Raw genomic sequence first — 144,179 nt, 5'->3', positions numbered from 1 at the left:
AATGATTCTAATGCTACCCAAGTCGCAGAAAGTCGTGGTTTGACATGGTCTTCTATGATAACATTATTATGTAGTACATCCCTTTGTAATTTATATCTAGATTGAACACAAGTCATGCAATAGTCACACTTATATAGTTTAATATCTTGTTTCTTGATTCTCAAGTAGACTAAGATAGATAAATAAGTGTGATATCTCATATAAACTGATTTGAGCATGACCATACATTTCTAGTCTCACTCAATCAAGAGACCTGAGATATTTCTCTCATTATGTAAGAGGGACAAATCCTATATTGATTACTCACATCCCGTTATACAGATTGTGGCACAACCAACATTAGTCTTTATAGTACCATATATGGAAGACATTTGACTGTGTTAAAGCATACAACTCGAGATGTTGGAATAATGATAATCTCAAGTATAAGAATAATACATACAATTATCACTATGAAAAATTTTGTGACTATTAGATAATAACCCAAGAAACATTTTTACGGTGGGTCAGTCCGTTATATTGTTCTCTAGCACATACTTATGTGTTGATTTGATATCACATATTTATAACAACACTTGTCATAAATAAAGCACATATTAGTCTCAATGTATTATTGTTGTTCAAGCCCACAATAATACTTGACTAAGGACATTTAAAATAATTATATTATTCTTAAGACTTTATTATTAAAATTTTATTTAATACACATAAATATAAACTGAAATAACAATGACAACACCTTTTATTATTAAATTTGGTAAACAAATATGTGATTACAATCATTTTACGATTGGTCTTTCAGCATACTCTAAAAGCATAGCTATTTCAAAGTAGTCTCCTTTTTTGTGTGTGCGATTTTAATTTCAATTATTTTATTCTTTTATTTTAAATTTGAATTTTCAATAGAAAGTTATTTTTCTTTTTAAAGAATTCGGCAGAGCATTATCTAAATGTGATTTTCATTTTAATGAATATTGATTTGATATTATCTTAATTTGATATTAGTATGAATTTTCATTTAAATGTGGCCAATTTGAAAGAGATTAGTGAGTTTGGTAGTGTGAAGGAGGTCGTTTGGCTCTCCAAGGAAATTTGGTGGGTTATTAAATATGGTGAGTTAATATTTTAATCAATATTGTTTTAAAACATAATTTCTTTGTTTGTAAATTTGCTTTAAAACATACAGTACTTTTTAACAATGTTAAAACTTTCAAACAGTTTCTTTCAAAACAAATAGTTTAAAAACATAATTTTAAAAGTTAAAATACTATTTAAAATTTTTATCATACTATTTTTAAATAATTCTAAAATTTTAAATAATTTTAAATTTTAATTAAAAATATTAAACTATTGTTGAAAATATTTTAAACTATCGTAATATTTAATTTGTAACACCCTAAAATTTCGATATGACACCCCTTAAGGATCAGATATAGTGATTTTGCAAGGAATTTGAAATGCAAGTTAAAGAATTTTTATGAAACGAAAATTTGTATTGGAGATGAAAATCAATTAAACGTATTTTGGATGTGGAGATGAGGCATAAATGACCAAATTACAAATTTTGAAAAGTTTGAAGATTAAAGTAAAAATTTGAAGAAGATGCAAAATGCCAATTAGCATTGAGGAATTAGCATAATAATGAGTTGAAATATGTATTGGTGTGATGAAATTTATTTTTGAGACCAAATTGGAAGATTTAGGGATTAAATTGTAAATTTTCCATTTTATCAAGAGTGGGGTGAAAATGTAAGTTTCACCATCCAAGAGTATTATTAATATTTAAATGTGAAATATAATAATTGGATTTGGTAAGTATATATTTTTATGAAGAAATTGTGCAAAGAGATAAAAAAAAAAGGCAAAATTATAATTTTGCCATGGAATGGTATTTTGGTTTTTCTCAAGAAAATTATCATTGAAATATTATTTTGATGAGGTATTTGGAATTATTTTGGACCATTAGATGAGAATTATGTCGTGAGATGAGTTGAAACCCAAAACAATGATATTTTGGTGTGACCTAGAAAACCCGAAGAATGCTTTAGGATAATAAATGTATTTTTTTTATTTCATTATTTTTCTAGTATGGAATCATGAAAACTTTGGCTGGTCAGAGTTATTTAATTTTATGTTTTTATGATAGCATAATTATATTTAAATTGACCGAAAAGTATGTTCATGTAACACCTCTAACCTATCTCTGTTGTCAAATTAGGGTTACGGGATATTACGACTGTTAACAATACTGATAATATAGTAACACAATTAAACATCAAAATAATTCACATTCAACATTCACAGTTCCTAATTCATAAGCTGATCAAACATACCATTCCATATATTTCATACATAACCAACTTACCAAACATAACTCAATTATTCTCATATGAACATATGGTCAAGATATACCAGAAGTGCCAAGAAAATACAACCGCGACATTTCATAATCAAACATGAAACAACAACTATCCAAAGCAAAACAAACTCAACATGTCAACCTTATTCAATCATCAAATAAGTCCCAAATAACGTACACCATAATCAACCATTTAAACCAAACCATTAAAGCTTACAACTTATATATTGGTTCATATACCAAAAGGCTCGAAACATAACCAAATACTTATCACATATATTTATACTAAAATATTATCTACATGCCACTTATAAATTGGTGTTAAGTATATAACTACCAAAAATATTGGCAGATAGTGTGATCTCTAAAAGCAATCCAATCGACAGCTTAAGTTCGACAATCTACAAAGAAGAAAAACCAAAACAAGGTAAGCTTGTGTAAAACTTAGTAAGTACCGTAAAGGATGTAGTTTAACATTTTACAAGATAACTCAATGTCCTGGTCATGAGTTCATTAATTACCTATACACGTCACAAGGTTCACAAGGTTAGTGAATTCATATATAAAACATATAACTTTATCATGTTATCAAACATATATCTGAAAACAAATTTGGTACATAAACCAACCATCACATATTCATTTAACATTTAACATATTTATTTCAAGTATTCATTTCAATGTTTCTTTTCACATATCTATATTCATATAAATATTTTGCATAAACACTTCACATAACCATTTCATATATATATTTTCATATAAACATTCAGTATATCCATTCATATTACCATTTCCGTTTACTCATTTTTCACCCGATGAACCATAATAAAATAGCATTGGATACGTAGGAACAATGCTCACACAAGTTGTGACGGTAAATGCTCAGACAAGCTGTGACTATAAATGCTCACACGAGTTGTGAAATGGGCCTGCTCACACAAGCTATGGGTTGGGATATTAGGCTACACGATGCTACTCACACGAGCTGTGGAGAATCCGCAACAAATGCAAGACCTTAGCCATCGGTAGGACATCCAAGACCAGCACCCGAAACGATAAATACGTTAATGGCATGTCCTTCGTATCCCAAGCATTCACAAGGTTCAATACAGGTCGTGTTTCATATCTATAACATTTATTCATATAAACATTATTTCATCACAAGAATCCATCCATGTAGTTTCCCATTTTCAAACATAACCTATAACTTAATTAACATTACAACTTAGCCCATTTCATCCCTTACCATTTAACAAGTAATTAAACTCAACCACAACATATATAATTAGATACTAAATTAAAAAATCATAATCTAATTAGTTTCACCAATTTACAAACTTACCTAATCATAATAGCATGAACACTTCAATGACGACTACTCGACGACTTTTCTTTTCCCGCGATTATCAACCAACTAAACTGTTTCTTGATATAAATATAATATTTTCATTCAATTAACCAATCCAAGTACTTTAAAACAATTAAATTCACATATACAACTCTTTATCAACATTTTACACTTTTACCCTAAACTTTTACCTTTTATTCAATTTAGCCCCTAAACCTGAAATATTCAAATTTAAACACAATTAAACTCAAACCATGTTGGATGAATTTTCCATAGTCCCTTTACAACCCATATTTATTACAATTTCATAAGGATTTCATGTAATTTTACTATTTTAGCAATTTAGTCCTTAAACATTAAAATTGCTAAAAATCACTTTACAAAATAGTCCTATTTAGCTATAAAACTTATAAATCTACCATCAAACTTCAAAAACATCTCAAATTCAACAATGGAATAATTCAAAACATTTAACAATTTTACAAATTAGTCCCTAGATTAGCTAGATTAAGCTACAACGATCTCAAAAACACAAAAATTACTGAAAATGGGTGACAAAATAACTTACATGCAATCAAACAAGCTTGGCTGAAAGCTTTTCGTTCTTCTACCATGGAGTTTCGGTGATGAAGGTTGAAGAAAGATGAAAATAAAATGGCTTTCAAACTTAAATTTAGTTTTATTACATATTAATATTATTTTCATGTAAAATAACATAAAATTTTATACATAAATCATTCAATAATCGTCCACCATGTCTAAATAAGGTTTAATTGACTCATAAAACCCTCTAATTTTGATTTTATAACATTTAAGTATGTATAAACCAATAGCGGTTAATTTTTACGATTTAGTCTTTTTTTTTCCTTAATTAACTATCAAATCGCTAAAATTTTAGGACCAAATTTCAATATACCTATATATTTATGGGCTCGATTAATAGAAACAAGGTCTCGATACCTCATTTTCCAAAACCACTTGACTTTAGGGACAACCACTTGAACTTAACTATTTGTTCAATTAACAAAAATTATTAAACCAAAATCTAATATAATATTATAATTGACTCGTAAATATTAAATAATAATATTTACAAACTCACTTGTTGGATTTGTGGTCCCAAAACCATTGTTTCTAACACCATTGGAAAACAGGTTGTTACAGTTCATGCATATGTATGATAAGCATGTCATATAGTTTAGGAAAATAATGTCACATGTACTTGCCGTGACGTCATAATCATTCATGATTGAAACAAAAAATAAAGACCTGATATGTTTTCCAAAATATTGAGTGGGAGAAGGTCCCTAAACAACCTCTATTAATGCTCTCTTGTGATGGCATGACAATTTATCGGCCTTAAGGTAGGCATAGTCATGTGGATTTCACTAAGGAGATTTCCTTAAAAAAATAACTATCTTGTGATAGCAAATGATATTTGTCAGCCTTAAGATAGGTATTATCATATGGAATACATAGAAGAAGTTTTCTTTTTTTATAAAGGATAGCTAGTTATACATGTTACTTGTTGAGATTACCCCAAGACGACTCATCCGTGGTACATGTAATGCTAAATGTTGAGTTGATGGTTATACATTTAAGATCATTCTAGTTAAGTAACTTTCCACGAAGCTTTACTTATGTTAGAGTGATGGTAAAACCTGAAATGATCACTAGTACATGTGAATGCCTCAGGGATTAGGTTTACATATTAATTGGATGAAAATACATGTTCTTACTAGTTGATCAAGATTGCCCCAAGGTAACTTAATTCAATGGGTGTAGGAATTATCATTGTAATGGCTTAAAAATGTTTTTCAATATTTAATACAAGATGCATGCACCATCTTAATGCATATTGAATGTTGCAATTTTTTTCAAAATATTTGCTTAATACAAAGATATTAAGGAATGAATTTTTTTTCTAGTTCAATAATGGCACCTACTTCGTACTAAACATATTGATTCAACCAAGATTCTTCTATCTCTCCCCATAAATAAATGACACTGGTGGAGCTATTAACACACAAGTTTCAAATATTATTATTTTGCCAAAAAGTAGTGAAATAAATTCTCTTTTTTGGGAATTACAATTTCTACCAATTTCTATTGAAAGAATTACTTTCATACCAAAAGCAATTAAATCGTTTCTTGTTCTGTGTTTGGTTCGTGTTACTCAATCCCACACTTGACGCAATTCAAGGTACGAGGATACTAGAGAAGGTCATTCAGTTGAAAGCTAAAAATGATTCAAATCCATCTCGCTCAAAGCATAAGTGTAACACCCCTCACCTATCTCTGTCACCAGATTAGGGTTACAAGATGCTACAGTAAATAACAGAACATAATCATGCTATTTCAATTCAAAACTTATTAAAACATTATTTAAACATCAAACATTGAGTTAAAAATGTTATACATGCAAGACCGAGCTTAAATTGATCTTATGAAAGCTCTAAAAAATTTTAGAACTAAACAAAGACTGATTTAAAAATTTTCAAAAAAAAGTGTGCCAAAACTGCAAAACAAGGGTCACACGGCTGTGTGACAGGCTGAGGCCATGTGGTGCTAAACCATATAGCCACATACTCCAACCGTGCACAAGGCTGATGCCATGTAATACAAGGTCACACGGTCGTGTAACATATTGTGATCATGTGGACCTAATTGTAAAAATTTTCAAACATCACATGATCGTGTGACTGGGTCGTGTGAGAGATTGAAACCGTGTAACACCCCAAACCCAGCCCAGACGTTATGGCCAGATCTAGCAATGTCACATGATAGAGTGTTTGAAAACCGTCTCGTCGCGTTAAAACCATTTCCATTGAATTCCTTATCTTAATATCTTATTAGTTCCAAAATTGTGTTGCTCATTTAATCGATAGTTTCAAAACGTTATTCGTTTGTGAAAGCTTTTATAACAGATTAAACAATCGTGCGTTTAGGAAAAACATTTGTTTCTATTAAAAACCGAGGTTTCCTACCACTAGAAGTTGTAATCCATAAGGTACAGATAATTAAAACCTAAAACCAAAGTCCGAAAGTCCAATTACAACCCAAAAACTTAGTCAGAAAAAAATAAAAATAAAACAAATTATTATAAATATGGGTTAAAAACCATGAAAGTTCAAAACTGTGGTCACCGCCGAGTCCTCCGCCGCACCGATTCGTTTAGATCTGGGGATATCCTGTGCACATTTAAACTAAAGGGGTGAGTTTATGAAAACTCAATGTGTAATCCCACAGAAACCAAACAATAGGAAATCACAGTGCACAGTTAAAGCAGTCCTGAGCCTAAGCCATTTTTCAGTACCAGTAACAGTTTGGGCCTTAGCCCATCTCAGTACAGTATCAAATATGTAGTAGGGCCTTAGCCCATCACAGTATGAGTAGCAGTCATGCAGTATTCAGTAACAAAGTCCTACCCAACCAACCTCTACACACCATCTCCTTCCAACCCTACACTCCATGTGGGGATCAAATCAACCCACCCATCCCTACACTCCAGGTAGTACCGAATACGGCACAAAACAGTAATTTATAGCTGAGCTGCTAGTATGTTAGGCTTAAGAGTCTTTAAGTACACTTCCTCCAAATATAATTAACCCAACCCCATGCAATGCAACATACAAGTCATGACATGCTATCTCAGGACATCAGTACATATAACCAGTTCAGTATACAAGCATACTATCATCATGCTCAACACATATATAAATCAAATAGTCAGTTCGTACAATTAGGGGTCTAAGTGATGCTTACCGACCCTACAGTAGGTTCACAGTCGACTTGGGTGACTCGTGCAACCTTAGGAATCAATTCAGCGAAAATGGGCTCACATGCCCATGTGGTCTGCCTGTGTGGGCCCACACGCCCGTGTGGCCCACTCAGCCCAAATTGGCCTTGTCTCCGGGGTCCATTTTTAATGTAACTGTGCTAGCTAAATATTAATATATGTTTTCACTATTTACTTATATGTTCCTTCAAAGCTATCTACTTGAGTCACTGTTACTAAACTATTTATATATTGAGCTACAGAATTCAAAATTAAGGTCTGCTTGATGTCTTTGAAACTAGACTCAAATATCTTTCTACTATAAAATTTTCAGAATTTTAGTTCATCCAATAAGTACAATAAAATCTTCAATCTTACCCCTGTTCTGCTATCTGACAGCTTCGACCTTTTTTTGCTAAAAATTAATTATCTCTTAGTAAAAAATTTGGATTATGTTACCATTTGTTTCTATTGAAAATAGACTCATTAATAATTTAAACATGTTAATTTCAACCCCTAATTATTTTTCTCCCATTTTTGATGATTTTCCAAAGTTAGAATAGGGGAAACTAAATTCATTTTGACCTTATCTCACAAAACTTATTATATCTCACGATTTATAATTCAATTACTTACATCGTTTCTTCTATGAGAAAATAGACTCAATAAGATTTAATTCTATAATTTGTTCATTCTCTAATTCGATTTCCACAATTTATGGTGATTTTTCAAAGGAAGCCTACTACTGCTGTCCAAATAGCAAGCAATTTTGGCTTTTCGCCGAATCTCATTTTCAGCGTTTCGGGTACACACCTGGTTCGGATTTGACATGTGGACTCTTCCAGGACACTCAGAACCTAGAATTGACATTCCTAAACATAGAGTTGGATTTTAAACAAGTTTTTAAAATGTGAATACGAACGACCATAGCGCTAATCAAGCGACCAATGCTTACCCCAACACCCTTAGTGAATTCAATTACGAGGTGACACGAGGAAGACTCCGTTCTTCTCGATTGTCTACTTTCCAAAACAGAAAATCACAATCTTTAGTCAGTAATTGAATGCCAAAACTAAAATAACTTAAGCCACTTCCCAAACGGGGGAAAACGCAGCGATCAAACAGAATCCCGAACAAGGAGACACGTCTTGGTAAAAACAATAAAAAGAAGAAAATAGGATTTGGTAACACAAAAAGAAAGAAAAATGGCAGAGGAGAATTTGGTGGGGAGAATGGAAGGGAAAACATGCAGATTTTTTTTGGGAAAAAAATAAAAAGAAAATACTGACAAAATATCGATAACCACCCTTAATCCCTTATTTTTCTCCTAAAAACTGTTCGCCAGACTCCCACTATCTCTCAAACTCCCCAAAAACCATCCACCACATTCCCTTAACAACCGAATTCAAACTTCACTCAAACACTTCAGTATTTTACTTCCCTTAAAACTCCCACACGGTACAGAAAACAAAAAAATAACTCCCTTGCATGCACAGGGATTCGAACTCAAGACCACTAGCATATTAGCACTCCACTTAACCACCAAACCAACAGGCTCATTCTGTTAAATTCTTACAACCAAATACAAGCCTACTGAACAAGAGTAAGGCTTTATTCAAAAAAATTCCAAAATTTCACCAAAGGCATGGCTTGGACTTGGGACCTCATACACACACCTAGAACACTTAACCACTGAAGTAGACAGATATTTGTGTCATATTTTTACAAAAAAAAATATACATTTTTGCGGCGTTACAAACCATGTCAATAATCTTGCATCAAAACTACCAGAGGCACACAATTGTTTCAACAAACCGTGTGTGACACACAACCGTGTTGCAAAACCGTGTGACACAAAAAATATCAACTTTTGCAACTCATCCTACCTAGACATTTATGCAATCCAATCACATATGTACATAGTTTAAAATCTTGCCTAAAATACATCAAGTAATCAAGCCAAATCATTATACAAAACAACCTAAAGTGACTAACCAATATGCCATTTTAGGCACCATCACAAACAATTCATGAATCCTTACTAAAACTTCCAACAATTATAATACCATTATAATCTAATTACAAAGCTCAACCATATCTACTAGGAAACATAATACTTTTGTGCATTTTATCATAAATACCTTCCAAAGATTACCTTATTAACAAACCTAAAACATGCCTTAATACATACATATATTGACCATATATGTCTCAAACAAATAATTAACCTTATAACATATAAAATCCATCCAAGCCTTAACTACCCTACATACATTCATGATTCAAAACATCTCATATATCTAATAAGTAACCATTCATCAAAACAATACCATATCATAATCCTTCATGCTTTAGGAACAAACATACATCCATAAGACATATTTAAGTCATTCATTCCATCAAACATGCCAAAGAGCCTTTAAGAACAAATTGCATATGGACCATTTAATCACATTACCACATCAATCACATAATCCCAAGATAACCTATATACATGCCACAAAACCAAGATAAATGATTCAAAATCTACTAAAACTAAAGCTTGATAGTGTAAGCCTTGAAGTTGATCCAACTGCCTAGTTTCGCAAAACGTCAGCTATAGAAAATAGGAAATGAAACATAGTAACCTTATATAGCTTAGTAAGTTCATAGATACTTAAACAAAAATCTTACCTCAGTTTGCAATTAAGTAAACAAATATAACTAATTTAATACGATTTCCTGACAAGACATTTACAATAGCAATGTGAGCATTTCATGTGTCAATTGTATAATCTCACAATCATTCAAGACAACATATTTTTGTATTATTCAATAAAAAATCAACATATGAAACATATTAACCAATTGATCGTATAGATTCATATTCACAATCAAATACAATTTCTTTTAAACATATAGCTCTGTCACCATATATCATCACATTTATAAATCGAGCATTTCATTTATATAAATTGAAGACTTTCTGGTCATTTTGATATCATTTCCAACCAACTTTTAAACACATACTCATCTTTCATTCAATTTCATTAGTTAACATTTCAATAATCGTACTAACATATCATTTGTAAGCAATTCATGAAATCAATCAATATCATTTTCATTTAATAGTAGCCTGATAAACTATAGCAAAATAATTTGGATACTCAGGTAACTACACCACACTAGAGAGCATCTTAATGCTATACAGAGGCACCAAAGTGCAAACCCGTACAAGCACGCGTTCTAACCCTATTGGCATGTCAATCGTATCCTAATTGTTTACTACGTTCAAACGGGCATTTAACAGAATTCACAACATTCATAAATTAGAAGTACTCCCATAATATCCATACACATGTTGTCAACAAGTTATGTCCATTCTGAAATCATATAAATCATGTTTCACAATCATTCATCAGTTTCAAAATAAGTACTTTCTCACTGTGCACTTAACTGTAAACAATTTATAACTTCAATCTAATATGAAAGATTCATTCACAATTCAATTAAAACAAATTCATAACAGCACAAGTTATATATATCTATATTCATCTATACTATGAACTTACCTAATACAACCAGCAAGCAAATTTGTTCGCAGGGACTATTCTACAATTTTTCCTTTTTCCTTGATTTTTCTTCATACGATTCAATCCTTGATCTATATAATAATGCATTTCACATTATCAAATTTTATCACTTTAAACCATCTAAATTCATGAATATAATATATTTTATTCATTTTGCATAATTTCGATAATTTTTTCATTTTATTCAATTTAATCCTTAAAGTCGAAACTATTATATCTTTCAAATTCAAGCTTTGATTTTCAATCCAATTACAAATTCATCACTTTACAGACCTTTAAAACCATAAATTTTAGAAATTTCATGACAACTTTTCATTATGACAATTTGGTCCTTATACATAAAACTAACAAATTTCACTTAACAAATTAGTCCCTATTCACAACTAAGTTCACAAACATGCCATTAAACATCAAAAGCTTCAATTTTCATCAATAGAAATATTTTAAAGCTTTAACCATTTTTAAAATGAAGATACTGGTTAGTTGGACCTAGTTGCAACGATCTCAAAAATATAAAATTTACAAAAAATGGATAATCGAAGGACTTACATGCAAGCACCAAAGTTTGGTCGAACCTCAGCTTTAACAATGGTGTTTTGATTCTTTTCCTTTGAAATTTTGGTGGAAGATGAAGAAAATAAAATGATAATGGTTTTTGTTTTATTTTGATTCCATTATATTATAAACTAATTATAATTATTTTAACCTATAATCACTTAAAAAAAAGTACTTACCATCCACTACTATACACTAAGGTCTATTTACCATTTAGATCCTTAAACACACATTAATCATGCACTTTAGCTAATAAAAATTAATAGCGATTAACTTTTATGTCTTTTATGTTTTAGTCCTTTTTTCCTTAATTAACTATCTAATCATCATAATTTCCGGACCAAACTTCAATCCACTTATGCAAAAACTCCATAAATATTTAGTAAAAATATTTACGAGTTCAGTTTAGGGAAAGGATGTCCCGATACCTCATTTTCTAAAACCACTTGACTTTCGATACGCACCACTTGTACCTTGACTAATTGACCAATTAATAAAATCTATAAAATCATGATTCACTATTATACTATATTTAACTCATAAATATTAATTAAATATATCTATGTATTTTCTCGTCAGAATTATGGTCACAAAACCATTGTTTCCGGCACCACTAAAAAACGGGTTGTTACAATAAGTACTTTTCAAAAAAATATTTACTGCTATAAATATCATAAATTGACTCTGTTTTTAAAATGTTTAAACTTCCACTGTAACTGAAAATCATTTTCTTAATTGAATTTATCCAATCACTACACTAAAACAGGCTTTTAGCGGCGTTTTTTAGCGCCGCAAATACTTTTAGCGACGCTTTGAAAAGCACCGCAACAAAAGCCGCTAATGACTGTGCCGCTAACTTTAGCGGCGTTTTTAGAAATAAATGCCGCTAAAGGTGTTGGTCTATAGTGGCGCTTCTCGCACAAACGCCGCTAAAGATCAGGGTCTTTAGCGACGTTTTCGATAAAGCGCCGCTAAAGATTAGGGTCTTTAGCGGCGCTTTTCCCACAAACGCCGCAAAAGACCCTGATCTATAGCGGCGCTTCCACCACAAACGCCACTAAAGAACCTGATCTTTAGCGGCTCTTTCTCCACAAACGCCGCTAAAGACCTTTATCTTTAGCGGCGCTTTCTCCACAAACGCCGTTAAAGACCCTTAGCTTTAGCGGTGCTTTCTCCACAAACACCGCTAAATACCCTTATCTTTTAGCGGCACTTTTTGTCGAAAATGTCACTAAAGGTCAAGACCTTTAGTGGCGTTTTTTTTAAAAACGCCACTAAATTTGGCAGATTTGTAAAATAAATTTTTTTATATTTTCAGCCCTCCTGTAAAAATAAATCAGAAAAAATCATATCTAAACCAGCCAAAAGTAATAGATCTATATATTAAACAAATAATATAATAAATATCAATAAATAAAATAAAATTCGCATTATTCTTACAAAAATGTTAAAAGTTAAAATGATAATTAAAAGTCAAAATTAAAGTATATTTACACGATAGTCTAAGACGGCAGCTGTTGCGACTGCTGAAACATCTTCATCATACTCTGAAGCTGCTGCTGGAGTTCATCGAACTTTTTACGCTGCTCTGCTTCCCTTGCTGCAGCCTCTACTTCCCTCGCTGTAGCCTCTGCTTCCCTCGCTGCAGCCTCTGCTTCTCTCGTTGTCGCATCTGCTTTAAGCTGCTGCTGGAGTTCTTCATACTTTCGTTGAACCTTAGCTTCTCTCGCTGCTGCATCTGCTTTAAGCTGTAGCTGGAGTTCTTCATATCTTTTTTTAACCTCAGCTTCTCTCGATGTTGCCTCCGCTTTAAGTTGTGTAATTTGCTCAGTTGTTGTCACTTGCATCTGAGTCATCTGGTCTCTTAACCTCTGAACTTCAGCTTTAGCTCGACTCCCCGAAGGCATATATTGTTACGAGCTAGATCCAAAATATTGGGATGGGTTAGCAAAAGATCATTGAAATCGAACCCGACCATACCTTTCAAGACCCAAAACTTCAGTGATAATCCAAGAATCAATGTCGTCAATATGAACAGAACTATCACTGGAAGCAATCGCTTCGTATTCTGCCTTTTTATCCTTTAATTTTTCTTAAAAAATAAATCACATAGTTAGGAATGCAATATATATTAAAAAACCCAATGCAACATAACTTAACAATATTTGCATTACAATAAATGAAATAAACCATTAGAAAATAAACGATATAAATAATTAAAACAAGTGAAATTGTATTAAGAAAACGTACCATAATTTCTGCAGCTTCAGGAGTCATAGGGTTTCCATCTTTCTTCCTATGTGTAATGTCAAAAAGTTGAAGGCGTCCAACTTTTTGACCGGACGACAGTTCCTACAATACAATAGTAAAAATATTAATTGATAGAAAGTAATAAATATCTGCCAATATTAAAAAATTCAAAATACCTCTGCATGAGCTACACACGCAAAACTTTTCGACCCAGCTGTGTGAGTGAATTTTTGTTTCTGCCTACTATTTTTTCCAACTCGTTCACTAGAAAACAAAACCCAAGAATTAATACAAGATATTATTCTTCAAATATATGATTTTTTTTAAAAAGGCATACACATTCCATTATCTCCACAATCGTGGATCACTCAAAATCCAAGTAAAATAAACATAGAAATTTAATCTGCAGCAGCATTCTAACACTTGTTGAGTTGAATACATAGAAATTTGGGTTTCAATAAACATAATAATAACTTCATTATTATTTTGAGATTCAATTTAGCTAGATTTTCCCTTTTGTGTCCTGCACTTAAAAAAGCCACTAACAATATTAACGTTTTGCAACATATGCTAAGAAACAGTTCTCAATAAACATCAAATGATGATATTTTCTGCTGCAGATTAGCTAGAGGAATGGTCAAAGACATTCAAACGAATAAAAATAATGGAAACCAAATTGGAAATTTGAGTATACCAAAATAATTAGATACCAAAATAAGAAACAGGTATACTTTAGAAGTTAAACCGTGAATTAAACTAATAAACCGTGAAATAGAATCCCCACAAATGAAGTACAAACCCTAACATGCATAACTTTTTCTACAAAATTATCGACCCTAACATGCAAAAAGAAAAAAAAAGAAGATTAACCATCGATTAAAAAAATCCCCAATTTGATTGAAAGAAAACCCTAAATGTAGATCGATTATTGAGGGAAAAAGGGTTACCTTTAAAACAAAAATTCCGCAGCTTTGATAACAGAGTGTAGATCGATTCAACTCTTGCTTTGTTTCTTTTAATTTCTGAGTTCTACTCTGATTTTTTTCTTTGTATTTTGGTCTTTCTGTTTTTTCTTTTCCTTTCGATTCTCTACTCTGCCTTCTCTGTGTTTTTTTCTTTTCTTTCTTTCTCAGATACTAAATCGATAGACTTAAACTGATGTTTAACAACGTGTAAAGAAACGGGCCGTTTTAGACAAATTATACTGATTTGCGGCGCTTTAGGGAAAAAACACCGCTATTGCTTCCATAATTACCAAAATTAAATTCTTAAACAGCAACGTTTTAAGAACCTTAAATATATATTTGCGGCGTTTTTAGCAAAAACGCCACTAAAAATTAACTTATTGAATTCAAACGGTGCCGTTTTAAGAAACTTTAATCCATAGTTCCAGCGTTTTCCCGAAAAACACCACTAAAATTTCAAGTCCTGAAGAGAAACGGTGACGTTTTGAAAAACATTAATACATCATTGCGGCGTTTTTAGCATAAACGCCACTAATAGATTACACTCATCTTCTGAAACGGTGCCGTTTTGCGAAATTATAATACATATTTATGGCGTTTTTCCAAAAAATGCCACAAATTAAATTAAATTTCTAAATGGATACGACGCTGTTTTGAAAAAAATGGGAACATAGTTGCGGCGTTTTTTCCCAAACGCCGCTAATGTTTTTTTTTCCTTATAATGTGGTCCTACGTAATTGCCAAAATTAAATTCTGAAACAGCACCGTTTTAAGAACCTTCAATATATATTTGCGGCGTTTTACGCAAAAACGCCACTAAGAATTAACTTACTGAATAGAAATGGTGTCGTTTTAAGAAACTTTAATCCATAGTTCCGGCATTTTCCCGAAAAACGCCACTAAAATTTCAAGTCCTGAAGAGAATTGGTGACGTTTTGAAAAACATTAATACATCATTGCGGCGTTTTTAGCATAAACACCATTAATAGATTACACTCCTCTTCTGAAACGGTGCCGTTTTGAGAAATTATAATACATATTTATGGCGTTTTCCCAAAAAACGCCACAAATTAAATTAAATTTCTAAATGGATACGACGCCGTTTTGAAAAAAATGGGTACATAGTTGCAGCGTTTCTACCCAAACGCAGTTAATGTTTTTTTTTCCTTATAATGTGGTCCTGCGTAATTGCCAAAATTAAATTCTGAAACAGCACCGTTTTAAGAACCTTCAATATATAGTTGCGGCATTTTTAGCAAAAACGCCACTAAAAATTAACTTACTGAAAAGAAACGGTGCTGTTTTAAGAAACTTTAATCCATATTTCCGGCGTTTTCCTGAAAAACGCCACTAAAATGTCAAGTCCTGAAGTGAAACGGTGACGTTTTGAAAAACATTAATACATCCTTGCGACGTTTCTAGCATAAACGCCACTAATAGATTACACTCCTCTTCTGAAACGGGGCCGTTTTGATAAATTATAATACATATTTATGGCGTTTTCCCAAAAAACGCCACAAATTAAATTAAATTTCTAAATGGATACGACGCCGTTCTCAAAAAAATGGGTACATAGTTGCGGCGTTTCTACCCAAACGCCGCTAATGTTTTTTATTTCTTATAACGTGGTCCTATATATCCAAAATAAATAATTATACCTAAATATTCATATATATATCAATCTATTACTTTTATAACTTATTTATTAATTCTATTTAAACTAATATTTAAATATATCAAATGGTTTAGATTAAATTTTTTAAATATAAAAGTATTAATTAATTGTATAAAATTTTATCATTTAATAAATCTTAAGTACTAAACCCTTAATTAACCTTAAATCCTAATTTAACCATTCAATACATATAAATTAAAAAAACTTATTAATCTAAACCTAAAACCCTAACTTGACCCTGAATCTCTAAACCCTAAATCATATAATTCTTAACCCCTAACGTCTAACCCCTAACCCCTAAATCTTAAATCCCAACCCTTAAACCATAATCCCTAGTCCCTAATCCCTAAATCCATACTCCATAAGCCTTAAAATAGTAACTCCTAAACTGGCCTTAAATATTAAATTAATACCCTAAACCCTAAACCCTAAACAAATTTATTACTATCTCTTTTATAATTATATAAGAAAATATTTAAAATATAAATTAAAAAACTAATTAATCTAAACCTAAAACCCTAACTCAACCCCTGAATTCGGCCTAAAACCTAAATCATATTCTTCACCCCTAACGTCTAACCCCAAACCCCAAACCTTTAAATCTCAACCCTTAAACCATAATCCCTAAATCCATACCCCCTAAACCTTAAAATAATAACTCCTAACCCGGTCTTAAATCTTAAATTAATCATATACCCTAAACCAAAAACCTTAAACAAATTAATTATTATCTCTTTTACAATTATATAAAAAGATATTTAAAATATAAATTAAAAAACTAATTAATCTAAACCCAAAACCCTAACTTGACCCCTGAATCCCTAAACCCTAAATCCTTAACTATTAACACTTAACGTCTAACTCCTAACCCCTAAACATTAACCTTAAAATAATAACTCCTAAACCGGCCTTAAATCTTAAATTAATAATCATATATATACCCTAAACCAAAACCCTAAACTATAGTGATAATTAATTCAATATTTTAAAATTAATACTATCTCTTTTACGATTATATAAGAAATTATTTAATATATAAATTACAAAACAATCAGTAATCATGTACCCACAAAACTTTAAAATTATTTTAAATAATAGTATTTTAATTTTTCATTTATTTTATTTCAAATTATTTCCACATGTTATTATTTTTTTGAAGATTTTAAATATTCAATTAGAAATAAATTGAATTTTATTTAATTAATATAAATAAACCAGTTAAGATAAAATGTCCTTAGTGGCGCTTTTCTAGAAAACGCCGCTAAAGACCCCAGCATTAGCGGCGCTTTTCCAGAAAACGCCGCTAAAGGCTTTAGCGGCGCTTTTACAAAAACGCCGTTAAAGCCCATAGAATTAGCGGCGCTTATTCAAAAACGCCGCTAAAGCCTACAGCATTAGCGGTGCTTCTTAATAAAATGCCGCTAAAGACTCGAAAGGTAGGAAAACGACGTCGTTGGGCTTTGGTTTTTTGCGACATTTTTTCTTAAAACCGCCGCTAATGCTCCTATTTTAGCGGTGTTTTTAACAAAACGCCGCGAATGCTCGATTTTTGCCGGCATTTTCATAGAAAACGCCACTAAAAGTGCCGCTAAAAGTCTATTTTGGTGTAGTGAATAAACCTTTAATTTATCCATAATCTCTTTGTTGAATTCATAGCTCTCCATTTGCTTTTGATGTGTACTTGTTACACTCACTAGGATGTACCAACAAACTATCTTAATAGAATCATTCCAACGAGGTCGATCCTTAGCTTGGGTAACTGGTGGGCATCTAGTATCAAATGCTAACTTGTGTTTTTCACAGCTTAAGACAATGTGGATCTTTTGTTTCCACTCATTATAATTATTTCCGTTCAATTTGTTTTCAATGAGGACATTAATCAAGCGAGTTGGTGTCATTTTGGAATTGAAAAATAAAATTTCTATTCATTAATTATCTTTGTATTAAGTAAATATTTCAAAAAAAAATTACAACATACGCAATGCACTAAATGATACTTGCATCTTAAATTAAACCTTGACAATTTTGTAAGTTCGTTCTAACAATAATTCACCCATTAAATTAAGTTATCGTGAGGTAATTTTAAATAACTAGTAGAAACATAGATTTTCAACTAATTAATATGTGAACCTAAACACATTAGATACCACAAATATTAATAATTGTTTCTTATTTGGTCATTATTATAACTTAAGTAGAGCTTTGAGGAAAGTTACTCAACTAGAATAATCTTGTAACGCCCCACTTAATTTATTTATGTTTCTGTAAATACTTGACACAAATGTGTATCTGCTTCACTGGTCCCAAAGTCGCTCAACTGGGGACGACGCACTGTCCCAAGCCATGTTAAGGGTGTTAAAGAGGGTCACTAGACCTCATTCTGAATCTGGGGGTCGTGGGTTGGTAACTGAACGACTCTAGTCCAATGGAGCTGAGCTATTTAGGGGTGTCATCAGAGTCGCCCCTACTGTGGCCGAGTATTGGTTTGAGGGCACCGAGAGGATCATGAACGATATTGACTGTACTTATGAGCAGAAACTTAAGGGTGCAGTCTCTTTACTTCACAACGAGGCATATCAGTGGTGGTTATCAGTTAAGGAGGGTACTCAGCCGGATCGTCTGAACTGGGACTTCTTCAAGACTGCTTTTCAGGGGAAGTATGTGGACGTGAGCTATGTAGATGCTCGTAGACGTAAGTTCATGAATCTCATATAAAGTGATAGATCTGTGGCCGAGTATGAGGCCGAGTTTTTGAGGTTGAGCCACTACGCTCGAGGCATGGTGGCGTCTGAATATGAGAAATGTGTCCGTTTTGAGGATGGGTTAAAGAATAATCTAAGGGTATTGATTGCTCTGCGGAGGAGCGTGAGTTTGTTGTTTTGGTGGATAATGCGAAGATCACCGAAGAGGTTAAGCATGTGGAGTGCTAGAATAGAGATCGTGAAAGAGGTAAGAAGAAGAGGGATTCGGAGCCCTCTAGTTCTATTCAGAGGCCTAAGAAATGGGCCAGACCTGGTGGGCCAGTTAGAGTGGGGGTGTCTGTTGCTCCTACTAGGATTCAGCCATGTAGTTATTGTGGTAGGCGCCATCCGGGTGAGTGGTGTAGGAGGTTAGGGGCTTGTTTGAGGTGTGGATCTTTGGAGCATCGTATTAGAGAGTGTCCACAGCAGGCTGATCAAATGCAAGATTTAGGACCGGGTTTTGTACAGCCTCAGAGAGTAGTTCAGCAGCCACCTAGAGGCCGTGGACCGACTAGGGGAAGTAGTGGTATAAGCCGACCATCGAGAGTACCGGGCAGAGGTGCTAGTCAGACTGAGGCGAGGCAGTCTGCACTAGTTTATGCTACTCGGTTCAGAGGGGATAGAGACGCTTCTAATGTTATCACTGGTATGTTCCTTATTCTTTATGTTCCTTATACTACTCTGATAGACATAGGATCTACTCATTGCTATGTAGCTAGTACTGTTTCTAAAAACTTGAGGATTTCTGTTGAGAGTACTTTTTGTGAGATTACTATACTGAGTCTATTGGGGCAGTCTGTTCGGGTTAATAGACTTTATAGGAATGTTCCGTTAGAAGTGTAAGGGGTTGTATTTCTGGAAAATCTGAAAGAGCCTCCGTTTAGGGAGTTTCACTTAATTCTGGGTATGGACTGGTTGGTTGAGCACCGAGTTAGCTTGGATTGGGTGACTAAGAGGGTTATTCTGAGGATCGAGGATGATAAGGAGGTGGTTGTAATCAATGAGCATTGAGATTATCTGTCTAATGTGATCTCCGCTCTTATGGCTGAGTAATTGGTTCAGAAAGGGTGCGATGCGTATATGGCTTTCGTCAGTGTTTCAGTTTCTAAGAACTCTTCTGTCAGGGATATCAGAACAGTGAGGGAATTTCTGGATATCTTTCCTAATAAGTTACAGGGTTTACCTCCGAATCGGGAAGTTGAGTTCGATATTGAGCTTTTACCTAGTACAGCTCTAATGTCCATCGCTCCATACTGTATGGCACCGAAAAAGCTTACAGAACTTAAGGCTCAACTTCAAGAGCTTTTGGATCGTGGTTTCATTCATCCTAGTATGTCGTTGTGGTGGGCACCGGATCTGTTTGTGAAGAAAAAAGATGGCACCATGAGGATGTGCATTGACTACTGGCAGTTAAACAAACTAATTGTGAAGAATAAGTATCCACTTCTGAGGATCGACGATTTGTTTGATCAGTTACGAGGGGCTTTTATGTTTTCAAAAATAGATCTCTGTTCTAGGTATCATCAGCTTAGAGTTAAGGAAGTGGATGTTCATAAGATGGCATTTAAGACTCGTTATGGGCACTATGAGTTCCTAGTGATGCCTTTTGGTCCGACGAATGCTCCGGCTGCATTCATGGATTTGATGAACTGAGTGTTTCAACCGTATCTGGATCAGTTCATTGTGGTCTTCATTGAAGATGTTCATTGAGGATGAACATGATGAGCATCTTAGAGTAGTGCTTCAGATACTCCGAAAGAAATAGCTCTACGCTAAGTTGAGCAAGTGTGAGTTCTAGTTGTGTGAGGTAACTTTTCTAGGTCATGTGGTTTCTATTGAGGGGATTTGAGTTTATCCTAGAAAAATTGAGGTTGTGCTTGATTGGAAACAGCCTAATAATGTATCTGAGATTCGTAGTTTTCTGGGTCTGGTGGGATACTATCGACGATTTGTTGAGGGTTCTCTTTGATTACAGCTCCCTTGACTAAGCTTCTACGCAATGGTGTTCCTTTTGTTTAGATTGATACGCAACAATCGAGCTTCAAGAAGCTTAATTCTGTTCTGACTCAAGCTCATGTTCTGATACAGCCTGAATCTGGCAAAGAGTTTGTGGTGTACAGTGATGTGTCTCACGTTGGTTTGGGATGTGTATTGATGCAAGATGGTAAGGTTGTGGCCTATGCGTCCCGTCAGCTTAAGACACACGAAGGGAATTATCCGACGTATGCTCTCGAGTTGGCTGCTGTGGTTTTTGCGTTAAAGATTTGGAGGCACTATCTGTATGGTGAGAGATGTATCATCTACACTGATCATAAGAGCCTCAAGTACCTCCTTACTCAAAAGGAGTTGAATGGTAGGAAGCGTTGATGGATTGAGTTGCTTAAAGACTATGACTGCACGATAGAGCATCATCCTGGTAAGGCCAAGTAGTGGTCGATGCTCTTAGTCGTAGTATAACAGCCCAATTTTTAGTGGTGTCAGAAACAGTGGTTTGAGACCACTAAATCCGACGAGTGAGTTTGAAAATTTTATTATTTAGATTTTAAGAAGACTTTTGAAATAGTGATTTGTGTTTTAGAAGAAAGTATTAAGTTAAGTAGTTTCGAAAACGAGGTACCGAGACCTCGATTTCATAAACTAGGCCATAATATTTTTATAAATATTTACGGAGTGTCATTAAGTTAGTATTAAAGTTTCGTTAGAAAATTTTAACGTTTTGATAGTTAATTAAATAAAAAGGACTAAATTGAAAAAGGTGCAAAACTTGCTAATCAAAAGAAATAGTAATTAAATAGCTTAAATAGTAAATGAGGGAGGACTAAAAGGGAAATTAGGCACACATGAAATGGCTGGGCTGCACGAGTGTAGAAAATAAATAACAAATTAGTCTGAACAGGGGGTAAAATGGGAAATTTTGTAAATTAAACAAATAAAACATCAATTAAAAGATTTTCTAGACATTTCTTCATCAATCTTCATCCAAAAATAGCCATAAGAGAGCTTCTAAAGCTGGTTTTTCATAGTTTTACTCCATGTGAGTTCAATTCTTGTTTATTTCTTATAATTTTTATGTTTTTAGGCTTTTACAATTAGGTCCAACTATTTATGCCATTAGTTTATAATATTATGGGTAATTTTGAAAGTTACCATTGATGAGTGTTGGATGTTTGTGATGAATTAATATGGATTTAGAGCTTTCATTTTATTATATGATGATTTTATAAAGTGATTTCAATAGAAATTGATTTTAGGACCAAATTGTGAAAAGATTAAATATTAGGGTTTCATACTAAAATTATATTGAGCAAAGGTTGTATGATAGTTTGGAATATTTAGATAAATTGTCAATTGAGAAAAATTAGCTCATTTGATAGGCTAATTGGTGAGGACTAAATTGTAAAAATTATAAAAGTTGGGGTAATTTTGTAATTTCAAAATTAAAGGGTATTGATTGTGAAGTGAATTAGAATTGAAATATATGCTAATGAATGAGTAATTTTATATTTTAGATTAAGAGTCGTAGATAATCGTAAAAAAAAGAAATTAGCGAATAGTCCCTAAACTACTACAAATTCTAAAAATTAACCCAGGTAAGTTTGTGTGGTTAAACTTTAATATTATATGTTAAATTGATGAATGGTATTATGTATTTATTCATATCATTTGTTGAAAATAAAATTATTGTTAAAGTTATGAAATTGAATTGAATGTTCGAAACAAACTGAACGCGGGATTGAGTACAGTCGTTCAGTGCAAATGAGGAATTGACGCAATTTACCCAAGTAAACTGAGGTTCAGCATTTGTTGCGAACTTTCGTGTTTACTTTCTGTTTAGCTCTCATGAGCTTCAGTTAACTCATATGAGTTTCTATTTAACCCTAATGGGTTTCCGTTTAGCTCTTTTGAGCTTCAATTTAACCCTTATGGGTTTCCATTCAGCTCTTTTGAGCTTCCATTCAACCCTTATGGGTTTCTGTTTAGCACTTATGTGCTTCTATGCAGCCTTCGGGCTTCTGTATACGATGTACTCATATTCGTAAGATGTTTTCCTATTTGACAAGGGTTGGTAAGTGACATATAGAATTAATGTCTAAAGATTTAAATTTATTATTGATATCGATCCGAAACAAGTGAATTCATCGATTGAAGTTGTGTTTGGCAGGAATAGTATATTGAATGATTTACTTAAATGAATTGTTATAGTACGTTCAGTAAGATTTATGTTTAAAAGCCAACGAACTTACTAAGCTTCATTAAGCTTTCTTGTGTTGTTTAACGTTCTTTGTAGATTTTCGAGAAGTCGGAAGGTCAGATCAACTCATCGAACCATACTATCCAACTTGTTTCGGTAGATTTTGCAATACATATTATGGTTTATATGGTATGTATAGGGATTGAAATGGTTGTATAAATGTCAATAAATACATTTTGTTTATGTTTCAAGTTAACTTATATATGAATAGTTTTATTATATTTGGTATAGTATTAGTGTGGCTAATGGATGGATAGTTCCTAGGCCTAGTGATGAATAAATTGGTAAAACATGTTGATATAAGTAGCTGCATGTGTGAATTTTTTTTATGTTCTAATTAGAACGTTAGAATATATGTGATAATATGACCATATTAAACTTAGGAATTGGTGGTTTTAGAGATCTTATTGTGGCGTATATGTATGAAATTTGAGGTGTGTAGGTTGAAGTCAAGAATGGGTAAAAAAAGAGGTCATAAAATGGCCTATTTTTATCCACATGAGCAGAGACACGAGCGTGTGTCTCAGCCGTGTGTTACACACGGCCTAGCACATGGGCATGTGATATGGCTGTGTGTCCCCTGCATCTTAAAATTTCGAAACAGAAAGCTCAGGTTTTTACACACGGCCTAGCACACGGGCGTGTGGCTTGGCCATGTGACCCCTGCACCTTTCACACGGCCTAGCACACTGGCGTGTGGTTGTCCGTGTGACCCAAGTCAGAGAGTTACATGAGTATGAACACGGGCTAGGACTTGGCTGTGTGAGCCACACGGCTGGCCATACGGGCGTGTGTCCTCTGCTCCTAAGAAAATTTTTGAGATTTTGGGAAAAATTCCTTAAGTATCTGGTTTAGTCCCGATTCACTTCTAAGGTGTATATTGGGCCTCGAGGGCTCATACAAGGGACAATATGAGTATTTTATGATTGGTTTCTGATATGTTTTATTAAATCTTATAAAATGTTCGTATTTATTCTGTAATGTCTAGTAATGCTTTATAACCCTGTTTCGACGACGAATAAGAGTTATGGGTGTCACAAGTAGAGTGACCACTAATTTGAGAGCGATGTTTGCTCCTCTCAGTCTGTTCGATGATAGAGGTCTGTTAGTCGAGTTGCAAGTTAAGCCGACTTGAATTGTTCAGATTCGGGATAAGTAGTTAGGGAATGAGTCTTTGGGTTTACGATTCTGTCAAATTGAGAGTAGTAGTACTTCTGATTTTGGACTGAATAAAGAGGAAGTCTTGTGTTTTCAATGTCAGATTTATGTACCGAATTACTCTGATATGAGGCAGTTGATTCTAAGGAAGGCCCATAGTAGCCCTTATGCTATGCATCCTGATGTTAATAAGATGTATCAGCAAATTAAGGCTAAGCACCAGTTGCCTTCAGGTTTGTTACAACTTGTTAAGAATCCCTTATAGAAATGGGAACGAGTGACAATAGACTTTGTTAGTGGGTTGCCTTTGACACCTACTAAGAAGGATTCTGTTTGGGTCATCATGGATCGATTGACCAAGTCCGCTCATTTTATTCCAGTTCGGACGGACTACTCTCTGTAAAATTTAGTAAAGCTTTATATCTTCGAGATTGTAAAACTATATGGGGTTTGAATTTCGATAATATCTAATAAGGATCCTCATTTCCCTTCTCGATTCTGGAAGAAACTGCATGAGGTTCTGGGTTCAAGATTGGACTTAAGTAATGCGTTCCATCCTCAGACCGATGGTCAATCTAAGAGGGTGATTCAAATACTGGAGGATATACTTATGAGTTGTGTGATAGATTTCTGAGGTAGTTGGGAGGATTTTCTGCCGATAGCTGAGTTCGCCTACAATAACAGTTTCCAGTCTAGCATCAAGATGGCACCTTACGAGGCTTTGCATAGTCATAAGTGTCGTACTTCACTATGTTGGACTGAGTTGGGTGTGCGACGGATTTTGGGTCCTGAGTTGGTCTCTGAGACCGAAGATAAGGTTAGACTGATTCGGGATCGTCTGAAGACGGCTTCTGGTACACAGAAGTCTTATGCAGATTTGAAGAGGAGAGATATCGAGTACTCTGTGGGTGACTTCATTTTTCTTAAGGTTTCTCCGTGGAAGAAAGTTCTGAGATTCGGTCGTAAGTGCAAGTTGAGCCTTAGGTTTATTGGGTCGTATCGGATTCTGAAGCGTGTGGGATCGGTCAATTATCAGTTGGAGCTACCTCCAGAGTTAGACCGTATCCATGATGTGTTTCACGTCTTGATGTTAAGGCGGTATCGGTCTAATCCGCCTCACATTGTCTCCGTTGAGGAGATCAAGATTAGACCATATTTAACTTTTGAGAAGGAGCCAGTTCAGATTTTGGATCGAGATGTTAAGGTTCTGAGGAGAAAGTTCATTCTGTTAGTAAAGGTTCTGTGGCGGAATCATGGCACTGAGGAAGCCATGTGGGAACCTGAAGACTCGATGCGTCAGCAGTATCCTCATCTGTTCAGATCAAGTAATTTTCGTGGTCAAAATTTATTTTAGGGGGTAGAGTTGTAACACCCCGCTTAATTTATTTCTGTTTCTGTAAATACCTAACACAAATATGTATTTGCTTCAGTGGTTAAGTGTTCTAGGTGTGTGTATGAGGTCTTGGGTTCAAGTCTCATATATGCAAACTTTGTTATTTTTCTAATCCTGGCCTTATCCTTGGTAGATTGGGTTGTATTCTGTCTTTGGTAAACTCATACCAGAATGAGCTTGTTGGTTCGAGTGGTAAGGAGTTAGTGTGTTGGAGGTCCTGTGTTTGAATCCCTGCGTGAGCGAGGGTGTTAATTTTTTGCTTGGTTGTCTAAGAGAGTTTCGGTGGGTTTGGAATGCTGAAGTGGTAGGTTCGGGTTAGTGAGGAGTTAGAGAGATTTTAGGGATATGGCTAATAATGTTAGTTTATTTAATTTTATTGGATTTTAATTTCCCTTTTTCTAAATTTTTGCCTTTTCCAATTTCACGTTGTTTTTTCCCCATCTCCCACATTGTGTTCTTTTTCTTTCTTTTCCTTGCGTTTGGTAAAACGGCAGAGTGGTAAGTCTTCGATTTTGTTTAATCGTTCAGGTGCCTCTAATTGTTGGTTCTACAGTCGAGTTTTTCGTAAGTACACTTTCTTTTTCGCTGCGCGTTAGGGTTTTTCTGTTGTGAGTTTTAGGTTGCAATTTTCATGAATGTGGAGTTAAATGTTTGGGTTTGGCTGGTTGTGTAGGAGAGGGGCTGGAAACGATCAATTCTTTGGTAAATTTGGTTTGAGAAGCGTAGTTCGTCAAATGTGAACACTTCGGTGAATTGGGGATTTTAATGCTGTAAATCATTTTTGTTTTGATTTAGTGTTTTTAATCGAATTATTAGGTTCTAGTGGTCTCAGGATTGCAACTTCTCCAAAATCGTACTAGGTGTGTTCCCAAAATGTAAAAAATCAAGCTTCGACGAAAGCCGAAAAACCATTCTGTCGACGCCACACGGATGTGTGCCTGGCCATGTGGTTGGCCGTGAGCGAGTGTGTTTGACAAAGGCATGGTCGTGTGCAAGACATGGTCGTGTGGTGGTATGGGTGTGGCCGTGTAGGCCACACGAGCTAGGTTAGGTAAGGCGTGTAGGTTTTGGGCCAGGCCATGTGGGCCACATGAGCAAGGCCAATCTGGGCGTGTAAGCCCACACGGGCATGCCACATAGGCGTGTGGGTTTTGGGCCAGACCGTGTGGGCCACACAGGCAAAGCCAATCTGGGCGTGTAGACCCAGACAAACATGTAGGCCCATAATTTTAAAATTTTCCCTAGGGTCGCATGGGTCGTTCCGATTGACTGTCAGCCTACCGTAGGGTCATTAAGGGCTAACCAGACCTTAAATTATGTGATCTGATATTCTGATAGTTTGCTCAAAGTTGGACACCGTTGTGCATGTCTGATTATTCTTTTATATATATATGATATCTGTATGCGAGCATGTTAAGCATGATATTTCTGTATCTGTAATATGTATTTATGATTGGGGTGGGAATTGTATATGTGGAGGAAGTGATTTGTACGATGACCTTTCGCCTATATTCTGGCAACTTGACTGCATATTATCTGTTATGTGTCGTATCGACATTATATGGTGTGTAAGAATAGGTGGGTGTTTTTAACCCTACATGGTGTGATGGGATGGTCAGAGTTAGTGTGTAAAGGATGATAAGATTCTACATATCTGGTTCTGTTATCTGTATATGTAAAGGACTTAGATCCGAATCTGAATCTGACTATATATGTGATTTCTATATGTATAGCATGTCTATTTCTGTTGGGTTACACACTGAATTTACGTAAACTCACATTTGTTTGTCTATTATGTTCAGGTAATCCACGGACTTAGGCGGATCGGTGTGACAAAGCCTCACGGTGACCACGAGTTCGTAAACTGTTTAAGATTATGGTTATTATTTTAAATTAAGGATTATTTTTGGGAGTTTTGTAATAATTGAACTCTCCGGACTGTTTGATTTTTATTTTGGATTTGGGTTTTTGATTTAACACTTTAATTGAGATGATTAGCTAAAAACATGGTTTTTACTAAAACAAAGGTTTTTCAAAAATACGAACGGGATTTTTAAATAAAACGATTTCTATGACTTTCACTGAAAAATATGCTTTAGTAAATGAAATAATTAAATAACGCTTTCAGTAATGGTTGTAAATGAATAGAGGTTATAAAACTTGAATGATTATCGAAACGACTCTGTTTTCAAAACTCTACCTTGTGACATCTCCGGATTCGGCCATAACGTCTAGGCCAGGTTTGGGGTGTTACAAATCTTGAGTGTATAACCATCAACTCAACACTCATTATAAATATGTACTCTAATATAATTTATCATGGGATAGTCTCAATTTGTAACATATATGATTAGTTGTCCTCTTAAAGAAAATCTCTCTAGTGAAATCCATTTATTAATACTTACCGTAAGGTGTGGTCTGGGTAAAACCGACTCGAAGTATTATTATGCTATCATATGAAAACTGTTGATGGAGGTCGTAGGCCTTGTTTAAAGACTCTCCCATTCAATAATCTAAAAGACAATGCAAGGTTTTAAATCTAGTTTCAAGCATAAATGATTAAATTATGCAAACAAGTACAAGTGACATTCTTCCTATACTATATGACATGTTTATTCATATATATGCATGTGTCACGGACTTAGATTTTTCCCACGCAATTCGTTCAGCCTTAGGCAGTTTCTTTGCTCCAAAAACGCCAAAGTCAGCCTAACTCGCAAAAATAAAGGATTCAATAGAATTCCCTCCAGGCACCCACGAAGAACAGCAGAAGAACGAAGTAAGAATAAACATTGAAAGATGAACAAAAGCCATAGAAAAGCAGGAACACTTTGAGAGAAAATTTTGAGTGAATACTCTCAAGATTCTTATTGATAACTGAATGAATTACAATTAGCAAAGAGGTCTCTATTTATAGTTGAGCATCCCTAAAATCAACGATGTAGATTAAAGTACATCAATGGCTACAATTAAAAGCTGTATACAATTAAAACTCTAAGATTACATAAACTTATCTTCTTGAATCATATATCTTTGAACATTATCTTCCATATTTATCGGGCTCTGGAGATGGGCTTTTAATCTCTCCAAGCAACGGGCCAGTTTGATTGGGTCAAATAACCTCCCTCAAATACGATGGATCACACAAGTTTGTCATGGTTGCGTGCTCCCATGCGCAACCCATGACATTCTCCCCCACTTGTTCTAGCGATGCCCTCGTCACATCCTCCTTATGGAACTGGTCAATCTTCCCCTGGAACTGCTACAATGCCTCGGCAGGTTCCCAACTTACTTCGCTATCAGGAAGTCCTTTCCATCGAACTAAGTATTCATGCCATGTTCGGTGGTACTTTCGACTAATTACCCGATCTGCCTCAATGTTTTTGACTTCACGATCGTATGACACCTTTACCCCCCATCGGTGCTCGTTCGGACTTGCCTCGACTCGGATCATCTTGATCCCCATGAAATGGCATAAGCATGCTTACATGGAATACCGGGTGGACTTTGAGTTTTGCTGGCAACTCCAGCTTGTAGGCCACCTTGCCTACTCTCTTCACAACTTTAAACGGCCCCTTATACCTTCGCACAAGCCCCTTGTGCAAGCCAGTATATCGCAAAATCAAGTGTAGTTTAGCAAGGACTGAGTCACCCACTTGAAATTACACATCCCTTCGGTTCTGATCGGCCCACTTCTTGTTACGCTTACTTGCCTCGTGTAAACAAGCTCTAGCTGGGTCATTTTTCTCTTGCCAATCTTTTGCGAATCGATAGGCTGCCGGGTTTGGTCCTGTATAATGGGTCAAAACAGCGTTGGGTGTGAGTGGTTGTTGACCTGTCACTATTTCAAATGGACTTTGATTCGTGTCCCCACTTCACTGCAAGTTGTATGAAAATTGGGCCACATACAACAACTTTGGCCATTCCCTTTATGTGGCACTCACGTAGTGTTGAAGATATGTCTCCAACAATGCATTTACTCGTTCAGTTTGCCCATCTCGATCACTGATAATAGATAGTGGCACTCCCCAATATTTCACCACGTGTTTAAGGAACAACCGAGCTGCTTCCTCAGCAGGGCACTCCTTGGTTGCCGAAATAAATGTCACATACTTTGAAAACCTATCCACCACAATAAGAATACTCGCAAACCCATCAAACTTAGGCAAACCAATAATAAAATCCATGGATAAACTCTCCCATGGCCTTTCCAGAACTGACAAGGGTTGAAGCAAACCGGCTAGAGTCTTTAACTTGACCTTGTCTTGTTGGCACACTAGACAAGTTTTCACATAGGTTTCCACATCAACACCCATGTGAGGCCAATAATAACGATCCTCCAAAAGGGCCAAAGGGCGATGCATCCCTGGATGGCCCGTCCATTTCAAGTCATGACACTCATTCATGACTTCCTTACGTAGTTTCCCATAATGGGGCACATAAAGGCGGTGTCCATGAGTGTATAACAGCTCCCCATCAAGCCAAAATCTTCTCGTTTTTCCCTCCTTAGTAAGCTCAATCAAATTTTTGGCTGTGGGATCATGGGACAATCCCTCTCGAATGCGTTCCAATAAAGAACCATCAGGTTGGCTAATTACTGCGAATTCCATCTTTCGACTGAGTGCATCAGCCACAATGTTGGCACTTCCTGGTTTATACTCCATTGTGAAATCAAACTCCGCTATTAAAACCTGCCAACGAGCCTGCTTGGGAGACAACTTTTTCTGGGTTAGAAAATAACTATTGGCAACATTATCGGTAAGGACCACGAACCTAAAACCCAATAGATAATGTCTCCAAGTACGCATTCTCAAGGACCCATCATGTTTAGAGCTCGACAATCGATACACATTCTCAAGGACCCATCATGTTTCTTTTGAAACAACACTGGCGCACCGTATGGGGATTTAGATGGTCTAATGAATCCCGCATCCAAAAGTTCCTTCAATTGTTTCCGCAACTCTTCTAATTCTGGTGGAGACATACTATAGGGAGCCCTTGCTGGCAGCACCACACACTAACTCGATTTTGTGGTCCACCTCCCTCTTGGGTGGTAAGCTTTTAGGCAACTGAGCAGGCATTACATCTCAAAATGATTGTAACAATTGAGCCACTTCCTTCGGGGTCTCACTTGCAGACTCAGCGGTCTCTTCGATCTTTGAGGTGGCTAAATATGATACTTCATTTCTACGTACTCCTTTAGCAAACTGAATTGCTAACAGTGTTTTTCCCTCAAAGCTTCTTCTCCTTGTCACTTTCACCATGCATTCATGTTTCGCGTCCGAAATCACCATGTAATTGGTCGAAGGGGTAATAAGAACATTAACCTGATCAAGGAAACTTAGTCCAACCACAAAATCAAATTCATCAAGTGGTATTACCTTAATGGATACCTTCTCGGACCATTCGCTGAGCTGAAGATCCACTCCCTTTGCAACCCCCTTGATTGGAACACTTCTGAGTTCACTGTTTTGATCCGACCCACTTCATTATCTATCTTGAGGCCCAGTTTACAAGCAGCCTCCTCGGACATGAACAAATCAGAAGCGCCTATGTCAACGACTGCATTCAATTTTCTGCCAGCCACAATGATGTCTACAAACATCAAACCATGGCTCATTCTATCTTCGACACCCCCTAATATCGAACCAAGATTGTTATCCTCCACATCGGACTCCCCCTTTGCTTCCATAGCCATGAGAGTGGCCTTCTTTGGGCAGTCATTGATCATATGTGGACCATCACAGTGAAAGCAACTTATAGACCCACTCTTTCTCTTGTCCCAAGGCTTTTCACCATTGCCGTTCCTAGTGGGCCTTTCTTTATCTCCCCCACTATTACTCTTTTGATTAAATCTGGGCTTAGAAGAATTGGCATTATCTTTCTTCCCACCAAATTCAGCAAGCGATTCTGCTACGGACATAGCCTTGGTGAGTTCTTGAACTCCTCGGCGTTGCAACTCTTGCTTCGCCCACAATTTTAATCCGTCCATGAAGGAAAAGAATGTCTCTTTCTCCCTCATATCTGAGATTTGGAGCATAAGTTCACTAAACTCCTGCACATACTCCCTAACAGTGCCTTGTTGTGCAAGCCGACGTAACTTTGCCCGAGCCTCATCCTCGGCATACACTGGGTAAAACTGTGCTTTAAACTCACATCGAAACTCCTCCCAAGTTCCGATTTCGGTCCCACCACGTCTCACATCAGTGGACCTACGACGCCACCACAACAAAGCAACGTTAGATAAATACATCGCAACAATAGTTACCTTAGTGACATCCTCCATGATGCCTTTGGCACGGAACTATTGCTTGATTCCCTACAGAAAGTTGTCCACATCTCTTGCGGACCTTGTTACCTTGAACTCGTTGGGCTTGGGAACATTAATATTGGGCTTGGGTGTGATAGTAGCTAACCCACCATTGCCCAAAGCAGCCTTGTAGATTGTGAGTTCACCCTTGAGCTCCGCAATCTCCTATTTCAAGGCCGCCACCATAGCCTCAATGGCATCATCTCTACCAGTCAACTGTTCCACATTATCCAACACATACACTTTGAGCTGCTTCTGCATGGACTGCAATCCATCATGTAGCCTATCATCGACATCATCAATCCTCTCCTTGATATCCTCTACGGAATTCTCGAGAGTGACGACACGATCCTCTAAAGCTGATAATATGTCTCTCGAGCGGCTAGCTTTCTTAGCCCTCCCACGAGTCTCTATTCCCTCAACATTCCCAGCAACTTCTTTTGACATCTTTCAACGGTGGCTTTGAACCTTAGCTCGGATACCAACTGTCACAGACTTAGATTTTTCCCACGCAATCCGTGTGGCCTTAGACAGTTTCTTTGCTCCAAAAACGCCTAAGTCAACCTAACTCGCAAAAATAAAAGATTCAATAGAATTCCCTCAAGGCACCCACGAAGAACAGCAGAAGAACGAAGTAAGAACAAACGTTGAAAGATGAACAAAAGCCACAGAAAAGCAAGAACACTTTGAGAGAAAAGTTTGAGTGAATACTCTCAAGATTTTTATTGATAACTGAATGAAATACAATGAGCAAAGAGGTCTCTATTTATAGTTAAGCCTCCCTAAAATCAACGGTGTAGATTAAAGTACATCAATGGCTACAATTAAAAGCTGTATACAATTAAAACTCTAAGATTACATAATCTTATCTTCTTGAATCATATATCTTTGAAGATTATCTTACATATTTATCGGGCTCTGGAGATGGGCTTTTAATCTCTCCAAGCAACGGACCAGTTTGATTGGGCCAAATGACCTCCCTCAAATACGATGGATCGCACAAGTTTGTCATGGTTGCGTGCTCCCATGCGCAACCCATGACACATGGACATGTTTCTCGACTAATTCAACATTCAATTATTTATAAATATTATAATCATAACAGAAAAATAAATTGACTCTTACGAACCTAAAATTTCTATGGTTCCATCTTAGTGAAAATAAAATAATTAACAAATTACAATATTTTTTCCAAAGCATTATTTAGGTTTTCTAAGGAAAAGTTAAATATCTTGGGTTTCGCCAAAATCAAATCCCAAAAAATAAAAATACGAACCCTAGCTAAAATCATTGTCGTTGACCTGCGTCGTTGGTATCGCTGCTACCATGTCCCACGGTTGTCATGCTAATATCATTAAAAAATTAATGTTTTAGTCAACATTTCGATTAAAATAAAAAAAAATTTACTCTTTATAAAAGATAAATAATCAAATTTAAATAAAAATAAAAACTATATTGACAAAAAAATTTAAATATTAAATTGCTCAAAACCCAAATTATAAAGCAAACAGACCAAACCTCCAATTTCAGCACCTGCTCAAAACACAAAATATTTATCCAAAACTTTAATTAAAAAAATTCAACAATTATCCTACAGCTACAACATGCCACTTTATTCAGCTGCTTTATTAAAATTAAATTTGTTGAAACTATCTAATTAAATTTATTCAATTACGTTAAATTACGAAAATATTTTTTATAATAAAAATAAATTATATTATTGGAGAGTATTTTAATCTTTTTACTTTAACAAAAAAATCAATAAAATATGCATATGGTAAAATTTGAATCCACACCAAATAAATTAGTAGAATCTTAAATTTATCATTTAACCAAATTTCATTTTGATTTTTTATACGCTTTTATTTTAATATGAATAATTTATTACATTCATCGCTTATATATATCTATACTTACTATTATTTAAGTTCCTAACCTAGTTGGTGTCACAAGTCAAGTCGGCACCAACTTGATTAGAAAATTATTGAAATACTCTTTCATAATTAAAATAAGTTATATTATTTGTTATTATTAATTATTTTCAAACCATACGTTTCATAATTTATTATATGTTATTTTCAATTATACTTTTGCATTATAAACATATAATTTCCACACATATACTTGTGTGATGGAATGTTTAATAAAATATAAAACGCTTTCATGAATTTACTGGATCATACATGATGTTGGGGATCGATCCATATAAACAATAAGATAGTAAAAGTAGAGAGAAACAAACACATATGTTTTACGTGGAAAACCCTTAAAGAGGGAAAAACACAGGTAAATGAGACTTCTGTTTTTCACTAAATGAGTAAACAAATGAGAGTACAATATGGAGAAAATAAACCTAAATGTACTAAACGTACATTTCTCAAACCCCAAAAACAAAGTATTAACTCATGAACAAAATTCTCTCCATAGTTACCATGAAACTTTTACCAAAACTCATATACGACTACATCTTATCGCCCTCAAGAAAAGCCCTTTCTGATTGGCATGTCAAATTAGAGATACAGTGACCCCTTTAAATAGGCTTAGATTAGAGTTCTAATAATACTAAAATATCTCTGGAACAATCAAAGTTTAACTGGGAAAAGATTACAGAGTTTAACTAGGAGAACAAACCTAGTTAAGTGGGAACACATCGCCACGTCATAACGTGGCTATCGGCTCGTCGGGATGTCTTTCTTCACGTCGTCGAGACGTGACATTACTTCTCACCGGGACGTCGTAGTCGCGCCGTCGCCTCTGTTTTACCTCTTCTTCGGTGAATCATCATTCGTCCTTTTAATTGCCTGCAAAACATCTGATAAATGCGAGGCACACTCCATACATTACATTTAAAAATATTTGATAAAGATTTAAAGTGAATAAGGGTGATAACAATTCTAAATAGATAATAAAAAATTATTGCTTTCCTTTTCTTATAGAAGATTTCAACTTTTCAAAGATTAGTTTGGGTGATAAATTATAAACATATTTTTTATTAATAATAAATCATAAATATAATTTATAAATTTAAATAAAATTTATAAATAATTTATATTAATTACTTTAAAATATTTAAAATTTATATTTTATATATCACAATATTAGCAATAAATTATCATAAATTATTAATTTTTATATTTTTATTATAATTTAAGTTGAATATTTTCAATACCATAATAATGCAAATAAGGTGTCTTGGTAATCTATAATATATATATATATATATATATATATATATATATATATAAAAGCATGAGTTTGGAAAACTTTTAAACTGATGAGGAAATCCTTTATTGTTAATTATATTACTAAATTGACATTAAAATAATTCATTAGTGTTGTTGTGTAATAATAATAATAATAATAATAATAATAATAATAATAATAATGATTGTATATTAATATGAAATTAATTAATTTGGTCATATATTTTAAAAGTTCTACATAAAAATAGTATAATATATTATTAAATTAATAAAATTGTAAATCTATAAAATTATTAAATATAATTGGATAATTTAAAAATAAAAATCCAAGTTTTTAATTAAATATTAAAATTAAATTATTTTATTTTATTTTAAATATGATCATAATTATTTTATTAATAATATTTTATTAAATCTTCAATATAAAACTAAGAGATATTTCATAACAAATTATTAATAATTATAATTATTTTATTAATAAAATTTTATTATTAGAGAAATAGCTACTATCACTTAATTATACTTTGAATCAGTATTAAACTACGCTGTTATTTTAGATTAATTATCACTTAATTAGTGTTACAATTATATACCAATTAAAATTAATATTTAGCACTATAAATATATGCATTAGCAAAGCATTTTCATTCAACTAACATCTAAAGAATTATTGGAATTCTATTTCCATCACGAAAAAAGGTATGATTTTTATTATTATTTGATATTCAATAGTTTTGTTGTTATTGATTCTAATAATACTTACACAATAGTTAATGTTCTTTACCATTTTGTTTTGAAATTTTATGTAAAAGGCAATGGAGTATTAATCTAATGATTCTTTGTAAGTAAAATTTTACTCATTCAAATGACAAGTTATTTTATCTAATTACTTGATATTTTACTATACGTTGTTTTTACTTCTTCTTTTTCATTACTTTTAAAATGCTATTTTATCCTCTCAATTGATTTTCAAATTTATTAGATTTTTTTATAAATTAGATCCACTCTAATTTAATTAGTAAATATGTTTTTAAATTATAAAAATATATTATTTAATGGATTAAAAAGCACGTAAAACCATGTGTAACACACATGACAAAGGAATTAGCAATAATAAAGATACAATAAATTAATGATACTTTGTATTTAAGTCAATTATTCCATCATATTAATATCTAAAATATGATTTATATATTTAAATTAAATTTTACAAAATTTGTATTAATTGCTCAAAAGTATTTAAATTTTATATTCCATACATCATAATATTAACAAATTTAAAGGTTATTTAAATTAGCTACTTTTACTTTACAACATGAACATTTTAACTTTTTACAACACTTTTTAATAGTTATGTTAAACGCATAAAATCTTAAATCACACTTCTTAAAAGCATTTTAAAAACTCTCTTTTAGAACACAATACTAAACTAACTATTAAGCACAACAAAATGACATAAAAGGAGGTTTGAAAACAAGTTGAGTAGGCATAATTTCTTTACTATTATAATTCTATTATAAACCCCAAATTAAGTTGGTATAATGAAATAATATGGAGCCAATTCAATTAGAAATGGTTTGAAAATTATTATGTCAATATTGTGTTGGTATATATCGTGTTGATTCTCAACCTGTATCAAGTGAAGATTTCAGTGCATTTTAATATGTTTCGACCCGTTTTGATCAATACCGGTGTGTACTAACCTATACCAGTTAGTAAAAAATTTTAATACTTCAAACTTAACTTTTTTTGTAAATATTTTTATTTTTTATAATTACATTTAAAGTTAAAATATAATTATTAAAATAAGTTACTGAAACAAATTAATAATTTTAAAACTTATATTTGATTGTAAATATATTTATACGGATATATTTGCATACATATAATTTATTAAGAACTAAAATTAGACTATATATATATATATATATATGAACCCAAAGCAATACACCAAAAACATCAAAATTAAAAATACAAAATTAGTAATTCAAAGTAATGTTTAAAATCCAAATAAGATAATCTTATTAATCCAACAAAATATTATATTCTTTGAATCAAATGCACACCTATAAAACTATTAATACATTTTGAAAACTATCATGAATAGTTAATGTAATGTAATGTAATATACGATAAACTACACTCATGGTCCCTTTAATTTTTTTTAATTCAATCATTCTAATTAAAATAATTGTGTTAATTACTTAAGAATTCAATTAATCATTAACGAAAAATCCTGGCCTCCCCTTTGGGCCGCCGATTCCACCACTGCCTAAGCTCCAGCACCGTCATTTAGTTATCATTTTCTTTCCTTTTTGTTTCCAAGCTTAGCCTAAAGTAACTTCAATGGTAACCTTTTTCAATATCCCTTAATTAAAATTGCTTTTGCTATCCCATTCTTTTTTCCCCAGTGGCAAAGCCTAAGTCTTGAATCATTGTCGAGCCTTTGGCTCTCTTCGACCTCCCCGCCAAACACCTTTCAATTTGCTCTCTGTCTTTCCCATTTCACTCTTTACGCCAACACACAAGGCAGATCCCTCTTTTTACTCTCCATAAACCCTAACCAAACCTCAATTAAATCCTTCCCTTCTCTTTCCCAAAACATTTCTCTTCTCCGCACCGTTTCCATTTTTGTTTCCCCCATTGAATTGATTTATGTTCTCGACCAAAACAGTGTCATTTTAGTACTTTCTAATGAGCTCTTGTTTCTAACAAGTTCGTTCTTGATTGAATCGGTTAAAAAAATTTAAAGGGTTTGAAAGGAACAATAGTAATCACTCAAAGATTCCAAAAAAATCCATTCTCAAAGCATTGATTTTGTCAATTGTTCATCAAAAAGACAATAGGTTTTGGGTAAATTCAAAGGGTTTAAGATAATAGAGTGAAAAGGAAAGAGTTAGAGCAAAATCAACGATTTTCACTCTTTCCTAGCGATGAGCACGATCGAAAAAGGTAATCAAAGGCCAAACTACCATGCTAAAGCTTAAGCAACGATGGCATTGGCGACACAAAAGAGAGGCCAAGGTTTTCAATTGAGAGAAGATTATTGATATCCCGTTAATGATTAACAAAAATTTTAATGAAATTTGCATAATTATTTTAATTAAAGTAATTAATTGAAAAAAATTCAAATGATAAAAATAAAATAAACTTTATTTTAAAGAGACCATAAATGTAGATTACCTATAGTATATAAATACCATAAATCATAGCTGGTAATGGTTTATTTTATAGGTATCCATATTAGAAGTCAAAACAGGCAATGCAATGCAATCATTCCATCTTATCAGAGAGATAGGAGTTTTCTAATTTTTACTGCCATTAATGGTGGATTGGATAAATAGTGTATTTAATTACGATTAATGTAAAAACAACAGTAACGGTAAAATTAAATATTATAGCGAAACTGTAACATGAGATAAAAAATAAGCTAAACACACTACATCGCACCCAATCGTCCATCCAAACTTACCATAAGTCAATGTTGTTTAAATTAAACCAAATCAACCTGTTAGATTAATTGAATCAAGATTCGGTTATGATATCAATCTGATTAGATTGATTGACCTGTAAATTAATATAGACAAGTTGAATCGGTGATTAAATTTTTTTTTCTATTTTTTTAATAATTTATTTGCATTTAAGCGTGTGATTCTTGAACTATAAGACATGCTTAAATGTTTACAATTTAATGAGTTCAAGAAATAAATTAGTTTTACCTTGCACCATGCCTTGAAAACCAATAATAACAGGGGTGAAATCGGATGTTCAACCCATTCCATCTCTTTGTAACCGTGCAACTGCAGCAACCAGAGCAAAAGATATAGTGCTGCTACTTGAGAGATCAAGTAGAGAACAAATCAAGGTAGCAAATGGGATATCATGGCTTTAGCAGAATCTGGTCCCTCGTTATTTACACTTGGTATTATGTTTTCTGGAGATACAAGTTTCACAAATTCTCTGAGCTCAGTGAAGCTGCTATGCTCACTATATGGTACTTCGTACCTGGAAAATAGCATCAGTAAGTCTCTACTCAAAATTTTAATCAGACCCTATATTTGGTCTGGCTCAGATTCATTTTATCTAAAGTACTCATATCCGATACACATCTTATGATCACACGAGTTAAAAGTATGATACTCTAAATATATGAAAAACTTCGAAAAATTAAGATCCGCATCCTAGTCCAGTAACAAAGGTGACTCCATACATATCTCATGAAAAATTAGGTTAAACCTAAGGCTGAAATCAAACCCCATTGCAAACCTAAATTAATACCTGAAAGCTTCAAAATTGCTCAAACGTCACATAAAACACATGCCCCAGTGCAGGCTCTTTTATAAACAATTTTTTTTAAATTGAATAATCTTTCCAAGTAGAGAAATCAAGTAGGTTAGGGCTTGGAAGATGAAATAGACTTCTTTTAAGAACAGATATGGATGAGAGAAATACCTTATGATGGTACCCTGCTGCCACCTTCTCCCTGGAGATTTCTTTTTTCCCTTACCAAAGGTCCAACCCGTGGGAGAGAAAGCAACTACTAGATTGAATCGACGCTGAGAAGAAGACATATCCACGATCCATCAATAGTTGCATATGCATAAACATTACTAGTATAAAGAAAAAAAAAACATACTACATAAAAGCGTTGAAGGTAAAATGACTTCAAACAAAATTGAAAATGTATAGCATGTTATGTAGTTGTTGCAGCACCACTTGATATTCTCTGAAAACAACTATACTAGTAAGATTATTTAGAATAAAATAGATGACATTCTTCGAGTAAAGAGGATATCACAAATTCCCTCTACGTGGTAACGAAATACATTAAGAATCTATAATGTGTCTTTCAAAAGAAAGATCTATACTACTAATCTTCTAATTCCTTTTCCTATTAAATGCGACGCTGATAATGAGAAACTAAGTACAAGGTGTATTAAACCATGTCACAAATAGTTCATTTATGCTGATCTTAAGTGCGTCATAGAATCTGATCCATCTTCTTCACCTTTCCTACTTTTGAGTTAAAAGTACAATATGACTTGATAGATTAATTTCACAGAAGATAATCTCAACATATCCAGCTTTCAGAAAGTTGATTTTTACACTACTTATTTTCAATGAAGTGTTTCTCAGGGTATGGCAAACTCATTGTTCATTTACGTATATTTATGTCATGAAAGAAAAGAATAAGGTAAAATACTGCATGTTCCTCACCGCATAATGATTGGATATATGTTTCAGTCGTTTGAAGCTTGCAAGTGTCCACATAGGGACAACATGGATCTGGCTTTCCTGATCGTTAGATGTGAACCACTGCATGTCTTCCTTGGAGAACCCCAAGCATTCCAATAGACGGAGCTTTGCTGCAGTGATGTAAACCTTTCTACGAAGGACACGTGCAACCTCCAAGAATAGCCTTTCCTTTCCTGTTTTATATAAGCGGAAACAGTTATAAGTGCAGACCTTTACTTAAAAACCTTAAAACCTAATTTAGATTGGAAATCTCTTTGGAAGAGAAGGCTTAAGAAAGTTACAACTTTTAACTATAACATTTAATGAACATAACAAAAATCATGGCAGCTTTTTGTTTCTCTTCAATATATATCCACCAGAGGGGAAGCATGTATTAGTGCAATTCAAAGAAAAGGCAGTGGAAACTCTACCAATTGTATAGCTGCCAATTAGAAAAAGTGTCTTAGGATTGAATGCCTCTGCTTGGATTGCCTCAATGACAAACTGTATAACAGCTACTTGCTTCGGGAAGTCATACTGATAGACATCATGGCATAAGAATAAATTTCATTTAGTTATGGATGACTAAACTATACAATTGTACAAAGTGTACTTTTAAATTACATAAGGAGAAATCTATTCTGTGGAAAGTTAAAGAAAAACGTTTTAAATATAAAATCTTGCATTCGAAGATTCTACTTATAATCATGTCAACTCTAGACATAAAACTTGGGTTTACGTTGACATAAAGAACTAAATGAGATTATGTTGGCATAAAGAACTTAATGACGAGACTGCCATAAGTTAATACATACATTATTTGGTCTACAGAACAGAAACAAATCTCAAACAAAAAATTATGAAATAATCGCCAAGATTAGTGCAGCCAGCTTATAAATACCAAACATATAACTGAAACCAACTATTGTTTGAATGCAATGGAATTATTGACACGAAGCCTAACCTGAGGATTACAGTAAGTTGTATCAAGGATGAGAGTATGTATAGGACAAGCATGCAAAAGAGACAGGCCTCCCATTTCCTCACTATAGCGAAAATCTCCTGTGTGTAGAATAGCCTGAACATATAACAAAACAGAGTTAGTTTTGAGAGGAAAGAGAAGAAAAATCACATGCAAAATGATGATAGAGTGTCTGAGAATTCAGTGAAGACCACACCTTACCGTTAGGTGGTTCAAAGAGTATCATGATGGATCCTGGGCAGTGATTTGCATCCAAGCATGTTATGTAAATACCAGAAATATTGATCTTTTCATTGAGGGGTAAAACTTGCAACATTGCCCATGGGATTCCAAGCTTCAAGTTTACAAGCCGTGCTGTGATTGAGGAGCAGTAAATTTTACCATGACGAAAAGACTTTGTTAAACCTTGATAATCTGCTAAGGAAAACGAAAGCAGATGAGTATGAACCGATAATTCAACTACTAAATGCTCACAGACAGTCAGGCTAAACGTGCAATTGCAGAGTGCCTCTGCAAGAAGGTATCAAATGCTTGTGGACCTACTTGGCTTCAATGATGGAAGAGGGCAAAGGATGTAAAAGCATAACCGAATGCAATATCACAAGCTATTATTTAGGACCATAGGAACAGTGTCTCTAAATTACTGTTCCCACATATGATCGACTCTGGGCCCAAACTGCTACCAGATTATTATGCATGGAACAAAGAATAAAACAGTATAGCAATATAACCAAATTCAGGGTAATGGACTTGCCGCACTGTCAAATATAAAAACAGAACAGAAGAATCATGGATCTGTCCGCACATCAAAGCCAATATACAACAGTGAAAGGTAAATCATTACGGAAAAGATTCTCTTCAGTTCACTTTCACATCAGTAACGAAATTGACTCGGTTACAAAAAAATATACTATAGCAGTTCAGTCTACCCCAAGAGTTTAATTGGGTGTCACTTAGAGACTTGCACTGTTTGTTATTACAAAAATGATAATATAAAAGAAGACATAAAAATAAACACAGAATATAAGAATAAAGTTCTTATCGCTGCAGGTCTGAAACTATTATAAATTCAATTTTAGTTAGCAGATCTCTGATGGGAATTTATATGAAAAAACAAAGCCGGCTATCTCAATATGAAAGTTTGAAAAGACCAAAAATAAATGACCACCAGAAGAATTGCGTGCATCATACTACATAAAACAAAATTGTAAAACATCGAAAGCCACTTAAGCATGCTATTCATCATATTTGAGTAAAGATATTGCAAAAAAAGGGTATGTTGAAAGCAAAGCACCCTATCCTACCACTCGAATAGCATCCTGCTATGTATTTGAGAATATACTGAATGAGAAAATTGTTATTGAACTTACGGTCCATATGGAAGTGCGTGAGAAACCAGTGGGAACAATCTCCTCTAAGGTATTTGAAAGCATCCTGAAAATGTAAATTAGAATAAACTTAAGAAACACCAAAAAAGCATAGGTACCAAAATATGTTAGAGAAAAGTATTAATTTTATCTTCTAAAGCCTGGTTCAGTTAGGTATCAAATAGATCCATAAAAGGAAACATATAATTACAGCTGTACTTAATAAGTACCAATACATAAGAAACCATGAAACATATAAGATGCTTGCAAAACAGTGGAATAAAGAGAAATAATAGCTCATGCTGCTGGTAGAATTATTTGTTATCAAGAAACATTAGCTGAAAGTTATTGTTATTAACAGATAGGGCCCATTACCACTCGAAATGGTGTCCCAGGAATGCAACACCATGAAGGAATGTCTTTTAGTTTTCCATTTTTAACATTATTTTTCTGCACAGGTCTTCGACCAGCACTTGATTGACCTTTGTCAGATCTATTCTGCCCTCTTGTTGGAGTGCAAACTTTCTTCCTATCAGAAACGTAGCCAGGAAAATAATCTGTAATTAACTTGTTTGCAGCTGGTTTAGTAGTTTCATCGTCTGCAACATTAGAAAGCTTGGTTTGCATCTTTCTTTTGTTGCTTTTGGCTGATCCTTTTTCATGTTTGGGATGATCCAAATGTGGCTCAGCTGCACATGAGCCTCCTTTTCTGAGTTCACTAAGAGCATGCACAATCTTCTTCCTAGGGCCAAGTGCAGTAACACCTATGCTGAACACATCCTGCAAAAAGAAGAAAAACGAGAAGGGAGCTTCATCCAGTGAAACACGCTCTGGCATGTGAAACTTATATGAAATAATAGGAAAAAGAAACGTCTATGAAACAACAGCCAACACTACAACAGTACGACAATCTGGGACCTCAAGAAAGATGGCTTCATATTATTCAGAAATAATTAACTAGCTTCCGTGATTTTAGCACAGTACGAAATTTCTAGTCATAAATTTCATATTTTAGCAACTTCTCATGCTTATCGCAAATAGTTTTTTAACAATAATCTCTTGGTTAAATTACCACAATGATAACTTCTGATCCACAAAAATTCTGGTGATATCCACATTCCTAAACCATTTCCTATTTCCGAGTGATGGCTTATTGGACCCTATGCCTGTTCTTAATTTTTCTATTATATGCTTATGCAGATATCAAACTTGAAAAGCTAAGTAAGAGGAGAATAATGAAAGTTTTCCAGAGCCGTAAAACATATGGAAGTACTATACTCAATACGAGTATCCAAGAGACAGTCTAAGCAGCATACCTCTTCGGTCAACCACTTTAGAGTGTCCCAATCAACCTCTTCTTGGACAAAAGCTGCGGCATATTTTGCTAAACCAAGACCACTTAACCAATTAACAACAGGGGAGACATCAACAACTTGTCGAGGAGACAAAAGGGGACCATCTACAACCTCAGGAAGGCTATGAAGCTCACTGTCAACACTAGAAGGAATAACAACCTACGAATAATCACATGTACAACAGGAAGCCAATTTACCACAAAGAAGAGCAAATAAGCATTACTATACCGTAGGAAGATGACTATTGAACTTACTTTTGGAGGCGGATTCTCCACCTTGTCGAGACAACCATTGGTGTGAACTAGCCGCTGCTCTTCATTCAAATTCGAAATATCAACCCCACAAAGCGGACACGGAACTGAACCATTGTCTTCAGCATTTCTTTCCTGTTCAATTCCATTGTCTTCTTCTTCTTCTCGAGACGTTTCTTCTTCTTTTTCTTCCACTTCATCGCATAGCTTAAGTAACTCATCAAGCTCCTCATCTTCCTCGCAAACTTCACAGAATCCCTCGCTTAATTCTGATATCGGCCTTATCAATCTCGACTCTACTGAATTACACATATAACCTTTAGTCAATTCCAATGACTCCATTTTCTTCTCGTCACATTTTACAGTATCAGATTCCTTATTTTGAGCAGAGGTCGAATCAAAACTAGAATCGATGCTGGAAGGTATTAAATCCAAGCCGCAAATATCGCGAAGAACGGGGAGATCGTCGGATCGAGTTGCTGGAACGGTGGAAACGACGGCGTTTTCTTTCCCAGAGTTAGCGGCGTGGTTGCGTTTCTTGAAAGAAGGGTGGGGAGGGTTGGAAGGTTTAAGGGGAGTTTTGTGTGAGTTAGGTTTTAGGGAAGCTGAAAGGGTTTGAGTTGGGGGAATTTGAAAATCGTCGTCGTCGCCGGAAGCGGCGTAGATAAGCTGGGATGCCGTGGATCTTGAGAGCATTGCTCTATGTTGGGGAGAGAACTCAGCGGAGCGTGGCCGAAACGTTAGAGGCTGGGTTTGAGGAACACTGGAAGGTTGGGATTTGAATTATTTCCACGGGGCACATTGGAGGGAAAACGGGGCATTCCCTTAAAAGGAAAGAACCAAACAAAAATAACACGGCTACTGCTAATTCACCGTACCTACCCCGCTCAACATTTTAATTAAAATTTTAAAATATTAGGGGCATGTTTGGTTCAATTTTATGCCATTACACCCCAATTTTATGGGTCCCCCAGAAGTCATAGTTTGATTCAATAGAATGTTTATTACCGGTCTATTCTATTACGTGTTTAAGTATGGAATAGGGAGCATTTTATTTTAATCTCCCATTTTCTCACCTCAAAAAAGCTCTTACTCAGTCTGGTCTCAATCCTAACATCCTTTGCTTCCTTCGTCTCCTACCAGTAGCAGTCCTCCCTTAGGTAAACCTTTATCTCTTTTGTTATTCCTTTCAATTTCCTCTCTACCTCTTTTAGTAACCCTAACAAGACTGGTTCAAAGTCTTGAAAATGGAAATGGCATATCTATGTTTTGCCAAAAGGGTTATCTTCGTCTCTATCTGAATCTCTAATCTGCCAAAAATTTTTCTAGATTTGCAGTCGATTCATCTGCCTGTAATTATTTCTTCTCCCATTTTGATTTCTTTTTTTCTGATTTTTTCGTTAAATTAGTAGAAATAATAGGTTTCTTTTCAGTGATGGTAAACCATCTAAATTAACTAAATTAAATTCTCAAGATCTTATCTTGTCATTATACGAAATCAATTTAGTATATCCTTTATAATTTTGAAGATTGATGCTGGTTTTATATTGCTACTTTAATGGTGTTATATGGGGCCAAATTGGGAGTGGGGAATGGGAAGTAACGCTTTCAGACAGTTTCTCATAACTAATGTCCCTTTCTTCTCATGTTTGCAGTGGAAACAAATCTACCGTTGTGACAAATACAACTGTAGAGATTAAAGTTCCTGAGAATGTTATTAACTCTGTTTATGGGGAGAATGGTCGCAATCTAGCTCCCTTAAAAGAGGTAACATTTTTTTCTTAACTCTTTCTGCATTGTTTTATTGGCATTTTTCCAAAAAGATGTTTGGTATAGTATTTAGTTGGTTAGAGTGGTTCTGCTCCTAATTCTATAGAGAGTTATACAATCACCGGCTAAACAACTCAACTCTTTATAGAACTTAATGAAGAACTTAGGCAACACTACCTGAGAAGAGAAAATCAAACCACATGGATTTGAGACTAAAAATGTGAATTTGATAGAACTTGAAGCTATTGCCTATTTAACTGCTTTTCTTCTTTTATTTTTCAAGCAGTGTACTCTAGCCTAGCCATCTATGCAAGCCCTTGTCTTTAGTGACAATAATTTAGTTCTAATCATTTACAAAATGTTCTATGGTGAATGGCTTATAGAGATCATTATTTTCTATCATATCTTTCTTCTACTGTCTAGCTTTGAGTTTCTTTTATAACCAGTGATAAGAATTTATATTTACTATGATTAGTTGGCTTAGTGATGAGAGTCACGAACCTCTTATGTTGTTATTTTCACCCCATAGGCTTCATTTTAAGCTGAACTCTTGCTACCCTATGGCTCTTAGTGAGCTTGAATCCAGCCTCACAATTCGCAAAATACAATTTAAATTAACCTTCAATAACAATTTTGATATTAATTAAGTATGTGTGCTATGTAAACCCCTTAAAAGGAAGGAACTCACTTTCTTAGATTGTTCTCTTGGATATTTTGCTGTGAAACTCTTTAGTTGAAAATAAACTTCTACTTTATATCCTCAATAAAAATTTGGCTAGAGTACATTTAAAATAAGTCGAAAATATCAAGAGTACATGTTTTTGAGAAATGATAGGAAACTGTATAAGGGTTCAGTAATTACTATCCGTATGCCAAGCTTAAGAATCTTGTAATGGTTGTTAGGCATTCAGTTTATACAAGCAGTAGTTGTGAGAAAGTCGATAAGGGGGATTCTTGGTTTTTGGAGCCGTAAAATGGATTATGTAATATTGCTTCTTGAATTCGATTGTGATCAATGTATGTAATGTGTATATAATAGGATTTATTAGTAAATTGTCCCTTGAACTATACTCCAACTATCATATTAGTCTTTTAAACTAAACTATCAATTTTGTCTCATTTCACCCCCAAAGTGTATGACATCCAATAAAGAATATGCTGCTTGTCATGTTCTAATTGACTGATATCAAGGGCCAATTTACTAATAAAGCCTATATATGATTAAAGGAAACTTTTTGCTTATTAATGCTTCTTAATTGTTTGATTAATCCCCATTTATATTGTTGTTATGCTTATGAGAGCTACTCTTCTTTAGCATCGTGTTTCCAACAGTGTCTCAATTTTAGTTTATACATGTATATTTTGTTAATATATTATTACTATTAACAGTAAGGGTTGCTGCTGTTTAATACCATTCGTGTTCATTTTTTGACCATGTAATCTTACGAAACTTGCATTTCTAGTGTGATATACCTTAAACCATTTCCTAAATTGTCTTTTTTTCCATGTTTTATCATTGTTGCGTGTTTGCACTACTTGTTTGAGTCATTTTAGTTTAGTCATATGCTAGATGAGTATGCTTTAATTGTTCAACCTTATGTAATATTATGTGTTCATTTTTAGTTTTATTGGTTTCATGTTTTCCATTCATTTTTATGATAAACGGTGAAGGGTTGAAGGAGCAGTGAGAGTAGTAGCAATTTAGAATTTTTTTCAATTTGTGTTCATCAACTAATGCATTTTTCCTTTGGTTTTTTGTTAAGTTTTTTTTTTTTTTTTTGGATTTTTTAGTTGGAACTGATCATTGGGTTGATTTTAAGTTTTAAAAGATCTAGGTTTTGGTTTTTTTATTTTGGGCCAGGATAATTTAACTCAAAATATATTTGCAAGTGTAGTATACTTTTGTGATAGTGAAATTTTTCCTTATTTGCAAGGATATCAATTTCTTGACAGATGCATGTTTCATAACATATGAAACTCCCATATATATATTTCATATGATTTGGGTTCTAAAAAAAACAAGTTACATCAAATGTTCTTGTAACTTCATATGATTTGTCTTGTATGTGAATTTGGGATTCAAAAAGGGTTCTAGGAAAGTTCTTGGGTTGCTTAGAGGGGGACAGTGAAAAAAGAAAAAGGCAGAAAGACGAAAATATTTAGGAGAATTTCATATTTCTGCTCATTTTCTTTGTTGTTCGAATTGAGAGGGAAGAAGGGAGCTACCACATGTTAAATTTTGAGAAGGGAAAAGTCCCCCTCTCAACCGTGTATTCAAATGTTTATTGTGTAAAATAACCATGCAATGTTTTAAGTTGAAACCATTATGTGTTAAATGTGTATCCTCTTGAAATAATGGAATGGTTTGTGTGTTTTAGCTAAAAGACTGGTTGAAGGTAGCAACACGAAGGGGAAAGATATCCTCAAGGGTTTGCTAAGGTAACAATACCCTCCCAATGTCTTTGTTGTAAGTTGGTTATGTGTTCAACTTTGGAAATATGAAATTTGTTAATGGAAAAGGAGGTTGCTAAGGTAAAGAGTAGCACACCCTCGTAGGCTGCCAAATGCCAAGAGTCAACAACAACAGAAAAAAATGAACAAGGAAAAAGGACATAAACAAATATCTCCATCGGAATGAATATACCATTACTCTTTTCTAGTAATACGGGAAAGACAATATATACATGTGAAACTACATTTATAATTCGATTTTAATCTTTTTACTTTAAATAAGAACATTTTGGTTATATTTAATTTTCGATATGTTTTTATTTTCGATATGTTTCATTTATGTTATATTTAATTTTGGTGTTTAAACAATGTTTATATTACTTATATTGTTTGATTAAAATCATAATTAACACTACGAACATATTTTATTTCAAAAAAACTTTATCTACAATTGTTAATCGGTGTATTTAATTTAGTATATTTTTAAACTAAATTTTTAAAATTAATAATAAAAATACCAAAACTTCATGTGAACTCATTACTTTTAATAAGAGAGTTAAACTTCTTTTATTCAAATATAAAATTATCTCCACGAAACAAAAAAAATGTAAAATGCTACAAACAAATCATGTTATGGTAAGAATGTAATGTATATGGAGTTTTAGATTTTATTTAAATAAAAATAATAATCGAATATTTTAAAATGCATAATTTTAAGATATTTAACACATCTGTATACCTATAATCGAATTGAGTTAATACAAAGTAAAAAAAATAAGACCTTATTTAAATACTTTTTAGTTTAAGTGAAATGTTATGTTAAGAAAGTTGAGCCCTTTTTATTTAACTATTCAATATGTAACTTATAAAAAATTAATATATTCAATTAGTTCTTTTCTTTTCCCACAAAAATTATTAAATTTATATTATTTTTTCCTTTTACTAATTTTAACTATTCAAACAAAATAATATATCTTTTCTATTCACAATTATTAATTTAAATATAACATTAGTTAATTACAATGTGAGGGTGTGGATGTATTAAATATTAATTTTTTTGAAAATAATTCTTAAACATCAGTCATCAATTAATCAAATCCACAAAAACACATTATTTTCTTTTCTTTTTTCTTTTTTTCCTTTTTTGGGTAATTGATAAAGAAATGAATTTTAAGTTTTTTACTTGCAAAGATAGTTGTAATTTCTATTTTATGCTTTGCAAAGATTATTAATATGTATTGTTCATTTTTCTTTGACAGTGTGTTATTGCTTTATTTTCTTCTTTGGCTTACTTGATTGCTTCCTCCACCCACAATTAAACATCTTGTATTCACTGAATCACTGTAAGTTCTTTGGCAATTAAATTCTTTGATTTTGTTTTACTGTTATTGAAATTACTATTGAAGAAATGTGACCCTTTACTATGATTTGAAGATATGTAACACTTTAATATCTTGCAGTAACGGCTCGTCTGCCTTTAATAGTACAAAGTGAGAGGTGTAAAAGAATTGGTCTAGCATTGATAGTATGGTTGCAAATGTGTACAGTTGCGAGTTGGTTCTTAGTTACACTGGGTGTCATCCATATCCTAAATACTTATAGACCAATGATTATGTAAAACCCTGAATAATTTATTTCTGTTTCTGTAAATACTTAACACAAATATGTATTTGCTTTAGGGAGTGTTTTGGTCCCACAGTTGCAAATTTTGGTTATTTTTAGGTCCAAGCCTTATCCTTGTTGAGTAGGCTTATATAAAATTGTCTGTTAATCCATATCATAATAAGCTTGCTGGTTCGAGTGGTAAGGTGTTAGTGTGCTGAAGATCCTGTGTTTGAATCCTTGCATGAGCAGGGGTGATAGTTTTTGCTTTGATTGACTATGAAAATTTGAGTGGAGTCGAAATTTTGAGAGTGGATAAGGTTAGTGGTCGGTTTTTTGGAGATTTGGTGGTTGGTAGGAGGTTGTGCCTAAAATTGAGGGATTTTATTTGATTTGTTTATCTTTTTATCTTGAATTTTTCTCTCTCTTCCAAATTTTTGACATTAGTTTTCTGCCATTCCTTTTGGGTTTTGCCGTTTGGTCCTCTTGTTCATCCTCTACATTTTTTTCTGTCTTTTTTGTTTTCTTCCAAATTGGTTCACATTTTTCTATCCTTCACGCGGTCTTGGTAAGTTTTTCGTTTCATTCTCGTTTTTGTGGCGTAACAATAGTTGTAAGAAATCTGAATTCTACAAACAGTTGTGTAGGTGAAGGCGGTGAAGCTGTGATTTATGCTTCAACAGTTTAATTTTCGTGTGTAGTCATTCCTGCGATGGTAAGTTTTGAGCGCTGCTCGATTTAGTTTTGTTGAATTCGTTAATCGTTTGCTAACAGGGTATTGAGATTCTGTCTTTAGGTGTTGGTGGTCTCAGGACTGGTTTCGTATCAAACTGTATTAGGTGTGTTCCCAAAACGCAGAAAATTGGGTTTCAGCGAAAGCCAAAAAAATATTCTGTCGATGCCACACGGGCATGTGTCTGGCCGTGTGGTTGGCTGTGTGTGAGAAACGATCGTGTGTCTGACGAAGCTGCGGACTTACGCAAGACACGACCGTGTGATGACGTGAGTGTGGCCGTGTGGGCTACACGGGAGTGTGGGTTTTAGGCTAGGCTATATGGGCCACACGGGTAAGGCCAATCTGGAAGTGTGGGCCTATAGGAGCAAGCCACACGGGCATGTGGGCCCATAATTTTGAAATTTTCCCTAGGGTCGCATGGGTCGTTCCAATCGATTGTGGGCCTACCGTAGAGTTGGTAAAGGATAACCAAACCCTAAATTATGTGATCTGATATTCTAATAGTCTGCTCTGAGTAGGACATCGTTATGTATGTCTAGATATTCTATATATATGTTGTTTGTATACGAGCATGTTAAGCAGGATATTTCTACATATGTATCCTGTATCTATGATGGGGGTGAGAATCGTATATGTGGAGGAAGTGATCTGTATGGCGACTCTTAGCCTATATTCTGACAACCTGACTACATATTTTCTGTTATGTGTCGTATCGACAGTATATGGTGTGTAGGGATGGGTGGGTGTTTTTAACCCCACATGGTGTGATGGGATGGTCGGAGTTGGTGTGTAGAGGATGGGGGTAAGATTCTATATATCTGTTCTGCTTATCTGATTCTGTTATTTGTATCTGTAAAAGACTTAAGTCCAAATCTGAATCTGAATCTGACTGTAAATGTGATTTCTGTATGTATAGTATGTCTATTTCTGTTGGGTTACACATTGAGTTTATGAAAACTCACATCTGATTGTCTGTTCTGTTCAGGTAATCCACAGACATAAGCGGATCGGTACGGCGGAGTCTCACGGTGACCACCAGTTGGTGAGTTGATTTCAATAATGGTTTTATTTAAATAAGGTTTATTTCTGGGAGTTTTGTAATTATTGGACTCTCTGAACTGTTTGGTTTTTATTTTGGTTTTGGATTTTCGTTTTTGACTCTTTATTTGTGACAGTTTTATGAAAATAAATGTTTTTTCTGAAAATACGAACTGGATTTTCAAATATAACAATTTCTAAAACTTCCGTTATAAATTATGTTTTGGCAAATGAAATAATTAAATAACGCTTTCAGTAATAGTTAAAAACGAATATAGGTTATAAAATTTGGATGATTTTACGAACAGCTATACAAAGCTTTATCAAAATGACTTTGTTTTCAAAATCATTCTTTGTGACATCTCCAGATTCGGCCATAACGTCTAGGCCATGTTTGGGGTGTTACATTTAGTGGTATCAGAGCTAGGTTGTAAAACTCAGGTTGTGAATTTTGGGTTCTAAAATTTGGTTTTAAAAAGGACTGGTTTTAAAGTAATTTGTGATAATTTTGAATAAAGTGTGTGGTACATCGAATCTCCAACACCGATCCTGTAAGTATTTCTGAACTTAGATAGAACTTTCTGAAAACATTGTAGTTAGCACTTTCTGAAACTATACTGAGTTAGTTAGAGACTAAAACTGTAACACCCCCTAACCCCAAACCGTCGCCGGAACAGGGTTACGAGGCATTATTAGACATTTCGGACAATTTACAAATAATTCTTACATAAATAACAAACAAATATAAAAGAATCATAAATTCATATAAATTTATACTAATTGGCTTCATTGTTTTTTTTTAAATTCAATATAACCTCTTTATAATTATTGAACATTCCCTGCAAATTTCAAATCGCAACCAAACCAATTCCAGTATTTCAACCAATACATTTATATACTCAAATATACTTAAATCATACTTGACATATTGACTTAACAACTTAATTAATGAAAACCCTATTAACATTTCTAATTAGCTCATCAACTATTCAAGCCATTCCAATTCAATACCAATGCCATAAATAATTTCTACCATTTTACTAATTTAATCATCAAAACACCAAATATCTTTCTTTACAACAAAATTATATAACATACTAAAACAACCATTATAATCTCTATGTACATGCCAGTTTCACTTAAAGGAAGAAAACATCACCAAAATCTTTATGCTGGAGTTGGGATCGTTCGGATGTTGGACTGAGACACTGGACTCCTATCAACCTACGCACGAAAACAACCGTACGCTGAGTATTCCATACTCAGTGGTATTACCATAATTCAAATTATAATAGCAATAAAAAGTTATAATTACCAAGCATGTAACTATCCAATTTTCTCAAATATCAATTCATTCTTAAACTTTCATCAATTAACAATAACAATAAAATTTATAGCTATTCTTCAATTTCAATCACATATCGCATGTAACAATTTCAATCACTACTTGAACATTAAGTTCATGCCTTTTGTTTTCAATCTCAATTTCAATCCACAATTTTAAATTTCCTCATGTTCAATCTTACAATCGATCAAATTCATTTGATTTTCTCATTTCAATTATTCACCCTATTAACAATCTGGGCTTTGACGGATACACGGATTCCAACCCAAACACACTAGTACGGCACATTGTGCCTAAAACGGTACATAGTACCTGATCAGTATATGACACATAAGTGCCTAAAACGACACACAAGGTGCCTGATATGACACATAAAGAGCCTGAGATACGACACATAAAGTGCCTGATGTACGACACATAAAGTGCCTGATCGGCAAAGCCGATAAATCCCGCACTCTTCCAAATCCTATGGCATGCCAATTATATTTGACTCAGTCCGACTAGTTAATAGGGTATTTCAATTTCACAATCCAATTTTCACCTTTATTTCAAGAATTCATTTTCAATATCAATTATACTTTTTCATTCACTAATCAAAACATAATTCAATACCAACACATACTTTTCAAATTCACATTTCAATTAAGTTTTACTTTTCCATTTTCAAGTCAATATTCATTTCAATTTCACTTATATATCCATTATTCAATTGAATTTTTTTCAACTTAATAATAATACTTACTTTATATTTCACTTACCTTATTATTTGCTTACCATACACATAATTTAAATTTAACATTAAAATAATAAATAATTTGAATTATAATAATACAGACTCGAATTTCACAGTTACTCCTCGACGACCTTCTCCTTCTCTTTTTGTGCCAATACCTCGAATTCTTTATTAGCTACGAAAATTAAATAATCAAATAATTAATTATAGCACAAATTTTACAATAATAATAAAATTTCTATCCAATTTTATACTTTAATTCTTATTTAATCCTAACTAGATTTATCTACTTTTCTAATTTAATTCACACTCTATTTCTATTCAAATTGTATCTAAAATCAAATTTAACTACTAAATTTTCAGCATATTTCACTAATTTCGAATTTTCCTCAATTTAGTCCCTACAACATAAAACTTATAGCTTACTTCACAATTTAATCCTTTTATCGTTCTAACTAGAAATTCTATCATTTAAATTCCTAATTCATTTTTTGTTCAACATGAATCATATTCAAAAATCTAAGAACTTGCAAAATTTTAGCTTAAATTCAACAAAACTTTGTTCTAAGACTTCTAAAACATCAAAATTAAAAGAAAAGGACTTGATTGACTTACCTTTAAAGCTTTAAAATCTTAAACCCTAGTTTTTCCTTTCTTTCTCTTTTTATTTTTCTTTCTTTCTTTCTCTTCTTCTTCTCTGTTTCGTCCCTTGCCTATTCATTTCTTTTTTCTTTTATTTCATTTTATTTTATTTACTTTATGTTATAATAATATAATATATTTTATTCTAAATATCTATTAAATATTTAATCATATATTCACATTTGTACACCATCAATACCATACAATTGTCATTACTTAATTTTCAAGTAAATAAATAAATGTAATACACTTGTATTTTATTTTTACCATACACTTGGCAAAATCATAATTTATTATTAACCAAAATCTTATACTAATTATTTAATTATTAAATATCTTTTAATTTAATAATAATTAATAATAAATAATAAATATCTTATGCTTAATTAATAAGTAAATTAAATCTATAAACTACAAATATATACATATTTTAATTACACATGTATTATTTTATCACCATCCATTTGTCAAAATCATAACTTATTTATCATATAAAATCTTATAATATAGTTATTTTGAATTAATTTAATATAATTTATAACTAAAATAATATATTTATAATTTATAACTTAACAAAAATCTTAATGTTTGCCACCTCATATTCCAAGTATGGCTTAATTGCCATTTTGATCCTTTATACTTTCTTTTAATCTGTAAATAAACTTTTACCTTTTACTCTATTTAATCCTTTTTCCTAATTATTCTTAATTAGACTAAATTCACCTAATTAATACCTAATTAAACACTAAGCTAAACTCATAATTACTTTTAATAATTATTTATGGCTCAATTTATTAAGACGGAGGCCCGATAATGTACTTTCCTGATGCCCTTGAATTTTGGGTCATTACAAAAACTTCTAAAATACTTCTGAACTTCTGATAAATTAAGCATAAAATATCTGCTAATAAATACTGGAACTGATGCATAAAATTTTCAATGTAGATAAATTTGAAAATATACGATGAGTGCTCGTGGAACTCGCGGTTGTGGTATTCGTGGGTGCGATAGGGGCCGTAGGGGGCTCGAGCTGAGTTTTCCTTTTGGGCAGTATACCAAATTTGGACACGAGTGAGACACCGGTTTCACCAGCTATTGAGATTGGGTTTTAAAGCTGCTCGGTTGAGGACGACGCACTATCCCAAGCCATGTTCAGAGTGTTGGAAAAGGTCGTTGGACCCCATTCTAGATCTGGGGGCCGTGGGTCGGTAACTGAACGATTCCGGTGCAATGGAGCTGAGCTGTTTAGGGGAGTCATTGGAGCCACCCCTACTGTGGCCAAGTATTGGTTGGAGGCCACTGAGAGAATTATGAAAGATATCGACTGTACTCCTGTGCAAAAATTAAAGGGTATAGTCTCTTTGTTTTGCGATGAGGCGTATTAGTGGTGGTTGTCGGTTGAGAAGGGTACTTAATCGGATCGTCTGAACTGGGATTATTTTAATACTGCCTTCCAGGGCATGTATGTGGGCGAGAGCTATGTTGATGCTCGTAGACGTGAGTTCATGAATCTCACGTATGGAGATAAATCTGTGGCCAAGTATGAGGTTGAGTTTTTGAGGTTGAGCAGCTACGCTTGAGAGATGGTGGCATCTGGGTATGAAAAATGTGTCCATTTTGAGGACGGTTTGAAGGACAGTTTGAGGGTTCTTATTGCTCCGTAGAGGAAGCGTGAGTTTGCTGTTCTGGTGGATAAGGCGAAGATCACCGAAGAGGTTAAGCGCGTGGAGCGCTAGAATAAGGATCTTGAGAGAGGCAAGAATAAAAGGGATTTAGAGCCCTCTAGTTCTATTTAGAGGCCTAAGAAATGAGCCAGACCTGATGGGCCTGTTAGAGGGGGTTCCTATTACCCCTATTAAGATTCAGCCATGTGGTGATTGTGGTAGGCATCATCCGGGCAAGTGTTGGAAGAGGTTAGGGGCTTGTCTGAGGTGTGGGTCTTTGGAGCATCGGATTAGAGAGTGTCCATAGTGTACTGATCAGATGCAAGCTTCAGCACCGAGTTCTGTATAGCCTCAGAGGGCAGTTCAACAACCACCTAGGGGCCATAGACCAGCTATGGGTGGTAATGGTATGGGTCGAAGACAGAGAGCACCGAGCAGATATGCTAATCAGTTTGAGGTGAGGCAACCTGTATTGGTTTATGCTACTCGACACCGAGAGGATAGAGATGCTTTTGATGTGATCACGGGTATGTTTTTAATTTTTGATGCTTCATATATTGCCTTGATAGACATAAGTTCTACTCATTCTTATGTAGCTAGTATTGTTTCTGAGAACTTGGGGATTTCTGTTGAGTGTACTTTTAGTGATATTACCATACTGAGTCTGTTGGGGCAGTCTATTCGAGTAAGTAGACTTTATAGGAATGTTCTGTTAGAAGTACAAGGGACTGTGTTTCCGGTAAATCTGATAGAGCTACTGTTTGGGGAGTTCGACTTAATTCTGGGTATGGATTGGTTGGTTGAGCACTGAGTTAGTCTGGACTGTGCGACTAAGAGGGTTTTTCTGAGGACCAAGGATGATAAGGAAATAGTTGTGATCGGTGAGCGTCGAGATTATATGTCTAATGTAATCTCCACTCTGGTGGCTGAGAAATTGGTTCGAAAAGGGTGTGAGGCGTATTTGGCTTTCGCAAGTGTTTCAATTTCTTAGGACTCTTCCGTCAGGGATATCAGAACTGTGAGTGAATTTTCGGATGTCTTTTCTGAGGAGTTACTGGGTTTACCTCGAAATTGAGAAGTTGAGTTCGGAATTGAGCTTCTACTGGGTACAGCTCCGGTGTCCATCGCTCCATACCGTATGTCACTAAAGGAGCTTACCGAGCTTAAGGCTTAACTTCAAGAGCTTCTAGATCGTGGTTTCATCCATCCTAGTGTGTCCCCGTATAGGGCACCAGTTCTGTTTGTAAAGAAAAAGGATGGTACCATGAGGATGTGTATTGACTACTGGCAGTTGAATAAACTGACTATGAAGAATAAGTACCCACTTCCGAGGATCGACGATTTGTTTGATCAGTTTCGAGGGGTTTCAGTGTTTTCAAAAATAGATCTCTGTTCTGGGTATCATCAGCTTAGAGTTAAGGAAGGGGAAGTTCATTAAACAACATTTAGGACTCGTTATGGGCACTACGAGTTCCTAGTTATACCCTTTGGTTTGACGAATACTCCAGCTACATTCATGGATCTGATAAACTGATTTTTTCAGCCGTTTCTAGATCAGTTCATCGTGGTCTTCATCGATGATATTTTCGTTTACTCTAAGACTGAGTTTGAGCATGATGAGCATTTTAGAGTAGTGCTTCAGATCCTCTGAGAGAAACAACTCTACGCTAAGTTGAGCAAGTGTGAGTTCTGGTTGCGAAAGGTAACTTTTCTGGGGCACGTCATTTCTGCTTAAAGGATCCGAGTTGATCCTAGAAAGATTGAGGTTGTGCTTGATTGGAAACAGCCTAAGAACGTATCTGAGATTCGCAGTTTTCTGGGTTTTGCGGGATATTATCAGCGATTTGTTGAGGGATTCTCTTTGATTGCAGCTCCTTTGACTAAACTTCTGTGCATGAGTGTTCCTTTTGTCTGGATTGATGCGTAACAATTGAGCTTTGAGAAGCTCAAGTCTGTTCTGACTCAGGCTCCTGTTTTGATACAGCCTTAATATAGTAAAGAGTTTATGGTGTACAGTAATGTGTTACACATCGGTTCAGGATGTGTGCTGATCTAAGATGGTAAGGTTGTGGCTTACGCGTCCTGTCAGCTTAAGTCACACAAGGGGAATTATCCAACGCATGATCTCAAGTTAGCTGCTATGGTTTTTGTGTTAAAGATTTGGAGGCACTATTTGTATGGTGAGAGGTGTATTATCTACACCGATCATAAAAGCCTCAAATGCTTCCTTACTCAGAAGGAGTTAAATCTTAGGCAGCGTAGATGGACTGAACTGTTTAACGATTATGACTGCACGATAGAGTATCATCCTAGTAAGGCCAATGTGGTGGCTGATGCTCTCAGTCGTAGAGCGATGACTAACTTGAGTGCGATGTTTGCTCGTCTTAATTTGTTCGATGACAGAAGTTTGTTAGTCGAGTTGTAAGTTAAGTCGACTTGGTTTGATCAAATTCGGCAGTTAGGGGATGAGTCTTTAGTTTCACGGTTTCGCCAGGTTGAGAGTGGCAGTACATCTGATTTTGGGCTGAATAAAGATGGGGTTCTGTGTTTTCGAGGTTGGGTTTGTGTACCGAATGATTTTGATTTGAGACAGTTGATTTTGAGGGAGGTGCATAGTAGCCCTTATGCTATGCATCCTGATGGTAATAAAATGTATCGAGATCTCCGTGAACTGTATTGGTGGTCGGGTTTGAAACGTGAGTTAACAGATTTTGTTACTCGTTATCTAGCGTGTCAGCAGGTGAAAACTGAGTACTAGTTGCCTTCGGGTTTGCTCCAGCCTGTTAAGATTTCCTTATGGAAGTGGGAACGAGTGACGATGGATTTCGTTAGTGGGTTGCCCTTGACACCTGCTAAGAAGGATTCTGTTTGGGTCATCGTGGATCGATTGACCAAGTTCACCCATTTTATTCTGGTTCGAATAGACTACTCTCTGTAAAAGTTAGCGAAGCTCTATATCTCTGAGATTGTAAGACTACATGGGGTTTCGGTTTCGATAATCTCTAATAGGGATCCTTGGTTTACTTCCCTGTTTTGGAATAAACTGCATGAGGCTCTGGGTTCAAGATTGGACTTCAGTACTGCGTTCCATCCTCAGGCCGATGGTTAATCTGAGAGGGTGATTCTGTTACTAGAGGATATGCTTTAGAGTTGTGTGATTGATTTCCGATGTAGTTGGTAGATTTTTTGTTGTTAGCTGGTTTCGCCTACAATAACATTTTCCAGCCTAACTTCCAGATGGCACCTTATGAGGCTTTGTATATTTGTAAGTGTCGTACTTCGCTATGTTGGACTAAGTTGGGTGAGCAATGAATTTTGGGTCCTGAGTTGGTTTTTGAGACTAAAGATAGGGTTAGACTGATTCGGGATCATCTGAAGGTGGCTTCCAATAGACATATATCTTATGCAGATCTGAAAAAAGAGATATTGAGTACATTGTGGGTGACTTCATTTTTTTAAGGTTTCTCCGTAACAAAAGTTTTGAGGTTTGGTCGTAAGGGTAAGTTGAGCCCTAGGTTCATCGGGATATATCAAATTCTGAAGTGTGTGCGACCTATTGATTATCAGTCGGAGCTACCTCTAGAGTTGGACCGTATCTATGATATGTTTCACGTCTTGGTGTTGAGGCGGTACCGGTGTGATCCATCTCACGTTGTCTCTATTAAGAAGATCTAGGTTAGATCGGATTTGACTTTTAAGGAGGAGCCAGTTTAAATTTTAGATCGATATATTAAGGTTCTGAGGAGGAAGTCCATACCATTAGTGAAGGTTTTGTAGTAGAATCATGGCACTAAGGAAGCCCCGTGGGAACCTGAGGACTCGATGTGTATGCAGTATCCTCATATGTTTGGATCAGGTAATTTCGAGGCCGAAATTTCTTTTAGGGGGTAGAGTTGTAACACCCTGAATAATTTATTTCTACTTCTATAAATACTTGACACAAATATGTATTTACTTTAATGGTTAAGTGTTTTGGGTGTGTGTATGAGGTCTTGGGTTCAAGTCTCACAGTTGCAAATTTTGGTTATTTTTAAATCCAAGCCTTATCCTTGTTGAGTGGGCTTATATAAAATTTTCTGTTAATCCATATCAGAATGAGCCTTCTGGTTCGAGTGGTAAGGTGTTAGTGTACTGGAGGTCCTGTGTTTGAATCCCTACATGAGCAAAGGTGATAGTTTTTGCTTCGAATGACTGTGAGAATTTGAGTGGAGTTGAAATTCTAAGAGTGGATGAGGTTAGTGGTTAGTTTTTGGGGGATTTGGTGGGTAGTAGGAGGTTGTGCCTAAAATTGATGGATTTTATTTGATTTTTTTTCTCTCCTCTAAATTTCTGACGTTAGTTTTCTGCCATTCCTCTTGGGTTCTGCCGTTTGGTCCTCTTGTTCATCCTCTACGTTTGTTTTTCTATCTTTTTTATTTTTTTCCAAATCGGTTCACATTTTACTGTCTTTCGCGCTGTCTCGGTAAGTTTTTCGTTTCATTCTCGTTTTTGTGACGTAATGATAGTTGTAAGAAATCTGAATTCTGCAAATGGTTGTGTAGGTGAAGGCGGTGAAGCTGTGAGTTTTGCTTCAACGGTTTTTCGTGTGTAGTCATTCCTATGGTGGTAAGTTTTGAGCACTGCTCGATTTAGTTTTTTTGAATTCGTAAATCGTTTACTAATAGGGCATTGAGATTCTATCTTTAGGTGCTAATGGTCTCGGGACTGGTTTCGCATCAAATCATACGAGGTGTGTTCTCAAAACGTAAAAAATTGGGTTTCAGCGAAAGTCGAAAAAGTATTCTGTCGATTCAACACGGGTGTGTGTCTGGCCATGTGGTTGGTCGTGTCTCAGTCGTGTGTGAGACACGACTGTGTGATGGTGTGAGTGTGGCTGTGTGGGCCACACGGGCTAGGCCAGATTAGGTGGGTGGGCCTCTCGAGCATGTGATTTTTGGGCCAGGCCGTGTGGGCCACACGAGTAAGGCCAATCTGGGTGTGTGGGCCACATGGGCATATGGGCCCATAATTCTTAAATTTTCCCTAGGGTCGCACGGGTCGTTTTGATCAACTGTGGACCTACCGTAGGGTCAGTAAGAGATAACCAAACCATAAATTATGTGATCTGATATTCTGATAGTTTGCTCTAAGTAGGACACTATTATGTATGTCTAGCTATTCTATATATATGTTGTATGTATGCGAGCATGTTAAGCATGATATTTCAACATTTGTATCATGTATCTATGATTAGGGTGAGAATCGTATATATGGAGGAAGTGATCTGTATAACGACTCTTCGCCTATATTCTGGTAGCCTGATTGCATATTTTTCTGTTATGTGTCTTATTGATACTATATGGTGTGTAGGGATGGGTGGGTGTTTTTAACCCCACATGGTGTGATGGGATGGTTGGAGTTGGTGTGTAGAGGATGGGGGAAGGATTCTGTATATTTGTTCTACTTATTTGATTTTGTTATCTATATCTGTAAAAGACTTAAGTCCGAATCTGAATCTGAATCTGAATCTGAATCTGAATCTGACTGTAAATGTGATTTCTGTATGTATAGTATGTCTATTTCTGTTGGGTTACACACTGAGTTTACGAAAACTCACATATGCTTGTCTGTTCTGTTTAGGTAATCCACAGACATAAGTGGATCGGTGTGGCGAAGTCTCACGGTGACCACTAGTTGGTGAACTTTCTTCAATAATAGTTTTATTTAAATAATGTTTATTTCTGGGAGTTTTTTAATTATTAGACTCTCTGAACTATTTGGTTTTTATTTTGGATTTGGAATTTCATTTTTGACTTTTTATTTGCAACAGTTTTACGAAAATAAAGGTTTTTCTGAAAGTACGAACTGGATTTTGAAATATAACGATTTCTAAAACTTCCGTTATAAATTATGTTTTAGCAAATGAAATAATTAAATAACGTTTTCAGTAATAGTTAAAAACGAATATGGGTTATAAAACTTGGATGATTTTACGAACAACTATACAAAGCTTTATCAAAATAACCTTGATTTCAAAATCCTTCTTTGTGACATTTCCAGATTCGGCCATAACATCTAGAGCCGTGTTTGGGGTGTTACAGATTAGATCATATATTTTATATTTTTATGCAAAATGAGATTATGTGAAACGTCTTGTACATAATAGTGACGAGACCTGTATTGAACAAGTTAAGATGAATAATGTTACTTTTTTTAAACTATGTGAGATGTTACAAACTTTAGGAGGATTGAAGTCGTTAAAGAACATGCTTGTTGATGAGCAAGTGGTAATGTTCTTACATGTCATTTCTTATCATCTGAAAATCGAGTTATCAAGCATCACTTTAGTAAGTCTAGGGAAACCATTACCAGATCATTTCACAATGTTTTAAATGCTTTCATACGCTTACAAGATGTGTTATTTAAAAAGGCAGAGTCAAGTACAATTAATTCTACAGACCTAAGGTGGAAATGGTTCAAGGTGTTAGAGTGAGTTTCCTATATACCTCGTATAAAATTTAGTTGATTTAGATTTAAATATAGTAGCCTAACCCGAGGTTTTATACATGCGATGTAAAATTACTTAGGTGCTTTAGATAGAACTCACATCAAGATTAGGGTTCCAACAGTTGATAAACCTAGATATCGAACGCGAAAAGGTAATCGAGCAACAAATATGTTAGGTGTTTTTACACCTGATATGTATTTTGTTTATGTTCTTCCTGGTTGGGAAGGTTCTGTTGCTGGTGGACGGGTTCTTCGAGATGCCATTAGTAGGAGACATGGACTAAAAGTTCCTCATGGTAAAGTGCAAAATTGGAGGAACTTGAATTAATTTTTAAGATCATACTTTTTTGGGAAATTAACCATGATAAATAGTTTTTTATATGTTGTTATTATCTAGTTGATGTTGGATATACAAACTGTGAAGGATTTCTTGCGCCTTTTAGAGGACAAATATATCATTTGAATAAGTGGCGTCAGGGTTACCAGCAAGTACTTCGAAAGAATTTTTCAATATGAAACATGCTTCAGCACGTAATGTTATTGAAAGATGCTTTGAGTTATTAAAACTTAGATAGGGAATACTTAGGAGTCCATCATTCTATCATGTGATGGTGCACAATAGAATCATTATTGCATGGTGTTTGCTCCATAATTTTACTCAAACTTATATGAGTCTTAATCCTGTTGAAGCAGAGTTGGGAGAAGGATTACCTAGTAATGTGATAGATGATGATAAATCGAATATCGTAAATATTCATCTATCAGATGCATGGGCTACTTGGAGGATGGAACTAGACAATCAAATGTTCGATGAATGTTAAGCATCTAGAAATTAGTTAGGTTTAGGGTAAAAATAGTAAACGTTAATTTGTTTATGTTATTTCATGTATCTAGTTTATTGAACTTTGTGTAACACCCAAAACTCGGCCTAAACATTATGGTTGAATCTGGAGATGTTACGAAGAAATATTAGAAATTCGTTTTTTCCTTTAAAAACATCGTACCTCTTTACTTAAAAGAATATGTCGTTATACTCATTTGTAAAACCATCGTTTGTTTACTCTTTCAGACAAAACCATAATTTGCAGTGGAAGTATAAAAGTCGTTAAGTTTTGAAAATTAAGTTTGTGTTCTCAAAAACGTTTGTTTGCGTAAAACCATTGTTTTCGTAAATTATTTTGTTGAGCATCGCAAGAAACTTAAATCAAACCCAAATCCAAAAACAAAACTAAAAAGTCCAAAGAGTCCCAAATTTAAAAACTCTCAAAAGAAACCAAAAAATCAAATAAACTATTAAGTAAATACAGTTCACAGACTAGTGTTCACAACTGAGCCTCCGTCGTACCGACTCGCCTATGCCGAGGATTACCTGAACAGAACAAACAAACAGATGTGAGATTTAAAAAACTCAGTGTGTAACTTAACAGAAACGTAAATTCATATTTTATCGCATAGCAGAATAGATACAGACATAAACTCTTTACAGCATCAGATTATCGACAGAATGATACAGAATCCAATATATATAGTCCTACCTTATCCTTTACACACCTACTCTAACCATCCCAACACACCACGTGGGGTATAAAACACCCGCCCAGCCATACGACACTTATCAGAATAAATCGCAGCCATGCTACCAGTATATTGGCGAAATATCGCCTCATAGAATACTTCCTCTACATACACATAACTCGCCCCATACACAGATACAGATAAACAGAATAACAAATAATTGCATGCTTATACATAACAGACATTATACACGCATAGGTGTGACAAATTAGATTAAACATACCATATCCCGTCAATCTTATATAAAAACTATTTAAGCAATTTTAAGTCTAACAAAGTAACAAGTTTCATGCTTAAGGGCTTATTTTGCCCATATTGACCCTATGGAAGGCCCACAATCGATCGAAACGACGCGTGTGACCCTAGGGAAAATTTTTTGAAATTTGGACCCACATGCTCGTGTGGGCCCACACACCCCAATCAGCCTAGGCCATGTGACCTACACGGCCACATACACACCCGTCGTATGGCTGTGTTTCGCACACGACCGACGAAAACAACCACTATCACGAATTAAGACGTTAAAGCTTAATTTACTATTTCACTATCTTCTATTACATGATACACATTCGTAGAAAATTAACTTCCCTAACTACGCTATTACACCAACTCAAAAGGAAAGAAAACCAAACGAACTTACAAACTTACCAAAACAAATAAGGTACAACTGAAATACCGAACCCCAATGATTAGAATAATTGATTTGTTAAATAGAATAGAGAGAAAAAGGCAAAAATGAAATCGTAGAGGAAAAGAAGAGGGAGAGAAGAAACTAACGTCAGAAAAAAAAATTTGAGAAAGGAAAAATAAAAATAAAAATCAAATCAAATCAAATCAAAGAATATCCTAACACCCCAGTACCCGGTAAAAGCTCAACATCGAACTTAACTTTTCGATTCGGAGGTAAACCCTGTAATTTTTCGGGAACAATATCTGAAAATTCCTTAACTATTTTAATGTTCTCAACAGAAGAGTCCACAGAAGTCAAATCACTTAAATAGGCTAGATACGCTTCATAACCTTTCCGAACCAATTTTTTGGCCACAAGAGCAGAGATTGCATTAAATAGGTAATCTCAGCGCTCGTCAATCACAACCACTTCCACGTTATTCTCAGATATCAGAACTACCCTCTTAGTAGCACAAACCAAACTGACTCGATGCTCCACAAGCCAGTCCATACTAGAATCAAATCAAATTCTCCGAACGGTAGCTCCATCAGATTAGCCAAAAGCACAACCCCTAGTACCTCCAACAGTACATTCCTATATAGTCTATTTACCTGAACAGATTGGCCCAACGGACTCAGTACAAAAATCTCACCAGAAGTACTTTTAATAAGAATCCCCAAGTTATCAGAGACAGAACTAGCTATGTAAGAGTGTGTTGACCCTATGTCTATTAGTGCAATATAAGAAACATCATAAATAAGAAACGTAGTCGTAATCACATCAGGAGCGTCTCTGTCCTCACGGTATCGAACAACATATACTAGCGTAGACTGCTTTGCCTCAGTCTTATTAGCACCTCTGTCCGGTGTTCTCTGTCCCCTACTCATACCATTACCACTCTTGGCTGGACCATAGCCCCTAGACGGCTACTGAACTACCCTCCGAGGCTGAACAAAACTCGTAACTAGAGCTTACATCTGATCAGATCACTATGGACAATCCTTAATACGGTGCTTCATCGACCCACATCGTAGACATGCTCCGAACCTCCTCCAACACTCACCATGGTGCCTACCATGGTCACTGCACAGCTGAGCCACAGTAGGAGCAGCTAGAACTTCCACTCTAAAAGGTCCATCAGGTCTGGCTCATTTCTTAGGCCTCTAGACAGAACTAGAGGGCTCTGAATCCCTCTTATTCTTACCCTCTCTCGGTCCCTATTCTGGTGCTCAACGTGCTTAACCTTTTAAGCAATCTTCGACTTGTCCACTAGAACAAGGAACTCTCGCTCCCTCTGCGGAGCTATCAAAACTCTCAGACTGTCCCTCAGACCATCCTCCAAGCGAACACATTTTTCATATTCCAATGCCATCATCCCTCGAGTGTAACAGCTCAATCTCAGAAATTTGGCCTCATACTCGGCCATAGTCTTATCCCTTTGAGTGAGATTCATGAACTCACGTCTGTGAGCATCTATATAGCTTGCCTCTACATATTTCCTCTGGAAGATGGTATTAAAATACTCATAATTAATTCGATCCAGCTGAGTACCTTCCTTAATCGGTAACCACCATTGGTACACCTCATCGCAAAGTAAAGATATTGTATCGTTCAGTTTTTGCTCAGGGGTGTAGTCAATGTCGTTTATTATCATTTCTGTGGCCTCCAACCAATATTCGACCACAGTAAGGGCGACTCCAGTGACGCCCCTAAACAGTTTAGCATCATTAGACCAGAAGTCGTTCAGTTACCGACCCACGGATCCCAAATTTAGAATGGGGTCCAGCGACCCTCTCCAATACTCTCAGTATGGCTTGGGATAGTGCGTTGTCGCCAGTCGAGTGGCTTTGAGACCCGGCCTCAGTAATAGGTGTAGATGGTTTCTCACTCATATCCAAATTAGGCATACTGCCCACCGAGGAAGACTCAACTCGAGTCCCTCTACGAAGCTCGCCGCACCCAAGAGTACCATGGCCATGCATTCCACGAGCACTCATTGTAATCACTGTTTTATCTACATTACAAAATTTTATGTATCAATTTTAGAGTTTACTAGCAAGTATTTTATGCTTCAAATATTTATCAAAAGTTTTAGAAATTTTCAGAAGTTTCAGTCCCTAACTAACTCAGTGTAGTATCAGACAATTCAAAGTTTTCTAGCTACAGTATTTCTAAGTTTAGAAGTACTTACAAGGTCAGCGGCGAAGACTCGGTGTACCACATGCTTTACTCAAAATGAAAAAAACTTTACTTGAAAACCAGTTCTTTTACAAATACAATTTTGAACCCAAAATTTCACATCCCGAGTTTTGCAACCTGACTTTGATAGCACTAAATGTAACACCTCAATCCAGCCTAGACGTTATGGTCAAATATGGAGATATTACGAAGAAAAATTAGAAATTCATTTTTTCCTTTAAAGACATTGTACCTCTTTATTTGAAAGAATATGTTGTTATACTCATTCGTAAAACCATCGTTTGTTTACTCTTTCAAACAAAACCATAATTTACAGCGGAAGTATAAAAGTCGTTAAGTTTTGAAAATTGAGTTTGTGTTCTAAAAAAATTTGTTTACGTAAAACCGTTGTTTTCTTAAATTTTTTTGTTGAGTGTCGCAAGAAACTTAAATCAAACCCAAATCCAAAAACAAAACCAAAAAGTATAGAGAGTCCCAAAATTACAATACTCTCAAAAGAAAACTAGAAAATTAAATAAACTATTAAGTAAATACAATTTACAAACTAGTGGTCACAATTGAGCCTCCGTCGTACCAACCCGCCTATGCCTGAGAATTACCTGAACAGAACAGACAAACGGATGTGAGTTTTAAATAACTCAGTGCGTAACTCAACGGAAACATAAATTCAAATTTTATCACATAACAGAACAGATACATACATAAATTCTTTACAGAATCAGATTATCGATAGAATCATACAGAATCCAAAATGCATAGTCCTACCCCCATTCTCTAGCACCAACTCCGACCATCCTAACACACCATGTGGGTTATAAAATACTCACCCATCCCTACACACCATATAGTTTCCATACGATACTTATCAGAATATATCGTAGTTATGCTGCTAATATATTGGTGACGTATTGCTTCACAGGATACTTCCTCCACATATACATAACTTGCCCCATACATAGATACAGATAAACAGAATAACATATAATATGCATGTTTACACATAATAAACATTATACACGCATAGGTGTGACAGATCAAATTAAACATACCATATCTCGTAAATCTCATATAAACATTATTTAAGCTATTGTCAGTTTAACAGAGTAACAAGTTTTATGCTTAAGGGCTTATTTTGCCCATACCGACCCTATGGAAGGCCCACCCTATGGAAGGCCCACAGTCGATCAAAATGACACGTGCAACCCTAGGGAAAATTTTTTAAAATTTGGGCCCACATGCCTGTGTGGTCGACACGCCCAAAATAGCCTTGCTCATGTAGCCCACACGACTTGGCCCACGGCCCACACGGTCATATGTCGCATACGGCCTACCACACAATTGGACACACTCCCGTGTGGCACCGACAGGCTAGATTTTTGGCTTTTGTCGACTGACATTTTCTCGTGTTCTCGTTACACACTTGGCTCAATTTTGATATGGAAGCAATCCTGAGACCTCTAGAACTTAAAAACAGTATCCCAAACACCGTTTTAATAACTAATTTACGAATTTGACAAAAAAAATTTGAACAACGTACACAAACTTACCGCTGACGAAAGTAACCACTATCACGAATTAAGTCGTTAAAACGTAATTTACTACTTCACAGTCTTCTCCTACGTAACACACATTCGCAGAAAATTTACTTCCCTAACTACATCATTACGCCAACTCAAAATGAAAGAAAACCAAACTAAATGAACTTACAAACTTACCAAAACAAACGAGGTACAACCGGAATACCGAACCCCAATGATTAGAACAATCGATTTGTTGGAAAAAATAGAGAGAAAAAGGTAAAAAGGAAATCGTAGAGGAAAAGAAGAGGGAGAGAAGAAACTAACGTCAGAAAAGAAAATTTGAGAAAGGAAAAATAAAAATAAAAATAAAATCAAATCAAATAAAATCAAAGAACATCCCAACACCCCATTATCCCATTAACTAACAAATCCCACTAAACTGGCCTACTAATACTCAACTTCCACCACAGACTTTCAATTGTACCAAACTTCTACTACAAAACCGATCACACACTCACAGAAGCAAAAATAACTTCTTTCGCTCATACAGGGGTTCAAACACAAGACCTTAGGGCAAGCTAACATCTTACCACTTGAACCAACAGGCTTATTCTGATATGAGTTGACCGAAAATATAACATAAGCCACTCAATAGGTGTAACACTAGGATAAAAAATAATAAAATTTTCCAACAATGAGACTTGAACCCAAGACCTCAAACATACAATCAGAACACTGAACCAATGACGTATATACTTATTTATGATAGAATTCATAAAAAAAAGCTAAATAAATCAGGGCATTACACTTTGGTGGTGTTTGAATTGTTTTTCTGTATTGTACTAGACTTGTTGAATTATAATTTATTTTCTTTTGATTCATCATGTGTTATAATTTTATAAAGTGTTGACCATTTGATTCATAATATTGAACTTAATTTTAATTTGCGTTTTTTCTTAAGATAGTTATGTCAAGTTTTTCACAATCAAGTGTTTCTTCCCAAAGATCTCGAAGAACCAAAAGGGAATGGGTTCCAAAAGAAGATGTTGCATTGGTTGCCTATATGGGACTTGCAGAATGTTGGAACCTTTAATGCATATATTAGATTCAAAGTCGGTTATTTAAATGAGCTGGAAAAAATGTTAGAAAAAGTTTTACCCCATGCTATGTTAAAGGCTAAACCTAATCTTGAATCAAGGATTAGAGCATCGAAAATGGATTGGGCAATCTTTTATGACATGCGTAGTGGAAAAAATAGCGGCTTTGGTTGGAACGAGCATAGGCAGCTTGTTGTTGCTGAAGATGCTGTGTTGAACTCATATATACATATAAGAATTATTTCAAGTCTTTATTAACTTGTTTTGACCAAAATTATATCTAATATGGATTCCTCATTTTTTATAGAGTCATAAAGAAGCTGATCAATTCAGACATCGTAGTTTCTCTTATTCTGACCAACTTATTGCCATCTACGCAAAAGATCCAACCACTGGGAAAGATGCTCAAACAGCCGCTAATATTATTGAAGAAATAGATGTTGAGAATGTAGCTACTACAAATACTCATGAAGAAAGAAACGATTTCTATGGATGCGAAACTGATGTTTCTTTGGGTGACATGGATCTTTCAGCTACACAATCGCAACCACCTAGAAACCAAGGCGATTCCACATTTTCAAAGAAGACAAAAAATATTTTTGATGCGAGTGATCATATTTCTTCTACTTCATTTACTGATGCTTCCACTTTATTGGCGGAAAACATACGGACTGTTGACCTTGAAATCAATAGGAGCATTTCTTCAGAAGTGTTAATTCAACAAAAGTCAGAAATGGCCATTCAAGAAAGTGCTCTAAAATTATATCCAATCTTATTCGAAGTAGAAGGTTTAACTGAGGATGAGCGCTATTGTGCGTTGAGTAAAATTCCAGACCATCCAACACAAATGCTCATTTTCTTTAGTTTACCTTCTTCTGTGCGATTGGAATGGGTTAGAAGATTTCTTGCTGACCATTAAAAACTATGGTTGTGTTTGTGATATTTTGGTAACTTTTTGTGTTTGTAATATTTGGATGGTATAATGACATGGTAGAATATCATTACAATGTTGTAACTTTTTGATGTTGTAAAATTTAACATATAGATTATGACATATAAGCTAATGAAATCATGTAACTTTTTGTTAATATATGAATATTATGTTTAGATGTGAAATATAATTCTCAACCTATTTATTACTTCTAATATTTTGTTTTTTATTTTTATTTTGGAATAATTAAATTATTTGTTTCACTAATGATATTTTAGCACATTAAATATGTATTGCATTTTAAAAATAATAAAGTAGGTTATATATTATTTTTATAATATTATATATTATGATTTTTAATTCATATTATAATAATTATATTAAGAATGTTATTAAATTATATATTATTTTATTAAATTGTATTTAATAATAATTATGTTAAAATATGATTAAATTATTTAATATTATTTTTATGAAAATATATTTAACAATAATCTTATTAAAATTTAATAACAATAACAATAACAATAATCATCTACCTAAAAAATTCTACTAAGGGTACTTTGGTCATTTAAGTCTTTTTCCTTATACTATTACAACATCTATTTCATTCAACCAAACACAAGAATGTTGTTACAACTCTATTCTATTCCATTTAACCAATCAATTGAATTCTGCTTACAACTCTATTCCATTACAACTCTATTCAATTATAACTCTATTCCATTATAGTGAACCAAACGTACCCTAGGTGTTGTTTAATAAATGCATAATAATATATTAGCGATTAAGGTTTATATTGTTATAAAATAAATAGACAGAGAGTAAAGAACAAAAGAATGGGAGAACAAAGAGAGTGTGTTTTTATTGATCAATGGGATATTTACAAAACTTCTAAAGTCTCTATTTATAGGCATAAAATGTATAAATGAAGTAGAGATATACTTCTAATGACTATTAGAATTTAAAATACATCAAAACTTATCTTGATCTTGATGGACATCCACTTAATAAGATATTCATAACACTCCTCCTTGGATGTCCTTTGATAGATAATGTGTCTCGTTAAAACCTTACTAAGATAAAAAACCTGTGGGAAAAAATTCCTAGTGAAGGAAAAAGAGTACACATATATATAATACACATACCAGGAAAACTCAATAGGATAAAACCTCGATTAAGGGAAAAAAAGTACAGCGCATATTTACTCCCCCTCATGAAAACATCACATACTTTCTCGTATTCTACGTATTCAATTTGGGATACTAGTATTTCAAATGACTATTTGAATGTATCTGGTAAGCATTTATATCACCATTCTTTTGAAAGTCATGAGTGAGGGAAAATTTTGAGGGAAATATATTTTGATCTCTCCAGGAGTTTCAACAATAATCATAGCAAACTTTAATCATGAATCTTCTATAAAAACACAAATAAGTATTTTGGATCATTTTATAATCCTCCTTCATCTACTATTCACTAAGTCAAACTTACCACATATATTCAAATTACTTCAATTCATATAAATGAACAAATTCGGATAATTTTAATATGCTTCGGCATTCTAAATCCAAGGATTTAAATATAAACTTTACACTATATAGTGATTCATAAAAGGTTGTAACAACAATCATTAGACGCAAATTAAATCGTTTATGAACTGTCAATTTAATAATAAATCTAAAGGTTATTGTATCCACCACAAAAGATTATTATATCTTTTCATAATTAATGCAAAGGCTTAGCGAAAAATTTCATATTTTATTCCGCTTTTGCAAAACTACTTCATTTGTACCCTTACTGACTTTATACCTTTAGATATTTGGACTATTGGTCCAAAAAATCAACGAATTTAATTGTACTTGAGTTGCGTCTTTCTATTTTGAGCAATCTATTCCATAGATTTATTCAAGATTCTTCTTTTATTTAATTATTTCTACAATAATATTGCATGCAAAACCATTGTCGACCACTTTTATTATCGATTCCACATTTTCTCGAATTGACATAACGTATCGAGATTTCTTTTTTTTTACTATTTTAATCTTCAGTTTCAGATACCTAAATCTTTCTGGAGTTTTACTTATTAGTTATGTCTTGGGTCTCTTTTGGAGCACCCGCCTCCACTATATGGCCATCTAGAAGAATTTTCATTTTTGGAATCGATCAATCTATTATTTATTCTAATTGATTGTCCTACTGAGACTTTGATTCAAATTAAAATATTAGATGGTATATAACACTTGGTTATTCTCATTAAGTTTGTAAATACACCTGACAGTTAACTTGTAATGAGTTATCCTTGTTAAACTTCTTGTTCAAATCACTCCCCCCTAACTCATTACAAGTTATTATTTCTCTCCCCCTAATGTCGGGAAAACTATCCAATCAAAATTGTAATCACAAATCATGTCATAATTGAATCTCCAATACATTCAAAACATCTAATAATACAAAGAGACTTGTAATTAATATATATTCCCAACATTCTTTAAGGATTCACTCATCTTTATGCGTTGTGGTGGAGCAATTGGAACATATACGCACATAAAAAAATTCAAAGATGAGAAATAGTTAAATTTTGATCAAAAACCAATTGTAATTAGGAGTATTTATGACTTATTGAGTTGATGTGTACAACCCGTAAATCAACATAATCTCACGTTGAAATAGGAAGTTTAGTTCTCATAAGTAATTGTTTAGACATTAATTAGAGGTGTTCAATCAATAATTTCTCTAAACCATTATACACGTAAATAACAAACTTTTACAAAAGTTTTTCAAACTCAATCAATAAAAGACTGAGATATAAACTCATCAGTATTAGCAAGATGAATTGTCTTAATTGCATGATCTGAAATTAATTATTTAAACAAGCAATCTTGCAAATGACAAGTTGCAAGTTGATAACACATATGTGATTATTTTGTATATGCATCTACCAAAATCATATAATATCAAAACCATCCACATGGTGGGTGAAGGAGTCCATACTCATTTCAGAAATGTAAGACATTAAATCTCAACTTTAGCTAGTGAGTTTCTAAGAATCAATTTTCATTGATAACAAGAAACAAATGAGAATTCTTTAAATTAAAGAATATTTTGGTTCTTTAACATATGAATTCTCAATTAATTTTCGCATCATATATGATCTAGAATGGTCTAACTGGTCATGCCAAATAGTGAATGCATTTGTATTTGTAAACTTCCGATTTACTTTAACATGCGTTTCAATTGTTCTAAATTGTAACAGATTGATAATTTTACTACCATTCCTTTTACTTTCTATCCACATATAAGTACTATTGTGACATTTACTACTGGAAATGTCTAAATTAATGTGAAGTCTACAATGCCAGTAAGTCAATATATATAATTTTCAAATAACTATATGTAATATTCGCTTCAGGAAATATGCCAAAATCTTCAAATGCAGGGCATTTGGTCTAGTGGTATGGTTCTCGCTTCAGATGCGAGAAGTCCTGAGTTCAATTCAAAAATTCCTTTAAAACCCTTTTAACAAGTGTTTTGCATAATCAGATAACTACCAAGAATAACTGCCTAGGTCATGTATAGAAACAAACCTATACTAAATATATCAATAAATGTCACATCTCAAACATAAAAATATGACATAATGAAAACTAACAATTTTTTTTATAACCATCATTGTAACACCCCAAACTCGGCCTAGACGTTATGGCCGAATCTAGCGATGTCACATGGAAAGGGATTTGAGGACAAGATTGTCGAGTTTAAAAATTGTTACAGTAAGTTAGCTTTTATTTAATTTGAAAAAAAACTAGTAGATTTGCTTTAAAACTTGTCTCTTAGCGGAAGCTTTTGTAACCAATTAATTTAGGAAAAATCATTTCTATTTACGAAAAACCTTAGTTTTTAGAAAAGAACCGTATTTTGTGGAGTTGCAGTTTTAAAAAAAATCCATAAAAAACAGTATAAAGTCCCAAATTTAAAGCCAACTAGTCCATAGTCCAGAAGATACATCAAAAACCCCAAATAAGTAATAAATTTTAGGAATTAATGGAAAACAATTTAAAATTTACGTGTGGCCACCGTCGAGTCCTCTGCTGTACCGACCCGTCAAGTTTGGGGATTACCTGTACAGATTAAATAAAGAAAGGGTGAGTTTTCGTAAACTCAGAGTGTAATTCTAACAAAAAACATGCATACAGATAATCAACAGAATTCCGTTAGATACAGCCTGGGGCCCGTGCCCATCACAGAATCAGTTTGGGCCTTATCCCATTCAGATACAATCTCAGGAATACATTAGGGCCTTGGCCCATATCAGATATAGAATGTAGACTTAGTCAATCGATCCACGATGACCCAGACAGAATCATTCTTAGTGGGTATTAGAGACAACCCACTAATGAAGTCCATCGTTACTTGCTCTTATTTCCATAACGGAATTTTAACCGGCTGCAGCAAACCCGAAGGTAATTGATGCTTAGCCTTAACCTGCTAACGAGTCAAACAGTGAGCAATAAAGTCAGTAACCTCACGCTTCAACCCTGGCCACCCTAAGATCTCGGTACATCTTGTTCCCGCTGGGATGCATAGTATAGGGACTACCATGCGCCTCTCTCAGAATCGACTGCCTTAAATCCTCATCATTCGATACACAAATCTGACAACGGAAATAAAGTACCCCATCACTGTTTATCCCCAAATCAGTAGTGCCACCATTTTCAACCTGACGAAAACGTAACCTGAGAGACTTATCCCCCAACTGTTTACCATGAATCTATTCAATCCATGTTGGTTTGACCTGAAGTTCTGCCAACAGACTTCCATTGTCAAATAGGCTAAGTCAAGTGAACATCACTCTCAGATCAGTCATAGCCCTACGGCTCGATGCATTGGCAACCACATTGGCCTTACCGGGATGATACTCAATGGTACAATCATAATCCTTAAGCAGCTCAACCCATCTATGCTGCCTAAAATTTAACTTCTTCTGAGTGAGGAGATACTTGAGGCTGTTATGATCAGTGTAGATAATACACTTCTTACCGTACAGATAATGCCTCCAGATTTTCAATGCAAAGACTACGGCGGCAACCTCTAAATCGTGTGTCGGATAGTTCACCTCGTGTGTCTTAAGCTGATGAGACGTATATGCAACCACATTACCATCCTGCATCAACACACATCCCAAAGCGACTTATAATGCATCACTATTAACCGTGAACTCCTTTCCAGGTTCAGGCTGTACCAAAACAGGAGCCTCAATTAGTACAGTCTTAAGCTTCTCAAAGCTCTTTTTCTGTGCATTAGTACAGTCAAACAATACACATTTACGTAACAGCTTAGTCAACGGTGTTGTGATCAATGAAAATCCTTAAACAAACCATCGGTAATAACCTGCCAGCCCCAAAAAGCTGCGGATCTTAGACACATTCTTAGGCTGCTTACAGTTCAATACAGCCTCAACTTTTTGAGGATCGACTTGAATCCCCTCAGCAAACACCACTTGACCCAGAAATATTACTTTACGTAACCAAAACTCGCCCTTGCTGAACTTAGCATAGAGCTGCTTTTCTCTCAAAATCTGAAGAACAATCCTAAGGTGCTCGTTATGCTTATCCTAATTCCTCGAATAAACCAATATGTCATCGATGAACACCACTACAAATCGATCCAGGTAGGGCTGAAACACTCAGTTCATCAGATCCATGAAAGCTGTCGGTACATTAGTCAGTCCAAATGGCATCACTAGGAACTCGTAGTGACCATAACGAGTCTTAAATGCCGTCTTATGCATATCAGCCTCCTTAACCCTCAACTGATGATACCCAGAATGCAAGTCTATTTTGGAGAACACAGACGCCCCTCGAAACTGGTCAAACAAATCATCAATCCTCGAAAATGGATACTTGTTCTTAATAGTCAACTTATTTAGTTGTCGGTAGTCGATACACATTCTCATGTATCCATCCTTTTTCTTAACAAATAGTACCGTTGCTCCCCACGAGGATAAACTAGGTGCGGATGAACCCACGATCCAATAACTCCTGAATTTGAGCCTTGAGCTCTGTAAGCTCCTTCGATGCCATTCAATAGTGAGCAATAGACACTGCAGTTGTACCAAGAAGAAGCTCAATCCCAAACTCCACTTCTCGATTTAGAGGTAAACCCGGTAGCTCCTCAAAAATGACGTCTGAAAAATCCTTCACAGTTCTGATGTCCTTAACAGAAGAGTCCTTAGAAGCGGAAACACTTACGTAGGCCAAATACGCCTCACATTCCTTGCGAACCAGTTTCTTAGCTACTAGTGCAGAGATCTCACTAGCCAAGTAATTCCGACGTTCCCCAATCACAACTACTTCATTACCCCCTTCAGATATCAATACGACCCTCTTAGTTGCACAGTCTAAACTAACACGATGCTTGACAACTAGTCCATCCCCAATATCATATCGAACTCCTCAAACGGAAGCTCCATCAAATCAGCCAGAAATACCGTCCCTTGAACCTTTAAAAGAACATCCCTGTACAGTTTGCTAACTCTGAAAGATTGCCCTAGCGAGCTCAGCACAGTCACCTCATTAGAAGTACTCTCAACCAGAATCTCTAGGTTTTTGGAAACATAATAGGCAACATAGGAATGCGTAGATCCTATATCTATCAACGCAGTGTAAAACACATCAAAAATAAGAAACGTACCCGTGATAACGTCCGGAGCATCTTTATCCTCTCGGCGATGAGTAGCATAAACTAGGGCTGACTGTCTCACCTCAGCCTTTCCAGCACCTCTACCCGGTGCTCTCTGCTTCTGACCTATATCATACCACGTCTAGCTTGACCACAGCCCGTAGGCGGCTACTGAACTACCTCTAGTGGCTGTGAAGTACAAGAACCCGCAGCTTGTACCTGATCGGCCCTCAGCGGACACTCTTGAACACGGTGCTCAGTAGACCCACATCTTAAACAAGCCCCAATCGTCCTCTAACATTCACCCGGATGGCGTCTTCCACAATGCCCACAAAGCGTGATATCAGTAGGTGCAACAGGAGCCCCAACTCTAACTGGCCCACTAGATCTGACCTTTTTCTTAGGCCTCATCGCAGAACTCGAGGGCTCTGAATCCCTCTTATTTTTGTCTCTCTCCTTATCCTGGTTTTGGTGCTCAACGTGCTTCACCTCCTCGGTGATCTTAGCCTTCTCTACCAGTGCTGAAAAGTTACGCTCCCTTTACGGAGCTATCAGAACTTTCAAACTGTTCCTGAGACTATCCTTGAAGCAGACACAACACTCATATTCAATCGCCACCATGCCTCAAGCATAACAACTCAATCTCAGAAACTCGGTCTCATACTCAGCCATTAAACGACCCCCTTGCATGAGATTCAGAAACTCACGTCTTCTAGCATCAATGTAGCTTTCCCCCACATATTTACCTTGAAAATCAGACTTATAGAAATCCCAAGTCAGTCGTTCGGTCTGAGTGCCCTCCTTAACGGTCAGCCACCATTGGTATGCTCATCGCGAAGCAAGAAGACAACCCCTTTCAATTTCTATTCAGGGGTAAAGTCCAAATCGTCCATGATTCTTTCTGTGGCCTCCATCCAGTACTCGACCACGCTAGGGGCGACTCCAGTGACACCCTAAGTAGCCCAACCCCATTGGACCGGAGTTGTTCCGTAACCGACCCTCGGTCCTCAAATCCAGTGTTGGGCCCAGCGATCCTCTCTAATATCTTCAGCATAGTCTGGGACAAGGCATCGTCCCCAGCCATGCGATCATGAGACCCAGTCTCTGTATCAGGTGAAGCCGACGTCTCACTCGTATCCAGATTTGGCATGCTACCCAACGACGAAAACTCAGCTCGAGCCCCTCTACAGCCTCTACCTCGGCCTTTAGTACCCCGTCCGTGGATAGCTTGTACACTCATCGTAGAATTCATAGCTTATCTGTGTTAACAGTTTTATGAATCAGTTACATTTTCGATATCTATTAGTAGATATTTTATGCAAAACAGTATCTGAAGTTTAGAGTTTGTTATACAAATCACAGTCTTACTACAATTTTCAATTTCGCTACTGTTTTCAGTATACACTATCTACAGTGTTCTCAATACAGTTTACTACCTATAGTAGTTTCATAATATGCTACTCATATTTTCAAAAACTTATCAGAGTTTTTAGAACACTTACAGAATCGGCGCCGGAGACTAAGTGTACCACATACTTATCAAAAATATTTTAAACCATTTAAAAATCATCTATTTAAAACCAAGTTTTAAACCCAAATCCACAATCGAGTTTTACAACTTGGATCTGATACCACTAAAGGTAACACCCCAAACCTAACCTAGACGTTATGGCCGAATCTGACGATGTCACATGGAAAGGGATTTGAGGACAAGATTGTAGAGTTTAAAAATCGTTACACTAAGTTAGCTTTTATTTAATTCGAAAAAAAACTAGTTGATTTGCTTTAAAACTTGTCTCTTAGTGGAAGCTTTTGTAACCAATTAATTTAGGGAAAATCGTTTCTATTTACGAAAACCTTAGTTTTTAGAAAAAAACTGTGTTTTGTGGAGTTGTAGTTTTAAAAAAAATTCCATAAAAAATAGTATGAAGTCCCAAATTTAAAGCCAACCAGTCCATAGTCCAGAAGATACATCAAAAACCCCAAATAAGTTATAAATTCTAGGCATTAACAGAAAATAGTCTAAAATTTACGTGTGGCCACCGTCGAGTCCTCCGCTACACCGACCCGTCAAGTTTGGAGATTACCTGTACAGATTAAACAGAGAAAGGGTGAGTTTTCGCAAACTCAGTGTGTAATCCCCCAGAAAACATGCATACAGATAATCAATAGAATTCAGTTAGATATAGTTTGGGGCCCATGCCCATCACAGAATCAGTTTAGACCTTAGCCCATTCAGATACAGTCTCAGAAATACATTAGGGCCTTGGCCCATATCAGATACAGAATGCAGATATAGTAAATCAGAATCCTACCCACCAGCCTCTACACACCATCTCCGCCAACCCTACACACCATGTGGGGATTAAATCAACCCACCTATCCCTACACACCATGCTATACCGAAATGCGGCACATAATCAGAAGGTTGCAGCTAAGCTGCCGGATAACAGACTTAATAGCCTTTCAGACACTTCCTCCAAATATCATCAACCCACCCCGATGCAATACAACATACAAAATATGTCATGCCATTATGCAATTAATAGTACATACATTCAGATACCATAAGTCATGCTCGGTATAGAAATCAGACAGACAAATCACACATATAGGGGTCTAAGTAAAGCTTACTAACCCTACAGTAGATCCACAGACGACTTGGGCTACCTGTGCAACCTTATAGAACTTTTCAGAAAAATGGGCTCACATGCCCATGTGGCCCACTCGGCCCAAATTGGCCTTGGCCACGTGATCCATTTTTTAATGTAACCTGTGCTAGTTAATTATTCATATATGTTTTCACTATTTACTTATATGTTCCTTCAAAGTTGTTTACTTGAGTCACTGTTACTAAATTATTTATATCTTGAGCTACAGAATTCCAAATTAAGATCCTCTTGAAGTCTTTGAAACTAGACTCAAATATCTTTCTACCATAGAATTTTCAGAATTTTTTATTTAGCCAATAAGTACAATAAAATCTTCAAACTTAAATTTGTTTTGCTGTCTAACAGCTTCGTCCCTTCTTTGCTAAAAATTAATTATCTCTTAGTAAAAAATTTGAATGATGTTTCCATTTGTTTATATTGAAAATAGACTCATTAGTAATTTAAACATGTAAATTTTAAACCCTAATTATTTTTCTCCAATTTTTGATGATTTTCCAAATTCAGAACAGGGGAACCCGAATTCAATCTGACCTTGTCTCCCAAAGTTTATTATAGCTCACGATATACAATTCCATTACTTATACTATTTCTTCTATGAGAAACTAGACTCAATAAGATTTAATTTCATATTTTTTTTCATCCTCTAATTTGATTTCCACAATTTATGGCGATTTTTCAAAGTTAGCCTACTGCTACTGTCCAAACAACAAGCAATTTCGGATTTTCGCCGAATCTCTTTTTTTTTGTTTTTGCGTTTCAGGTACACACTTGGTTTTTTTATGTTAAAATAGTCACCGAGCACTCCAAAGCCTATAATCAAGAAACTCAACATCAATTTAACGGATTTACAAGCGAATTGACAACAAAGAACGAACAGAAACCCAACTTACCACCAACGATAACCCTCAGTTTAACTATTGCTAAGACGAGAACACTGAATTCACCAGTCTAAGTCTCCCCCTACACCCAAATCGCAGAGAAAAAACATTACCACTTCAGTCGCTAAGAGATTCATGATAGAAACGAAGAGAAACACTTGCCGAAACTAAGCAAGCACTGACCGTGTGCGAAAACGAAGGAAAATAAATGGATTAGGGAAAAATCAAGAAGAAGAAAAAGATGAAAAAACTCAGAGAATTTTGGTAAGAGAAGAGGGAGAAGAATAAACAGCATATTTTTTTTGGAAAAGTGAGTCAAAATTCGGTTATGGGAAAAAAATAAAATAAAATCCCGATAACCCCCAAAATCTCTTAATCTTCTTCCCTAATTCCCACTACACATCCACTACTCAGAATCCCCCTATTACACAACTCTATCTCGAAATCTGAGGAAAAATAATAATACCCTTACCTGCATAGGGATTCAAACACAAGACCTCTACCATAATAACACACCATTTAACCACCAGACCAACAGGCCCATTCTGATCTAATTTACCCAACAATCAAATAAAAACCTACTGAACAAGAGTAAGGCCTAATTCATTCAAAATATCAAAATTTGTCCAAGTGAAAGCTTGAACTTAAGACCTCCCAAACACTCCCAGAACACATAACCACTAAAGCTGACAGATATTTGTGCCATATTTTCACAATAACGAAATTAGAAATTTTAGGGCATTACAATCATCATAAACATGCATGAAATTTAATTCAAAATCCAACCATTTAAGCTCATAGAATTTTTCATTTACAATTGCTCATGTTATTTCTCTAAATAATTAACAAATGGAATAATATAAAACGTATGAATTACTATCTTTAACAATTCTTTGAACTAAATCAAATTCGAATAACCATAAAATTCATTTGTTTGTTAACATAAATTTGCATACTAGATATATTTTAATCAAATATATTATTTAATTATAAAACCTACTATAACGATATAAATAAATTAGTTAATATTCATTTTCATGAACAAATGAGATGCTTAAAACAATATGTAACATATGTAATCAAAACTTAAAGAAGACCATCTCAAAATATTAAAATCATATATCAAGTTGATTTAATATTTAAAGATGTACCTTTTTTTGTTCTACGTTGAGTCTTGACGATAAAAAGTAGGCAAATTAAACTTCAATAGTAGATTTTGAATCCAATCAAAATCTATTAATAACAAACTTTGAAAGTGAATCTTATTTTGCAAGTGTACAATAGGTACATAACCAATGACTCTTCATAAATAAATTGTCTCTCTTCTTAAAAAGTTTTTCGAAATTCTTGTTCTTTTCTTGCTTTCTTAATGTTTTTCACTTCTGGTGGTGAGAAAATTCATTATGACCATCCCCCATGACTATTATTATAGTCCAACTTACTACATCCACATCAAAAATTATATCTTTCAAATTTATTACATATTGTTACATTCTCTTCAAGGAATGTTTAGGTTTCGTGATTAAAAACTTTTGTTCAATCATAAGTAAAATTTTTCATGATATTGGTACTGCAGGAGCACATTTGACTCATGAAAAGTTGAATAAGTTCTCTCTTGCAAGATTCTCATCAGTAATATTTTTCCATGTAATTTTAATTGAGAACTTATTTTGAATATTGTAAAGTTACACTTACAGTTTTAAAAATTTGCAACTTTTGGTGCATCCAACCATAACGAGCTTTAGATAGAATTGCCATATTCTATTGCTCATACTTTTCTTTTAAATTATTCCGTAGTGTAAGTAGATTTTTTACAGTTAAATATTTTGCTTTCAACTCCTTAACGAAGATGATGACAAAAGAATATCACAAAAATAGCCATGATCAATTCAATTTATTACAAGAGTAATAAATACAAATTAATAACTCAATCCTCTTTTGATTCATATGAAATATAATCTTTTCCTCATTTATAATCTCAATATGAGATCCATTATAAATATCGTTTAAAATCAATGGATTAACAATTACAATATATTAATATATTAGCTCTTTTGGAGCTTTTGAGTAATTTTGTATTTCCAAATATTGGAATAATATTGATTTATATTTTCTTTTATGCTCATTTTGGGGAATGCAATAGATTTACTAGACGAACTTATAAACGTCCCAAAATTATTTATTTCATAATCACCATCGAAACATGCGTAGATTTCAAATCAAAATCTATGTATTCATGTTGTCATGATTAGTTTCCAATTATAATAAACATGATATAATAAATAACTCATAGTAAAATATACTCGAGATTCTTTAACATCATTGTTATCACCTAGCTATTATCACGAGTACTATTACAAGTAGTAAAACAAATTTGTTTATGTAATAACTTTTATAATCTAATAGTAAAAAATCATTTAATAAATAAAATCGAAATTTTAGTGTACGATGCTTGAAAGTTATCCAATACACATTGTACCAAATTTCAATACCACAAATGTGTTATAAAATCTTATGATGCTCTAATCAAATATTTATAAATTCAATTTAAAAGATATAATATAATAATTTCAAGTATATTTAATAACAATAATTTAGTCATCAAAATCTTAATCATCCAAATATTATACATACTATAATTTAATAAAAGAATCTTAGTTTAAAAGATACCTTAAAATAATAATTTTTTCATAAAATAATTTTACTAAAATCAATCAACAAAGGAGAAAAACATACCATGTAAGGATTATATAAAATCCTTTGCATAAAAAGGCATAAAAAATTAGAGATTTGTGTGTACCTGAGTGGTTAAAGACTCTAATGATTACCAATAGTGCACAAGCCTCAATTGAAATAGCAGCAGCTCTAGGAGGCAATCAACAACAGTAAATTTTGAGATATTTTTGTGACTTATGGAGAAAAAAATTAAAAGAGAATCATGCTGATAACATGTTATAAAATAAATAGAGAAAGTAAAAAACAAAGAGAATGGGAGAACAAAGAGAGAGTGTATTTTATTGATTAGTGGGATATTTACAAAGCTTCTCCAAAGTCTCTATTTATAGGCATAAAAGTATAAATGAAGTAGAGATCTACTTGTAATGACTATTAAAATTTAAAATACATCAAAACTTATATTGATCTTGATGAACATCCACTTAATAAGATATTCATAACATATTTTTTTGTCAATTTAATTTTTTAAAGTTAAATTTGATCCTCAATTTTAAAATGAGTCGAATTTGACCATATCTTTCCAAAAGGAATCAAATTATTTTTAATAGAAATCTGGCTAAAGCATTCAATTTTTAAACATGGCAACCCATATCCACATGTACTTCATGCTTTTTCTTTAAATTTATTTTTATTTGGATTCTATTTTTATTTTTGAATATATTTTATAAATTTTAAATTATTTGATAATGTGGCATATAAGACATAGTGTCATTCTAGCACGAAGTATACATAGATTGTCATGCAAGTTAACATGGCAACATCGTTAAAAATTAATGTTTCAATTAGTATTTCCATTAAAAAATGTTATTTGACTCTTTTGATAAGTTAATGACTAAACATATTAAAAATTGACAAAATATGTAAATATTGAGGTTAAATTTATCATTATGCCTTTAATAAATTGAAAAATTGAGTGCTAAAATCTAAGTTATAAAATATGTGGTATATTACTTCAAATTAATTATAGAATATAAGTAAACTATTTGATAAATGTGACTTTTAAAATTTTAAAGGAAAAGTATTTAAAAGATAACTACGATGTTGGTGAAAAGATTATATAACAAATATATTTATTAAAATTTCATATAAAAATCAATTGATGTTTTAGTTACAATGGAAAAGTAAAATGTTTATTAAGCATTATATTTTGAGCTAAAATCTTATTATAATCAAATATTTATTAATTTATTATATATGAAAAGATAAAAACATCCTTATAAAACTATAATTTAATTAGTGTGTATATTCATGCGATGCATGGACAGTAGACTTGTTCATGGATTTGACTACTTGCTCAAACCCGAAGGCTTGCCCACAATTTGGAATTCTAGTTTATTCATCCACCCTTTTCTTTCCTTTATTATAAATCAAGCTGGGTGATAATTAGTAAAAGAAAAAAAAACTAAAACTATTTGGTTTAAGGGTATTAAAAGTCCTCAAACTTTTTCAGAATAAGTAATTAAGCCCTTGCTTTTTTTGCATTCATTTGGGTACTTGAACATTTAAAATGTATCAAAAAGACCCTCAAACCTTTTAGAAAGTAAGTAATTAATCCCCTACTCTCTTTTTTTGCACTAAATTGAGTACTCGAACTTTCAAAATGCATAAAAAAGACCCTCAAATTTAAAAAAAAAAAAACAAATTAATTCCTTACTTTTATTAAAAATTATAAAAATTAAAATCAATAGAAGCTATAAATATTATTAAATTTTAATAAAAATTAAAATATTAAAATTAGGAAAAATATAAAATCGTAAATTTTTTATATATATGATCTTATATGTCCAATATTATAGTTAGAAAGTATGTAACATTATAAATTAACTTTTAAAAATATTATTAAAAAATTATTAAATATTTAATCTAAATATTTGTTAAAGATGAAGTTTATTATAAAAATTAAATATATGAATATTATGTTTTATTTAATAAAGATAAATTCATAAATTATCATTATACTTTTAGGAAATTCATTCTTGAACGAAACGTGATAATGTAATTTTCTTGAGATTCTAATCAATATCTTTCAATGTATATAAAAGATTATAAAATAACTTTCTCGACAATCACATTTCATTAAAACCATAACATGAGAAAACACCAAATACTATCTAAAATGTTTGTTATTAAAATTCAGTTTTATTTGTCTGAAAAACAGAACTCCATCTCACCGTCATACCATAGGTGTGTTTCTTTTCCTTGCTCAAATTTCGGAAGTAAATGATAAGCATATCCTTTTTTTAATATAATTCCAAATTAGAAATGCAATCACACATTTGGGGGGTTTGGCCCAATTGTCCTAAAACCACTTTATTACGATTTTAATTTCGCTCATTTATTATTTTCTAGTTTTTTCTTAAAATATTTTGGCTTTAAGGGTATAAAAAGTTCTCAAATTTTTTCAAAAAAAGCAATTAAGCTCCTCTTTTTTTTTTTTACACTCAATTGTGCACTTGAACTTTCAAAATGCATCAAAAAAGCCCTCAAACTTCTTAAAAAAAAGCAATTAAGCCTTGCTTTTTTTCCATTCAATTGGATACTTGAACTTTCAAAATATATTAAAAACCCTCAAATTTTTTCAAAAAAGCAATTAAGCCCTACTCTTATTAAAACTTAGAAAAATTATAAATAATGAAAATATTAAATTTTAATAAATATAAAAATTAAATTTATTAAAATTAGATTTCTTTATAAAAATCATAAAATTGTAAACTTTTATAAATTTTGGTTATTCAATTGTGCGATAATTATAATATTTTTTTCCTATGAATTATATAAAAACAAAAACAAGCCATAAGCAGATGTTAGAGTAATGATTGAAATATATATCATATATTGTTAGGGATCGACCTGTATAAACAACAAGAAAGAATGAATTAAGAAATTAGGCACAAAAATTTATGTGGAAAAACTCCTCCAATTAAGGGGATAAAAAACCACGGGCAAATGGGACTTCACAAATGAGCAAACAAATGAAGATTACAAGATAAAGAAATTCAAAACAAACCCTAACCCCAAATACAAAGTTCTCTCTAGCTAAAACACAAAACTCATTTAAAGTTCTCTAAAACTCTCTCTTGATTTTCTCTCTAATGTTGTGTTATTGTCCTCTCTTTTTCTAGGTTTACTAAGACCCTTTAAATAGGCTAAGATTAGAGTTCTAACATGACTATAATATCTCTGGTGTAATCAGAGTTTAACTGGGAAAAGTAACCCTGTTGAGAGTCTAATACGTAACTACTTTAAGTTTGGAATTCATCACGTCGTTGCGACGTCCCAGGCTCATCGTCACGATGTTGCCTCTACTTTGACTCTGGTTTGACCGAGAAATGCTAGACACGCTCCAAAAATCTCCACCTCGACTCGGATTTTAACATGCCTCCTTTTTTGGCCCTGCCATGGGCCTAACTCGATCTTTGCAAAATACTAACCAACTCCAAACGATGCTTAAACTTGGAAACTAAAAGACTCTTATTCAAAATAGTCATACCTTTATCGCTCATATGACCAAGTCGCATATGTCACAACCGAGTTGACTCCAACTCCGTAATAGGTGAGGAAATTTCTACTACACCAGTCACTATTGAACCCTGCAGAATATATAGTCTGTCGATTTTCTGACCTCTCATCAAAACGAGAGCTCCATGAAATATCTTAATGCCACTTGACTCGAAGAATACAACCATTCGAGTCTAACATATCCAGGGAGATGAGGTTTTTCTTTAAATCAGGCATATGCCTGACACCTAATAGTGTCCAGATAATCCTATCATCCATCCTAATCTAAGCAGTACCAATACCAATTATCTTACAAGGTGAATTATTCCTCTTGAGCACAGCTCCACCTTCAACTGGACTATATGTGGAGAACTAGTCCTTGTTGGGACACATATGGTAATCACACCCTGAATCTAGGATCCACTCGGACATAAGCTTAAACCTTTCAGTCATAGATACCAGTAACCAATCATCACCCTTGTCCTCGGTAACACTAGCATCGGCTGCCTCGACCTTTTTCTTTCTTTTTTCGTTACTCTCAAAAACCCTCATGTTCTTATTTTTTAGCTTATAACACTCTATCTTAATATGTCCTAACTTCTTATAATAGCCACATATCTTATCTTGATTTCTCGACTTTAATTTAATTATATTTCTCGCAACCAAAACTAATGCTTGCCCATCTAACTTGCTATTTTAACCTAATTCATTGTCGAGTTTGTCTTTTCTTAACAAGTTTCCCTTCATGTCCTCGAACGAGAGTTTATCTCTACCATAAATCAGGGTCTCTCTAAAAGTCTTACATAAAAAGGGTAAATAGAACAATAATAACATAGTTTGATCTTCCCCATCTATATTAGCCTTGACGTTCTTCATCTCATTCAAGAGAGTAACAAATTCACTGATGTGAGCCCTAATAGACACACCTTCAACCATACGGAACGTGTACAAGCTTTGTTTCAGCACCAATCGATTAGCTAGAGACTTGGTCACGTAAAGATATTCTAACTTTCTCCATAAGACAGATGTCGTTTTCTCCATAAGCACCTCCTACAACACATTATTCATAAGGCATAACTGAATTACAGATAAAGCCTTCTCATCAAGCTCATCCCATTCCGACTGATCTGAATTCGTGGGCTTTTGCCCTGTAACAACTTTCATTAGGCCATTCTGAATCAATATTGTAGTCATCCAAACTTGCCATAAATTGAAAATTGTGATCCCATCGAACTTCTCGATATCGAATCTTATTCTCGTCATCTCTGAACGAGTTGATTGCGGAGTCTTAACCAAGCTTTGATACCAGTTTGTCGGGGATTGACCTGTATAAACAACAAGAATAAAGGAATAGAGAAAAATTATGCACACAAATTTACATAGAAAAACTCTTCAAATCAAAAGGATAAAAAACCACAGGCAAAGAAGGCTTCACTAATAAGCAAACAAGCGAAGAGTACAAGATGGAGAAATTCAAAACAAACCCTAACCCTAAATACAAAGCTCTCTCTAGCTAAAATACAAAATTCCTTTAAAGCTCTCTAAAGCTCTCTCTTGATTTTCTCTCTAATGTTGTGTTATTGTCCTCTCTTTTTCTAGGGTTACTAAGGCCCTTTAAATATGCTAATATTAGAGTTTTATTATGACTATAATATCTCTGGTGTAATCAGAGTTTAATTGGGAAAAATAACCCTGCTAAGAGTCTAACACGTATTTGCTTTAAGTTTGGAATTTGTCGTATCATTACGACGTCCCAGACTCCTTGTTACGTTGTTGCCTCTGCTTTGCCTCTATTTCAAACGTTGTTGCGTCATTGCGACGTCGCGTGATTCCTTATCGCAACGTCACATCTACTTTGACTCTGGTTTGACTGAAAAATAAGAGACACTCCACATATATATATATATATATATTCATGTAAAAATTAAAAGATTGAAATTTTTGACTTAATTATTCATTTTCATAATATAAATAATTTGTTATAGATCAGAAGTGAAAGAAAAATGGGGCTAAGAGTTGCAAAATTTAGGATGATGATTTCAATGTATGATTATTAGCTTGCAATTAGTACTCAATTTGTTTTCTAAATGTTCTGAAAGTTTTCTAATGTTTTCTACTTAACTTTTTCGATGAAGAAAACTGGTAATTTTGGGGTTGCAAGCAACTACAATGTTAATTTATTTATTATTTTTTGGTGGCGTTGGGGACAAAATGCCATTATACACTACAAAAGTTACTAAAATAATATTTTGGTTTTAGCGGTGTTGCCAGCACCGATCGCTACTATTTTTCGTATATTGTAGTGATACGAAATGCCATGTAAAGCGTTACTTCTGCCCTATGATAACGACATTTTTTTGGTCAAAGCATCATAAAATTTTGCAATGATCATTTCAGAGGCGTTCTTCGTGGCAACTTCTCTCATGCCTCTAACGTTTTTAGAGGCACATGGAAACATCACTATATCTTTTAAAAGATGTCTTAATTGTTTATATAAATTTTGTATAATCAAAGTTACAAAATGTTTACACTATGAACCCAAATATTATGCGGTAGATGCTAGTTATTTAAATACTAAAGTTGGAGATGGTTGGGATACTGTATTGGTGGAGGGTGTGACAACCCGTTTTTCAGTGGTGTTGGAATAGTAGTTTCGGGACCACAACTCCAACGTGTCGGTTTGTAAATATTGATTATTTAATATTTACGAGGTCATTAGTGTCGTATTAAATTTTGATCCAGTAATTTTAACGTTTAGATACTTAATTAAAGAAAAAAGATTAAATTATAAATACTGTAAAAGTCAATTAATATTTCGTTATTATTTAAAAAGGGTTAAAGTTAAATGTGGGGGAAGCATACTGGAAAATATACCATTAATATTGGTAGTGAACGACATTAGATAGTTTGGTAAGAAATTTTAATTAAAATAAGGTTAAAATAATAATAATAAAACAAAAGCAAAAATTAAAGTGGGGGGTTGTCATCTTCTTTATTTTTTTTTTTTGTTTGGTTTGGCCGCAACACCATTTTCTCTGAGGCTTAGGAGCTTGGTTTTTGTTATTTTCGAATGCATGTAAGCTCAATTCTTACTCATTTTTTGTAATTTTTATGTTTTTGTGATCGTTGTATTGATATCTAACTAGTTTAGGGACTAATTTGTGAAGTTGTTAAAGTTTAGAAAATTATCATTGGTGTTCTTGAAGTATTCTTATTGTTTGTTCTTGAGCATGAAGCTTGATGATTGATCTAATTTGTAAAGTGATTTTAGTAATTTTCATGATTAGGGATTAAATTAAAAAATTTAAAAAGACATGGTTTTTCTTGATAAATTCAGAATTATAGGGTTGTTTTAGAATGGTTAAAAATTAGGTTCAATGGGTTTAAAGTTTAATTATGTGAAATAAGCTTGTTTTGGTTTTAAGGATCAAATTGAATAAAATGTAAATGTTTGGGGTCTAATGTGCAAATTGTAAATAGGAAGTTATATGTATTAAATTGAATAGTATACGAAATTGAGGCTAATAATTTAAATAAATTATATCATAGATCAAGAACAAGTAGTTAAACGAGGAAAAGGGAAAGCAGCTGAATAGTCCCTGAATCTTTGTCGTTACTGCAGTTTAGCCCTAGCAAGTTCATTCAGTTTATTTTGATATATTGTACAATATGAATTGAGTGATATTTTAGTTGTTGATTGTTAAACTAAAAATTTTGATGTTAAATTAGTATGAATAGATATAATAAACTATTGGATCTTGGTTTACTGGTAATATCTCCTAAGCCGATGAATATAGGATAAAGTAATATTGGCATGCCAATAGGTTATAGTGCGTGTGATATGGGATTGATTTGAGATGAGACGATGATTCCTGAACTGTGATTTTACACATAATATATCAAAGTCCAACATTTGTTGCGAACTATCGCGATATATTACAGTAATTCTAGCATGTTATCGGGGTGGATGTAAAGCCTTCAGGCTTGGCACTTTGTGTCTAGACGTGTTTTTGGAGGGATGTTAGCTAACGGGCTAGGCATTTGGTACCGAGGCGTGTTATAGGTGGGATTGGCTCATTTAAGCATTTGGCGTGTTTCAAATGGATAACTGTGTACTCATATCCGTATATCGTTCATCGGGCAATGTTTCTTGTGTTAAATGTCTTGTTATTGAATTTTTGAAAGATTATTCATGAATCTCCTGATAACATTGTAGCTTGATAGTCAATGATCTCGTACTTGTTTATGTATAAACTCACCTGTTGTGGATTGTGGTTGCCAAGAGACTCTGACTTTTAATCTTGTCGTTAAAATTGTTATATTTAATTCGGTAAGCTTTATCGTTTTAACCTTTGAAGTTACTAAACCCTAGTGAAACTTACTCGTGTTCTTTTCTATTCCTTGTAGATAACGTTTTGTGGAGTTGGGCGATCGGATCAGCTTGAAGATCACACTATCCAGATACATTTTGGTAGATTTTGATATGTTTATTTTGGATTATATGGCATGTAATAGGTGTTTTTGTATATGTTTAGATACTTATTACAAATGTTATGTTTTAAGCTTGGTATACACTTAAATAAGGTTCATACCATGATTCAAACACTTAAATAATGTTTATATCGCATGATTCAGACACATTGGTTAGACACTTAGGTTGATTGTTTTGGCATGTTTTAGGCTTGTTTAAATGTGTTTTTAAAGTATGGAAATTGTTGGTTTTGATTTGGATTGAAACCTAAGTGTTGGATGAAAGTTTTCCTTATTTTAGAAGCTTTTTAAGGTGCACACGGCTTGGGCTATTCCACACGGTCGTATGACACACACGACCATGTGTCTTATTAATTTTAGGTGCAGGATTTTTCACACGGTCACAATTAGTTACATGGTCTAGTTATACGGGCGTGTGTGAAGCCACACGGTCTAGGCTATTCCACATGGCCGTGTGACCCCTATTTCCAAAATTTTCAAATTTTTGCATATTTTTCTGTATTGATTCAAATTAGTCACGGATTGTTCCCAAACTATTTTTAGGGCCCCGTAAGCTCGATTTAAGGCACGTAAATGTATTTGTACCATAAATTGATGTTTTTATATGTTTATAATTTATTTGTTTAATTGTTCAGAAATAAAGTGAAATGTCCTTTTTTACCTTATAATACTCTGTAAACCTAATTTGGCGACGGAGACGGGTTAGGAGTGTTACAGTGGGCATTTTGACACCTTATAATGTCAATCGAATTTATAGAATCCCAATAGGATTGAAAAATTCTCCTGATCAATTAATTTGGCATTGGTCCAATAATGGTTGCTACACATTAAAATCGGGAAATAAGTTAGTTACTTAGTTGTATTCCAATTCTGGTTCGTTGGGAGTCAATGGACCTTGGTTGAGAGTTTGGAAAGGTCAATTTCCCCTGAAGATTAAAGATTTTACTTGGAGGTGTCCTAATAATTTTATTCTTATTAGGGCAAAACTAGCAGATAAAGGTTTAAATGTGCCTACATCTTATGTTCATTGTGGAGATTTGGAAATGTTTGACCATTTTTTATCTTTTGTACTTCTACTTGTGAAGTCTAGTGGCATGTTGGGATTCAGTTAATGCAACTTGACTTGTGTCAATTTATTCTTTTGTTACTTGAGTCAGATGATATTATTAGAGTTCGCTAGATTCTTACCATTTTATGAAGTATTTGATTCCATCTTAATTTTCCTGTTTGGAAAGGTGAAGCTCACTCTTCGCAACATGTTGTTAATTTTGTTGACCTTTACTATGCAATGGATGCAGGCTCAATATACTTTTGTCTCTACACCTGTTACTCATCATTTAGAAGAGACGACTCCAGGGTGGAAAAGACCAGCTATCGGCGTTCTCAAATGTAATATGGATGGTGCTTTATTTTGTGACGAGTAGTGTTAAAGTTTTGCAGTGATCATTCCAAACCATAATGGTACTTTTGTGAAAGGGTTGGTTGGTCATGTTAATATTTTTTTGGGACCCTTGTATTATTGATATTTTTCTATTTGCAAAGTGTTATCGTGGCTTCGCTCTCAAAGGCTGGATAACATTGTGATTGAATCTAATAGCTAAAGTGTGATCAATCCTTTGAATTATCCAAGTATTAATGTGTCTGAATTCAATACTCTCGTTAAAGACTTTGTTCATCTTTGTTCCTTTTTCTCTGACGTGTCTTTTTAATGGGCGATAAGGGAAGATAATAAGACAGCTCATAAATTGGCTAGGATGGCTTTATCTTGGGTTTGTTTTCATGATTTTGAGATACCTATGAATGTTCTTTCGTGTTTTCTTAATAGAGATGTAGTGTCCAACTTCTATGAGTGTAACACCCCAAACCTAGCCTAAAAGTTAAGACCAAATCTAGAAGAGTTACATCAACACTACAAAAACTGATTTCATTAATTATCCAAAAACGTTCAAAGATTACTCGACTATTAGCGAAAAATCTTTTCAGAGTCTTATTTTGAAAACCGAAATCCATTTTGTCGACTTTAGTGATTTTGTAGTTTCACATTAAAAATAATCAACTACTGACTAATTTAGCAAATACTAAAACGAGCATAGAAACAAATTACAACCCACAAGATCAAACATTTCTACATTATTGTAAAACAATTCGAGCTCCCACACGCCGTCTGGTCTTAAGTTAGGGACTTACCTGAAAACACAAAGATAAAACCAAAAGGTGAGCTATAAAGCCCAGTGTATAACCAATATCAATTATAGTTAACAAAACACAATATATAAATCAGAGTAAACACAATGAACTTAATAGCAAGTGTAATATAACAAAGAAACACAACCCAACCAGAACAGGACAGAGAAGAACAGAACAGAACAGAATAGCACAGAGCAAAACTGAACAAAGCTATGCAAAGGATGTATGTTTATACAGATGCGGTATTTTTCAAAACCAATCAGAATGCAAATTTATCAGAAAACAACCTACCCAACTCCGCTACACACCAAAATAGAGTTCCCTCAGAACTTGTCCAGCCAAATCACACTAACCAATAACTATAGATAGTACTACCAAAATTTTGCAGTTAAAACTACTAGATCGGATACATGTGGTCAAGCCACTAAATTACAGCCAAGCTGCCAGAACAGAAACGTGGATAGACCACCAGATAATGCAGATAATCAAACTTCCAAAAACTTCCTCCTTTCACATCATCCCAAGTCCCATGCAATGTGTCATGGCATGCACATACAGAAGTAGAGTGATAAGCATGTAAGTCATGCTATCGTATAATAATAGAGTTAGTAGGCATAGGAGTCCATGCGTTATAAAGTAGATTTATTTAAACTTAACAAATAATATCAGATTTTCCATGAAGTCAGATGCATGGTTATAAATCAGAATCAGTGCCAATCAATTCAACATATTCGGATATCACATGTTCTTAAGCAACAGAGCCAAGTAAAGGCGTACCAACAAACTTAACAGAATACAGATCGTACCCAGATAATTCACTTTCATTTGACAATAGCACATTACGTTCTGATATATCCTACTTACTTACTTAGGTTCAAACATAGTAGACATATGTATAGTCACAAGTTGTTCATTATCAGATCGTCAGATATCAAGTTATTTAGCTTAATTCAGATCGTATGGACCCTATAACAGGCCTGTGTTCATTTCGAATGATGCTTGTGGCCCGAGGGAAAACTTCCAAATATTGCTTCACACACCGGTGTGGTTTCACACGGCCTGGAGAACTAGCCCGTGTGATTCTACACGGTCTGGCACACGCTCGTGTGCTTGCCCATATGTCCCACATGGCCTGACACATGCTCGTGTCACTTGCTCGTATGGTTCTAATTCGTAAACAATGTGTTACACGGCCTAGCACACAGCTGTGTGGCTCACACGGCCTGCCACACGGTCGTATGTGTCGACAGCCTCATTTTCTGAAAACTAAAATTCAAAGAAGAATAGGGTTTCTGATACCCATTTGATATGGATTCGATGTAGGAGCAACAAGGATGAATTCTCGTCCCTAAATGACAAGCAATTGCCCAACAAACAATTAATTTGCAGTCAAATCGCTAAAAACTAACATTCTAGAATCAAAGTTACGTCGAAGAACTTTCAACTCCAAAACATTAAATTAGCTTACCGATCAACGAATTGAACTAAAAAGGAGAAGCCAGACCCTGTACAGAATCAATTCAACATAACATAGAAAAAGAAATATAGTTTGAATAGAAGAATCAAATGAAGAAAAATAAAGAAAGAACGGAGGAATGGTAGAAACAAAAATGGAAAGTAAAATGAAAATAAAGCAATATCATCAACTCAGGAGGTTTTTGGGAAGTTTACTTAACCACCTTAAACTAACTACCACACAAAGAATTTCAAAAAAAATAAAAATTCCCTATTATTTCCCCAGAGATTCAAACATCAAACCAAATAGTACACAGAAGCTTAACCATTGAATCAGCAAGCTCATTCTTGTCATCAATTGGTTGAATTTAACTTATAACCCACATGTCTAAAGATAGAGATTTAATAAAAGGTAGAAAAGTTCTAAGAGATAGGATTCGAACCTAAAACCTCACATATATAGCCAGAACACTTAACCACTAAACTAGATCAAATCAATTGTTAAAAATGTCCAAAATCTAAACTCAAAATCGAGAGATGACCACTCTTGGTTTCAAAACTCAATTTCTTCTAACCCGGTTTTTGGGATATTACAATAAGATTGAGACGCATAGGATTGGGTGTAAGGGATAAGTCTATTGGCTTGGGTTTAGTTTATCTCCCTCTTATGTGTTCTATTCTATTTTTTAATTTAAAATGTGTTTTACCCTAAAAAAAATACATATATAATATAATTTTTACTAGTTGTATATTATAATAAGATCCATAATTAGTATAATATATACAATAACTCTGAATTTTGTATATATCTTACAACAACCAGTATGATATAATTAGGGTAAAATGTAGCCATAAAATCAAAAACCTTTTTGTACTTGGTGATTAAAACATAATTTAAAGGACATGGATGTACTTAAACTTGGCAATTTGTACCTATTCGGTACCTAAACTTTTTTTTAGACTTAACTAGAACTTAAGTTTAGAAACTGTAAGCCAACTTTGTACTTTTTTTAGGTACCTGACTAGTACCATTAAAATACGTTGACGTGTCACTTACAGCCAAAATACATTTGAACTTGGACAACCATGTGTCCAGATGCATTCCAAACAAGTTATTTTTGTAATTATTTATATTTTTAATTTTTCAAATTATCATATTATTATATTATGAAATTAAAATACATAAAATTTGATATTTTATAAAATCTAGCATTTTATACAATTTTATACATTTTAGATTTTATATAAATTCAAGATCTTATTTATTAATTCGTGTAGATTGTAGTTAAAATTTTAAAGAAACATGGGTGTTGGAAAAAGACATCACATATATAATAAGTATTATTACATGTGATTATTTACTATCATCAAATATTAGTCTAAATTAAAAGTGATCTAATTTAGTTAAATTTATTGGGTTCATTAATAAATAAATTATGAGTCAAATATGTGTAGATACTCTCGTAACTAATTTCTAATTGATGATGGGCTGATTAGAAATTAAGGTTTATGTGCAAAAGTTATATATTAGGGTTATGTCCTCAAATTACATATACCTAACTTTTTTGACATCTCATCTTCAAAAAAAAGAGAGCCACATCCTCTAAATTACTTGTGTGTTAATTTGGAAGAATATTTCAAGATATCAATGGATTCAGGTATGGTTCTGCATCTAGTTTTGTTCTTGATAATTTCACAAGACAGATCCTGGTTTATTAAGTTTTTATATCTATTTTTTTTATTCTAACAAGTTGTATTCAAGCCTCGTTATGTCGAAACATTGAAAATAAATTGATTCTCCATTATTTTTAAATTGATTCATTTTTCAGATTTTTATAGATTTAATATTTCGGTTTTACATGTTGATGTTTGAAGATCTATACTGAATTTTTTATCTTGATTATTTTGAATTTTCAGCTTTTTGATGTTTAATTTTTAATTTTGATAGATTTTGAATGCTTGTGCTTTAATTTCCATTGGGAAATCAAATAATAGTGTTGTTGATTGAATTCTATTACTCCATTGATTATTCAATAATAATTGAGAATTCAAGATTAACAAATTTTAGTTTTATTTGGTGATTGTAAATGCATTAGAATTTTAGTTTTGCTAAAAGTATAATTAATGCATATTATGGTGTATTTATATGTAAATTTATTTTGTACCTTAAAAAATGTTTTGATGCATCTCAAGTTTTTTATAAGAATTGTTTTGAAACATTATTGCATTATTTGTTTGATTCAAATTTTAATTGATTTATGTAACTCATATTTACGAAATTATTATAGTTTTTAAGGTAATTATGAACTTATTATATTAAAATTACATCTTTAATGAATGATATTACCCTCATCGTAATATCAATATGTTTATCATTCTCTTGATTTTCATGGATTCGGACTTTGGCTTGAATCGTGGCGGACTTATATATATATATATATATATATATAAGGTCTTGTATATATTATGTATTCTTTGTTAAAAAGATAAAATCTATTCATGATTTGTTTCTTTATTATCGTGAATTTGGGGATAATATTTGCACAAATTGTTAGTTCATTAGATAATTTTCATGAATTGATATTGAATTGATGCAAATAAATTATTCTTGAATTTTTGCATAACTCGGGAAAACTTACCGATTTATATTTTATTAGTTTCATAAAGCGATCATTTTAAATTGATTCCATGCTTCCAGTTTGGTTTTATTCACTATTTTTTTAAAGAAATCGTAAGCACATATATTATGAATATATATATATATATATATATATATATATATATATATATATATATAAATTTTCCTCTATAGAGAATTGTCAATTTTGTTTCGTAATTTTATTATATGTTTAGGTTGAATGCACATTAAACCCTTATTCAATTGAAGTATCTTTTTTATATGAATATATATTCAATTTTGAGTGTTTTGACAATAGATGTTTAAAGAATTTGGTTTTAAGTTTGGTTTTGAATTTTAATCGTAAAAATTTTGATGGTTGTTTTTTAAGTATTAAAAAATCGGTGAAATATTAAGGTTTTCGGTTTTTTTATTTTGCTATTTAGACAACCTTATTTTGGGTTATTTTGGAAACTGTAGTGCAGTTAGAAATTTTAGTTTTGACCTTTGGCTATTGGGTAAATTTTAAATTTGAGTATTCGCATGTTAATATGAATTTTAAAACAACTTAATCGAAGCAATAAGTCGTCAAAATGATCTCTGTTGTGAAAATTTAATTTATTTTAAAATATAAAATGTTGTGTGCATGTAACTTGAGTTAATATTGATCGGCCCAAAGGAAAGTTAATATTTAACAAAATTACATGTACAATGTGGTGATAAACATGTGAAAATTATTTGATTTTGCATGTGAGTAATAAATCAACCCAAAGGAAGATTTATTATTCGAGATGTTCTTATTGTCAGTGTTTGATTACTACACCAAGATATCACTTACAAGTTAATATTTTGTCGAAAGATGAAATATTAATAGAGTGTCCTATATTTTGAGATGGGTTTATCTTCATTCAAATTAATTTGGTTTAAATTTAAAGCATTCTATGAGCTTGTTTTGTTTTATTCAACTACTATTATACCTACCAACATCATTGCATGCATTGAAACATTCAAAGGCATTATATCTAATAAGATTATCCCAACAAAGAATTTATGGCTAACATCGAAAAGAGGTTTGTCAAGAACGAAAAAATTAAAATTGGTACATTTATAACAAAGCTAACTTCAATAGGGTATATAAATAAAAATAAGAAAACTATGCATACAACACTTCAAAAGAAACAACAAAATGAATTAACTAAGGATGATTGTTTCTATTGTGGTGCGACATGTGCATTTCTTAATTTTTGTATATCTTAAGGTTAATTTGACTTCGGTACTTAGACACACTTGGTGGATAGATTCCGGTACAACAACTCACATCAATGTGTTTATGAAAGGTTGTCAGAATTACTGGAAGCCAAATGATGGTGAAAGATACATCTATGAAGGTGACGGTAATTCGATAGAAGTTGAAGCAATAGAGACTTTTAGATTATTATTAAGAACTGAATTGTATTTGAATTTGAATGAGACTTTTTTTTTGTAAAGGCGGAACTTGATTCCATTTCAGCATTGGACAAATTTGACAATTTTTTTCATTTAAAAATAGAAAACTTAATCTCTTTTATCATCCAAATTTGGTTGGTTCTGCTTCTTTATCAAGTTATGATAATCTATATTTACTTGATACTATTGTTTCATTTAATGAATCCTTGCATACTATCGTAATATGTAAGAAATGCATATTACCTATTAAGAATGTGACTTCGTTGTGGCACAAGAGATTAGGTTATGTCTCTAAAAAAAAGAGAATTGAGAACTTGTGCCCAACGATATTCTTAACCCCTTTAATTTTTTGGATACTTTGAAAGATTTAAGGGTTACAACATATTTTTAATATTCATAATGCTTACTTTTGAAGATGTTGAATTTGTAGGGGGAGGGAGAATTAAAGACATTGTCTTTGGAGAAAAATATGTTGATATTTCTCAACACGTTCCTTTAATTGCTATTGAATATGATTAGGAAAAGTCTATTATACCTAAAATCATTCAAGTAGCAACTCCAGATAAAGACAATGTCATTGAACCTCCAGGTTAAGTACCAAACTCTACAACCTCAAGAATTAATGACATTAAGAAGGTCCACTAGAGAATAATTATAATGACTTTAGCGATATATTTTTACCTTGAGCTACATTATATGGATATTAAGACTGTGTTTCTCAATGGTGACAATGATGAGATGATTTATATGGTGTAATTAGAAAACTCTGTGTTTATTGATGCAAAGTTAATTGTGTGCAAATCAAAGAAATTCATCTATGGGCTTAGGTAGGCCTTTTGTCAGTGATATTACAATATTCACCAAATGATTATCTCATTGGATTTATGAGATGATTTGGTTAATGATAGTATATATCACAAGTTTAGTGGGAGTCAGAATAGTCTTAATCAATGCCCCAAGAATGATTTTGAAATTACAAAAATGCATAAGTTTTCCCACATTTCAGTAGAGAGAAGTCTAATATTTGTTCAAGTTTGTGCGCGTTCAGATATTGCATACATTATTTGGATGTTGTGTAGATCTTTGATCAATTTGAGTATGGATAGTCGAAACGCAACCAAATGATTCATACATTATCTTTAAAAACAAAACAAAACATTACATACTCACATACTGAATGTTTGATAAGCTAGAGATCGTCAGATATACAAACTCCTATTTTAATTGAATATGGAGGCAAATTTGTGTCACTAAGGTGCAAATTGTGACAACAAATTGCATTCATTTATTCCAATAGCAACAAAAGCACATCAAATTCAAAGCACATAGGCTTTAAATTCCTGGTTGTTAAAGTAAGAGTTCAAAATTGTCAGGTGTGTATCAAGTATAATGGTACAAATTCCATTATTGTGGATCGCTTACTAAGGGACTATCGCCCAATGTTTTTATGAGCACACTACTTATATAGGTGTAATATATTTTTGGGATATTCGATTTTAGTTGAAATTTGTAATTTTAAATATTTTTTTATTATAGACACATTTTTCAGTTTTTTCAGTTTATGGATATTAAGGATATTTTCTGTAGAAATAAAGTTTATTTAGTTTATTCTCATTACTCTGATTTTAGTAAATTTTGATCTCTCTAAGGCTAAGGAGGACCAGTTGGAAATAGACATGTTTAGATCACATTGGATGTAATTTCAATGCTACACATCCATACTTGATCTATGCTATTTGGTTGTGTTAATAAACGTGATCATGATGGATTTAGTTACGATATATGTAACGAAAGTCGCTTTGGTTCTATGTTAACATGATTAATGGACGAGATTGTTCGAAATACCTTTTGAATATGATATTAAAGTTTTGAGCTCATAAGGTTATATAATGATATGCAATTATAAGGTAACCGATATATATGTGGTCCAAGTGGGAGATTGTTGGAAAAATATGGACATTATATATATATAATAAGCATAATTACATATTATTTACTATCATAAAATATTAGTCCAAAGTAAAAGTGATCTAATTTGGTTAAAATTTATTGGGCTTTGGTTAATAAATTAAGTATGGGTCAAATATGTGTAGATACTCTTGTAACTAATTTCTAATTGATGATGGGCTAATTAGAAATTAATGTTAATGTGCAAAAGTTATATATTAGGGTTATGGTCCCCAAATTACATATACGTAACTTTTCTAATATCACATCTTCAGAAAAGAGAGAGTCACCTTCTTTAAATTACTTGTGTGTTAATTTGGAAGATCAAAATCGCAAGACTCGAATATTTCAAAATATCAATTGATTCAGGTACGATTCTACATTTAGTTTTGTTCTTGATGACATGAAAAATATTGGTTTATTAAGTTTTATATCCAATTTTTTTATTCTAACAATGGGTGGTTAAAACTGTAACACCTCAAACCCGGCCTAGATGTTATGGCCGAATTTGACGATTATGTCACATGGTAGTGCTTCTCGAAAAATATGTCGTCGCTAAATCTCCTTTTCTATTTAACCATTTTTTTTCATTTTCTTATGTTAATTTCAAATCGAGTCATTCGTTTCCAAAACATTATTCATTTACAAATCGTTATTCAATTTCCAAATGTTTTTTCATTGCGGAAGCTTTTAAACAGTTTGCGTATTCGTGGTATTTTTGATAAAACATTAATTTCATTTGAAAACTCGAGTTTTACCTAACACTACCAAATTTAAATCATAAAACCGTATAAAATCCAAATTTAAACCAAAATTCGTAAATGCCATAATTGCAGCAAACTACTCCCAAATAAAAGTAAGATCATAAATAGGTAATAAACAGTGTAAAAGAAGTCGTGTGGCCACCACTCAGTCCTCCGCCGCACCAATCCGCCTATATCTGGGGATTACCTGTACAGATTAAATAGAAGGGGTCAGTTTACGTAAACTTAGTGTGTAATCCCCATAAAAATGTACAGACAGTAAACAGATAATCATAGTCTGGGCTTAAGCCCTTTTTAGTATCAGTATCAGTCCAGTTTGGGCCTTAGCCCATCTCAGTACAAAAATAGTCATGCAGTAGGGCTTTAGCCTATCACAATATCAGTAGCAGTAACAAATATGCAGTCACAAAAATCCTACCCATCCAACCTCTACACACCATCTCCGTCCAACCCTACGCTCCATGTGGGGATATAATCAATCCACCTATCCCTACACTCCAAGCAGTACCGAATGCGGCACTAGATAGTAGTTTGTAGCTGAGTTGCCAGTAAATTATGCTTGAGGCCTTTCAATACACTTCCTCCGAACATTACAATCCCCCAACTCAATGCAATGCAATATACAGATATGACATGCTAATGCAATGCAATGCATTATACAAATATTACAATCCTCCAACCTAACCCAACCCAATGCAATGCAATATACATAATATCATGCATGTAAACAGGGCATACAATATCAAATCAGTAGGACATCATCAGTCTTAATCATATCAGTCATACAGTCATTTCAGTCAATTAGGGGTCTAGGTAAGCTTACCAACACTACAGTAGGTCCACAGTCGACTCGGGCGACCAGTGCAACCTTAGCAATAAAACAGTGAAAATTGGCCTACAAGCCCATGATGTTCGTCCGTGTAGGCCCACACGCCCGTGCTGCCCACATCGCCCAAATTGGCCTTGGCCTCGTGATCAATTTTAATGTAACTCATGCTAGCTAATTATTCATATGTGTTTCCACTATTTCCTCATATAATCCTTCAAAGCTGTCTACTTAAGTCACTGTTACTAAATTATTTGTATCTTAAGCTACAGAAATTCAAAATAAGATCCGCAAATTTTTCCTGAAACCAGACTCACATATCTTCTTACCATAAAATTTTCAGAATTATGGGTTTAGCCAATAAGTAAATTTTATTCTTTAAAGTTTCCCCTTTTTTGCTATTTGACAATTTCGACATTTTTGTACTAAAAATTAATTATCTTCTCGTACAGAATTCAAATGATGTTCTCGTTTGTTTCTTTTGAAAGTATACTCACTCAAGGTTTTAAACATATAAATTCTAACTCATAATTATTTTTATACAATTTTTAATAATATTCCAAAGTTAGGACAAGGGATTTCAAAATCATCCTGACCTTATCTCACTAAAATTCAAATATCTCATAATATGAAATTCTTTTGCTTACTTCGTTTCTTCTATGAGAATTTAGACTCAAATATCTTTAATCCCATATTTTTTTTCATCCTCTTATTCGATTTCCACAATTTATGGTGATTTTTCAAAGTTAGCCTACTGCTACTATCCAAACAGCAAGCAATTTCGGCTTTTCGCCGAATCCCTTATTTTTGTGTTTCGGGACACACCTAGTTTTGTTTCATGCTAAAACAATCCCCGAGCACTCCAAAGCCTATAATTGAACAAATAACACCATAATCAGTCTTACCTCGTGATTAATCAAAATCCCGAAACCAAAATACTTACCCATAAAACGATGAACACTTACCGCGAAACTTTAAATCGGTACGTTTACGAAAATCACGATGAGAGCCTGAATCCTAGCGAAGTACTACTGCCAACACCCCGAAATTAGACTATTGAACACAAAATAATATCTTAAAATGATACCCAACAACTTACTGAATTTGCACAAGTGCTGGTTAACGCTACGAAATTAAGAGGAAAGAAAGGTTTAGGGGAAACAAGGGAACTTTGGCAGGAGTAGAGGAAAGAAAAGAAAAGACAACCGAGTAAAAATCAAAAAAAAGAAAAATTTAACAGATATGGAGGGAGAAAACGTCAGAAAGATAGAGAGAAAAATGACTCTTTTTTTTTCGAAAAAGGAAAAAATGATCAGATTTTGAATATACTCCCCTATAATCCCCTAATTCACTCCTAAAATCGCTCCCCCACTCCCCACTGCACATCCACCACTCAGAAACCCTGTTCAGCACAACTCTTGCCGAAATTAGGAGCAAAATAATACACCCCTTCCTATCCCAAAGATTCAAACTCATGACCTCCACCATAATAACACACTATTTAACCACTAGACCAGTAGGCCATTCTGATGTAATTTACCGAACAATCAAATAAATGCCTACTGAACAAGAGTAAGGCTCAATTCATTCAAAATACCAAAATTTGCCCAAATAAAAGCTTGAACTTGGGACCTCCCAAACACTCCCAGAACATATAACTACTAAAGCTGACAAATATTTGTGTTATATTTTCACAATAACAAAATTAGAAATTTTGGGGTGTTACAAAAACGTAATTTGAAAGGAAAAATATTTGATACACTGTTAGTGAAATTTTTAGACTCTATAAGCAAGATTGAGAGTGATGACAAGTATCTTATAAGGCATAATAAAATATTAAAAATAAATATATAAAAAATAAAAAACATCATTTTTTTTTAACTTTGCTTGCATTTAAATGTGCATGATGAAAATTGGGGATCCGCATTCCTAATTACCATTTTCTTTTTACGTTTAACGGTAAATTCTATGCAATTTTTTTTGGAAGTTTAACATCTTATCTTAACTTGAGATTGACAATTTATGTATAATTTTTTAGGCAATTTACCAATAAAAGCCCTTTTTTTTCAAAATTTACCAAAATGGGCCATTTTTTGATTATTTACCAGATTGGTCCATTTTCCCCGAAATCGCTTCCACGTCGGTAGCGATGTCGGGGGCAGCGTTAGAGATCGCATGCCCGCGTCGGTAGCGACTTGCTGACTTGGAAGGAAATCGCGTCCTTTAGCGAGAGATTTCCTTCCATGTCGACAAATCGCTACCGACGTGGCGCGATATCTCTGGCTCACGTAATGCATTCCGGGGATGCGATTTTGACTTTTTTCCACGTTTGGTTTTTTGACTTTTAGTGTTTAGGGTTCAGGCTTTTTAGGGTTTTTAGGTCCCGGAATAAATTATTTCGAGTTGACGTTTCTGAGCAAATAGTATAAAATCGCTTCTACCAGGATGCTATTTGAGAAGAAATTGTGAAATCGCGCCCTCGTAGACGCGATTTTGCTACAGTAGTCATGTAAGAAATAATTTTTTTGACATTTCTGAGCAAATAGTATAAAATCGCTTCTACCAGGATGCTATTTGAGAAGAAATTGTGAAATCGCGCCCTCGTGGACGCGATTTTGATACAATAGCAAGTTGGGCTGAGGCTATAAATTAGGCAGAAAATGTTCTTAGAATGCATAAGTCATAGCAGAAACAATTTAGAGAGGCTAAGAAAGTTAGAGTTTCAAAATGAGTGAATGTATTAGTGTTGTTATTTACTACGATGGTGAGGTTTGCCACACCGAGAATGGTGTTGTTTTTTGTCGGAGAATACGGTGCAACTGTCATTTAACCAGAACATAGATTTGACAGAACTTCGTAAAAGAATTAGGCGTAAAATCTTCGGAACGACGCCAATGAAAGTTCTGTCAATCACGTATCGATTTTGTTCTCATGTTGATCCGGTGACATATGACTCGTTCGACATAAAAGGTGCTCGTAGCTTGGAGGCAATGGTGTAGACTCATCTTGCTAGTGGAGCAACTTATATTGAGTTATATGTACAATTTACGTCGCCAACTGATGTACTTCCGTCTGATGTTCGAGATGTATACACGACCCCTGGCCAACACTCGATTAGAGGGTTACAAAATACGGAAGAGCCCATGTTCGGTAGCGGTGTCGAATGCACATCCCCCGCAAGACACTCTGTCGGTGGATGGGACATGTACGTCGGTGGCTCGACGTTTGATGCTGGAAATACGTATTGGGGAACGGCATCAAGTTCTAGTGGATGGCAATCTACATCCAATTGGGGGCGTTATCAAATGCCCAGAAGAAGGGATGACGTACTACCTATGACGTCAACCGGTGAGGGGATGTCGTACGCTACAGATGATTGTGGGTTAGAAGATGACTCCGATGTGGATCCACCTCGAGAGCCCGGGCTGGATGGTGCAGAAGTTGGCTTATTTTCTGAACTGGAGCCTATTCTAACAGAAGGTGAAGATGCTGAAAGGAGTTCAGATGATGAAGAAAATCCACGATTCAGAGCATACTCACCTCCAGCCCACATACATAATGTCGATCTGTCTGCAGATGATACGTTAGAGTTTCGGATCTACCACACGGTTGCGATCGTACAAGTTCGGGGTAGATTTGGTGAACTTGAAGTTGGTAATCAGTTTACCAACAAGGATAGTTTTATTGGTGCTTTGAAACAGCATAGCATAAAAAACGGCGTTAATTACCACGTCGTTAAATCAAAATCTGATAAGTTTGAGGCGAAGTGTGCGGTGCAAGACGGCACATGTTCATGGAAAATCTACGCCTCTTTAAGGAAAAGAACAGGGTTGTGGGAGATAAAAAAGTACAAAGGTCCACATACATGTGCTGCAGGTATAGTATTGAATGTATCTGAATAATACTTTTATTTTGCAATGTTGCATTATTTAATGTACTCCCTCTGTAGGTGTTTCACAAGATCATCCCAAAATGGATTCAGCTATGTTAGCTAGCTTGATACCGCCCACGATAAAAGCAGATCCTAGGACTTCAGTGCCGGTGTTAATTGCCAATATCCGTAGCCAAATGGGGTACACGCCCTCTTACCGCAAGGCTTGGATAGCTAACCAAAAGGCGTTGGAGAATATGCATAGTGGGTAGGACGCCTCATATAATGAAATATGGCAGTGGTGTCAGGTGCTAGAGAGATACGTCCCAAGTGTCATCACAGACCTTGAAATGGAACATGCGTACTACAACGGTCGATTGCTACGTGGATGCCAAGTGTTCAAACGTCTATTTTGGACCTTTAAGCAAAACCGAGATGCATTTCTATACTGCAAGTCGTTGGTACAAATTGACGGTACCTTCATGTTCGGTAGGTATACTCATCGGCTATTGGTTGCAGTGGCACAGGACGGCGGTGGGAGAATTCTTCCAATTGCATTTGCAATAACACCGGGGGAGTCGTCTGATGACTGGGATTTCTTTCTCTCTAGGTTAAGGAGGCATGTGTGCCCCCAACCTGATATCTATGTTATTTCAGACCGGGGCACCGGTATACTAGCTGCATTTGATCGAGAGGGAAGCTTGTGGCAGTGTAAACCAAAGGGTCGACCTTGCTCCACTAGAATACGGAACAATATGGATATCCGAGAAACAGCCAGTCAACAGAAGTTGTGCGGATGGTGTAGGAACCCAGGCCATACAAGTCGATCATGCCCTAATCGCAATAGTTGAATGTAATTTAAGAAAAAATTATATTTTATTCAATTATTAATTGATAATTGTATTAATTGTTAGTAAAATTATCAAATTAGTTTAATTTTTAATTGTTAGTACCAGATTAAGTCAAAATTTGTGTTAATAGTTATTAAAATTATCATGCACACAGTAAAATTATTAAGTCAAAAATTGTGTTAATGGTTAGTAAAATTATCAAATTATGAAAAATTATTAAGTTAGGTTAGGGTTAGGGTTTTTAATTAGGGTTTAGATTAGGGTTAGGGTTTTTAATTAGGGTTTAGGTTAGGGTTTTTAATTAAATTAGGCTAGGGTTAGGGTTTTAATTAGGGTTTAGGTTATGGTTTTTAATTAAATTAGGTTAGGGTTAGGGTTTTTTAATTAAATTAGGTTGAAGTTAGGGTTTTTAATTGGGTTATGTTAGGGTTAGGGTTTTTAATTAATTTAGGTTAGTGTTAGGGTTTGTAATTAAATTAGTTTAGGGTTAGGATTTTTTTAATTAAGTTAAGTTAGGGTTAGGGTTTTTAATTAGGTTATGTTAGGGTTTGGGTTTTTAATTAAGTTAGGTTAGGGCTAGGGTTTTTAATTAAATTAGGTTAGGGTTAGGGTTTTTAATTAGGGTTTAGGTTAGGGTTTTTAATTAGGGTTTAGGTTAGGGTTTTTAATTAAATTAGGTTAGGGTTTTTATTACATCAAATAAACTTCTATTTTATTACATCAAATAATATCAAAATAACTCAAAAAACTTTCTATGCGTATTACATCAAATAAACTTCTATTTTATTACATCAAATAATATCAAAATAACTCGAAAAACTTTCTATGTGTATTACATCAAATAAACTTCTATTTTATTACATCAAATAATATCAAAATAACTCGAAAAACTTTCTATGCGTATTACATCAAATAAAATTCTATTTTATTACATCAAATAATAAATTTAAATACGACAATCAATGTCTATGCCCGGGGGATCCGGTTCCATATGGCGGTCGTCGACGGTTACGCGCTGGATTCCTCATTCCTCTAGCTTCCGGCGGCGGTTGTTCTTCCTCTGGTGGTGATTCTAGTTCTTCCGGTTCGGCATCTGGTTGTCGGACTTGGGACGATGATCCACCTTCAATGAATAGTGTATGTGGAGGTGTTTGCATCATGAACGGCGACGGTGTTTGAAAGCCATACGTTGGTGGGGATTGGTAAAAAGGAGAGCTCCCCGATGGCCCCCCTTGCGATCCCTCCTGGGCCACTGGCCTATATATCGACGGTCCGCTCGGCATAACAGGAAATGGAGCTGAACCGGGCATTTGGCTCCAACCTGCCATAGGATTCGGAAAAGGATACATGTAAGGGTTAGGGTACATATAAGGGCTAGGAAACGCACCTAGCATCATCTGAAAAGGCAGTTGCGTGGGTATCATCGGTTGAATTGCTGCGTCAGGTGACTGGGTCGGTGCTCTCGTGCAGGACGGTGATTGCATGGCCGCTGATGATGAGCCGGGTGACTGTTTGGGCCTCGTTGAGGGGCTGCCTTCGTAGTCTTATCCTCTTGGATTTAGAGGCCCGCGCCTTTCCCTTCCGACACGTATTTGCCGCTGCCTCTCCTCTGGCATCAGTAAATACGGCTTGCCATGGATCCTAAACCATGCCATGTATTCTGGAACGCACGCTAACTCTGAAACGATGATTGGTTCCCGAGTAGGTTGATATTCATGCCGATTTTCCCACATTTCTATGTACCCAGACTAGTATCTAGGCCAATCCGTACCTAATAGCCGAAGGTCGATTTTATGGTGATCGCCAAACTCCTCAGGGTCCACGGGAATCGGTTGTCTACATCCAAACTGTCGTAGCACTCTATCATGCAGTGCGGCTCCACGGTTATGAAGTTGATCAACGACGACTTTGACGTGCTGCGTTCAATTTTGTAAAACTCTTCCAGATTCTTGCTGAATTGCCGGATCCTCGTATGGTGTCCATTGAAACTATATGAACAAGATAGAAATATTAGTTATATACATAATACTAAATACTAAATGCTAAATACAAAATATCTATTTGCAATAATACTTACTTGTGCTTCCAACCGTTGGTCCAATAGAAGCCGTATATCTTCAAGTTTGGTAGGTAATCGAGCATGACTTGCCGGATGGTTCCACCTAATTAAATAAATTTTTAGCATACTTTTTATTTTTTAAAACCTACATAATAATTGTAAAATCTAATATAAAATTTACCTTGTTATGAGTGGGAATGTATATGGGTGGTACACTCGAGGACGTAGAAATGGAAAGCGAAACCGTGCCCATGACTGCAGTAGTGATAGGCAACCTCCGATTTTCGCTTTCCTCGGTCGCGTCGGCCCGCACATCTCCCGATACAACGTTGCCAAGACGGCAGACCCCCAACTAAATTCTAAAATCTACGACTTTCAAGAGCCATCTTAGATGTACGCGGCTCCGTGACGTGTCGGGCATCAGATAACCTCCAATTATTTGAAGAATGTATGCCCGAGCATATCAGATTCTTTCAATTTTGGTTGAATTTTTATCCGGATCAGGGAATGTGTCACTTAACCAGCCCATCTCGATCTTACCTCCCTCTATTTTATCCAGAATAGCGCCCAAAAGCTCGTAACACACCGCCTCCCAATTGCTAGATTGAGGAGTCCCGGTGACTGGCTTCCCGTCAACCGGCAATCTCAATTGCAGACTCACATCTTCTAGAGTGATAGTGCACTCTCCACATGGAAGATGGAATGTGTGCGTCTCGGGTCTCCACCTCTCGATCAACGCACTGATTAGTTTTGGGTACAACTTGCATCCCTGGCCTACCGTCGTCACGTGCCAAAAACCCGCTTCCCGCAGGTAGTTCTCTACCAACGGTGATGGAGGACCATGCATGTTCCGGATATTGCATTCCAATACCCGATCTACAGACTTTTATAACAAATAATAAATTAATAATTATCTAAAAAAGCATAAATAAAAAATTCTTAAATAATATTTAAAAATTAAATTTAACACTTACCATTTCCATTTGTTCCACCGATATGTGATGCCTATCAAGACGAGTCAATGATCTGGCCATTGATGAAATCGTAGAAATTTTTACGATTTATAAAAATATAAAAAAATTAAAACTATTTTAAAAAAGGAAATTGAGAGCAAATTGAAATTAAATATGGGTTTGAGAGATTTTTGGAATGAAATTGAGAGGGGTTTTTAATTAAATATGGATTTATGAGAATTTTGGAAGGAAATTGAGAGGAAATTGAGAGGAAATATGAGAGATGATTTGTTTGTGAAAAAATATAAAGGGGTAGGGGTATTTATAGTTTTCTTTTTTTTTACCGTTGGGGGGGCAACGGTCAAATTTTTGACCGTTGGGCACTGTTCACGCATGTGAAGACATCGCGTTGACGTCGAAGCGATGTCTTGACTCAGCAGAAATCGCTTCCTCTAGGACGCGATTTCTGCTGAAGTCAAGACATCGCTACCGACGTCATCATGATATCTCGACGCTGTCCCCGACATCGCTACCGACGTGGACGCGATTTCGGGGAAAATGGACCAATCCGGTAAATAATCAAAAAATGGGCCCATTTCGGTAAATTTTGAAAAAAAAGGGCTTTTATTGGTAAATTGCCCTAATTTTTTTACTAAAAATAAAACATAAATTTTTGTTAGCGTTAATCACTATTCCATATATATATATGGAATTATATAATTAAATTGACATTAAAATAATTTATTAATATATTGATAATCCTTATTTGATAATAATAAAATTAATATTTTTAATGTAATAATATATTTATGTCAAATTAATCAATTTTGTCATATCTTTTAAAAACTTAAAAGATAACATAATATATTACTAATTAATAAAAAATTTAAACTTGTAAAATTATTGAATATAATTAGATAAATTAAAATAATAAAATTCAATTTTTAAATTAAATAAATATAATTTTATGCATAAATGTGGTTTTATTTTAAATATAATAATAATTAATCGTGTTAAAGTAATTTTTTATCATCGAGAGAAATTCAATGTGTGACATTGACATTATATATATAAACGTAATATTAATCTAATAATATCTATAATGTATAAATTTATTTATTTTTAATTTATAGGTTAAAACTCAAAAGAAAATAAATATAATTTATAATAAATTCTATATACTACAATTTTTTTTTTTTGATAAATACTAATTGCACTAATCAAATTGATTTTATTTAACTTAAATCATATCTCAACAAATAGGAAAACTCATATATATTTGAGAAATTATGTAACACCCCAAATATAGCCTAGAAGTTTAAGCCGAATTTGGACGTGTTACACCAGCGTATTGAAAACTGATTTCTTTTCGAAGTTTTAATTTTAAAAACTAGAAATTCATTTTAGTCGATTTAGGTGTTTTAGTAGTTTCGTGCTGGAAATTAACAGATACTGACGAGATTAATAAAAACAAGGCAAGTCCAAAAATAAATTACAAACCCAAAAGATCAAATCATAGTTATATCAGTGCAAAACAATCCGAGCTCCCGTATGTCGTCCAATCCTCAGTCAGATGCTTACCTAAACAGACAAAGGTAAGACAAAAGGTGCGCTACCAAGCACCACATATAACCAAACTCAAATACAAATAAATATATCACAATATATAAATCATAGTAACGCAAAGAACCTAATAACAGTTATATAATCAATACAGAACATATCTAGAGTATCACAAAGATTTCAACAACGACAGTACAACAGAACTGAACTAACAGAACAAAGCAAAACAAAACAAATCAAGCAGAGCATAACAGAACAAAGCAGAGCAGAACAGAACTATACAGAGGATCTATGTTATGCCAATATTGTATTTTACAAACAGATTAGAATGCAGATTTATTAGAAAACATCCTATCCAACTCCGCTACACACCAAAATAGAGTTCCCCCAGAACTTGTCTAGCCAAATCACACCAACAAATAATAGTGGACGCTGCCACCAGAATTTTGCAGTTAACACTGCCAAATCATATACATGTGGTCAAGCCACTATAGTATAGCCAAGCTACTGTGACAGAATTGTGGATAAACAACCAGATAGTGCAAATCATTCAACTGCCAGAAAGTTCCTCCTTTTACATCAACCCAAATCTCATGCAATGTGTCATGGCATGCATATGCAAAACCAGAGTGATGAGCATGTAAGTCATGCCATCTTTCAATAACAGAATCAGAACACATAAGAGTCCATGTCCTGTAAAACAGACTTATAAAACCTCAACAAATCATATCAGAATTGCCATGAAGTCACATGCACGGTTATAAATCAAAACTAGTAACAATCAATCTAACATAATCAGATATCGCATATTTGTCAACAATAGAGTAATGCAGAGGCGTACTAACAAACTTAACAAAATACAGATCGTACCTGATTAATTCACATACATTAGCAATAACACATTACGTTCCGACAGATCCTATTCACTTAGGTTCAAACATAGTAGTCATACATACATATCACACTTTTTCGTCATCAGATCATCAGATATCAAGTTGTATAGACTAATTTAGATCGTACGGACCCTCTAGTAGGCCTGCGTTCATTTCGGACGACGTCTGTGGCCAAAGGGAAAAATTCTAAATATTGCTTTACACGCTCGTGTGGTTTCACACAGCATGGAGAACTGGCCCGTGTGACTCCACACGGTCTGGCACACGCCTATGTGCTTACCCGTGTATCCCACACGTCCGAACACATGCCCGTGTGGTCCTAATTCGCAAACAGTGAGTTACACTGCCTGAACACACACCCACGTCACTAGCTTCTGTGAACCCTGCACAATTCATAACCACACATGGTCTAAGCACACGCCCATATGCCCCCAATTTTTGTGAACAGTAAGCTACACAGCCGTGCGGCGTCGACAATCCCATTTTTTGACGATTAAAATTTGAAGAAGAAGGGGTTTTTGACACCCACTTGATATGGATTCGATGCAGGAGCAACAAGGATGAATTCTCGTCCCTAAACGACAAGCAATTGCCCAGCAAATGATTAATTCACAGTCAAATCGAAGTTAAATTGAAGAAATTTTGACACCAAAACTTTAAATCGAACTTACCGGCCAACGAATTAAACTAGAAGGAGACGGCAGACCCCGTACAGAATCAGTGTAACGTAACATAACACAAAAGAAAGGTCACTTGAAATTAAGAAACCAAAATGAAGAAACTAAAGAATGGAAAAAAGAATGACAGAAAAACGTCGCAGAAAAAGAAAGAACAAGATGAAAATAAAACATAGCGGAGGTTTCTGGAAGGTTTGAAATAACCAATCGAAACTAACTACCATACAACGAAATTCAAAAAATAAAACATTCCCTATTGCTTTCGCTGGGATTCAAACACAAGACTAAGGATTATACAAAAACTTAATCATTGAACCAACAAGCTCATTCTTAACATCAAATGGTTGGATTTAACTTATAAACCAAATGTTCAAAGGTAAGGGTTTAAACAAAATAACAAAATTTCCAGAAACAAGATTCTAACCCAGAACCTCACACACATACCCAAAATACTTTACCACTGAACCAAATTTATTTACTAATCATAAATTTCCAGAATCTAAACTCAAAATCGAGGGATGACCAGTCTTGGTTTCAACACTCAATTTCTTCAAACCCAATTTTTGGGATGTTACAAATTAGATAAAAAAATTAATCAATTAAAAATTAGTATTTTGTGTTATCTACTTTTCTCATATATATTTTTAAATCTATAAAACCAACAATATAAAATAAAATAATTATAATTGTTTTCTTAATAATGTTTTGTTATTACTTTTATTGTTATTATCACTTAATTAGACTTTGGATCAATATTAAATTATATTGATTACTTTACATTAATTATTACTTAATTAATATTGCAGTTATATAAAATTATACATACATTAGTATGACATTTTCATTCCAATAGCATCTGATAAATTAGTAGAAAATCATATTTTACTATTTTCAAATATGTTTTATTTTCATCACAAAAATGTATGGTTTTTATTATTATTTGATATTTGATATTTGATATATGATAGTTTTACTATTACTTGATTTTAATAATATTTACACAATTGTAAATTATTTTTACCATAGGTAAAAAACAATAAATTATTAAAATAATAGTTTGTTTGGTTTTTTTGTTGGAAAAAAACAAAGCAGAGTAACAAATAAGTCACCTTCCTATACCCGATTTGGCTTGCATCGTCGTGGAGCACTCACAAAATCTCATTTGGTGGATTATTGAATTCATATTTCCCTGTGTTGGAGTTTAGCCCCAAATTTGCAAGGCCATCAGTAAAACAATAAAGTAATGGCCTTTTTTATATTTGTTATTTTATTTAATTATTTAATATTTTACTATAAGTTATTTTTAAAATTCTTAATTTTTATTGCTTTTATAATTATATTTTTATTTTTTCAATTATTTTTTAAAATGAATCGACTTTTATTATAGATTAGAGCAATAATCATTTAAAATGATATAAATTTTAATTTAAAAATCAATAGTAATTAATATTAAAAATGTATTGAAGGGCACTTGCTAATTAAATTCAAAACATAATATTCAATTTATCGTTACGTAGAGTTGGTAGCCATCAATTAATGAGTGAACTTTAGAAGATATTACCTATCAATTCTAATGGTAAATATAAATTGTTGGGATTTTAGTCAACTTCAAAAATAAATTTGTGTTTGGCATACCTAAAAGATTAGAGTATAAGAAAATTAAGTATAATTGCAACTTCAATGTATAGAATGCGTTGGCTACATTTAGTAATGGCCAAACAAAAGTGAATTCCATATATTAAAAAGGTAACCTGTACCCAAGGTCACTTTAAAATAATGTTTATCTTATTTTGATTATTTTAACTTTTTTTTTCTTTAGTCACTTTAATTAAGATAATTATTTGAACTAGTTACTGTCATTAAAAATTCTGTTAATCCACTAATGAATTGCTGACATGGTACATTAAAGTTCAGTGCAACACAATTAGATCTTCATGTTATACCTAGTTTTGTTCTATGGAGTAATTGGGTTTGATATAATATGGAACTCCATTTCTATACCTAGTGAGTTGCCATCCTCGATAAGGGACTTCATGCTAGCTTCAAGCTCTACTTGATCTTCACTGGTTAATGTTGTGATTCAGAGAGTTGGGAGACCTTCAAGCCTTGATGCTAGCATTCATATCAAGGAAGGCCATTGAAGGGTATGTTTCATTCCTAGATCAATTATGCGCAAGGGTTTTATACAAAAGATAATAATTTAACAATAGAATTTTATTGATTAATATGTTCAAAAAATTACAAGCATTTATGACGAAATAACTACATTAAGGGCACAATATCCCAACAAAGTTCCCTTCTTTTTTTTCATTGGGTACTTCTTCATTGATTGCTACTGCCTTACCTTTGCCATTGTTAAAGTTGTGATTCCTATCAAAATTCTTGCTCAAACTAGTTAGATTTTTAGATTCCCTAATGAAATTTTGGGTGAGAAAGGCTAATTGTTATGCGAATCCTCAATGATAGTTTTTCCTTCAGTTGCAACTGAAGATGCTACTAGTTTTTCCTTCAGTTGCAACTGAAGATGCTACTTGTAGTGCGATGTTCTTCTCTATTTTTCCCTTTCTCTTCTTGGTCTCTTCGAGAGTCATCTCAAAAGTTTGCAAGGAACCAATGAGTTCATCAATCCTTATTGTATCAATGCCATTGACTCTTCTATAGTAATCATTTTAATCGCAAATTGTTCAGGCAAAGATCTTAATAATTTTTGACCAACTTGGTGTTAAAACATTCTTCACCAAAAGCAAATGCCTAGTTTTTAAATTAACACAATTTTGCATAAAACTTATATAGGGACTCATCATCCAACATTCTAATAGTTTTAAACTTTTTTGTCAGCATTTGAAGTTTGGATTGCTTGACAGTATTTGTGCCTTCATATGTAGTTTCAATGAGCAATAGTGCACTTGGAGATACATTTGAACTCTTGAGGGCCCATACCATTAAAGGTTGCATTGATGGATTTTGATTTTTTATTTTCCATCTTGCGTTCTTCAGTAGTCCAGGTTGTTTCTGGCTTAGGGGTCTTCACTCCGCTCACATCAGTTGTGAAGGGCTCTCTACTAGTTAATATAAACCGCCAAGCTCTCTCATCCATACACTTGATAAACACCCTTATCATTGCCTTCTAGTAGGCGTAGTCAGAGCCATATACATAGGGGTCTTGAGACCGATGTTCCTTCCATCTCTTATGTGATTCAACAATAGGTTCTTCACTTAGTTCGTCAAGTGTCTAGCTTTGATATCCATTGAAAGTGCACTTAATTTACCAGCCACTTGTAACTTGTAGTTCGTCAAGAAATAGGATCTTTTTAATTAAGCAAATCATATCACACTAAAAGCCTTCAAGAAGTCCTTGCTTGACTTGATTTTCTTCAAGATTCAATTCAATTCATTGTTGCTAAAAATCATCAAAATTATGTAAAAAAAAGTCCAAATCTTTTATTAAAAGGATGTCAACAAATATGGTAGATTGCACAACAATCCCATTTTAAGACAAATTATAGCTGGTGTTCCATCTGATATGTGCAAATAGATAAGGAAATTTTTCTAAATTTCAAATGCAATCATTAAAACTTGTGTTTGGCAGGCTTAAAATATTAGAGTATGAGTGGAAGAAAACTAAGTATAATTGCAATTTACCTAAGATTAGACAAATTGAAAGAATATGTAGGCTACATTTAATAAAAATTGAAATGGAAAATCTCGGAAAGAGTTTGCTCGAATGTAAAGACTTGTTTAGTCTTATATATTAAAAAAAGACTTTTGAATATGATGTTACATTTTATAGTCATTTCACACTTATTCATTGCATCGGCTACAAACAACTCAAAAACTAAAAATAGAGATAGAAACATAAATTAATATTTTACTAAATTAATCAAAATATAAAAAGACATAAATATTTAAAATAATATTTGTTATTTTATAAAAATAATAAATTTTTGGTAATTTTACAATTGAATTATAATCTGAGACTCTTAAATAGTATAGAATATTAATATTATTATTAAAAATATTAGTTTTTTAGGGTAAATTACACCAACAATCACTTAAGTTTCAATTTAGTCACTCAACTTTCGAAAAATAACAAAACAATCGCCACTAATAATTTTTCGTTACAAACATAAAGGAGGTACCACTTTCTATTACAGACTTCCATTTTCCATGCCCCTCTTCCATCTCTCTCCCTCTTCCTTATCATCCCCCTACTCTGATTCTCTGCCCCTTTGCCCCTCCTCCCCATCATACCTCCTCCTATTCTGATTCTTTTCCTCTCCCCCACCGTCCCTTTTCTAACCCTCTTCCCCTACTCTGATTCTTTCCCTCTCCCTCACTGTAAGAAAAGAAAAAGACCCAACATCACGTATAGAACATTTGAGTTAAAAAATGTGGGAGACTTGGTCAAACCAACTATGATGGACAAAAGACAGTGACAAATAACAAAAAGCTTAGCCCATGTAGAAATGAACATTGCTAAGCAAAAACACCAGAAACCCAACAGACTAAAACCTTTACGAGGAAGGAAGGAAAGATTCCCTAAAATCCAGAACCTAGCAGCGACTGTATTCTCAGGGAACTCCAGCCATGAAGAAACCAACACTCATGATTGGGATTCAAAACTTGGTAACAAATCTCTGATGTAAAGAGACCTGTAAAAAAGAAAAAAGGAGAACGGTCGTATTCCCCAGAAAAGGGGACTAAGTACCAGATAATGGAAGACCCATAGCTAATGGACCCAAAAACTACACAAACTGCTAATACTAACAAAGGCTATTTTGAAGCTTCTCGAAGGGTCAAAACCCGAGTTGTTGATAATCCCATACTGCAACATCGTTTAGAAAAGGATATCACACCTCCATAGCTTCTCCACTAGCAGGTCAACTGCACCACTGTTGATTGCCTTGCATTGCTGTAGATTTAACCCCAAGAGGGTCTAACCCAATTTTCCAAGTGATGGCAGGCTTTTGTCGGAGAACAGATTGCAAACCAACATTTTAGGCTATTTTTACTGGTAGGGGAGAGGGAAAGAATCAGAGTAGGGGAGAGATGGTGGGGAGAGGGAGATGGATGGGAGAGGGGGATGGAAAATGGAAGTCTGTAACGGAAAATAGTACCTTTGTTAAGTCTGTAACGGAAAATGATACATTTGTTACGTCTGTAACGAAAAATGGTTAGTGGTGACTGTTTTGTTATTTTTCGAAAGTTGAGTGATTAAATTGAAACTTGAATGACTATTTTGTTAGCTATTCCAAAGTTGAGTGACTGTTAGTGTAATTTATCCTTTTTTTAACTGTTAGTACCGCCAGACTATAACTAGCTTACTATATGAGTGAAAAAACTTGTATATAAAATTTCATATTAAAAATAAATAAGAGTTTGGTTGAAGTAGTAAAGCGGAGGTTTGAAAACTTTTATAGCTTGTGTTTCAATACCATCATATATTTATTCTAATTTTATAGATTTTATGTAAAAAAAAACACAACTATTATTTTATGAAGATATAATGACTTATGGTCCTTTAACTTTATAAAAAAATTATTTTAGCTTTCCATTTAAATTTTCACCTCTTTTAGCCATTGAACTTGCATTACTTGTCAAATCACTCAAAATAGATAGAAAGGTTAAAGTTTGTTAACTTTATTGACGTGATATATATGTGTATTGTCATGTGGATGTCACGTGAGTAATTAAATAATTTCTTAAATTTAAATTTTTTAAAAAATCATCCCAAAATAGATGGAAAAGTTAAAGTTTGTTAACATTGCTACAGTAACATCCACTTGACAACCCATGTGTATGCTCTTCAGTAATTAATTATTTTATTAATATTAAAAATATTTAAAAATATAAAAATTAAAATTAAAATTAACTAATTGATTATGTGGCATCCACATAACAATATACCTATATGTCACGCTACTAAAATTAACAAACTTTAATTTTTCCATCTATTTTTATAAGGTTGTTGCCCTTTTATAAAAGAGAGTTTTTAGCCATTTGGATTAACTATGACAACTTCTTCTTCTTCTTATTATTATTATTATTATTATTATTAATTATTAAAATAGTCACTTTTGTTTGTCTCAAGTTACATTTTAGCTACTTATGTTTGAAATGTTACGTTTTAGTCATTTACGTTATCTTGTTGTACCATTTTAGTCACTGAGCGTTAATTGTCGTTAACAGTGTAATGGTAAGCTGACGTGGCAGTTAAATCATTATTTCAAACGAAAATTTTAGGTTAAATTATACAATTGGTCCCTATATTTTTTTTCATTTTGAGCAATTTAATTTTTTCTTTTATGTTCTTTGAACTTTTCTTTTTCTTTATTTTTCATTCCCTTCTTCTTCTCCCTCTATTTTCCTCCCTTCTCCATTTCTTTTAACATATTTTTCTATGTTTTTCATTTGTTAAAACTAGTCCCTATACTGTTATTTTTTGAACAATTTTATTTTTTCTTTTTATTTCTTCATTTTCCTTTTCTTCTTCCCTTTATTTTCTCTCTTATCATATTCTTCAATGTAGAAACATAATATTTGCCCACCAAACAAACCAAGTCCATGTTTCTTTCACATGATTCCTAAATTGAATTTCACTCAAAACCGAATATCAATCATTCTTAATCAAATCTCGATTTGAATATAACCTAATTTTGAAACTAAAATTGGATCTAACTAATCAATGTAAAAAATAATATCATTAATCAAATCTAAACATAAAATTCTTTATATTCAAAACAAAATTTTTCCATTTCCAAACTTTTACAGAATCATATAGATTATTCATTTCCTTTTCTTTTAGTTTTTGATGGATAAAATTAAGCAAAGGATAAAATTGATCCAAACCTTCTTGGATATTCCCAAGTAAGCTTGATTGGCAGCCAAGGATGAATGAATCGAAGAGAGAAAGGGAGCATGGAACCAAACTAGTTTGCGTAAAGTTGAGGGTAAGTTTCATATGGTGGTCGTTTTAGTCACTAGGAGTGTAGAGCTCGTTTGAAGAATCTGTGAAACAACGTAGTTTCAAGAGTGCGAGAATGTTGTAGGTAAGATAGATAAGGTGGTCGTGTGGGTGGTTAGGAGGTTAAAGGATGAGGGTTTGTAATTGTGGGGTGAGAATATGCGAAGTGTTGGGGATCGACCCGTATATGCAACGAAGTAGTAAAAGTAGAAAAGAACAAACACAAATATTTTACATGGAAAACCCTTAAAGAAGGAAAAACCGCAGGAAAAGAAGGCTTCGACTTTTCACTAAATGAGTAAACAAGTGAGTTTACAATATGAAGAAAATAAACCTAAAAGTACTAAACGTACAATACCCAAAACCCCGAATACAAAGCTCAAAATCTGAAAGAATAAATCGGTAAACAAAACCCAAAATCTCATAAGTTACTCACAAATGGGGTATAAAATACTCTCCATAATTACCATAAAACTCTCACCTAAACTCATATGCGACTACATCTTATCGCCCTCAAAGAAAAAACCCTTTGTTGATTGGCTTATCAAAACAGGGATATAATAACCCTTTAAATAGGATAAAACTAGAGTCCTAATATGGCTATAGTATTCCTAGAATAATAAGAGTTTAATTAGGGAATAAATAGTAGAGTTTTAACTAGGAGAAGAAAACCCGATTGAATTCGGGAACACGACACCACGTCGCGACGCCATCTCGTAAATATGAGGCACACTCACACGAAGCAAGTGTTATTTTGGTTTCAACTTTCGCCTTTTCTTTCTTCATAAACTTAAAACAGTTTTAACAAATGGAAAACATAAAAAAAGTAAGTTAAAAGAGAGAAATGGAGGGGATGAAAACAGAGGGAGAAGCAAAAGAGAATGGAAAATAAAGAAAAAAAAGAAAGTTAAAAGAACATAAAAGAAAAAAATAGATTGCTCAAAACAAAAAAATATGAGGACCAATTGTATAATTTAACCTAAAATTTTTGTTTGAAATTATGATTTAACGTGCCACGTTAGCTTACTGTTAAACCATTAACGGCAATTTACGGCTCAGTGACTAAAATATTATAACGCATTAACGTTAGTGACTAAAACGTAATATTTTAAATATAAATGACTAAAATATAATTTTAGATAACAAAAGTGGTTATTTTAATAGTTTAACCTTGATATTCTTGTTATATATTAAAAGGAAAACGGGTAAAATAAAATGAGAAAAGAATTAGCCAGGAAGGGCCTGCTGCCTCGTTCGCTGGCTCACAACTCACAAGTCACAGGTTACACAGTTCACTCTTCTCAAGTTCAGATCGAGATCTCTCAAATTGTCCGACTCTCCCATTCCCCTTATTGTTAGCTCCTCGTCTCCTTCTTTTATATTTCCAGCTGCTGCTCCATTTTGCGGCAAAATGTCGGGCGAGGAGAGATGGTGCGTGGTAACGGGCGGCAGAGGATTCGCCGCTCGTCATTTGGTCGAAATGTTAATTAAATACGATATGTTCGCTGTTCGAATCGCCGACTTGCCTTCTAAAATTGACCTCCAATCGCACGAGGAGAATGGACTTCTCGGCCAAGCTTTACGGTCCGGTCGTGCTCAGTACGTCTCCACTGATCTTCGCCATAAAGCTCAAGTGCTCAAAGGTCTCTATTACTTAAAAAAAACCGCATCTATTTTCAGTCGATTTATTAGTAACTCTCATTTTGGAACTGTTTTTTAATTGTCTATGTAGCTTTGGAAGGAGTCGAGGTTGTTTTCCATATGGCGGCTCCTAATTCGTCGATTAATAATTATCAGCTTCAACATTCGGTTAATGTTCAAGGTATCTTTTAGTGTTTCGGAATTTACTTCAATTTCTCTATTTTTTAAATATTTTTTTACTGCAATCTGCAGGTACTAAAAATGTTATTGAGGCTTGCACTGAACTTAAAGTGAAAAGGCTTATCTATACGAGCTCCCCGAGTGTTGTTTTCGATGGGATTCACGCAATCTTTAATGGGAATGAATCCTTGCCTTATCCAGATAAAGTACTAATTTCAATCAATTTGCTTTTCTTTAAGTAGGATTTGGTATATGTTTTTTAATTGTTTGCAATTGATTCACTATTTCATTTTTTCAGCATAATGATTCATACTCAGCTACAAAGGCGTTGGGAGAGGCATTGGTCGTCAAGTCAAATGGAGTTAACGGGCTTCTAACTTGTTGCATACGTCCTAGCAGTATTTTTGGCCCTGGAGATGGGTTGTTGGTTCCATCTTTGGTTGCGGCAGCCAGAGCAGGGAAATCCAAGGTGGTTATGTGACTTTTTGTCATTATTTTTCATAGTGTATGCCTCTTTGTTTTGTCTTCTTATTTGTTTTTGTTTTAATTGATTAGTTCATAATTGGTGATGGCAACAATGTATATGATTTCACTTATGTTGAGAATGTGGCTCATGCTCATATTTGTGCTGAACGAGCTCTAGCATCTGGAGGAGAAGTTGCAGAAAAAGCTGCAGGGAAGGTACTCTTTTAATCGCCTTCTGCTTTTGTAATCTGTATTTGCTATCTAATGGAAATGAAGTTTAGTGTGCAAGACATAGTTTGCTTTACCTATCTGGAGATTGGTTTTAGTATTCTGTTGCTAAAGTCAATTCCTTGCTTGATAATGGTTATATGATAATTTGGCAGGCGTATTTTATAACCAATTTGGAGCCTATCAAGTTTTGGGAGTTTGTTTCTCTAATACTTGAAGGTCTTGGCTATCAGAGGTACTCTTCTTTCTCCATTTTGATTTCATAGATTAGCTTCAACCCTTTTTCTTTTAAGCTAATGCTGATACCATGTTCATATTATCTCTTTGTAAAAGCAAGTCATAAGTAACTTTCGCAAGATCCAGGTTGATTATTCAGGATTAGCACTTTTTCTGAGATTGCTAACTTTTGTTGCATCTTTCTTTCCTGTCACGTCCTTCAAATCATAAAAGTTTCGGATAAGCCGAAAGATTGCATATTAGTATGTTTTACTGTGCTATTTTTGTTAATTTTGTTTTATTTTTATTTTGAGGCTGTGCAGTAAGGCACTTTTTGCAGATTATGTGTATTCTTAATCTGTTTCTGTTTATCATATTAATTTCCAATTCCATTTCCCTCTGGTGGAAACTTAGGAAATAAAGATAGTTTTGAAACTGTCCATATTCTGAACTGCTGTACTTTTTAGGCCAAAAATAAAGATTCCTGCCATTGTTGTAATGCCAATTGCACATATTGTGGAGTGGACATATCGGCTATTAGGCCCATATGGTATGAAGGTTCCACAGTTGACACCTTCAAGAGTTAGAATTCTGACTTGCAGCAGATCTTTTGATTGTTCGAGAGCAAAGAATCAGATTGGCTATACACCAATTGTCTCACTCGAGGTTCTATAATGTTTTGACCTCTCTTGTACTTAATTGCAGCATTTTTTTACCATTAGGTTTAATTACGTTTATGACTTTGAACTGAGAGACTGATGTGTATCTGACAATATAAAATGAAACTACACTAATTTGCAACTAGGTTTATCATTACTTCTAGACTTCTCAGTTAAGTAATTTCCCCATTGTTGGTTGTTCCATCATGATGGGAGCGGCCCATGTATTTGACCAGCTTCATGCTTCTACTCTAAGTTCAGCATATTGTATCAGATGGAATTGTGGTTTTAAACTGGAAGTATTGGACAACATAGACTTTTGAATGCTTTTTATTGTCTGTAAAGAGAAATCATCTACAGGCTTCTCCTTTGTATTGACAATATTATACAGTAAATTATTACATTGATGGTTTAATTATGATGTAATTTAATAATGTTGCAGGATGGTCTGCGTAAGACAATTGAGTCGTTCTCACACTTGAGAGCTGAATGTCAACCCAAGAAAGGAGGGCCATCTAAAGCTTCAATTTATCTTGGACGGGGGAGGGGTACTTTTTTTTCTTTTTGCTTCTTTTATGATGCCTGACTGTGCTTATGTAATGTACCGTACACATCCTCACAAGTCATGAGTTTGGAAGTTATAGTAAATTCAACTTGATTAGGCTTGTTGAGTAATTCTTATACAATTTATTTGAGAGGCTTTAAATATTGATGGAGCAGAAATATCTTTCTTTTTGTTGGGGTTGGGGGGTAAGAAAAAGAACATTTCCCGTCGTGACATACTGTTTCTCTGCAATACCATGTTGCAGCATTGTTCACATTTCTGTTGGTCGTGTTGTTACAGGTCTCCGTGTTGTTTTTCAGTTCTTTTCTTTCTTCTATTTTGGAGGGTCAAAATTAAAATTGTTTAAGGGTTAGGATTTAAGACTTAGGATGTAATCTTAATATACTTTAAGGTGGTTTTGTTGATATAATTAAATTGAGATTCCTGTTATATGGAAACCAGGAAGAGAAGCCTTTCGGCTTATTGCTTTGCCGTTTATTCTCTTTCTTTTACTACTAGTTGAATGTTTTTGTTTGTTTTCTCACACAAATTTGTTCCACACAAAGGGAAGCTAATCCCATAATCTTGGACTGCCTGTTGAATTTTATGAAATGAAATAGATGGATTTAGTGAGTTGAAGGTTAAAAGGTGGTTGGGCTAGTTGAGAAAGGGCTGTGCAAATCTTGTACTGAAGCTTTAGATATGGTATTGAACTGGTATTACATTGATAATGATGATAATCCATGTAATAAACTTATAATGGAATTGGTATATTAATACAATGCATGTGCATGGTCTACATCACTTAACCATCTGTGCTTTTGCAGTTGCCGACACACTACTTTGGAAGAATAAAAGGCAGACATTGACAGTGCTGTTAGTAATGGTTGCAATTTACTACAACTTCATTGCTCGGGGTGCTACCATTCTTACCACAGTTTCAAAGCTTCTCTTGTTTTTACTAATTTTCTTGTTTATCCATGGCAGTTTACCAAATAAAATGTAAGTATACCCTCCCATTTTAAGCTGGCAATATGTCAATCTATTCTTTTCTTACAGTTGCAAGTTCTTAAAAAGGAAATTCTTATATTCCAATTTATTCGAATTGCCAAAATTTTGTAATGTCGTTCTCTCGCAAGAGCATCTGATTAGCCTTTTCTAAAAAAAGGAAAGATTACCATAATCTTGGTCTCAACGAAATAAAAATTGTATGCTCTGGAGTCACCCACATAGCTAGATTTTATGTATTCTGGATCTTATTTATTTATGGCTAGCTAAACAAGAAAATTCCCTAATGCTGAACACAATAACTGCTGTATGTAAATGATATTTTCTAACGGTGCAGATTGGGATATACAGTAGAGAAAATTCCAGCATCAAATTTCCACTTATCAGAAGAGAAATCACGGGACGTTGTTATGTCGATGGCTTCATCCTGGAACGGTCTTGTTAATGTTTTGAAGTCTCTTTGCAAGGGGAAGGACTGGATACTTTTCCTCAAGGTATTATCATTCTCTTAGTTTGCTTCTTATTTATGTGCTTTCAAATATGGTCTCTAGTACCAGAACCTTTCCTCTTTCTAATCTTGAATACTATAAAATTAAACGTCATGAAAAGCTGTGTATGACAATGCAACATCTGGACTTATCATTTCAGTTGCAAGTTCATACTCTCTTAGATAAATGGTGAATGATTGATTACTAAACCAAGACTGGATCCTCAATTCTTTGCCTTGGAGATCCAAAGTACATACATGATAGGTTCAATCTATTAAACATGAGCTCATGTGCCTAAACCACCAACCCTTTCTATCTCTTCCATTTCTCCGCTAGCCAAATGGCCAGTACTTATGCTTCCATTATTAGACATAGTTTATAAATGTGCTTGTTTTCATTGTGAAATGGCAACAAAAATTACGGTGGCTGTAATCATTTGACATAGCTTTTTCTCTGGCAATGAAACAGGTGTTTTTTTCTTTACTGCTGCTTAGCTTCATTGGAGCCTTACCATTTCAGACTATTTTTTTCATAGGTTCTCTCTCTCTCTCTCTCTCTCTCTCGTGCACACACACACACACTGCGATGCCTGTCCTATATAAAATAACTTGAAATTCCTAATGATTATGCTTAGATATTTTATCACTTGAAGTTCTGGACAAGACATTGTCATCAGCATATTTCCTTCGATAAGCTCTTTGTTTTATAATTTTCTCACTGCAACTGAAAACGTATTATTGCAGGACTTCCACTTGCCTTTATAGCTTTCTATGTATATGACAAAAAAGAGCAAGAAATTGATGCTTTCATTCTAGAAACTTTCTCAATGGGATGCAAATTGAAATCTGGTATTGCCAGGAAATTGGTGGCCTCCAGGAAGAATGATTGATAGTATACTAGAATTGGAATTTGGAGCCCCAATTTTCCTTAAGAAAAAGGGGGGGGGGGGGGAGCTCTTTTCGAGGATTTTAAGCATTTGGACCATTGTTACTTGTATTGTAGGCATTTCACTTTGAGACCCCTTCATATCACTTGTATGTATTCCATAGGAATGTTTGATACGTTTTCCTCTTTGGATTGTATACTGAAGTTTGGTTTGGGTTAGTGTACTCTGTGTGTGTTGGTTTGATGAATAAAAAGGCAACTAGACTTTGGTTATCTTTGTCTTTGTCTTTTATCAAAAGGTGTTTTTGGTTGTGAAATCCAGGAAGGTATTTTTAAGAGGGTAGAGTTGCTTGACAGTATACTCAATAAATTGAAAGAAATCAGAAAAGCCAATTTTGGAGTGCATTCTATAAGTGGGTTTGCAGTGAGAAAATGATATTCGAAAAACCAATTTTGGAGTGCATACTATTTCCGCTTAATGCTATTAATTAATTTGCAGGGAGTTACCAACACTAACCATGATGTCACAGTCAACATCAATCCTATGGTGAATGAAAGAGGAAAGACGGGAACATGCACATAGTGACACAACAACAACATCCAATGATGGACATGGTATCACAAGACCAACCAGAAAATTACCCAAACTTAAGAAATGTTGAACAATGCTTTTTGAAATCACAAAGCAGGATCAAGTTTGTTCTTGGTTACGCAAAAATCAGGTTACAGACTAGTGTCTTAGCCAACCAACACAGAGACGACCTTGAAAGTTAATATTGAATAGGTCCAACAACAGTGGCGGGTCTTCACGCTTGACTTTAGGGATCAGTATTTTATTATTTATATGTAGTTTTCTACTATTAAAAAAAATACAATATTTCATACGAGGAAACAATATATATGAATAACACTCTTTGAATTGAATTTGAAGCAGATGTCTCATATATATAGATATATTGGTTTTTGCAATATATTAAAACTATATTAATCAGTTTCTATACCAAGAAAAAGAATGGATGTTGATTAAGGTGTGAACTTTTTTTGAGAATCTTCTTAACGTATGTGAACTTTGGTTAAGAAAACGAAAGGTATATTACTATTTCGCGAATCTTTGAAAATAAAATTGAACATGTCAACTCAAGCATACATGAAACTTCAAACAACTGGTGACCAATATTACATGATAAAATGCTTTGGTTTAAAAGAAAATGAGGTTTATGAAACTTTTAATGGCTAAAGTTCTCACTTAAGACACAATTTTCTCTTTAAGAATCTTCTCAAGGTATATCTCACCTATGGTTCCTTTAAATTATTTTATTAGTATTAAAATTCCTTTCTCAACATGTGGCTCCAGCGACTGAAGTCGCTAAACTATAAGCCTTCTACTGAGAACTGGATGACATAGTACTGCCTGCTGTGCATCTTATGCTCCACAGGGTATCCAAACAAATAAGGTTTTGTTTTCAAGCAATACCTAATTTATATATTTTCAAAAGATATGTATATATTAAATACAAACAATCTTATATAAATATGAATTAAAGAGGTAATTTGCAGAAAAGACATTCCCTTTGGAAATCTACAATTGATATACAACAATAAGGGTAGATTTGGATGGACGATTGGGTGCAGTGCGGTATGTTTAGCTTACTTTTTGTCTCACGCTAAAGTATCTAATCTCACCGCTACTGCTGTTTTTATACTAACCGCAAATAAACGCATCGCCAATCCAAACTCACCCTAACATTGACAAATAGATAAAATTCAGAAATAACTGCAGATTTATTAACATGGCTTGTTGGTAGATTATGGACAATATATACATACATGATATATCGTTGATATTTTGTTACGAGCCCTCACAGTCATCGCTTACAATTTTAAACCAAGAGTCAAAAGTTAATAACTGGACAGTGAGGATATTGCAGATCACCTTTAATGAACACCATTGATGGTCAACTGCTAGTAGACTTATAAGGTTTCCTCGATGATGAGCTTCCCACGCTGTTCAAGCTCATAAAGCATAAACAGTGCTGCTGAGTCTGAAGAACTTTTTTTGTCAGCTTTTGCATCTCCAGTGCATTCAATAATGTCGTATCCTGGGACATTCAAGATGATTTTCGACACAAAGCTGATAAACCCTTTTTTCCTCTCGGGACCTTCACCAATTTCCATGGGAGCACTGCAAAGGAAAGTAATAGTGATGCTTCAAAACACTGAAAATGTACTAGCAGATCAAGAAATGAAACTTCAGCAGATGAAATATTTGCAAGAGATGAAAGAGAGATGCCTTGATTTGTGTTCTGTTGCTTTGATACTAGGCATAGGCCACAGCAGTTTCTTGCAAAGCTCAAAAAGAGTGGTCCTCGGCCCTCCTTTCTTCGTTTTTACTGTTACAATAACTAGAAACCAAAGAGAGGAAAATGTCAAAGACATGTTTGCATAAAGCAGAAAAAAAACATAATCTGGTTTTAATTCCTAACATGATGGAACCAATAAGATATTCACGTTTAAAGCCAATTAATTTACCTCTGATATTATTTCTTTTTTAGACAAAGACATCATGTAACTATCCAAAGACAAGGGAACTAGATGAGTACACTCATTTACTATAAGAACAAAACAAATAACAAGTTTAACTGTGGATGATATTTTACATGTTTTCCTATTTCTAGTACCAGGCCTTGGTTCAGTATATGGTACCATTGAGCTCATTCAGTTGGCTCATTAAACTGCAGTCAATATCCTCCAACAATTTACATACCTGGGGTGGCAGGCGTAGCACTGCATGCTTTCTTTGATTCATCAAGCAACTGAATTTCGGCGCTCCTTTGCCTCTTAGGGATTGTTGGTTCTAACGAGTCATCTTCCATGGTTTGACTTGAATCCACACAGTCATGTTTCCTTTTCTTCCTGGAGATTCCTCTGTTCTGTTGACATGGAGTATCAGGACCATTGCCAATGTTAGCGCAAACAATCAGTTCTCAACATGCAGTGATGGATTTATGACTATATGCCTAAATGACTAAAGCCTAAACCGAACATGACTACATATCTAAAAGACCGAAGCCTAAGGGAATCAAACAAATCAACAAATCCACCTAAAGAAACAAAGACTAGACACACATATGATAACCAATTGTAAGCATAAATGTAGAACCTTAATATTATATTATATGAAATGAAAGAAACTTCTGATTGGTCAAAGGAAGGCAGGGAGTGAAGAATAATTGTGAAGTTAAATGGCTGATGTGACCAGACTCACTCCTTTCTCATGTCCTGACAAACTTTTATGAATGCGTACCTCAAGGTCCTTCAACAGACAAGAAGCGGCTTTTCCTTTTGCTACTTTTCTACTTCTATCAAACCCCTCTCCTACCAACAAATCATGATCTAGCTGCAATAGAAGCTCGGCGTGCACTACTTCCCCCTTATTTTTACATTTTTCCTTAATAAAATATCCAAGAGAGTCGCATAATTCATTCAGTTCCCGGAATGGAGGCAGCTCAAGCTTATCTGGGGTTACAATTGGAGACAACAACGGTTCAACAATTCTCCAGACTTTGTCAAGATTCAGGTTTGTATCAATCAGAATTGCCCCAACAATACTTTCAACCAGGTCTCCAAGAGCCTGTAGCAAAGAAAGTGGAGATTATATATCGTCAAGATCCCTGATCCCCATGGCCAATAATCGCCTCAATTCAATGAGCCATAAGGTAACATGGAAAGTGCATCGAAAACAGTAACGGAGTACAATAGAACCATATAAAAGACCTCTAATTATGCACCATAAAAAAGATTAATAATACCTTGGGACCTTTTATGCTGGGATCTAATCTGGTGGTGTTATCAGATTCAGTGAAGGACCGCACATATTCACTTATTTGGTTTGATAGTAAAGTTGAACAATGTTGAAGATGCTTATGAAGGTCATGGCGCACGGCAACTTGAGCAAAATTTTCATTATTAACCGAAGCGGAGCGCAGGTCAGTCAACTCACCCGGATCTATATCAGTGTGATGGTTGTAGAGATACTGGGTGATCAGCAAGTCCAACACAGAATCACCAAGAAATTCAAGTCTCTGTAGAAAATTTTCAATACGTAAAAAGGTGAGCTCACATGGGATCTATTGACCTAAGCAACTGTTTACAGTTGTATTTATATTATTCATAATTAGTATTAAAACTATTTTATTCCACTTCATGGAGAAAAAGGAACAAAAGATTAACATCAATATCCTATTCACAATGTATGAGCTTTTCCTTCTTGGACTCCAAATCACTTAAACTTTCTGAGAGAAAGAAGGAAAAATAAAGAACTCGAATATATATAGAGAACCTCCATAACTACCTGGTAACAGTAGGACTCGTGCAAAGATTCATGTGTCAATGCCTCCTGCAAGAAAAACTTGACAGAAAAATTGTAGCCAACTTTTGACTCTATCATGTGGATTTCGTAATTGGGGACATAAGTTCTTAAGGATGCCTGATTAATGACCTCAGCTACCACCAAGGGATCAAGTTCGGCATCAATCCCGAGCCACTTCATCACATGAAGGGCAGCAACAAGTCCACCACTTAAGTAGTATGCTCCTATGAGAGCTTCAACACAATCTGATATGGTTTTTGAACACAACCATCGGTGGCCTCTATCACAGGATTTACCAACCTTAACTTTAGGGTCTTCTGTCTGAAATTTTTTATCTAAAGGAACTTCTAGAGAGTCCACACCACACTTGCAAGGAACAGGGCGAAGCACTCGTTGTCCTGGAGCTACCCAACGACGGGGATCAAAAGCACTGTCCCTAATGTATCCCTGTTATATAAAAAATAAAACCAATGTAACAATCAACAGTTCGTAATACTTGTATATTTGCCAAAACTGGCATAAACAATAAGAAGTCGAGCAGAATGGGCAGCTTCTGTGCCTAAATTATAGACTCCAGTTTTCAATAATGCAAGAATTGGAAAGGATAAAAGAAAAGCCCATGCATTGCCGCTGCTGCTTATTTAAACCAGCTTATTAAACACAACCTGAAAACAATATGTAACTCAATAAAGCAAAAATACCAATGTTGCCCGCTTTTGAGCACAAAGGATCATAATATATTATTATAAATCCTTCAACATGGTACAAACATTAAATAATTTTGCGAAGCAACAAGTGTCATGTTCTCTGTTATGCTAGAACAATAATATTCCACTAGCAAACATATCATTCATAGCCAGAAACCATCTCTTTAAAAATTATACAATTAGAGGAGGCAGATTATACAGGAGATACACATAGAGATATTGGTGCACAATGAACAGCAAGAATGATTATATCCTATTAACAAGCATAAACAGTTGCCTCAAAGAATATATATCCATCAAAAATGGATCTCAGTGACTCAGCCTACGCAAGGATTCTAGCCAATATAAGGAAATAGCACCTGTATTTTGTGGTCAGTTCCCAACTTATGCAGGGTTGAATTACAAACTGCCAACGAACGCCTGGCAGATAATTGTCCCTCATGTTTGTTGGGATATCTAAGAAAGAGGTGGCAGCTAACAGCATACTTCAGAACTGAATCCCCAAGCAATTCCAGCCTTTCCATTGAAAAACTTTCACAGCATCTAAGTGTTGTTAATGCTTCCAGGATCTATTAGTTTAAAAAAGATATCAAATTATTGTTAAAGTAATGAATCGTTTCAGAAACAGACAGTTTAGAGGAGATTTAGAGAAAAAACCATTGAGCTTGGAATATCAATGTTGCTAGAACAAAAGTTTATCTCTTCTCTGAGTTGGTTGGCCAACATTAAGGACTCCAGCCGATGCATCAATGATGGCAGTAAGTACAATGATTTTAGAACACTCACTGGGACATCAAGGACAAGTAAAAGCTCAGGGGGCATGTGGACATGAAACCGAGGCTTTTCATTAACCACGCCAGCTTGTGATGCCTTAGCTGATACACCTGCTCAGAAATTGGAAAAATATTTAGAAGTCACATGGACATAAGGTACATAGTGTTATTTCAGGTTTAAGACTTTATTTAAGTAGCTAGAAATTGAAAATCAAAACCACAATAACTGGTAATCAAGAACTTCTACTTTTGTTGGATTGGAGGTAGAACAATGGGTGAAAGCACCTGAGAGGTCCCTCAATTATAGGGACCTCATCAAATTAGTTCCTTTACTATTAAATGGATCAATTTAGTCCTATTAAAATGAATCAAATAAGCCCAAATTTTAACATATTTAACATTTTCTGTTTAAAAAATGACATGATTTTTTTTTCATTCGCAGTTTTACTCCAAACAAAATAATTCATTTGAAGAACCGTAAAGCTTTAAAGATGTTAACTCTGTTAAATAGTAAATGACAAATGACAATTTTTTAAACAGTAAATGTTAACACCGTTAAAATTTGGGCTTATTTGATTCATTTCAATAGTAGGACTAAATTGATCCATTTAATAGTAAAGGAACTAATTTGATGAGGTCCCTATAATTGAGGGACCTGTAAGATACTTTCACCTAGAAAAATGTCTTGGGAATAACGAACTGGATAAAATGATCACAGAGCTACAAGATGGGGGCATTGCATCTACATAATCCCTAATTGTAATGTAGCTAAAACATTTACAAACCTTCATCATTAAAATTCACAAGCAAGTTGTGCGGGTTATGGCTCTGCTTTAACAGCATCAAAGGCTGTCCTGGATGTTTCAGCACAATATTGTACCTGATCAAAGCCAACGTTGTAATTTGAACCACTTTGTGATGCAGAAATACATAAAAACTAGCTGGAAATTCCTATCACTTACTTTTTGTAGAAGTATTCATAGAAGGTAGCAAACTCTGATGAGACCGTATCAACAGTTTCAGCGAAAGAACTTTCAGCAGTTTTATCACTCACAGCTTCAATGATGCAGTAGATTCTTCCAGTGTGAATAGCCAATACTACCGTATTTCTAAGACTATTAGCATCAACTGAACTGTTAGCAAAGCGGATTATATTGGTTTCTTTGCAGTATGTCACAGGTGAACCAGTACTGTTCAATGATGGATTGCTTCCATCATCATCAGATTGCTCAGTGCCCAACAAAGAATTTTTATTTAAAAATTCCGCAGCTAATGTGCAAGCTGTTATCCCTGGCCAGTGTATTCTCAATTCATCAGTTGAATTATCCTCGAGGGGCAAAAGCAAATACATGTGGGATGGACTCCACAAGGAGCTTGTTTTATCCCGAAGTAGAAATTCTCTTGGTGCTCCAGATGATTTAGATCCAACAAATAACTTCCCAAACAAGCCATTAAAGAAAAATTCCTGAAAGCGCTTCGCTTTCACCATCTATAGTGAAGAAAATAAAAACAAAACAAAGAGAAGAGAAGAGCATGAGATTGCAATTGAAATTAAGGACTTCATGTAGGAAAAAAGAACAATTATACAACATTAGGTTTATTTATACCTGTTCTGCATTCAAATACACTTGCCCACAGGAAGAAACGCTAGCCTTAACCATCTTACCAATCAAGAAAAGATCCATTTCAGTATTCCCCACATCATCCGCAAGCTTTGATTCAATTAGAAGAACAAATCCAGAATAAACCACAGTAATGATATTGCATTTGAAGTCAAATTTATAGGCAAAGAAAACAGCATCATCAGATTTTTCTCCCCAGCTTCCACATAATGCCTGTATGCAAGTTGTTCCATGAAGCTCCTTCCGTTTTGTAGTTCCTTTGTACCACAAAAAAAGAAAGAAGGAAAAACAGCAATATGAAACCATTTTTTATTTTCTGCAAGACTAAAAAATGCAAACAATGATTTTAGATAGAAAGACAAGCAAAGACATAACTAATATCCCAAACAAAAATTCACATCCCAAAAATGCTGGCCAAATTCTGTGCCAGTAATGCAAGTAACATAGCAGCACTATGTCCATAAAGCAAAACCGAATTTTAGTGCTCGCTACTAGCCATAACTTGAGAAGCACATGCTTGGAAATTAAAATGTAGTCTATTATTAATATTTTCATTTTTTTATTGCTACCAAGAGCCTGAATGGTAATGATGCAAGTAGCAAGGCACACTTTTTTGCAGATGATGACCAGGAGCACAAGAAAGAAAGTACTATACATTTAGTAAATAATACAGTTCAAGTTTGAACTCAGGTCAACAATACTTATCAAAAACCACGAAGAGGGATGTTATAAAATTTTCTTACACACTCACACCAGAGTTGCAAAATCAATCATTAAACAAGAATTTCATACTTAGAAAGTTTATGCATATACCTGCACCTGCACCTGCACCTGAATCTTTTCCTTTAGAAATACAAGCATTTTCTGAAGGCTCTTCAATGGATGGAGTGAGATGATCATCCAAGGCACCCATTTGATGAAGCTGCTTACATGCTTCTAAGCATACAAGCTGCTTTGCTAAATGAGAATTCCTAGACAGTGGACCAACTATTGTTTGAACGGCTGCATTAACAGGTAATGTTAATTTACACTTATATAATCCTTCAGAAGACGTGAACTGGAAATTTGGTTTTGGTGTGTAATACCTACATTGAACAGAGGACAAAATGTGCATTAATATGTCATCAACAAACTCCCAAACATAGTGAAAAGTGAAGATTAAAGAACAAAAATATAACAAGAAACAGCATACTTATCACCGGGGAGCTTCCCACAATATTTATGGATGAGGCTAACAGCAGAATCTGCAGTAACTGAAGCTCCAGTAGCATCCACAATAAAAACATTTGTTTCTTCAAATGTATGATCTTTAAGAAGGCATGGATCAGAATCGGGATCTCTTTTAATTGCCGAATTTGTCATTGAATACTCACTCCTGATTATATCATATAGTTGATTTCTTTGTTTCACATTTCCCCTGTCAACACATCAGTTAGACACTATGCCATTATATCATAAATAGAGGCACCCATGACGAAATATCTTCTGACAGACAAAAGTACTACAGGCAAACAACAAATGCATGCTACACAAGAACACAGTTCTACCTCTCAAGCATCATAATGAATTCAGAATTGTTCTGCCTAGCTCTTCCTCGAGATTGTACATAACTCCGGACTGTCTTTGGCAGGTCGAAACGTATCACATAACAGCAATTTGGTACATGAATTCCCTCCTCAACCACATCAGTAGTAAACAATAGATTCACCTACACGAAGCTTTTAATCATTGACTGTAAAATATCCAAATTTCAGTGCTTATAAGCTATTACATAGAAGATGAGATACCTTCCCAGATCGAAATGACTCCAAGGTTTCCTTTTGCATTTTTGGTGCCAGGGAATCAACAGATGTATTACTTCCAGTCATATATGAAACCATGAAATGTGATAAACAGCTTACTTTCTTCGCAAATCTTTCAATTACTTTAGCAGTAATAATTCTTTCAACAAAAATCAGGCACAATACTTGTCTAGTTTCTCTGCAACAACAGAAATAAGACTTAAGTCAACACTGTCAGTATATTCCAAATACTAACCACTGAAGTTTCCTATTACCCAAATGATTGGAACAGTTGAAGTAGTTCATGCAGTTTTGGAGAAATATAGCCAAGATCTACTGCCTTCAAATAGTCAAATCCAGTATTCAGAAAATTTTTATCACCTGAAGAGGTGAGAAGCGAACAATATTAGTGAGAGACAAATGTATCTTCAGATATGTAAACTTAAACATCTAGAAAACACGGTTTAAACCAGATAAAAGAACTACAATAAAAGGTACATCACATCATACCGAGGGGAAGAGACTCCCCAATTCTACATTGGACTTCCTCAAGGAAATTTTTATACTGCAACACACTTTCTCTATATGCTTTAGATTCCTCTGTGGTGTCAAGGATGTTCTCTAGACAAATGTTAACAGCCTATGAAAGAAGTAACATAAAGCACATCGCATCAGCAGCAAACAGGAAGGCATAGCAGAAAGAAACAACATAAAGCCCAGCGAAACCTTATTTGTTATTTAAACTATGGTGATTGTATAAAGTACAGGGTTTTTGTCAGACATTACTCAGTTAATTGGTTTTTAATGTAACTATTAGAGTTAAATTAGACAACAAATGCATCCAAGTAAATAATAGAAATCAAAAGCTGTGTATGTTATAAGAGTAGCTTGAATTTTATATGGCATGTAAAAACGAGATGAACACACTTTTCCTCTTAAAGATCATTACTCTAATTGAAATTTACATCACAATCATACCTCATAAGCACATATGAGACCAAGATTATCAAGGCAATGCAGAACCTTAGCATGGTCATTTGATAATCGCTTCCGTAGATTCTTAAGTTTATCATCCATGCCTTTATAAGAAGTTTGCAGTGAGCTTTGCAAATTTGACAATGACGCATCTGTCTGCCCAGAATAAAATAAAATAAAATAAAAGGCCTTCAACAACTCTATATGAAAAGAGTAAATAACACATTCCCACACAAGTGAATCACTCATGAAAGTCCGTGGATACCTTTAACCAAGAGGCTTCTACCTTTGCTTTCAAATCCAAGCTAGAAAATTGTGCTGGATCAAAAAATCTACAACTTTCTTTAGCAGAAGGAACACACGCTTCCATCTCTGTCCTGTCTTCAATAGTGTATATCTGCAGCAGCACATATTCAAGATGTTGTTCATATCGACATATGATTTTTCCAGCAAATCAATCGTATAGGTAACCAGAAAAACTAAATACAAAGATACCAAGGAATCCAAAACACATTCAAGTTCTGACATTTGACCATCGCAATTATTGCTGGACAACACACCTACAGAAAGTTGAGTCAAAAGCATAAGAACTACTGTATATATGCAACAAAATATGCTTGTGGGGGAAAAAAAAGGTGAAGTATTTCTGCAACACCAAGGAGCTTCAAGATCATTTTCTTTAAAAAACTGATCCTTAATGGTTAAAACAACCATACTTTTAGATCTCTTCTGTAATAGGAACAAAGCTTGAGCAAAATGGGGATATAAACAACTAGATAAACCTTATGAATAGGAAACACTTAAATATCATATGAAAAAACAATAATACAAATACCTTACCTTTGCTAACCACAGGTGATGCTGTCATTCCAAAAATCTTTGGCTTGTTATTAGATTTGTGATAAAATTCCTACACCAAAATATAGAACACAACAACATTTCATTTTTAATCAGAAAAAAGGACCAAATAATTTAAATAGTCATCAAAATTCTTAGTGTCAAAAAACAAAAAGTCATCAAGATTCTAGCAAAAAGATTTCAGGATTACTGACCTTCATTATTTTGGCATATGGATGGTTGCCAGTAGCACGGTGGCACTCGTCTATTATCATTAAGGACACCATCTCCAGACTCAAGAATGCCTTCCTTAAGGCATCCAATAGAATTTGGGGTGTCATAACCAGAACCTACAAGATCAATGATAAAGATATACATATCAGTAACAAGTTGATCTAAAGGGGCTAGAAGCAGAAGAAAAAAAGTATGTCCCATGCTTTGCTACCCATTTACAAAGTATAGTGCCTTCAAAGAATATCAAGGAATAATGCCTACAAGGTGCCCTTCAAAGATAAGTAAACACCAAATGCCAACTTTACTAGAAGTGCATTGAAAAACATTAGTACGAACTACGAAAAATTAAGGCGGAGGATTCTCAAAGTGAGAGTACTAGAACCAAATGGAATCCAACTCAACATTTATAAGACTCAGTGCATTAGCTTAAAAAGTAGCCTTATCAAAGCTAGATAATAAGCAAACTTACATCATGCTCCTTTGTTTCTTTCTCCCAACAATCCAAGGTCCATTCATCAACCCCCTTAGCTCCATAATACTGTTCAACTTCCAAACTAGTATGATCTTTTACATATTCAAATTGCTGCAAATACAAATATATGTATATATACACACAATGTCAATGTTTAACTACAATTACCTCACCAGGAGGAATTCAAACTTTCGCGGATCAAAAAGCAAACCTGATTGACTAGATGAACAGTGGGAGCCAAGAAAATAATCAATTTTTTACTTTCAGTAGACTCGATAGCTTGAACAAAATCTTTTATGAGCATCACAGCTATCATTGTCTTCCCTACACCTGTATCCAACACTGCTATTATGTTTCTTCCCTTTGCCACCTCATATACCTGCAATTGATACCTACAAAACACAAAAATAAAATCAAAAACTCAGAATGACACAAATAACAACCACACTCAAAAACGAAAAAGAGAAAAGGGCAAACCCTCTGGGGTTAAAGTCCTTAGGTTTTGAAGATGAAGAAGGGTCTTCTTCCTTAGCAGTTTCATTGTCGTCTAGAACCATCCAATCAGGTGGGTCTGAGTTCGCCTCACTGAAACTTCGTTTTAGAGGCTCACCCTGTTCCTCCTTTGGAGAATGCATGTAGTTTGTGAGATTGTAATAAGAGTAAAAAGACTAAACCTTTACCGAATGGGACTGATAAGTATTAAAAAAAAAAGAGTGAAAACACAAAATATGTGAAACCCTAACGTACGATTAGTTTGGTTAAGATAACCGGAGAAAATTGGGGTGTTGAATGGGACTTCAGCAAAGACATGGATTATATAAAATGTACTGTTCTGGGAATTTTCCAATTAACTCATTTTGCTATTTTTATGGAGAAAAAGGAAGAACCCTGCCCCAACACCGAACGGTTTACAATGAAACCTCGGGTCGCAATTAACTAGCCAACTACCAGAAGCTATAAGAACACTAACTCGCTAAAGGCACTTAATGTATGATACCAGTATAAAATGAAATTTGGTGATGGGGTTTTGTTAGATTTTATTTAAACTCATTGAAACTCGAAAACAGTAGCAGTGCTGAGTCTGCAGAGCGAAACAGGTTGAAACTATCAGATGATTTGGACCCAAGCTGTTTTGGTTAACGCGCGTTAGGGGGAGTGTGCAATGACAGCCCAATGATGATTTGAACCCAAGCTGTTTGGTTATCGCGCGTTATGGGGAATGTGCAATGACAGCCCAATGTTTATTGGACACGCAATGCAAACCTCCCTCTTTTATTGGACATGTAATGCGCGTTAAGAGGGTTTGGCTTATGAGTTGGAAACGATAACAGTTCGACAGTTGACGTAGTTCATACTTGTGTTATGTTGCATATTGTGATTTTGCAACATTTTTTAACATATTCTTTGTTTAATAATTAAGTTATATACTCGAAGTGATAATTTGAGGGAGTTGAGGTTACACTTAAGCAAAGTGTGGTCTCTCTTCTTGGAGTGAGCCCTTCTCCCGCGATTACTTGTGTGGTGAGCTTAAAAATTTGGAAATATTAATGAGAGTGGATTTGATACTGTGGTTGCTTTTAATGTTGCACAAAAATGTTAGTAAAATGACAGTATTATAAAATATTTATATATAAGAACAATAATATATAATTTGGAAAATAGAAAATTAAATTAAATTCAAATATTATACTGGAAGATAGATTCAGCCGCTCCGCTCCTTTGGTGCTGGAAAAATCGAGGATACAACAATAAGATGGCTTCGTCTATCACTGTGTGTATCTTCCGTGTCAGATTACTAATTAAATATTCATAGGGGCTTAAAAATGCCCAACCAATACAAACATTTCCCATTACCCACGTCGTGTGGGTGTGCCCCCAACCCTAATGGGTTTGAATTTGTGCCCCCTTGCGCATGAGAGATAGTGTTAATTTAGTCATTCAATAACCACCAAGTTGGTTCACATATATAAATATATTTCACTCTTGATATCTAACAAATGTGGGACTAAGCTTTCTACTTTCCTCAACATAATTCACAAGTGACTTACTTTGAGTATCAATTTCTCATTCATCACTCAACTATTTTGAGCATATGATATACCATTGTAAAGTTCTCATGGAGTAAAATATAAAACCATAGTTTTATGATTCAAATATCCACATTTACTAATCGATAATATGCCTCAAAGCTTCCAAAATATCCATTTATTCCAACATTTAATGGTGTCGTGACGATATTCTTTTCATAAATACATCTATAATAACATCAAATCACTATAATATCATGACCGAACTTCCAATTATTTATGAGCTAGCGAAAAAACCATTTAGACATATAAAATGTAGACTAAAATAACATGTAATTAAATTTTAATTTTTCGTCTATTAATTACATCGTTATTAAATCATAGAGTCAAACCACTATAATTACAAAAGCTATATTTAAAAATATTTTTCAAATGAGCTTGCGATTTAACAAAACAAATGGCCTATGCTTTCATTCCACTTTTATAAATTGTATAATGTCATTAACTTTTGAATTATGATTTTAACATCTATAAGTGAATTTATATTTCAAATATGTAAGTCATTCATACATAGTTTTTCACTTTATTCAAGATTAAGGTAAGTACACAATAAACATTGCAAGTAAATTAATTCATCTTGAGTCTAGTGAATATATTGTCTATTTATAGAATCGCATCTATGTCGCTATCTTGAGAATCAATCTTACTCTGATAACTAAGACAAACTATCTCTCCAAGTAAACTTTTAGACAACATAATAATCCTAACATAAACATTTGCTCCCAATAATTTTATGGGCTATGAACTTAATTTATACTACCTAACTAAATGTATCATATTTTGCATTTTCATTCCCTTTACATGATTAGAGTTTTGATAAACGAAATTGCAAAGTTATCTCCAGATGTTATGTTGACAACATTTACTATTTCACCAACAACCATCTTTCTAACACTGTGATACTTGTGATCAATGTATTTTTTCTATGATGTTTGGTTTCCTTAGAATTAGTCATTGTCACACTTTTATTGCAATACAATGTGATAGTTAAGTTATTTTAGACTTGTTCATGAGTCGAGTTGATTCAAAAAGTGGGAGGGTTTGAGCAAAATTATATGTTTGAAAAATGAGTTTGGAAAAAAAAAGGCCCATTTTCTAAATAGGCCGGACCTCGGGTAAGGTTTATTCGCCTAAGCCCGACTCGAACTTGCAAAAAAAAAATTGTTATTTTCTCACTGTTTTGCTGTCATTTCACTATTATGTTGCTACTATTTTATTGTTATTGTTGGAATATTGTATAACTCTTATTTTATTATTAATTTTGTTACTATTTTAGAGGCATTTGCTTGTTAAGTTTCACCTATGTTAGTGTTATTTAAGTATAAAGATTTTTTAAAAAATTTTATTTTCAATTTGTTGGTGAATATTTATTTTAATGTTTTTAGTGTTTTTGATGTATTATGTTAAAAAAATTATATAAAAAAATAATACGAGTGGGTCAAACTAGGCCTGGGTTTTAGCATTTTTATTTGAGATGGATTTAAGTAAAATTTTAGGCTCATTTTTTGAACCGAATCTAATTCGAACTTATCAAACAAACCTAAATTTTTGTTAAGGCCCGATCTGACCTATAAATAGGACTACGATGCATTGCCAAAGACAAATACATTGATTTCCTCAAATCCTTGAACATTTAGAATTCAAAATTCGCATATCACATTAGTGTTGGATCACTCCCACAATGCATTAACATTTTTTTGGTGAATGACAATAACAAGGCAAAATCTGAACAACAAACGCAGTTAGCACGACTCGAACTCAAACCTCACCTAGGGCGATGAATGCCCTAACCATCAGGCCATCACGTGGGTACAAAATGCATTAACATTTAATCCCTCAATATTTAGTCATCAACTCTGTTAAGACCATCTTACAACTCCTCCTCCAACTAAGTAAGATTAAAGAAAATATAGAAAAAAATTTAATTTTAATTCAGGTAATTTGTAATTTTTTTTTTTTGTTTTACTTTCAAAATCATGTTGTTCTAATTTTCTCCCATTTCTTTTGTCCAATTTGGACAAATTGTATTTCATTATGTAGCAAAAAAAAGAAACATTTTCTTTCAAAGGCGTATTCAAAGTCACAGGCAAGACCTTAGCACCTAGATAACATGGTTATATTGGAATTTTAGATCCCTTAAAAATTAGCAATTCAATTTAACTCTTTTAGCATAAAATTTTAAAGTTTCACCTCAATAATTTATATTTTTATCTTGAGCCCCCAACCAAAAATTCTAGGCTTCACACTTGCCTATATCCTATCTTCTCCATATATTTTTTTCTCTTTCTTTTAAATCGTGAAGCACCACAAAATATATAACCTTCACAAGGTGAATCCTAAAGTAATAGTAGGAAATTATATTTTGGTCTGTTTAAAAATAAATAATTAAATTTAAATCTTTTATCATAAAAAATTAGTTTTGCCCAAAGTATTTATATATATTTCAATTTTACTAAGTCAAAATGTTTGACTTCGTTCGTGTCCCTTCATTCACAATACTTTACTAATTTTTTTTTTTTAAATTCTCAAGATTCTATATTATCCTCTTAAGATATATGTCTATTTATTTTATGAAATTTAATAAAAAGGTGAAAATACTCAAATTTTCATATGCTATAACTTTGCCTCCAAAAGTAGAAGAATGTATTCGACGTTGTATGAGAGGAGTCGTTTCTTGTAATAGTAGCCTTCTTCACTGAGAAGTTTCTATTGATCCAACATGTTTTCGGTGTCAACAAGCGAACGAGGATATAAGCATGCTCTTTTTC

General features: G+C 34.1%; 4 protein-coding genes and 1 long non-coding RNA gene across 25 annotated transcripts; 3 read left to right on the top strand and 2 right to left on the bottom strand.

The window, feature by feature from the left end:
* Positions 1-39,159: 39,159 nt before the first annotated feature.
* LOC105773797 (DNA cross-link repair protein SNM1) lies at positions 39,160-45,611 on the bottom strand. The gene is made up of 10 exons (XM_012595922.2): positions 44,756-45,611; positions 44,463-44,660; positions 43,522-43,926; positions 43,150-43,213; positions 41,976-42,193; positions 41,762-41,875; positions 41,229-41,334; positions 40,780-40,991; positions 40,015-40,118; positions 39,160-39,567 (listed from the first exon to the last, which is right to left on the bottom strand). The coding sequence occupies exons 1-10, from the start codon at positions 45,446-45,448 to the stop codon at positions 39,423-39,425; spliced, it is 2,259 nt and encodes a 752-aa protein (XP_012451376.1). The 5' UTR covers positions 45,449-45,611; the 3' UTR covers positions 39,160-39,422.
* A 177-nt stretch (positions 45,612-45,788) lies between these two features.
* LOC105773798 (uncharacterized) lies at positions 45,789-71,338 on the top strand. 15 transcript variants are annotated; one of them, XR_008196731.1, is made up of 10 exons: positions 45,789-45,912; positions 46,408-46,519; positions 48,901-48,961; positions 50,233-52,113; positions 52,297-52,353; positions 56,015-60,589; positions 61,275-61,338; positions 61,420-61,462; positions 62,353-62,409; positions 63,913-64,215. XR_008196731.1 is itself a non-coding variant. In XM_052632304.1 (8 exons), the coding sequence occupies exons 6-8, from the start codon at positions 52,108-52,110 to the stop codon at positions 71,197-71,199; spliced, it is 675 nt and encodes a 224-aa protein (XP_052488264.1). In that variant the 5' UTR covers positions 45,789-45,912; positions 46,408-46,519; positions 48,901-48,961; positions 50,233-50,316; positions 51,223-51,290; positions 51,372-52,107; the 3' UTR covers positions 71,200-71,338. The 15 variants fall into 15 exon arrangements, 6 of the variants coding, with proteins under 6 accessions (XP_052488264.1, XP_052488262.1, XP_052488263.1 ...); XR_008196732.1 differs by lacking the exon at positions 62,353-62,409; XR_008196733.1 differs by lacking the exon at positions 63,913-64,215 and having other exon boundaries at positions 56,015-57,260; positions 62,353-62,573.
* A 19,339-nt stretch (positions 71,339-90,677) lies between these two features.
* Positions 90,678-93,711, top strand: LOC105771486 (uncharacterized). Its single transcript, XR_001126525.2, has 3 exons — positions 90,678-90,752; positions 92,084-92,147; positions 93,466-93,711. It is a non-coding gene; the product is annotated as an uncharacterized LOC105771486 (long non-coding RNA).
* Positions 93,712-122,451: 28,740 nt separating this feature from the next.
* Positions 122,452-128,484, top strand: LOC105773475 (3beta-hydroxysteroid-dehydrogenase/decarboxylase). 2 transcript variants are annotated; one of them, XM_012595428.2, is made up of 12 exons: positions 122,452-122,883; positions 122,973-123,062; positions 123,134-123,267; positions 123,360-123,530; positions 123,617-123,742; positions 123,910-123,989; positions 124,438-124,636; positions 125,072-125,177; positions 126,001-126,175; positions 126,519-126,675; positions 127,138-127,204; positions 128,054-128,484. In XM_012595428.2, the coding sequence occupies exons 1-12, from the start codon at positions 122,652-122,654 to the stop codon at positions 128,068-128,070; spliced, it is 1,554 nt and encodes a 517-aa protein (XP_012450882.1). In that variant the 5' UTR covers positions 122,452-122,651; the 3' UTR covers positions 128,071-128,484. The 2 variants fall into 2 exon arrangements, with proteins under 2 accessions (XP_012450882.1, XP_012450881.1); XM_012595427.2 differs by lacking the exon at positions 128,054-128,484 and adding an exon at positions 127,413-127,827.
* Positions 128,485-129,317: 833 nt separating this feature from the next.
* On the bottom strand, positions 129,318-140,376 carry LOC105773029 (endoribonuclease Dicer homolog 3). Of its 6 annotated transcripts, none has more exons than XM_012594609.2 (26): positions 140,072-140,376; positions 139,802-139,944; positions 139,536-139,716; positions 139,322-139,435; positions 138,834-138,968; positions 138,622-138,691; positions 138,277-138,341; positions 138,047-138,178; positions 137,785-137,937; positions 137,317-137,446; positions 137,082-137,187; positions 136,813-137,005; positions 136,573-136,733; positions 136,218-136,442; positions 135,845-136,110; positions 135,011-135,282; positions 134,366-134,892; positions 134,189-134,283; positions 133,288-133,514; positions 132,990-133,199; positions 131,906-132,370; positions 131,364-131,636; positions 130,859-131,185; positions 130,319-130,484; positions 129,845-129,956; positions 129,318-129,736 (listed from the first exon to the last, which is right to left on the bottom strand). In XM_012594609.2, the coding sequence occupies exons 1-26, from the start codon at positions 140,132-140,134 to the stop codon at positions 129,526-129,528; spliced, it is 5,022 nt and encodes a 1,673-aa protein (XP_012450063.1). In that variant the 5' UTR covers positions 140,135-140,376; the 3' UTR covers positions 129,318-129,525. The 6 variants fall into 6 exon arrangements, with proteins under 6 accessions (XP_012450063.1, XP_052488586.1, XP_052488588.1 ...); XM_052632626.1 differs by having other exon boundaries at positions 135,839-136,110; positions 140,072-140,375; XM_052632628.1 differs by having other exon boundaries at positions 135,839-136,110; positions 138,068-138,178; positions 140,072-140,375.
* Between the last annotated feature and the right edge of the window lie 3,803 nt (positions 140,377-144,179).

Source organism: Gossypium raimondii, chromosome 6, assembly GCF_025698545.1.
Source record: "Gossypium raimondii isolate GPD5lz chromosome 6, ASM2569854v1, whole genome shotgun sequence".
Taxonomy (NCBI): Eukaryota; Viridiplantae; Streptophyta; class Magnoliopsida; order Malvales; family Malvaceae; genus Gossypium; species Gossypium raimondii.
This window is presented reverse-complemented; position numbering and strand designations above follow the sequence as displayed.

What these genes read in the sequence shown, in the direction of transcription:
- LOC105773798 (XM_052632304.1), top strand. An exon ending in CTCACGGTGACCACCAGTTG is followed by an intron (nt 52,354 to 70,587) that starts GTGAGTTGATTT and finishes CATTTTTTATAG; the next exon opens with AGTCATAAAGAAGCTGATCA.
- LOC105773029 (XM_052632626.1), bottom strand. Translation starts at nt 140,134, where the DNA reads ATGTCTTTGCTGAAGTCCCATTCAACACCCCAATTTTCTCCGGTTATC. An exon ending in TTCATTATGATGCTTGAGAG is followed by an intron (nt 136,443 to 136,572) that starts GTAGAACTGTGT and finishes ATGTGTTGACAG; the next exon opens with GGGAAATGTGAAACAAAGAA. An exon ending in AGGTGCAGGTGCAGGTGCAG is followed by an intron (nt 135,283 to 135,838) that starts GTATATGCATAA and finishes TGTGGTACAAAG; the next exon opens with GAACTACAAAACGGAAGGAG.
- LOC105773797 (XM_012595922.2), bottom strand. Translation starts at nt 45,448, where the DNA reads ATGCTCTCAAGATCCACGGCATCCCAGCTTATCTACGCCGCTTCCGGC. An exon ending in TAAAGTGGTTGACCGAAGAG is followed by an intron (nt 43,927 to 44,462) that starts GTATGCTGCTTA and finishes TTCTTTTTGCAG; the next exon opens with GATGTGTTCAGCATAGGTGT. An exon ending in CTGGGACACCATTTCGAGTG is followed by an intron (nt 43,214 to 43,521) that starts GTAATGGGCCCT and finishes TTACATTTTCAG; the next exon opens with GATGCTTTCAAATACCTTAG.
- LOC105773475 (XM_012595427.2), top strand. Translation starts at nt 122,652, where the DNA reads ATGTCGGGCGAGGAGAGATGGTGCGTGGTAACGGGCGGCAGAGGATTC. An exon ending in CCTTGCCTTATCCAGATAAA is followed by an intron (nt 123,268 to 123,359) that starts GTACTAATTTCA and finishes TCATTTTTTCAG; the next exon opens with CATAATGATTCATACTCAGC. An exon ending in TCAGACTATTTTTTTCATAG is followed by an intron (nt 127,205 to 127,412) that starts GTTCTCTCTCTC and finishes GTATTATTGCAG; the next exon opens with GACTTCCACTTGCCTTTATA.